This window comes from Columba livia, chromosome 7 (genome assembly GCF_036013475.1).
Source record: "Columba livia isolate bColLiv1 breed racing homer chromosome 7, bColLiv1.pat.W.v2, whole genome shotgun sequence".
NCBI classification, from domain to species: domain Eukaryota; kingdom Metazoa; phylum Chordata; class Aves; order Columbiformes; family Columbidae; genus Columba; species Columba livia.
In genome coordinates this window covers 15,578,836-15,701,891 of record NC_088608.1, presented here as the reverse complement: position 1 = coordinate 15,701,891, position 123,056 = coordinate 15,578,836, and the positions used below count along the sequence as shown (strand labels likewise).

Below are 123,056 nucleotides of genomic sequence, written 5' to 3'. Positions count from 1 at the left end.
GAAACTACAGGCTTACTCCGGTCCCTGGGAAAGTAGTGGAGCACGTCCTAGAAACTGTCACAAACCAAATGAAGCAGGTGGTTGCGAAAAGCCAGCATGGATTTACCAAAGGCAGATCATGCCAGACTAACCTGGTCACCTTCTACAATAGAATAACTTTTCCTGTCCACATGGGGAGAGCAGTTGATGGCAGCTTGTCACAAGCGAGGTCCCTCAGGGATCGATGCTGGGCCCCATGCTGTTCAACACATTGCACTGGAAGAGGTTGCAACTTGATATAGGAAGGAATTTTTTTACATTGAGAAAAATCAATCACAGGAATAACCTCCCCGGGGACGTGGTAGGGTCCCTGTCACTGGCAGTTTTCAGGATGTGGTTGGACAGGGCGCTAGATCACCTCATCTAGGCTCCCTTTCCCGCAAAAGGTTGGACAAGATGATATTTCAATGTCCCTTCCAACCTGGGCTGTTATTCTGTGAACACCATAACAAGATGATTATTCATATTTGCATCAAAGTTCTGAATAAAAGGGTCTGCCAGGATTTTAATTATACAAGTGCCTTGATTATACACATCAAGCTGCCCTTCCTGGGCAGTCATGATCCTCGTGTGGATGACCAGAACGATACCTGGGGATGAAGCAGAGAGAAGACCCTGGGGAGCACCATAACCCCTTCCCACCTCTGACTTTCACTGCCCTGCCCAGTGGCAGGTCTGGAGCCACCATCCCTGTCCCCAGATGCCATTTTCTGTCACCTGAAAGACCCTTTGCTGGGGACACCAAAGCCAGCTGGCTGTTTCACAGTTTATTCATTCTTCCCTCTGCTGGTTAATTAGAAAAGGTTATCCTTAAATTGCTTCCTGATTAAGCAGCAGTGACTACCATTAGTCAGGAGCTCATCAGCCCAAGGAAAACAAGGCAGGCAGCAAGAACGAGGTGCGACTTGACACACAGTGTAGCCCCGGGAGTGCAGTTACTCACCTGGGAATTGCACACACACAGATGTGAGCGTGCCATGTGCACGCACGCACTCACAAACAGGCCGCTTTTAAAGAAAACCACAGGGCTGAGGAGAGGTCTGAGGCCAGAGTTTTATCCCATCTTCTCTTAGGAAGATGGAAAAACAGTCAAAGTTGAACCTTTTACCAGATGAGTGGGTTTGCCAGGAGAGGATCTCATTCCCATGGTCTCTGTTCAGATCCTCTGCCGTTGCCCTTTCTTCCCCTGCAAGGCAGCAGACTCCAGCTGGCTATGCAGCAGAGAGAGAGAAAGGAATAGATGAGAGACCTTTTTTTTTTTCTCCTTGTCATACTTCTAGCTGCCCAAAGCCAAATCAGATCCCAGTGTCACATATGGACAAGAGAGAGAGAACATGCCGAGTATAACTCCATTATATTAACTGTTTCCAGCCACCTTCTTGCCCCAGCACCTATCCAGTTCCATGTTTCTGGTGATGGCTCCTTATGCTTTGGGAGATCTGGGAAAAAACAAACACACACACACAAACAACACCAAAAGAAGCCTTGAAAAACACAGAGAAAAGCCTCTATTGTGGACCATCCCCAGCCCATGAAAACAATGGGAGCAGAGCATCATTTGCAGAGAGCTCTTGGGTTGCCCAGTCAGGCAGACACACAGACAGACGTTGAGGCATTTGCTCCATATGGCACAACTTCAGCAGGGCACAAGTAGCAGCCCAGCCATGCAGAGAAAAGACCTACAAAATGAGAGGCCGTTTGCGAGCAGTTTGCTGGTAGCTCTCCAGGTGTCCTTTCAGACAGAACATGCTTCCAGCAGTGGCTTGGACTCCCCCTCCACATCCTCGATCAGGGAGCAGAGATACAGAAAGAAAATCCTGGGAGGACTCGGGGGGTTGTCACACCCCGGCTCTGCCAGGGAGGAAATGGTCCACCCACTTCTGAAAAAATGCTTCCATAGGTGGAAAAATGTAAGGAAATGTGTTTCTCGGTGCTGTTCTTACTGGGATCTTCCCATCATTTGGATCATGCTCTAAACATCCTCTCATAGGCTGGGCTAGCTGGTCCCAACTGCTGACTCCCAAATGAGGACAGGACTGCATGGCCATGCATCATACATATTGTATAAGCAGCAGCTAATAGCTGAAATATGAGCGACCCAAGACCCCAGAGCTGTTTTGGAATCTCATAGATCATCCTCTGAGGGGTTTTGAGCTGTTCTTTGGAGATCCTGCTGCTGTCATGCTGAATATATTCACCCCACTCCACTGCCTTGCCAACACAGCTTTTTGGTTCTCCACATGGACAGAGCTGGCCACCTTCATCCTGGATGTGTGGCCAGCCTGCACTCTTTGCTGGGGCTGAATCACACACAGAGCTGCTCTGTGTAGCAAAGCCATCAGCAGACAACTGGAAATCAGCCCAGGCTGATGGCCCTCAGATGTCCCAGCTTCTTGGAGGGGTTTGGTAGCCCACGCCAATCTCAGAGATACTATTACGAGTGCCCAAATGTGCCAGTCTTTGACTGGGTGTGGAGAACTTGTAGTTGCACCTTCTGAAATAAATTAATCCTATGCTCATGAGCTTTATCAGTTCTTTCTGAGCTAAAACCAGTCAAGTGGCTGGGCATGTGTAGGTCAGCTCTTCAGGGAAGGTCTTGCGGTAGGAGAGTCAGAGAAAGGTCCCTGGACTGACACAGCTGCTTCTAGTTGGATAAACCCTTTTTTGTGGGCTGCTGGGGTCTGACTTGAATACTTTTTACAGCACTTGTCCTCTGTAGGTGGAGGGCTTCAGGGTTGTGCTGCTTCTGCTCTGGTTTGGGGTCCTCAGCACGATTGAAGTTTCCTAATGGGGTACCAGAGCTGCAGGCTCAGAGGGTCAGCGGGTGCTTGGGGCTGGACCTGGGCACATTAGCTGACCCTGCATCCCCCCATGTACCCATTCTCCCTGGATTTATTTTGTTCGATGGCTGTTAATCCCCTGTACTTGCCCTCTGCCATCAAGGCACATTGACGACCATGACTTGCTGGCCCATTTGACAGCCCAGCCACTACCACAAGTTGACTCTGAATGAGGCCCTTTGCCTGAGTGTCTTTGTAGCACCGAAGAAAAAGCTTGCAGTTTACTGAATCCAGCTGCCATGAAACTCAGATAAAAGAAGACCTGCACAGGCTTTTCTGTGAGCTTTTCTAGCATGAGAAGGTTGCTCTCCTCCTCTGACTGCCAGCTCACTGAAGACCACTTTTTTTCCCCTGCTCTTAGACCACCTGGTGCAAGGAAAATTAGTCACTCTCCACTCTTTTGAAGCAGCCGCTTTTATCTACACAGCTTGTTCTTCCCTGGCACGCTGGAGCCTTCCTGCTCTTGTTTATAGTACAACCCCTCCAACAGATTGCAGGGTCTCTTTTCTGCCTTCTGTCCTTCTTGGCTGGATTCCTCTCCACAGCTCCAGTCCAGAGCAATGGTTTGCACAGCACATGGACTCTCTGTTGCTGCCAGGCCACTGCCACACTCACAGGGCTGCTGCAAAGCAGAGCCCACTCTTGATCTTTTATGCAACACAGCCCAGGTGTGGGGGGCAGTTCATTGGCAACCAGAACAAAGATTTAAAAGAGAAAAAAAGCCCACATCCTACATTGAGATGCAAACAGTGTTTCCAAAGCTTCTGTGTCACCAGCATTTAGCACAATGTGAGCTGAGATCCAGCTGAGGTGAGGGCACCAGCAATGTGAACTCTCTAGTGTCTCCTGATGTGCTTGAGTTCAGGGCAGAGCACATCCCTCTGCTCTGCACAACTGAGCTTTATCATGGTGAAATATGGTTCAACTGGCAGAATGGTGCAAAGGTAGAAGGAAAGGCTTGTGTGCACACAGAATTGAACTGCATAAGCTTTATTTCCTTAGGAAACGAGGCTAAACAAACCAAAGTTGCATTCCCAGTTCTATTCTGGAGTTTAAATTACTGGCCTGGTTTTCAAACTCAGAATAAGCAGCTGATCCTATGGCCTTAGTATTGATGTGAAGCCAACTTTTGAGATCCTGTTTGTTAAACCTAGCCACAGTTTTCTGTCCTTTCTCTTCCTGATGCATGAGAGACCCAGAGATATGGAGAAATCCTTTAAGCAGGAGCATCAGAGGTCACTGATGTTAAATAATTCACCACCAATGTAATATTAATCATCTTTTGCCCTCGCACAGGAGCAGTGTCTCTCCTTGGGGGATCTCCAAGCACACTCCAGACCAAGAGGAGTTGGCAGAGCAGCTCTGGACTTACGTGGGATGCAAAGTCTGATGCCAAGGGGTTTTCCAAGAGACAGACCCAGGGATGTGGCATGCCTGAGACTTTTCTAAAAGCCCTGAGATTACAGTGGGTTTTGATACAACTGCCATCCTCTGCTGTGACTTAGATGGGAGCAGCACAAGACCACTGCTTTAATTAGGAATGTGGACTCAGCACAGGACTCTCTTCTGTCTCAGTCTTCACTCAATCAATAGTGCAGGAAGGTTGCTCTCATCTTAGAAACCTCCATGAATGCAGCACGTGGAAAGTGAGCCAGGAACTGGCCTTGGCAAACAGCACACTTAAGCACATACTTAACTTGAAGACTGTGCTTAAGCTTGTTAAGCATCCTCCTTCAAGAGACATTATTTTCCTTTATGTTGGGAGTCTCATCTTCTGCAGAAGGAGGGAGTCACAAGGTGATTTGTTACATTTTGTATAGCAGCCTGATCTAGAAAGCCCTTGCTGTCAGCTGCAGTATTTTGCCACCAGCTTGTCCCAGTGACTGCCACTGGGCTCCTTGGGATAGCAATTATTCCACAACAGGGAGTGCTCTTGAAGTGTCACGGCAGCGTGCTTCTCGGGAGCTGCTGCCGCCTGCCTGGGCCGTGCTGTATGTCTCTCATTACAAATAACAGGAGTCACAGGCAATGGGAATGCACGCGCCTTTATTTAGAGGGGGTACTTCCGCATTTTGATCACAGTGAAAATCGTGATAGCCAGATCCTGAGAAACAGCTACAAAGGTTCTGTTTAAAAGAATGTGACTACAGAAAGCAGATGCTCATGAAGTTAAATAAGGAATTTAATTAGCCTGCATTTTATCTTGTTTTCAGCAATATAATGACAAATCGCATCTTAATAAAATAACATTAGGGAGCAGCACAACTCCAGTGCTTCAGGAAATGAGAAGCAGTATAAGTTATAGGCTTGTTCCTACTGAAGAAGTCATTCTCATTCAGAAATCTGACATGATGTTAAGATGGATAATGCTTTAGCAAAATGGTTCTTTGGCATTTAGAAAGATTTACAGCCACTTTCAGCTTTAAAAGGCTTAATATAGGGTGGTGGGGGAGAAGTGACATGAATAGCTCAAGGGATGGGTAGTACAATTAATATTTTTTTATTCCTGTGGTAGCACAGGCATGCAGGGTTCTTTACGGGTGAATAAAAAGAGTTGTCCTTTCCCCATTGGGGCTATAACTAAACCTAGACATTATATATTGTACACCAAGCAGCAGGTTTAGTGTTTGTCATGTGGCTGAATATGTCCAGATTCAATTACAAACTCACATTTGATCTAGGGAATCAGTTTTGTCTGACATTGGGAGGACAAGTCTTGCACGGCCCTGAGAAACATTCATGAAGGATCCACAGATCTCATGTCATGATTTGAGGGCTGCAAAGATTTGTCTAAGCTCAATTGTAACTTCTAGAACTCAAGAAACTAGTGTTGTTTGGAATATTTCTGTCCACGAAAAAGAGTTACAAAACACAATAGTTATAACAATAGAAGATGATGAGATTTAGCTTCATTATACAAGAACAAAGGAACTACTTACCCACTAATCATGGTTGTGCACTGAATCCTTTCTTTTGTCTGTACCAGGGAGCAGATCCATGTTTTAGATGGTAGATCACGGGACTATCACATAACCATCCACTGTGAAGTGCAGTTTGATCCTGGGTGACATCTTGAGACCTTATATTTCAGTTGCAGATCATGTGTTGTAACAACAGCTATTCCTGGTGGTCTATTTGACATTTTCCATCTTTCAGATTTAGTGGTTGCTCCATAGCTCTTGTATTAGGAAAGGAGAAAAATGCGAGAGTTTTCTGATTGGATCTCTTTTGTCGTGTGAGGTTGCACACACACGCAGACAGTACACACATTGAGTTTGTACACGTGTACATACGTATATTTGCTGATAGAATAATTTTCCAGATTATTTGATGTATTAATCTGAGATTATACTGCTGTTGCTGAGGACAGAAATGCTTCGGAAGACATCCATGAATTTGGAATCTCCTGCCAGTAACTTCTTGGCCTGTGTTTAGTTTAGGTTGATGAGGGCTGAAAGCTGTTGCTCTCTAGCATCTGTTCACTGGTGTATGTGAAATGAGTTTACAATTCTTGATTCAGGTCCTAGAAAGCAGATGTCCGTGCTCCAAACCCCACCTTTGCTATTTAGACCTTCACTATCACTGTCTAGAGGGACGGTGATGAAGCTGCTTATTGCTCTGGGGCAGCCTTGAATCAAGGGACAGTGAAGAAGTATGGGTTGGGAGTGGGTCTTCTCTTTTAATGGGCAACAAAGTCCTTTTAAAATTGTCTGGCTGGAGCTAGATTCAAGACTGAGTGTGGAAGAGTGAGGTTTTCCCTTCTGTTTTGAAAAAATTTTGAAATGTATTGACCTGGAAAATCCAAGCTCAGAAGCAGCATCTGGGTTTTCAGCAAGTCTCTTGTTTCTTTCCCTGTTGTCCATCTGGATTCACTGTAACACAGGGAAATCAAGCATTGCCTCTGATGTCAGGTAACGTTTGGATATGGCCACCATTTCCATACAATTTTGCCAGGATAGGTGGTGCTTCCCCCTGCTCTGAGAAGGCATCCTGCTAGGTGCGAAGGGCTTGGGTCTGTAAGTGGTTGGGGTGACTCTCCTCATTTGCAGGGTTTCTTTTTGCAGAATTGGACCCTAAGCCCTCCTGGAGCGAATTGAGAAGCAATGCACAAATCAAGTAAAATTCTGACTGTGACTGCATCACAGCACAATATCATGCTGACAAAATTTGAAGCTAAAAGCAGTGACATTCATGTCTAGTGATGTCTAATACATCATATGGTTGTAAAGTGACAACTGAGTCCTGGAGGACAAAGACTAACCCCCATATGCCTTGCAAATATTTTCCAGTCCACAGACAAGTTAAAGACCAGGTCTTGAAAATTATTTGATGCAGCACCTGAATTTGATCTCTTAACAGCAGAACAGGTAGTTCTCTCTGAATTTGCACACGCTGTCAGGTTTTATTCATGGTCATGACACCAAACAGTATTAATGTTCCCTGTGGATGCAACCAACTTTTTTATAGATTTTCCAGACTTTCATTAATTACTTAAGTGGTGCACAGTAATATAAGAAATGAAGTGTATTCCTCTAGGACAGTCATACTTCAGACAGGCACCAAGCTATTTGCAAGCAGAATTAAAAACAAATGGGAGAAACATTTTCAGTTGTCACTGCTTCATCCCTGATTTCAGCAACAAAGCTGATATATTGCCAGGTACTGATCCCACTGCCTGGGATTTGTCCAGGTTGAGAACTTATTAGTGCTTATTTGAGGGAAGAGGAAAAGAGAGAGAGAACACTGTTTGCATAAATCAGATTGAAGTATTGACAGCTCCTAAGCAATGCTCATTCCAGGAACAAGCTCACTGTGTGATAACACCACTTCTATAAAATAAGTGCATTTTGAATGCATGCCATTTTGCAAATACCTGGTGGGTCATGAGTTCTTGAGGCTTAGTTCTTAGAAAACAGGATCACTGGAAAAGATAAATACTCTAGATGGAGATTATTCAAATGATTTAGTAAGTGAGAGACTTAACAGCCGCTGGCCTTTGCTTTGCCTGTAGTTCATGGTTCAGAACTGTTTTGGGTCAGAGGAGAGTAGAAATTGTTACTGCTGATATAGACTGAGTGAAAAAATCTGGGTCTTGGCCCAGGGCTAGTGAGCAAAGGAGTCCAGAGTGTGCCACCATTACCCTTGGCTTGCACATTCGGTGGAAAGGGCATGGTTAAATGTGAGCCTAGAAGAACAAACTCCTGTCTCTCCTCTCAGTGTGGTTGCTGGACGTCAGGACCATGAAATATTAATAGTCAATGTGTGTTAAGAGTTCCTCTCTCTGCCTGATCCACAGACAATATGCATCTGCCTGTTTCAGCCACAGAGCTCAGCTCAAGCTGCGGACGCTGGTGCTTTTCACTTGGGAGCCCTTGATGCACCCGGCAGCAGGGCAGCTTTGCCACTGGTGTTGAGTCTGGGCTTGGCAGATGGCTCCAGCTTCCTCACTGTCACCCAGGCATCTTGCATCAGCACTTACAGCCCCTTCGTTGATTTTATTTGATACTTTAGTCTTTTTTTTTTTTTTCCACAAAGCAGAACATGAGCAAAGAGTTAGAGGCAATGCGAGATGACCAGTAGAGGGATGGACAGCAGGGCAGTAGGAAGGAAAGGGGAAAGCTACAGTTGCAAGCAGAGAGATCTTCAGTGCACACGCATGCACACACACACACGCAGATGGTGAAAGAAAATAGATAAATAAAAGTGTCAGCAGGATGGATTGGTTTGCACTTGATCTCCTCTCATCCCTCTGCATATGTCTGCTGGTATGTTAATAACACACAACCAGGGGACTAAGCACTGACCTGGAAAATTTATACCACTGAACATAAAAATGAATCAAAAAGAAAAATGTAGGAAGGGGTTGGTCAGGGAAGAAAATAAAAGGAGATTAATTATTCTTCGTGTATACGTCTGGATTTCATTGGGACAGCAATTTTGTGGGAGTGCATATTGCCAATGACACTGCAGGAGCAGCTCTGCCTCAGAGAAAAGAGACCAGGTGGATGGTTTCCTGTGCTGAGATCCATCATTGTTTTGATCCTCACCAGCCTAAATCAGGGCTCCCCAAAGGGCATCAGAGCCTAACAGGGGGGAGCTCAGCAGCAGAGTCCCAACACATGATGACTTCAGACAGAAGAAACATCACCTCCCTCTGCAAGGTCTCCTGGTATCATGCCCCCAAACTACATGAGGGAGGGCAGGAGGAGGATATATCTCAGGTTACTCTAGGCCAATTCTCCTGTGATTTTGTAGTTTTCCAGTAAGCTGATATGCCCAGAGGAAGCTCATCCCCTCTGTGTAGTGCCACCATGTAACTGAAAAAGCAATGTGCCAAGGAAGAGATCATTGGTCTGCCATCTCTGCCCTTTGCCTGGATGACCAGGACTCCAGCCATGGGCTTCCTTTAGTATATGCCAGCAGCAGCTCCTCATCATCTTAATGTACATAAGCACAGTCATTCCTGCAGTCCTGCCAGCGTGTGACCTTCCTCTGAGTCTCAGCATGGCCCAGGCCCATTCCCAGGGCGACACCATACCCTGCTGGTGGCAAAAGCTGGTCCTGCAGTGGGCTAAGCCCACCTTGTCCAGTGCATCCTTCTGTGCAGGTTACCTGGGCAAAGACTCATGACATGGCCACAGCGCTAGTACAGGGTGATGGTTGGAAGGAGGGGAAACAATGGCCACCAGCTCCTCTGGCTGGGCCATGGCAGGCTTGAGTGCCCATCCTTTCTCCAGGGGTAAGCAAGGAGAAGCTGAAGCATCGTGCTGTCAAGCTTTACTGGCCTCCGTGCCCAACATGGAATCCTTGCCCAAGACCATGAGCAGGCTCAAGGGTGGCATCAGGTTCAAATTTGGTCTGTGTCTTCTGCAGGGAAGCCTTCATTTTTAGAACATGCTGGAAACTTGTTTTCCTAAGGCATTGTGTATCCTCCAGGGCATCCTTTCCTCCTTCTTCTCATTGCTAGTTTCTACAGAAATGCAGGATCTTTGGTGCTTAGTCACTCTACCATTCCTGCTGTTTATTGCTTCTGATGGGCATAATTCTTTTTCTTCAGAGACTTTTGTGAGTTGCTGTGGAGGAGCTGTGGGCTGTTGTCATCCCGTTTCCAGGGGGCAATAAACAGCAGCAGTCAAACTTCCATGGAGCAAAGATTGTGTGATTATACAGTCATAAAGAGGGAAGGAAAACATATATATTGTGTGTGTGCTTATTTGCACATCACACAAAGATGTGCAAATTGCTCTCAGAAGAGAGTGTTGCTGTGAGGTGAATTAGGTCCCCACATAGGCTTCGCTGCTGACACGAATGAGGGATTTTGCCTGCCTGTGCCTCAGTTTCCCTATGCAAATCAAAGGGCTTGTAGCTCTTCCTACCTAGCTTAAGCGCTTTCAGGAGTTTATTCGTGCCCTTGCAGGACAAGTCAGGAAGGCAGGGATATGAGTTTGAGGGTGACATGGGGAGGAAAGTGTTTCCTGGGGTTAACAGCTTGTGTATTCCCCGTCTTCTTGAATGAGACCAAGTGTTTGTCTGGGTGGAAGATCCAGAGAAACTGCATTAGTCTTAAAGTGGAAAGGGCTGGCATTAGAGCTAGCCCACCACCACAGTCAACTGCATCTGACCTGGCAGTTAAAAAACTGTATCTCCAGAGAGAGCTAAAGCCTGCTAGGAGGGAAAAGCCCCCTCAACAGCAGGGAATTGCTGCCTGCATGCAGATGCTGGCTCAGAAGCAAGTGCTTTTGAGGGTTTAATTTGGGGGCTGTAAGACTGAATAGTTCAGTCTACTGGGGCCAAGTCATTAAGAGCTGCATGACCCCAAGGACCAGAGGGGATTTCCAGCTCATGAGAAGGGAGGGTTCAGCCCACTGGGAAACCCAGGTGCTCAGCGCCTTCATGGAGGTGTTCAGCACCTGACAGCATCCATCCCTAAAATGCTCCCTCTGCCATAAAATGTAATTACAAAACCCTTTAACTACATAAACTTCTAAATCAATTAATTATCTTGGTAAGAAAATTTATATGGTTTTGAATTCTTCCTTTAATTAACATAAAGTCTGTTAGGAAGCAGTAGATCTAGGCCATAATTTGGACGTGACAGTCTTTCACTTTATGTGTTCCTGAGGTCCTGACAGAGTGTGTCAGTGCGATGCTCAAGCTGCCTTTCAAACGCTGTGTCTGGGCCACATGCGAGGCCAGGACCTCCCTTTCAGAACAAGGTTTCCATTCTAATGTACAATTGGGGGACCCTCCTTAGAAGTGTGATGGTCGAAAATCAAGTCCTGTTTCCACTGGTGTAAATCCGTTAACTTTTCCCACTCACTGCACTTCCATTTCTCTCTGCTTGCATTCCTGGCAGCACTCCATCTCCAACAACCCTGCCTTTAAATCCACACTTATCCTCTTATCTCTCTTTTATCTCTTTCTGGTGGAGACCTCGGTTCTTTCATCAACAGGCACTGCGCTTGTCCATAAGCAGACACGTGCTTGCCCTTTGTGCAAAGGTGTAGGGGGAATCCACCAAGGAGAGCAATACTTGCCAGTGAAATCTTTGTGCACTTATTCACGACAGTTTTGAGCTTCCCTGTATTTCTGATGTGCATTGGAGCATGTTCAGGGCAAGAGGGAGAGGCAACACAGTACCTTAACAAGCTGTGTGTTATCCCAGTGTTTTGCACTTGACATTTCCAGGCAGATTTGGAAACCTCCTGATTGTTCCTGCTGTGAAAATGGTGTGAAGCTGGTGCATGTTGTGGATGCTTCTTCAGCAGAGGGATAAACCTGGATGTCCTCCTACAATGTTCTTCACTGAATTGCCATTCCTGGACCTCTAGTCTCCGCTCCCATCTCAAGACCCACTATCTGCAATGAGGGTCACTTAGGAGACTTGTAAAATGGTCTTCTCCTCTTGCCTGGACCTTGGCCTCTGCTATCATGGAAACTTGTCTACTACTGATGAAACCAAGAAGATTATCTGGCTTGTAAGTGGCTTTATTGTCTGCATTGAAGGCATATGCAGCATGTGTATATTTGCCTGCTGATTTAGAAACAAGCTGCTGTAGCTCAGGAAGTTATCTGGGTAGCCTAAGAAGTTAAATCCTAATATGGAGATATGTAAGAATTTGGGGAAAGAGTCTCAAATGTTCAAGCTGTTGATTATACTGAAGCAGAGTTGCAGCTCAAAAGGGATCTATCTCAGCTCAGCACAGGATTCACAGGATTAATCTCCTGGACTTCCTGGCATGGTGTCACCACATATGACCATTTTGTGCCACAAACAGGTCTTTCTGAGGACAGATATTGTCTTGCCATACAATGTTGCTCCTGTTTGCTTAATCTGAATATGGCAACGTTGTGCCACAGCATAATTGTGATGGTTCTAAGGGGAATATCCTCAGTGTTACTGTGCCTGGTCATGAATCTTGGTAGCTAAGCAATTGCCTGATGACATGCTAGATCCTCTCAGTTCACCTTGATTTGGAGAGCATGGCATATGTCTCAGGATCAGCCACTAATGAGCTTGTTTAACAACATTGTTTTCTCTAAATCCCATGTCAGACAAGTGAGAGTTAGTTCTAGGACTGTTGCGTGCCACTAAAATAACATACATCTGAGAATGCAATTAGAGACTTGAAACAAATGTGACTTGACTCAGGAGAGTAGTGGAAATATCCAAGGGACCTGTGATTATATACTTTCTCTTTTTTTAAAATGTCTAAATTCCAGGTCCATTTAGGTTTGGGATTTCATGACAATTACGGCATTCCTGGATAGTTAAAACCACTCATCATTTGGCTAAATGCCTTCTGAAGATATCCTGAAATGCACCATCTATTGCAGCTGCTCTATTCAAGTCACAGTTCTGACTAGTCACCCAAGGGGAGAAGGAACTCCTTTTGTAGGAGTTAGTGTGGGACTTGCTACCAGGAAAGCTCTGCATTCGGGGTTGTCTACTCCTGAAGAGAAATGCTGTGGCTTTGCAGGTTTGAATTTGAAATCTAGATCCTAAGGAGGAAAGGAGGGGCTGTCTTCATCAGCAGTTGTATCATCTCTCTCACATACTCCTGCACATTGACTGGCCTCCAGACTGATTGTAAAGAAAGCTCAATAAAACAAAGACCAGTATTTCTTCCTACACCCAAGGAAAAAGATGTTCAGTCATACTTCTTTGCTTGGGCTCCTGTTGAAGGACATGCCTCATTTTTTTAAAAAAAAAGAGCAATTCCTTCTCTTCCCTTAGCAGAGAGCACACTGCCATGGAAGTAGAAAAATTTGCTGTATATCAGCTCAGAGGCGGACCATGATCCTTGCAGAAGGACAGCGAGTGGAAGCTCAGTCCCTGCTTGGGGAGAAAGCAGTGGCACAGGGACTCCCTGCGTGCAGGGTACTGTGCTTTTTGCTGCAGCCCAAGGCAGGGGAGACACCAAAGCACAGCACTCCAGAAATTATTTCTGATCTCCTTTGAGAAGAACATTCCAATCAATACATGGATTATTTCTGGATGCTTGGAGGATGCATGACCTCCACCTACTGAGCTCGGCTTCCCAGGAGCAACATCCTTTGCATTGGCACATTTGCAACTACCCAGAAAGAAAGAAAGACCAATGAAAATATGACAGAGCTCCCTCCAGCCTCTGGCTGTGTCTGCCCACAAGCTTCATCAACTGAGTTATGGTAATTACATCACTTGAAATTTATTTAATATCTCCATCCAGAAGAAAGAACTAGGAAGTCTGGCTGTGACAAGCAATCAGAGGGTACTCAGCTGATGAGCAGCTCCCCATCACCAAGAGAGCAGAAGGAACCTCCGATGGACTGGATTTAAGTCATGGTTTGCCAGAGAGATGGGGCCCATGCCATGGCAATCAAAGCTTCTCTGCACCATTAAGGAGCTGGAAGTGGAGCAGGAGGTGCAGTGCAGCTATTGACCAAGTAGGTGGGCATGAAAATGGGTTTAGGTAACTGTTTACTTTCTGTGATATGGAAAACACAAAGGGATGTTTCTCTGACATCTTTCTGGTGCTCTGATCCTGGCAGTCCACATCAGCATTTATATTGTGTGTCTCTCACATACCCGTGCACAATGACCAGTATGCTGTGTTCAGGCTGTTCGGCTGCAGTCTACACAGAGTTTTTCTGCTTGTGTTTGCCTTCTCACTGTCTCTGCCGTTTTAAAAATCTCTGACCTAACAACATAAAAAAAAATCTGATATGATTTTATATCAGACTGCCACATAGGCAGATCTAGTAACACTGCAGCTCTAGCCACCCTCTTCCTTCCTTCCTCCACCCCGTTTGCACTGGGCGATGGTTTGTACAGAGGGATGAAGAGAAGGCACATAAACAGGCAATACTTTTTTCCTCCTTGTTGAGGTGGTAGCTAAGGGCCTATGGGCCCACACTCTGCCCTGGAAGACCAGACTTAAAATATCTGCTGTGAGAGTAACCTGCAGCCTGACACCTGAATCCATCCTGATACAGGACTTATAACAAACAGGCATGCAGGTCTGTGCTGGGATGCCTGGGCATCTCCCCTTCTGCTTTCCCAGTCAGTAGTTCAGATGTGCCCAATCAAGAGGAACCAGTTCTCCACTCTCAGCTGATGGATCCAAGTTTTTTTCTTCCTCTTCCTGTACCTGAGGAGGGCAGGGGTAGTGTGTGTCCAAGCTGATGCCTCTAGTAGGTTTCCACCCAACATTAGCCTCATGACTATTAGTGGGTTCAAGAGACACAGCATCAAAACTCCCAGAGACAGACCCTTCTGCAAAAGGAGAAGGTGTTGCCCATCAGTAGCTGCACATTGCTGCCTGTGGAGCATAGTTAGGAAGGCTGCACTGGCCTCCTGACAGCCCCCTACTCTCACTGGGATCTCACCAAAGGGTCTTGAGCCAACTCCTTCCAGGGCGAGCATTTTAAGCAAGGCACCTTGATCCATACCAGGGGACCTGGATGCAGCCTCCAAGTGTGAAAACATTGGCCACTGTCCTGTTTAGCGAAAGAGGAATAATAGTACACACTCACTTCTGGGTAGCATAGGGAGCACCTCCGATTTATTATTTGTTTTATTTATTTTGTCACATTTATCAGCAATTCAACTGTCTGGGCACACAGCCCATACATTAAAACCCAGAGTATAATACAAACATCTCCTCTACCCTGAGCATATCCTTTCTGTAAAACCAGGCATGGGCAGGAGGGAGGAATGAAAGATGCTTTACCTAAGCAAGGGATGACAACAATATATTTTTCTCCAATTTTGTTATTGATGGAACCATTCTGAAAATGTTGGCAACATCAAGACAAGAAGATGAGGGCAATAAAAAGCAGGGGGGATGGAAAGCCATCCTGGAGCATGGGCACAGAGACTCAGCCTCTAGCCAGCCTGTCTCATGCTCAGGAAGTCCCTAAAATGCTCTTTCCGTTATTATTTCTCTAATGACCCCATTAGACACATGTGAAATTCTGAGGAGCTTTAAATATGTTGTAGAGAGCCACACTGGCAAATCTGCCCAGCTTTTCAGAGAAATGGCAGGCTGCGGTGATGAATGTTTTAGCTTTAGAGCATCCCAATGTGTAATTTATTTGCTGGAAATTAATTGCATGTGCCGGTTTCATTTTCCTGTAGCGAATAATCAGTTTTGCTCCCTTTTTAATTAGGTAACAACATAGATTCCTCTGCTGATCATGGCACAGTGGTTTATGCATGTCACGTCTTGTTCTGAGGGAGACAATTTAAAATCATTGTCTAGGGCCCAACACAAGTTTTGAGTGACATTAGATTGTCTGTCAGCTGTAAGTCCTGGGTCACTGCCAATGAAGGCCCTAGGCACAGACCAGCTAGAGAACCCAGCCTGCGCATTGGTGCACGCTATATCCTGCTGAAGCAGGAATTTGAGGAAACCCTATGGAGAAAGCAGATTATGGAGCCTAAAATTTCAATGGTATTGACATGATGTCAGACCCAGGCCCAGCTCTGTGTCACAGAAAGGTGTGTCCCATCTTGCAGATGTTCAACTTGTCCCTGAGCTGAGACATTGCACTGACACTATCCAGACTAGAAACCTTCATATCATCTGTATCATCAAAATTTTTGGTCCACATCAAACTCAGCACGTTTGTCAGCTGTTGTAGCTGGGATGGCAAAGACAAAGTGGAGAGCTAATTTTCCTCTTGTATTCAGAGGCTGGATGGGGCTGTATGGACACACATAGCAGGACAACATGGGGAAAGCCAGCTCTGCTGATGTTTGCAAAGAAAAGGTGCAATTTGAATTTTTCAAATAGGTTGAAGAGCGTAAAATCTATCAGCTTTGGCTGCTATTGGTTACTTTCAGCAAATCTCTAATTAAGCAATACTGTTCAGTCATATTTACCTTTCATTGGGCTACAAGGAACACATATTTCTACTCAAAGATACACTACTGAAACAAAACAAATCTATCAGCGAGCAAGCACTGCTGGAGTGAAAAGAAAAAATATTGATTATCATAGCTATTAAACCGTGAAATCCTCTGCAACTAATTAATCTGCTAGGGAAAAGTTTGTTAGTGGGATTTTGGCTTCCTGCTGGGAACCCATAAAGCAGTCACCATCGCCCAAGAAATCACCCAACACTCGATCACCTCTGAAAGTTTCCGTTTTTTCGCAGGTCCCCGGAACGGCCGGTGGGAGGTGAAAGCCCGCCTGAAAACGCGCCGGAGCGCAGAGCTTCCGCTGCCTTCCGGCTGCTCTGAGGCGGCGGGGCCGCCCCTGCGGAGCCTGCGCTCGGCGGGGCCGGCTGCGGGGGCCCCGGGCCTGCCCGCCCGCGGGCGCGCCGGGACGGGGGCGCGCCGGGTCGGGGGCGCGCAGCGCGGGGCAGCGCGGAGCTGCCGAGCCCCGCCCGCGGCCGGCGGAGCTGTCCGCGACTCGTGGTGCTGAAGCCGCAGCGGCCGCCCAGCCCCTTCCCCCGCCCCTCCTCCCGGCCTCCGCGGCGTGGGCTCTTGCAGGCAGCCGGCAGCCCGGGGCATCAAAGGTTGGGGAGGGCCACATTTCTCCCTTTAATTCTTCCCCCGCCCCCCGCCTTTTTTGCTTCTTTTTTTTTTCTTATCCTTTTTTTTTTTTTTTTTTTTTTTTTTTAAAGCCGGGGGAGGGAGGAGAGCCCGGCCACGTTCCACCCCTCCCTTCCCGCAAATCCCCGCTTGCACTGCAAACAATCTGCCTTCCCCATTGCATCCAAGGGAGATAGCAACAGCAACATCATCACGGCAAGCCGGATGGGAGAGCAGAGAGGAGGCTGCTGCTGAGGGAGAAAGGCACACAGGCACACACCAGCTTGATGTTGCCAAAGCGGTAGGAGCCGCATGAAAAATAAGCCATGCTGCCCCGTGTGTCTGGTGCATTGTGATCCATCCGAGCCTTTTAGGAGGAAGAAGAGAATTATCTGCTCCGATTTTTTTTTTTCCTGCCAGCGAGAGTGCGACAGACTTGCGATGTTTGAATGTCAATGCCTGTGAGAGAGAACAACAGTCAGAGGAGGAGGAGGACAGAAGGGGAGGAAAATGAAGGTGGGGACGGTGGTGGAGAGAAAGAAGGAGCCTCGTCCAATGCATCAAAAGGAGGTCCCTGCAATTGCTGATAGAGCCCTGGTCGCCTCGCCATCCACAATGGTCTGTACAAGCTGCCAATGCATTTGATGACGTTCCTGTTTTGTGAAAGGAGGAAAGGAAACGTGACCATGTAAGATCCACGTTTCCCCGGTCAATTACTTGCGAAGAATAGACCCGATTTCGACGTTTTTTTGGTTTTTGTTTTTGTTTTTTTTTTGGTCCAGGATGGTAACAGCTTAGGGAATAATACAGCCGCCTTCCCTCACCAATTTCGCTCTGATTTTTTTGGTGTGGTCCAGACAGCTGCTGGAATAGAGAAGGTCAGAATATATAAATATATATATAAATATATATGATATATATATTATATATATAAACATATTTATCTCAGTGGATCTGGGATTAAGCTCATTGAATGCTAATTATTTCTTTCAGGACTTTTAATATTTACAATGAAATCTTTTAAAGGCAACAGTAAAATCTGAAGCCACCTGGGAGTACAGTGTTGGAAACGTAGGGTGTTTTCCCACAAACAATGTGAAGGTCTTTTTTGTCAAAGAGGCAATTTTGATAATAACAACAGCTACCAATTTTACATTTTGATAGCCAGACCGGCTGCTATTTCACCTGGGTGCACACCGGGTCTTGTGTGATCGGGTTTTATTTTTTAATTGAAAAAAAAATAGAAGAAAAAGGAAAATTATTTGAGATGCAAAATACTGTCGAAAGAACCATATTCTCCCTCGTCCCCACACCCGCCGGAGACGTGGACCCTTCTTTTTTACAGGCTTAGGAGTTGCGAGAGCCCACCGGGGGCTTTCTCCCGATCGCGCCGCCCCGGCCCCTCGGGCGTGGGAGATTTATTTCCTCCTCCCGCTGATTTCTAAACAAACTTGTGGAGAGGGGGGGCGGGGGCAAGAATCCTCCAGGAGCGCGGAGTCTTTTTCTTTTTTGTGGTTTTTGGGTTTTGCTTATTTATTTATTAATTGTCGTCCTCGGCGGATTTCAGCGGGCTGCTGGGGATTCCACCCCTCGCCCTCCGGCTCTGCTTTTGTCTGTTCCCCGCCGGCCAGCGCAGCCCCCCCCAGGCACTGAGGCTGCAGCGGAGCCCCCCCGGCCGCGGGGCGCCCGGCTCCTGCCCTTTTCTTTCCCACCCCGTCCCCGCCTGCCAAGGAAAGGCACATGTTAATACCACCCGGCGCGGTCATTTTCTGCTACTGCTGCTGCGGGCTCCTCCGTCCGAGACAGATGTTGCGAAACCAAGGCCTCCTCAAGTGCCGCTGCCGCATGCTCTTCAATGACCTGAAGGTCTTCCTGCTGCGGAGACCCCCCGCGCCGCCGCCGCCCTCCCCGCCGCCGCCGCTCCCCATGCCCGGCGGCGCAGAGGCGGCGGCGGGCGGCCCGGCGGGGGCCGCACCGCCCGGGGGGCGCGGGCCCGGCTGGCGGGCGGCGGCGGCGGCGGGCGGCGGAGCGGGCAGCCCAGCTGCCGAGGAGTGGGGCAGCCCCGCCGGGGAGCCGCCCGCTTCCCTGCCCAGCAGCACCTCCTCGGATGACTTCGGCAAGGGCAAGGCCGAGGACCGCTACTCGCTGGGCAGCAGCGTCGACAGCGGCATCCGCACCCCGCTCTGCAGGATCTGCTTCCAGGGGCCCGAGCAGGTGAGCCCGCGGGGGCGGGGGGCGCTGGGGCGGGGGGGACGACGACGGGCCGCGGCGGGAGGCTGGCTCGCCCGATGGCAGCGATGCTCCAGCCTGCAGGAACTGGAGGCTGCTGCGTACAGGGGTCTGCCTGTTGCAGGACTCCAAAGCCAGAGGGGCTCTGCCCTCTGCTCAGGCCCTGGGCTCCGGAATTTTGCAGTGTTTGCCAGGAAAATGTGGGGTAGAAGCCGGCTCTGTCCCCTTCCGCTGCCCAGCAGCCTTGTCCTGGGCACCCATGCCCAGCCTCAGTGCCATGCGGCTGTGGCATGGCAGGGACTCGTGTACTCCATTGTGGAGCAGAGCGCACCTTGGTTAGGGGGGCTTTTCGCCTCGTGGGTGCCCTACTGCGGTGATCCCAGACGTGATGCAAAGGATGTGTTTAATGTGCTGTTTGCTTTTAAAAATACAACTTCAGTCTGTATAAACACGTGGCAGGAGGCAGCCCCACCTCATCGTTGCTTCCCACAAGACAGCAAGTAGGAGCTCTGCAGGTTTGCCACTGCTCCCATGCTCCCAGGTGCACTACCTGGAGAAGGAAAACCTCTGGTTACAATTGTACCTGCTGAAGCTGCAGCCTTGAGGTGCTCCTTGGTACAGACTGAGGTTGGGCCAGTGAAGTTTCCTGCCACTACTTAAGAGAATGAAACAAATACAACCTCAGTAGAACATAAGGTTGCACCCTGGGGCATTATTCTCCCTATTTAATGACAATTAAAAGCAGTTCATGTATTTTCAGGCTGGTAAGTTCCTTACAGTGATATATACAGCAATGTTTGTACCTAACGTGACACAGCTGCAGGTGGCAGATATGCAGATAGCCTTTATTACTCAGGATAGTCCTGTTACCTGTGATAATTATGGATCCTTGCACAATAAAGGGTTGCAAGGCTAACTGGGCTGATACCCATTGCCTTTTTAGGCACAGATCCTGGCACATAAGGTGATACATTGAAATCCTGAGCAAAACAGGTTTTGCCCCATGTCTTCTTTCCCCTTCATGGACCCATGTGCCCTGCTAAGGAAAGCCAGTGCTCATATGAGAGTGGCCATGCTCTGGCACACGTCTTGCCTGTCCCAAGGATAGTGCCGACATCTGTAATGCAGTGACCATGTCTTCCTTTGTGTATGTCCAAGGATGGTGGTGATGGGGACGGTGGGGTGGGGAACAGGCTCCTGTTCTTCTTTGGGAGAAGCAGGTCCTGCCATCAACTCATCTGACTATCCACAGCCCTGCTGGATATGTCATACTGAAGGTCCCATAGATCACAGCTCGGTGCTCAATGGACTGTAGCTGTCTCCAATGGTTTATGCAGCTGACTGATGATGTGAGACACAATTTTCACCATAGGCTTTTAGATGGGGGTGGAAAAATAATTCTTTTTCAGAGATGCTCTTTGCCTTCCTAACTTGACTGTCTCCTCCCTATCTCTTCTAAAAGTTGGAAGCCATGCAACTCCCTGCCTGGGAATTTGCATTATTCCATATTTCTAGTACTCTTCCCTGGCTTCTCATTCTGTCTGTGCACACGAGATGTAGCGCCTGCAAGACTGGCTTCCATGTCTGAGCAAATAGAGCCTAAAGAATTAAAATAGAGGTAACTCACTTTCTTGGAGAACATTAATGCTTGACAATAAGTGGATGCAAATTTTCACACTGAAAACCTGTGTAGGTTGCATTGTAAAAGTGAGACTATTTGCTGACCATCTGCCAGCCTACCTGCGTGAGAGGCTGAGCAGACGTGACTGGCATCTAATAGAGTTTCACCAGGATTTCTCTTTTTTGCTTCTCGCAGTTTCAGACCAATATAAGACACTTACAGATGGATTCTGCCACTTGTCCTTGAGCAGTACCTTATTCCACAAATAATATTTTCTTCAACTGCGTGTCTTGAGGAGTACCTGAAACCCTTTGCCCTGCAGCGGCTGGGAAGCACAAGTCATTATGGAGGCCCAAATCACGGGGTTTTAAAGCATGGCCAGATCCTGAAACAGCTTCCTAAAAGTACAGTGCAGAATAACTGAGAGCTCAGTCAGTGCAGCTGATGTCGAGACCTGCAGTTTGGTTTATTTGGCCTTGAAGTCAATAAAACTTCAATAGTGCTGAATCCCGAATTCCTCATTCTTTTTTATTATGGTGGTTATTACTGGTTTAGCCTTTATTTCCCATTCGTTTTCCAACTCAACAGCTGAGTGAGGACCCTTCATGTTTTGTACCTTCACAACTATAAAAGTCATAAATGCACATTATTCTGTACCACCGTGCCAAGTTCATAATGAAAATTTATCCACTTGGAAACAAAATATAATTGCTGGTTCTTTACTGTGCAGATTAATAGCAATGACAGATATAAACAATGTTTTATTTACCTGTCAAAAACATCAGAAACCGCTGCAGCTGTGGGCAAATTTGCGGGGCTGCATCACAGTACCAAGAACAAAAGCCTTCATTATAAATTGACTGTTAGGCGCCCTAAGCTTATTTACCCAGATAAAATGACAGTGAATCTCCAGAAGAAGTTTTAATCCTGTTTTGATTTGCAAAAAAAAAAAAATAAAATACAACAGGCAAAAAGGTTTTTTACTAATCTGGCTTCTCAAGTAGGTCTTATTTAATATGTAATACAAAACAAAATCGGTAGGGATTTTCATTTTAAATTTATGATTGCCCAGCGCTTATGGTACTTCAGGCTACCCAGTTGCTCCTCGTGTTTGTTTGTGGCTCTGATGGGTAAGTTGATTCTTTCTTTTAAAAATGTGTTAAGGACCGTAGAAAGGAGTAAAGATCATTATTGTAAAACTGTTCTGATCCTTGTACATTACTTGAGAGAAACCAGTGGTGCAGATGGGAAAGAGTGGCTCCGGTGGCCAGGTGATCACAGCATCTGGGCTCCTCTTTTGAGGGCTTGAAAAGCCCAGGTCTGCTCAGGTCTGGCAGTTGCAAGAGGCAACTGCTTTTGTTGAAAGTGAGGGCTTAAGATTGAGTAAGCTGATGGACTGAACTCCGAGCTTTGTAACGGCATTTCTTTTTTGGGTGCTTGCTTGACATTTTGAAAGGTTTCACTGAGTGAGTGCCCTGCACCATTTTGTCAGGTAATTCTGGGACCCTGGAGTAAACACCAAAGCTCTGGGGAGAAAGTGAGAAAAAGAAGAAGAGAAAGGGAAAGGGAAAGGGAAAGGGAAAGGGGAAGGGGAAGGGGAAGGGGAAGGGGAAGGGGAAGGGGAAGGGAAAGGAAAGGAAAGGAAAGGAAAGGAAAGGAAAGGAAAGGAAAGGAAAGGAAAGGAAAGGAAAGGAAAGGAAAGGAAAGGAAAGGAAAGGAAAGGAAAGGAAAGGAAAGGAAAGGAAAGGAAAGGAAAGGAAAGGAAAGGAAAGGAAAGGAAAGGAAGGGAAAGGAAGGGAAAGGAAGGGAAAGGAAGGGAAGGGAAGGGAAGGGAAGGAAAGGAAAGGAAAGGAAAGGAAAGGAAAGGAAAGGAAAGGAAAGGAAAGGAAAGGAAAGGAAAGGAAAGGAAAGGAAAGGAAAGGAAAGGAAAGGAAAGGAAAGGAAAGGAAAGGAAAGGAAAGGAAAGGAAAGGAAAGGAAAGGAAAGGAAAGGAAAGGAAAGGAAAGGAAAGGAAAAAGGAAGAGAAGGAAGAAAGGAAGAGAAGGAAGGAAGAGAAGAAAGGGAGGGAGGAAGGGACGAAGGAAGGAAGGAACATGCTGGAGTATTTTCTTCTGTTTTGGTTAATGCTCAGTGTTTGCAGAATTTTGTCTGCTTTCCTGGATCTCTGACAATGTTCTGCAAGAGAAAGAAACTAAGATGAGCTCTGCTGTCACAAATGTTTCTCAGTGCTTGGTATGGATCCAAGTTGAAAGCAAGTCATGGAGAGTAGCATGAAAAGACATGGGTGAAAAGTCCCTTCACATCAGCAGATAAACTGTTTGTCCATGTCACAAGGAGTTAGCAGTACGGTGGGGTGTAGTTGCTCAGAGTTGGTGCTATCTGTGCTGAAAATAAATAGAAAAGTGTTCTTAAATGAAACTGAGATCATTTGGAAATCAGTGTGCCTCAAGGATTGCTTGTTAGATTGTCAGTTAGAGCGCGGGTACATCTTTTCTTACCTGTCAGTTTCTGTCTACATTTCTCTATTTCTCTGTTCTGGGGAAAAATACCGTAAAGATGGAGATTTGAAAAGTCAGTGCAGATAGGATTGGTTGGCTAAGGAGGATCAGAGAGAACAGACTGTGCACTTTTTTGCCTGCAGGCTGCTAGCTTGGACTTAGCACAGTATTCAATAGAAATGTTTGAAAATAGACTATTCTTTCCACTAAAGTCCCCTCCAGACTTTAGGGACACCAGCTTATTAATATGAGAACGTGAAGACCTTTGAGGAAATTGGAAGAGAAGACAACTTACAATGGATATTAGGAGATGCATTTCCACGTGATATGTCATTAGGCTGTGGAGCTCTTTGTTACAGTATATTAACAGGACAAAGAACTTGACTAAGTTTAATGAAGGATTGTAGAGCCATGTGGTTATTAGGGATATCTAGAATCATCACAGTTAAGCCAGTGTAGAGATCAGGGTGACACTGAAGAGGAGCAGAGCCCTGGGGCAGGTCTCCAGCCCCACAGCTCACCAGCCTCTCATGTATGGCCAATGAGATCTGCCACTCCGGGTGCTCATCTGGATTTCATGCACGGGTAATGTCTTCAGCATGTAGGCACCTGCCACGCTCAGGACCTCTCTAGACCTAAGGTGGCCTTAAATTATTTGGTCTGGATTAACACACCATTCCTGGGGGCTCTATCAGTGAATAGTTGGTACCATCAAATGGGTGGTCTTGAGCATGCATTGCTTGAAATAACAAGTCAGAATCTCAACCCCATTCCTGTTACAGAAACAGGAAAAAGCCATCATTAGCTTCCTGCCTGGTAGTATCTGCAGAGAAGGCGTCAGCTAAGCAAGGAAATACCGCCACTCTACAGATCAGTTTCTCAGCAGCACAGAGGACTGGAGAAAATCTCTGGGAAGCTTTGTTTCTGATTTACGGCATCATAAAATAGAGCAGAATCAGGTACCTCTTTTCTAGAGAGAGACAAAGAGGAAAAAAGGCAGCCTGTGGCAGAATTCAGGGCATGAGTGTGGTAATGAATGAGTGGAAGAAGAAACAACTGTGCAATCAGCATCACAAGCCAGCCAAACTCAGGAAAGGCTAGGCCACCGAGACGCTGGTTTCAAACATGTTGAATCACATAATAACAGTACAGGCTTCCCGTCCGTGTCCTTTTCATAGGTGTGTTACCACGGGATTTATTTACTTGGTGTTAGAAGGAGAATCATTCATTGGAAAACAGCCAGTCCTGCTAAAATGGGAGACTAAGAGATGCCAGGATGCAGCCTTTTAGATTTCAATCTCTATGTTGTAATTTATGACAGAAAGGAAGAGAAGATGCTTCCTGTGACATTCAGTCCACCTCTCTGCCTTCCCATTTTGAATCTTAATATCTCTGTAGTTAACTCTCCCATTTCATCTATCTCTGGATCAAATCTATACTGCACAAGCAGAACATTTTTTGCTTCAGCAAAAGCTTTGCTTGAGCCATCAACTGAACAGAACCCAGAATATCATCTATTTTAGATTTAGACTCCATTGCCACAGTGTTGATTGGCAAAGCTCCCATTAACTTCAACAGCAAAAGGGTAGTCATCCAGTAGCAGGGACTTGACCCCTGTATTTCAATGATGTTGTGTACACAGTGGGGTTCTATAAATAATAGTGAAGGCCACTAATCCCATTGACTTTTAATTGCTCCAGGAGACAGGGTTTTCACCTTTTGTGCCTGCTGAAACTCTGATGCCTGACCCATTTATTTCATTGCCACCAGCTAGCCTGAGGAGCAGTTTTTCTTTCCCTTCACTTTTCCCCATATAAAAGGCTTCATGAAGGAACTTGTCTCTGTTTGTGTCACTGTTTCTTAAATATACATTTCAGGGAATGATTAACAGTGGCTGATGTCAGTTAGTGACAGAACAAGCAATGCAAAAGCGTGTAGCTCCGTTGTTTGCATCTGTAGAGTCACTGTTGTCTCCACAAAGGTGACGCTTGCTCCCGGATGGGCTCTGTTCATAGAAAACTGAATTGCATACAGGTTGTCTTTCAAGAAAAAATTCATTCCCAGCGAGGGCGTCCTGTGTGGCAGCCTTTTACTCACACTGGTATTTTTCCATTCAAGGTTGGCCCAGTCCAGAAGTCAGAAATATGGTTGTGCCAAAAATCTGTGATGCTGTGTGTCCTGTGTGTTTGCTGCACATGCCTGGAGTAAGATAATAAGATAGACTATAATCATTACTGGTCCATATCTATGGCCACCTCATCCCTTTTAATAGCTGATTGTTAAAGGAATAAAGCCATGTAACGGTGTCAGCTGTTTATGCTCATCATCCCTCCTCTAAACCTACTGGGTGATTTCAGCCAGATTTGGCAAAGAGTAAAGATCTGAAAGGTATTAAGTTCCTGCAGGTTTCATGAAAACTAGCTGGATGAAGAAGAGGAAACCTAGAAAGATCCAGCTGTGGGAGAGGTTATAGCATTCACTGCGCTGTAGAGTCCATGCAGGACAGAGCCCCAGCTGGAGCAAAAGCTTTAACAAGAACGTGTATCCCATTAGACAAAACAAAACAAACACAAACAAACAAAACAGAACACAAAAACAAAACAAACAAACCCCACCAACTTGATATGGTTTCCATGGGAAACCAGGCTCAGATAATACAGAACAGCTTGCTAACTTTTTATCTTTCTCCTTTTCCTTTGTTAATCAGGGTTTCTTGCCTAAAATGAATTGTTTGATGCTGAAGACTTTTTTAGCTTCCCTCATCTTTTCACAACTGACCTTTTGTCCTTTTCTGATTGATGACTGGTTACAGTAGAACTCATTACATTGTTGGCAGGGAGAGTGATGAGTGATCACTTTCTTCTGGTGAGGAAAAAACAGCAAGAGCTGGTAACCTATCATTGTAGTGTATTGTGCATGTGGAGGTGTTTATCCTCACTGGATGCAGACAGTCCCACAGCTGCAGCTTCTATGAAGTTGTTCCCTGTGACTACCATTGTAACCTCTGGAACTGTGTGGACGTAGCTTGTTACTTAGTCCACGCACTGATCATGCCCAAGCACTGGGCAATGCCCAGGTCTCAAGAGAACAGTGAGTCCACCCATCCAAAATCCTGACAGAGGCTGAGCTAACTAGTTCTTAAGAGTGATCCTGGTTGGAGACTCCATCCTTCCTGCTGCAGCCCATTTCTTCTTGCCCTGCCCATTAGGAGGACAGTGGAGTATTTTTACCATTTCCTTTTTTCCAAGCAGTAAGTAATTGAAGGTATTATCCAGTAGTAGCATGTAAATATGGTGAAAATTCATTCTCTGAGGACTCTTCAAGTGACAACTAAAGCCATGACACTCCTTGTTCTCTAGGCCACACAATCCTGATCCTACATTTTGCTCTTATTACTTGTTTTCTAGACCTCTAATTGTCTTTGGTGTTATCCTCTGGATGCTCACCGAATGGTCCATGTTTTGCTTTAAAAACACTGTCTAAAGTTGGAAATGATTCTCCACCTGAGTCCTTGTTAGTGCTGAGCAGTGCAGAAAGGTTTTGAGTTTTACAGAAAACATTAATTCCAGGGTGGCATCTGCCCTTTTAATTAATTAAGTTATTAATTTATTTATACACCTTATTTATTTCTTTATCTATTTATCTGTTTATGGAACAGCAGAAGATTATTGGTTGTTACTCAGCTCATGAGCTGATATAATCTCCAAGTCCTTCAGAACTGTTTCCTGGCTTATCCTCCTCCGTCTTAGCTCTGTGAGCTGGCATTACTGCCTTGGTGGAAGAGTTGTCCATGGACCTACTGAAATGCATCCTTTTTTCTTCAGTTCTCTCCTCCATAGCAGCAGCCCCTTCTAGGTGGGCCTGCAGATGCAGAAAGCCTTAACTTTATTGATTCTTCCACGTCATTAGTGACTTGAGCTCTTCTGGCTTTACTTCTGAGGAGAATTGGAAGGAAAAGTCTGCCTGAAATGTTGCCCCCACCACCCATTTCTCTCCTGCTTCTCCAATCACTTTATCATTGATGGGGTGACTCACATTTCCTCCACAATCCCTTCATGGTGTCCTACAAAGCTCATTTCTCCTTGTCCTTCCCATCTTTCTCCAGCTTGTCCACTTCCTCCATTATGTCAGCTCTTAAGGCTGGCTCTGCAGGCTTGATTTGCTTCAATCAAACCCCAGATCTCCTTCTGTCTCCTGGACATCTGTTATTGAATGCGCTGGCATCAGCACAAATTTTTTGTATCTAGTGTCTTCTTCCATGTCCATCTTTTTAATGCGTTCCTCTTGTGCTAGCACTGTCACTCAGGACATTAACCCTACCCTCAGTTTGAGATTCTTTCACTTCCCAGCTGTGTATTCATGTTGTGCCCAGATTCTTGTTTTCTTTCTTGCATGTTGCACATACCCTTGCTCGGATCCTCATTTCCTGGCTTCATTTCTGCGAGCCCTTCTTCTTCTGCACCTTCCCAGTACAATGCCTGTACCTAATGTAATGCCTACCCTGCTTCAGTTCAGTCAAAACCAAGGCGTGAAGATCACTTCTTTGACTGGTATTTTGGTGGAAAAAGTGGTTTCCCTGAGAACTTCCACATGCATCAGTGTCACCCGTCCTTGTGCAGGTAGATCCTGTATAGCGCACCCGTCCTTGTGCAGGTAGATCCTGTATAGCTTTTTGCTCCAGTTCCCAGACTTTGAGAGAGCCAAGAAAGCCCTGTGGATGGATCTGGTGAAGGCATAACATACAGCATTGCACACGAGAATCCTGCTGACATTTCACGCACATCACATCACCTACCTTGGCAATTTAATGCAGGTGTGAACTAGAGCTCAAATAATAGTTTGCACTTTCTGCAAGTACAGGGCCATGGGTTAAACCTGCCCCTCCAAACACCCCAGCACTTTGAGTTGTGTCAGATCTTCTTGTCAGCGTCTCTGATATCATGCATGACCTTACCCTGTCTGATGAATGAAGCACTTTCCCTCTCGTTCTCTTCTTGTTAAGCACACTAGGACCTGTCAGTATTAAAGGTGCTGGAGAAGTACAAGCAGATTATTATCCCATCCCAAGTGATATTAAGAGAACATTAAGACAGATCAGATGAGCATCCAAGAAAAGTAGGTAATAATAAAATATTATATCAGAGACGAATAGCAGTTAAGCAATTAAATAGAGGGTTTGCGCAAGAGGCAGAAATAAAGTTATGGGTGCTTCTGGCCTCTAGACCATTCTTTATTTTAATACTGTGGTAACCTTTAGAGGATGTCAGTGTGTCAAATATTGCACCAAGAAATGAAAGAAAGGCTTTTCTTGCCCTAAAGAGTTCACATTTTAGGACATAAAAACCTCAACATTTCCTTAACATTGAAGAGAGATGAATTCTTACAAGCTTTAGGGCCAGAGGGGGTTATTGGGTTCGTCTAGTCTGAACTTGTCTGTAATAGCAGTGAAATAAGTTCCCTCAGTGAAATTCAAGCTTGAAGGTTCACAGCTATGCATGGACTGGAGAAGAAATATCCTATATTGTTTTTAAAATCTTCAACAATGGGAAATTGTTGCAGTGCCCAAGGAGAAAACCTGGGGAATCAGAGAACTGAAACTATCTTTGCATATGAACTTTTGTCTTTTCTGTCACAGAAAGGACCGTGTACTGTGTGCATCGTTAGAAACCAGCTTCAGGAATTTTCAGGCTGGCTGGCAGAGGAGATTTCCATCATGGAAGAAAATCTGTATTTGAAGACACTTTTATTCCATATTGGATGAAAAGCAAGAAACTTTCAGTCCGGGAAAACACGCATGGGATTCAGCTAGTTAGCAAAAACTAGTTCATAGCCTCCTCTGATATATGATAGCAGAAGTGCCATCACCTACCTTTAACCCACGTTTGGAAAATTTTATTCGTAGGCCCAGCTGCCACTGGCTTTCTCTTTCCTAGTCCTCATGGATTTATTTCTTGCCTTCTTGCAGACATGTGAAATCTGCAGGAGAGCTCCTGGCCTTCCCATCCTGCAGCTATTGAAGAGATTTCTTCTCTTACCTTTTTCTCGGTGTTGCCAGACAAGAGCTTCATATGTTTGGAGGTGTGCTCAGGCAAGCAATGCAAATGTCAGGGGAAGGTGGCAGTTCTGAGTATTACATCTTAGGTCAAACAAAATCACAGAACCCCAGAATAATTTAAGATGCATGGATCTCTGGAGGTCATCTTATCCAATCCCTGACTCAAGCAGATCTGACTAGGTCAGGTTGCTCTGGGCCTTCTCCACCTGAGAGCTGGATATGTCCAAGAATGGTTATTTCATGCACGTCTTTAGACCCCTGGTCCAATATTTGAATATCCTTCATGGTGAAAATGTTCTCTTCTGATTTCTGATCAGAATTTCTTGTGTTCCAAGTTGTGTCTGTTGCCTCTTGTCTTACAACAACACAACTTTGAGCAGAGTCTGGCATTCTTTGCTGTACCTTTCCTTGAGGTAGCTGAAGACCGCAATAAGATCTCCGCTTAGCCTTTACAGTGATTTAGGAGGAGTTGTACAAAAGGTAGAATTAAATGTCTTCTCTAACTCCCTAGGGTGGATTTGGACAGGGACTGAGATTTTTGTAATGGTAGTCGGATAAATACCAAGGGAAAATAGCCACCTAGCCACAGACTGAAGAATGAGAATAAACATCGCTAATAATAGCAAAGGCTCAGATATTTCTGTTTGTCATAGCCAAGACACTTCTTGATCCAACAATCACTAAACCTCCAAGAGGTGATACTGTTTCAAATCTGAGTCTTAAGTGGAAATACTGGTTGTAGAAAAGCTTGGTTGAGCAAGAACTAATTCTGTTTAAACTGAATGGAAGGATAAGCAAAAGAGAGATCTGTAACTAAGGTTTTCAACTTTGCAAAAGCAGATTTTGAAAAATTAGGAATCTTTTAAAATATGCAATATAGCAGAAATTTATTATACGTTATCTAAAGACTACCAAAACAGCCATTAGTGTCTTTAGAACAAACAAAAGCATTCTGTGAAATTGCTGCTTTCTGGAAACTCACCGTCATTCTCCCTTTTACAGGCTATTTTTGCTTTCTGCCTTCAATTAATTTGTCTGGAAAGCTGTTCAAAACCTGTCCAAAGATGTATTTTAATAAAAATGAAAAATATTCTTTTGTCTCTTTCTAGCTTTTCTAAGCAACAGTACTTACCCATGTAAGTTTTAAGTCCATGAGATACACTTAGTGGCATTTAAACTGCAGAATTATTAACCTTTTATGAGTTGAATGAAAATATGTAGCCAAGTGGAGCACACCCCCACATTCAGTTCGTAATGCCATGCAGGGGAACTGTCTTAAGAGGTCCACCGCAACTAGACACCAAAGAAGTCACCTTACTCCCAGCTGCAAATCAGAGGGAATTTACGCTTTGTTTGGCTCCATTGCTGTGAGAACTTCTGGGTTTGCTGTTGGTTTTGTTCTCCATTCTGTTTTTAAAAGAAGGCAAGAAAAAGATCCATCTGTCAGCAGGGGCTGAGCTTAGCAAGTTTGAATGCAGTACTAGAGTATTTCAGAAAATTGTAAATTTGGGAGAACGGGGGAACCACATTGTAAAAGTTTTGAAGTCTTCTCCACTGATCACAGCCCAGGATCTGTTATTTCAGTCAGCGTCTTCCAATGGCACTTCGCAACAGGGCACTCGCACCCAGCCAAATGATGGCGTTCATCCTTCAGGCAGCACGGGTGTGGAGGAGGTTAATGTAGACCTGCCCAGGACCGCCTGAAAGCCCGAACCAGCATTTTTGGTAGTTGGCTGATGGCAGCAGCTCTTCCCCAAGCCTGCAGAATGCTGTGTGTCACTCGATCACTATAGCAAACCCAACTGGAGAGCCAGGTGATCAGGGGAGTGAGTGTAGACCAGTTGAGTGAACAAGCACAGTGGGGAGAATATCAGAAATAATTCTGTGCAACTTAACGAGAGGAATAACTTCAATCAGAGGCAGCCAAAGCGCATCTGTCAGTGGGAAAGTGAACTAAGCTGCTGGGATTCTTCAAATGTCGTTATTGTGGTGGTAAGCCAAGGGTTATGCAGAGACAGCTACAGGCTTATGGATTTCGACAGAGCAGTCCGAGAGGCTCTACATCAAAGATTATTTGCAAACACAAGGTGTACAAATGTGTGTGTGCGTGTAACTGAGCTGCTCAGTATGTGTTCAGGAGGATCAGAAACATACAGGGCAAATGTTGCCATCTCCTCTGAAGCTGGAAGGAGGTTTGCTACCGTAGCATGGCTCCGTTTTCTGTTTGGGTTGGATCCAGTTATTTTTCCCTGCAATGGATGTGAGGAAATCACTGAGATCAGGTTTCTCTGTTGAAACAGAAGGTGCAGGGGGATGATCTTTGGAGAGAAGAAGCTGGAAAACACGTGCTCTGCTTCTCTGATCAGCACAAGGTTGCGTTGCATCTGATGGAGCCTCACTTGTTTGCTCCTGCAGGAGATCCCACTGCCACCAGAAGAGCCCAGTGACATTCATCTCCTCCTTCTTCTTTGCATCACTCCCAGTTCTGACTTTCCCTGCTTGTATATCTCCTTCCGCAGGATTTATAACTTCATCCCTCTCCAGGTGATGTCTCTCCAACAGGGGAATGTGATTCTCTGTCTTTTCTCACCAGACAATCCTCTGCCCCTAAGCACTGTGGTCAGACCAGCTGCACCAGCCCTTCCAGGCTACAGGGGAGGTTTTCACCTTCTCTAACTATATCCTGAATGTTCCCAGTTTTTCAGCATGCTTTGCATTTTGTCCTGATTAGGCTATTTGTTCTGTTGTATTGCAGAGACAAGGAGTGGTGCTTAGGCACAAGGGAGTATGTTCTTTTTGTATCCTGTGAAATAAGAGAAAATTTGCTCAGCTGGAAATGAAACAACCTGGAGTTCAAAACTCACTTCCACTGACAGCTGTTTTGCGATTTCATACACTTAGCAGCCATCAGCGTTGGCCAAGGTCTCTACCTCTAGGTAAATGCTTCTAAGACACTTAGCTATTTGTATGCTGGAGGTACTGGTGAGTGAAAAAGAGGCTGTAGGAACACATGGAGATCAGGAAAACCATCCAGGTCCCTGCAATTTGGCCTGGCTTAACCAGGTCTGTGACAACTGTGCACCCCTTGAGTGTCCTTTCTCTGACTGCCCTGTGGTATTTGGTTCCCTGAGGTGAGATAAAACCCACGAGTCCTCCTCGTCGACACTGTTTGGTTACCCTCTGACACAGCTTCCAGTGTAACGGGTGGGCCACAGGACGAATAATAGCCCTTCCCACAGTTTATATCCTGTCAGGGCAGAGGGAGGTATTTTTGACAGATATCTACCTATAAATGCGTATGGCATAACTGCTGGGACACAGCTGCACTTGCATGTCTGTCTTTAATCTGTTTCCTTTTAAATCACTGTGTCTACATTTCCTTGAGCTGTTTTTCTTCCCTTCTGAAATGTGCACAGCAGCATCAGAGGTAGGTATTTTCCATGCCTTGCTCCACTCCCAGCCTGCACACTCTTCAGGGCTTTAATGAGATGGGCAGAGGACCATGGAGGTCAGTGACCTGGGTTTCCACTGACACACTCCCTGACCCCTCTGTCTTTCGAGGATTGGCATGATTTCCAGGCAGCCCCCAGCCATCATGCACTGCCGCAGCATGCGATCCCAGCTCTCACTATTAGGCAGGGATTTGCTGTGCGCCTGTTTGTGGCAGTGCGGTGGAAGGCAGATCCCCACGTGGCAGAGCCAAATTGGATAGAGAAGGAGATTAAGTGGTCACTTATGGGCCAGATTTTCGTGCAGAGGCCAGCTTGGTGCACATCTGGGATGCTGAGCATGCAGCAGTTTCAGGCTGCTGCGAGGCCCTTACCTGGAGGTCTCTGCTGAGCTCACTGCAGGGTTGGAGACACAACACACCAACCAAGAGCTCCCCCAGCCAGGGGCATTCCTGTGCATAAAGTCCTTTGGAAGGTGACTGCTCTTCCTTGTTACCGGTACATTTTTAGATCAGGCTGTTTGTCTCAGCAGCGTCTGCATGGCATGTCCAGTGCAGTGTGGTGATTTGCGTTGTATCACAACCGGGCTGAATCACAGCAGCCCATGGATTGGGCCTGTGTGGTTTTTTTCAATCCCCACACCAGTGCTGTGTCCACTTACTAAAAACTATCTTTCCACCTGGCTGGTCAGCTATGAGGTTCACCAGGTCATGAAAGCAGGCTGACCTGGAAAGATCCAAAATATGAGGATGTTTCACAGCTTAGGCTTGGTTTAGGCTTGAGCACTTTCTGACACTGGTATGTCAGGGCTGTGACTGTGAAACAGTAGTGAGCCCTTGGGGGACAATACCTGTGGTGAAGAAAACTTCCAGGTCAGGGCAGTATTTAACCCGTGTTAGAAAACTTCTAAGCAAACAGTGAACAGTGATATGGAGGAAAACCACATCGCCTGGCTCCATGAGTGCCCAGGGAGGGACACCTCTGCTTTCTGCAGAACCAGGATTTATCTTTCTGCTAGAGAAAAAGAAGTAGACTAAAGGGTGTGGGAAATTGAGCATCCAACACAGTCCTCTCAGATTAGAGTTATGCTGGAGATCAGTATTAGCAAACCCCAGGTTTTAGAGTCAAGGTGGCAGATAAGCCACTGGATAACAAACAGGTCCCAGCCCCCCAGTGGGGGGCTGCTCACTGACTCTAGGAGGAGACATTTGGAGTAGTTCCCCTATGGTGACAGCTTAACTAGAAGAGGCTCCTCTTCCAGTTTAGGTGGACAGAGGAAGATGTGCAGCAACTCATGGATCTCAGCTTTCTCTCTGAGCTTTGTAAACAAGCTGTGATCCTGGGCACATCACCAAGGCGGGACACAGCTACAGATTGCAAACACCTCAATGTGAGTGTGGCAGCATAAGTGTCTGCATGTGGACTGGGTGTCTAGGCAGTGAAAAATCAAGAGTTTGACTCATGCCCACACAACGATTTCTTAGCGGAAAACATCTCAAGGTAGGTAATTGTGCCCTTAGTCAATACAGTCAGTGGAGCTGGAGAGTCAGACACCTACATTTGCTCAGATGACTCACTCCCAGGGCTCTGCTGTCAACATTGACTAGACCTCCGTTGATTATAGAGGAACACAGATACCCAATGTGCATATAGCTGCTACATCTAGATAAAGTCTGTCTGGAGATGGATTCACCTGTAGTGATACGTAGGGCCATTTCATGCCACCATAAAGCAGGACTGGAAATCTTCGCTTCCTCCTAGGAAAGCTGCAAGGGGTTCTAGCTTGACTATAAAACACATAAAACACTTCAAAGCTAGGTGCCCTGCAAATGCTGAGTATTGGCAATATTGTAAGCAAACAGCAATTCAGAAATGCACGCGCGGCATTGAAGAGTAGTAAACAGATGGGAGAAGTTGCCAAGTCAGGCCATGCCGAAGCGGCGAGCAAAAATAAGTGTTAGAGACAGTCTGAGATTTTTATAGCGAGGCAGACATAGCCAGGATTTGAAGCATATAGCAATGAAATGGGGTCAAGGAGGTGGGCTGACTTTTCTTGGCCAAGTTCTCCTGTCGGGCAGTCCCTTCTGCACTCAGACAGTGAGCGTTCCTTGTCAGTGGCCTGCCTGAGAGTTTTTGAGATAATCATGGTACAAGACAGCTCAAGTGGACAAGGCAGGAAAAGTGATATTGTTTACCAGGAGCTGTTGTGTGTGAGAAAAGAGATTTTAAACACAGCCTTGAAGTCACTGGGTTACACCAGCACTGGGCTGAATTGAACTGACAACTACTAATTACTGAGAAAAAATGACTCACTAAACCCCAATAATAATTGTCTTACATCTAATTGAAATGGGTGATTTACAGTCGAATAGGAAACTATAGTCTTGGCATGAAGGACACGCAGAATGTGATGGACAGCTTGCAGCCTCGCGTATCTTTTACAGAAATAGTTCGAAAGTAGTGCGAGACATACGGTATTTTAATTAGCCAGAGCCCAGAGAAGCTGTTCTGCAAACGGGCAGAAACTGCACATGGTGACACTGTTTTCCTGGCAGAACACTGAAAGTCCAGTCTGACGTTGCTAACAGCAAAGTTCCTCTGGCTTCTGAGGAGTCACTATGTTCCCTTTTCCCGTGTCCAGCATCCATCTGGAACTTGCTGCTTGAAGCTCTTCCATGGAGAAGGGAGAGCATCGACAGAGAGGGTCTTCACAGAGGAACAGTGAGAGGGAGCAGTTCTTGAGGAGTGATGCAGTGAATGTGTGATAAGCACTTCTGAAAATTAATGTGTCTGTCAGAGACGATAAAACTATTTAACGTTGGTGTGATAAAAATGTATGAAATATTTGTCAGGGTTTACACGTGCATGGATTATAAGGAAAGCTCTTGTATTTTAAGGGATTACATACTTTATTACAGTATATGCTACGTAAGTAGTACTGAGAACAGTTTTCGCGTGTGTGCTATGATGGAACAGTCAGCAAAAGGCAAATGGGTGTTACTAGTCTTACATGTAATTTGGATGAATAAGCATGGTTTTCATCTTTTTGGCATGCAGAATGATATTTTCACCTCCATAAAGTGACCTGAACTCTGTCTGAAATCTGATCTGGCAAGACCAAGGCTCTCCTCATTTGGAGTAAATGGCTCCATCGTGCATCTGGGGCATCAGAGCTCAGGGGATCTCTCTCTTGTACCTAGCTTGCTTTTTAACGTTGTGCAGGTTGTTTCCAAACTCTGTTTTGGGAGGGACAGCTCAGCAGACCTTGGCTCTGAATTTCAAGCTGCTTGTCCCACTCAGCAGCCAGAGATGTCTGCTGGGGAGGAAAGCACTCAGCATCCCTCAAAACGGCACTGTCGGTTCAATGTCATTTATTTTTAAGTTGGCTTGCTGACTGTTACCTTCCTGTGAGCGTGTCAATAATTCCTTGTTATTGGGTCATTTCTGTTTGTAAAGTATTTTAAGTGCAGGTCAAGACCAGTGTGGGACACGCTCTTTCCTGAGATGCTGGTGGTCTCCTGTTCACCTCTCCTCTTTCTCTCTCTTGCAATTGTTTGAAAGTTCCCTTGAGCCCTTGCTTAGCTGGTTCACCCTGGCCTCAAAATAGTAACAGCCTTAATCCAGGGGACTTCTCTAATCCTGGGGTCAGAGTGAGAGGCATGAGTGATTGCTCTGAGCAGCAAACCCATTTATGCAAAGCGTTTCACTCTCTGAGCAGCATCATTGAGGAAGGATGAGATTAGAAGGATATCACTGGCAAAGTGACTAAGAGATTTATCTTATTCATAGGCTTGGCTTGTATTTAAGGAATTTACATTATTGGGATTTTTCAAAATCTGAGCTAGCTGAATCTATCCTTCTTCCAGCAGTGTCATAGATATCGAAGGCCTGTTGTTCCGTTTCCAGTTCATGTCTTCCAGCACCGATGCATTGCTCCCATTGCTTTCTCTGTTGCTCTTCCACGCTTGTTTTCAAATGCCAGGAGTACCACAGTCTCCTCGAAGTCCCTGAGAGATTATCATAAGGCGATTCAGTGTCAAGACATTTTCCCAGGTATTCAGACTGTTTTTTCTTTTGCTTAATTAATTTCTTCCTGATTTGTCTAGTTAATACTGTAGAGGAGGATTAAGAGGGATGCATCTCCCTCTGCCACGAACATGTCTGGATATTTATAATAAAGAATATTTATAATGTTTAGAAATTAGAAAATTAGAATATTTATAATAAAGATCCCCTGGAAACTTCTGGGTCACAGAACCCCTCTAGAGATGGAGAAGGGCCAAATCATAGGATGGAGATGATAGATAATTCTGTGCATCTGTCCTGAGAGAAAACATCAGAGAGGACAGACCTCCGGAGCCCTCACCCCAACTGAGGTCAGGGATGCCAGCATGAGGCCCCCAGCTCACAACACAGAGGGAAGTACTGGAGTGCCTTAGCTCTGATAGGATTGCATATTCAGCCGGACAGCTGGGGAAATTATATCAGCAAAACCTCATGCTCCTCTGCTAATGTCGACTGACACTTTGCTGGGGGCTTCATGGAAGTGACAGGGCTGGGCTGGATGAGGAGTGGCAAAGGCTGGGCCGGGCTGGCACAAACGGGTTGCTCTGGAGAAAGGCTGAGTGGAAGAAGACATGCAGTGCTGGGAGGCAAAGCATCCACCGTGAGCAAAGTCAGGCTAAAGTCAGTTCAGAAACTGTGTCCTTCCAGCACGATGTCTCCCTGCTCAGCAACTGAGCCAAAAGCAGCAAGGACATTGCCAAGGGAGAAAGAAAAAAGTGTCACTGAGGTTGAAGGCAAAAGTTGAAAGTTGAAGGCACTGAAAGAAGGCAAAATCTGGTCTACGGACCTTTCTTCAGCGTAAGGATGACTTTCCAGTCTCTTGATGCTGTATGTTCATGAGCAAGTGGAGCCAGTCTAGGCCTGTGCAGCTATAGGGAGCAGCAACCTTGGCTCTGCTTTTCCACCCTTTCTGAGCTCTAGCACCAGTGACCATGCAGCCAGGGACTTGATCCATCAAGAATCAACTTTTAAAAAATTTTGCTTAGCTTTCAGTTGGACCAGGTCCCCGATCTGACCAGCTGGTCACCAGCACAGCACCAGGAGAGGCAGGACAGCACCACCGGCAGGGCTCAGGGAACGGGAACACGGCAGCACAGACTCAGGTGGAAACTGTGCATGAAATTGCCTCCCAATACCAAGAATTTAGCAACTCCCCTCTAGCAACAATGAAGTGTAAGGCATTTGAAGATATACCACAGCAATTTCAAAGGGATTATTTTAAATTCAGCCCAGTGCAACACAAAGCAAACTTTGGGTTCAGCTGTTCAAGAATACAAGCTCCCTGCTTGGCCTGACATCTGAATATCTGTCCCAGGAGGAAGTCCTTTTTACCTCTGTAAAAGGAAAAGAGAACCAGTGGCACTTTTAGGCATGGAGCCATGCCATTTTCATTCTCATATATTGTGCAGTCTTTCCCAAGTGACACTGAAGTTCCCCGCTCAGGGATGCAATGTCTTCTGGCCAGCCTGGGAGGAAGGGCTATATCAGGGCTGCATGAGGTGGTTGCAGGCTGCAATTTCAGAGATTGCTTTCTTAGTGCCCAGAGACCCCCCAGTACAAAAGAGAGGTTGACAATCCTGGCTAGTCCAGTGGGGGCTGCTAAAATGGTGAAGGGGCAGAAGTACATGATATGTGAGAAGAGCTGGAGGATGTTGGACTTGTTCAGCGTGGCAACAAGAAGATGAAAGGGGAAGTCTGCTGCCTTCAGCTGCTTAAAATGAGATTATAGAGACCACAGAGCCAGAGGGACACAGCAAAGGGCAAGAGGCAATGGCACAAGTCACAGCAAGGGAAATGCTTATTGGATATACAAACTTTCACAATGGGTGTGGGGCAGCCTTGAGACAAGATATGGTAGGATCTCAGTCCTTGGAGATCATCAAGGTTCAGCTAAACAAAGCCCTTAGCAACCCTGAAGCTAGCCCTGATCTGAGCAGGAGGTTGGACTAAAGAAATCCAGAGACCTTTCCCAACCTAAATTCTGCAACCCTACAAAAACCACAGGGTCAGGGGACAGAGAAGTGGTTGCAATATCACTGCTCGTAGGATTTAGACTTCTTGTTCTGGAGAAGACACAAATGTGCCTGCAGCCATCTCAGGGGTGTCCCCGCTTGTATCTAATTAACCTTTAAACACCTGATCTGTCGCAGCATGAGAACCTGCCCTAATGAACACAGCACAGCCGCAGCCTCTTGAACCTGTGGCAGCAGCCAGTGCATCACTGGTGCCCAGGAGGTGCCTGTGCCCAGTTTCATACTCATGTCAGGGGGGTTGCTGCTGCCATCCCTCACCTGCTGCACTTGTAAGATCCAAATAATGTAGAACCAGTGAAACTGGGGTTGGAAATGGCTGGATAGACCTGCTGTATGCCCACCACCTGCCTTATCTGTACCTCTAACATGGCCCCTGCCCTATCCCCTGCATAAGCCCCAATCCCCCCTGTCATCCTGCATATTTCCACCCCCTGGCCCCCAGCTGACCCCCCACTACTGACTTTTCTCTTTGTTTCCAAGTTTGGCTCTCCTGCCTTTTCCCTCCTCCCTCCATCAGACCTGGTGCTCAGACCTGGATAGAAGGTCCCTTCTGTCCTCTTCAGGGACAGCAGTTGAGTGGGACTAGTGATGGAGCCACACTCTGAGGTCTGCTTAGCTTCCATGGTGAGACCACCCTCTGCTGAGCGTGCAGCTGCATTCAGTGCCTCTCCCTCCTGATCTCCTCCCTCCTGGCAGAGAAGAAAATAAGTTTCCTCCAAGCCTGTCTCACTTATGGGACCCTGGAATGCCTGGACATACTGTGTGCCCATGCCCATACCAGCACAGCTGCTGCTGTTTCTCCATCAGGAATCAAGGAGGGAAAAGCAGCCAGGAACAAGAAAGTACTTCTTTGACCAGCCTGCTTTACTGGAAGTTGTCCCAGCCCCCTCCAGTGTTATATCAGACCTCTGCTCCCCCATTCATCAAGCCCTTTACTCTCACTCTCATTATTCCCCAGTCTGTCTTGCTGGGGCATCCCAGCCCTCCATCCCAAGTGACTTGTCACCTCCCAGTCACACTTGGAAGCACCCTGCTTACACCCTCATTTCCCAGAGCCCTTCCAATCTCAGTACTGCCAACTCATCACACTTGTGACTGTCCTCACACAGGGCTCTTCCTTCTGGCACATCACCATCATCTCATACTCCCCTCTCCCAGGGGCTTGCCCAGCTTCCAGAAATGGTCCTCCCAGGTGCCCCCCCCTTCATCTTCACCTCTCTCCTTGGCAGGAGCGTGGGAGGAGAAGGCAGGCAAAACCTCTCCTCGTAGAGTGGGCGTGCTTAATTTGGTGTTTGTTTTCAGTGCCGTCTGCTCAGTCACTGCTTAATGGAGTTCATTTGTGACGTTTACAGAAAGATAAAAAGAGATACATCTCTGCTTCACTGCAGCATCTTCTTTCAAGGGAAAATACCTTCCCTGTTTACCCATGGATTCTGGTTTCTGTTTGTGAGGTTCACCTACCAAACGGTTTGAGTGTGGTCAGCTGAAGTGTGCTTTGAAATGCTGCTTATTTTCTTCCTCAAGGGAGCAGGTGAAAGGTTTTTATTCTGGTCTTGCTCTGCCAAGGGAGAAAGTGATGCCAAAATGCAGCCTACACTAGTGGAGGAGTCGGGCAAAGAGGACAGCTCTGGAAAGGCAACGTGGGCTCACTCACCCTGGCCGGCTCTGCCCATCACAGGCAATCCCCGTATCTCCTGAGCATACCCAGCACCAGCAGATGGAGAGTTTCTTCCCTCCCTGCTCCTGCTGGGTACAGACTCTGAGCATCCCTGTGCTGGGGATGGCTGGGGAATCTCGACTGATTTCTAGCCTGCCTGCAAGTCCAGGCTGCTTGAGAATCATATGGTTTTGTGTCCACAAAGTCCTTTACTTAACTAAAGTCAAGCCTTCGGCCTCTAGAATGTGTTCTAAAGTGTAAACCAGTTGATTCATATTCCTTTAAATTGCCACCAATTTCCTCTTTAAAAATTTCCATCCCATTCTCTTACACCATATGAGTTTGGATCAGGTGCTGCAACCAGCCTGTCTGTCCCTGGACAGGGGCAGCTTTTCTGGCCTCTGTGTGGGGTTTGGTGCCAGCAGGCTTGCAGGGGAGATATTTTCCTGATTTTGGCAAGGGCTTTGACTCTTACTTGAGCTGCCGTGAAAGGAGAGGCATTAGGGAATGGCTATGAGGTCTCTGGAGAGCTAGACCCAAGCAGAAGTGTGAGGTGTTACTGTGCCAGCGGGTGAGAAGAAAGAAAGAAAGTGTGTTAATGCTTTCGAGAAGCAGCATCGGGCTGCAGACTTCATTTCTCAGACATGCACCTCACCACTCTATTTGCAAACCGCAAATAGTAACACCTCCCTCCATCTCTCCCTCCCTCCCAGGAGCTGGGAGGTAAAAATTTACTGTTGCAAAACCCACTGGGTACATGAAACAGAGTCCAAAGGGTCTACGAAAAAGCCTTTCCATTATGTAAATTCTCACTTGTGACATATTTTAGGCTTTTCATAAAATTAAGAATAAAGTGAGACCAGCTGCTTCCTGGCACCCAAAGCTGGGTACATGTGCAAGGCAGATTTTGCCTCAGAGCTGGCGCTGCTCTCCGCAGTGCGAGCGACTTGAAGGAGCGAGCCCAGCCTCGCATTGTGCTCTCAGCATGAAAGGATGGATTTTGAGGGTCGCTGTGAAGGACTAGTGCTGCCTTCCCCTGCTACCGTGGTCCCACCTTTGCTACCTCAGAGCACGCTGCCAGGAGCAGTGAGGCAGAAAGCAAGAGCTTTCTCGTGGCAATGTCTCTTCTCACTGCTAAAACGTGGCTTAACTCAGGAAATTGCCGTGGTTTTAGAGTGGGTGCTGCCAGACTGGGTAGGACCAACAGCTTTCATTAGAAAGATGATGAATGCGAAGCCAGGGAGGGGCATATGGGCAGGTTAAAGGAAAGAAGAATGGTGCCAAGATGAAACCTCTCTCCTGGGACTTGGAAACCCATGATTTAAATTCCTGTTCTGCAAGGGACCTCCTATGTGTCCTTCAGTGAGTTTTGGCCTGTGCACCAGCTCCTGCCTGGGCTCTGGGGACACTGTGCTATCCCTTCTCTCCAGGGAGACCATCGAGGTAAAGGCATCAACAATTACACAGCCCGCCAACAATATGAAAAACAGAGACCTGCGCCCATGCCCGAGATAGCCGCTATTAACCTTGCCTCATTTTATATACTTTTACAGCTGCAACAGATATCTCTGTGTCTCCCTGGAGAGACTTGAGGTACTTACAGCCCTTTCAGCTCACACAGAGCTGCCTAGAGGAGCTGATGGCTTTGTCCCCGGCTCTGCAAGACTCCCTGTTCATGGGCAGGCTGATTGAAGTGGGTTGAATCATCCCTGCCCTGGAAAAGACTTGTCTTAGAGAGCACGGCTGGGTTTCGGCAGCCAGGTCAGTGCTGGCAGCCACTCACCCAAAGCTAATTGCAAGCTCGGGATGTAAATAAGATGGACGATAAATAAGAAAAGATGTGCTGGGAAGCCCCACAAGAGGAAATAAGGATATTATTATTGATTAATAAAGATAATAACAATAGTAGTTATCGACTTGATCTTGCAGTGATGAGTGCACCAGCCATATTGTGCTAACGCAGGGGAAGCGAGAGGTGCAGCAACCTCTGCCCGCCAGTCACGCAGCTCATTTGCTTTCACCAAGCTGAACCAGAGAGCACATTTGTAAAATGCAGCTTGCATATCATAAGCTAAAGTGACCTGTACAATTTTCCTGCTACAGTCACCTGGGGAGCTGTTGGCAGCAGTAGTCCTGAAGTATTTTTCTGTCGGATGAGCCCAGAGGGCAGTGACATTGCTGGGAAATGTGGTGAATTTGGGGAGCTTTGGAGCTGGCTGGAAGAATCTCGTAGAAGATGACGAGGGACTGGGTTATGGTGTCAGGGCTGTTCTGGCTCCCAGTCCTGGGCTCTATAGCAAACTGGTCCCCCTTTTAGGTCTCCCGCAAGGGAGTGCTGGGTGCAGAGGAACCCATCACCAACCCTCCTGGTGAGGTCTGCATATATTCATGGGATGGAAGGAAACACCTGTGATTTTCTCTTGTGGTGTAGCCATCTCTGCTGTGGCTCAAAGTGATTATTTTTTTTACATCAAGGATTATTTTCCCCATTCCTCCCTAGCTGCCTGCTGTTTGCCTGGCCCTGGCCAGGGCTCTAACTCTGCAGCACATGGGTGATGTCTGAGCAGCGCATGGGTGATGTCTGAGCAGTGCATCTCCAGGCCCCCTGGGTGGTGGGTCAGCCAGGAACAGAACACCGCTGATGGGCGGCTCTGCCACCCACTTCCACTGCTCTCCATCCCATACACGGTCCCAGCACAGGCAGCCCCAGCCCCAGTCCTGCCTCTCTGCTCAGCCTCCCTGTGTAATTAAATGCATTTTCTAACACTCATTCTGTGCTGCCTCCCCAGAACTACCAAGTCTCTTGCAGGTGAGCTGAAAACCTCATACCGAGCAGCTGAGCCAGCCGCGGGGAGCTGCTGGTGCCTGAGCCATTCCTGGTCTCACCGTGGCTCCCCAGGCTCAGGGCTGGCTCAGCCATCCCTGGAAATGCCTCGTGGTGGGATATTTCCCTCCTGCTCTGGCTCAGTGTGCACAGCTGGACCTCCAGCCTCAGTGCCAGGGTGGGGGACACACTCCACAGGGCTGAACACTAAATGTACTTGGTGTCCTCTGCTTCGTGGCCCCCAGCCTCCCTTCCACCTGGTCCCTTTGCAAGGCAGGGAGCTTTTCATCGAGGAAAGGACTGCTGGGACGCTGCAGCAGCTTCTGGCTTGGCAAACAAGTTTCAAATGGCCCAAAAATGCAGAGCTCAAGTAACTGTCACCCACAGAGGTTGTAGAGTGGACAAAGGCTTGGCCTGGGTAAGAGGCTTATGTGTGTTATCACGAGGGCATGTCGCGCTGCACGGGAGCAGTCTGTGTTTGCTTTGTCCTCTCACCCCCTCAATCTGATTTAGGGTGGCCTCGTCTATGAGGAAACTCACTTATTTTCATTCCTTCAGTCTGTTTCAAATCACTCTGCCGGCCGCCCTGCTAGTGTGGGATGTATGCGCGTGTAGATGGGTGTTAAACCCTTTAGAGCATGAAATGTGATCGCTCTCCCAGCACGCGGCGAGCTGGAGCTGCAAAGGGAGATGGAAAAATTGCACCAGCAGTTGAAATTGATTGACAGTCAGTGTTGTGACGGGGGTGGAGGTGAGTCTGCCAAGGGGTGAGCTTTATAAAAAATCTAGGAATCAGCTTAATTGGGAAGGTTTTTCTTCAGCTGGTAGCTGGGCAGAAAACACATCGGATGGCATTAGTGCTGGAGGGCACCTGCTGGGTTTGGGGGTGCAGCAGCGGCTGCGGTGCCAGCCCAGGCTCCCAAGGGTGCGGAGGAGGGATCACGGGAGAGCAGCCAGGATGGGCTGCACCAGAAACCTGGTTTGATGTGGCCTTAAGTTGTGCTAGGGGAGGTTTAGATGGGATATTAGGAAAAAATTCTTCACAGAAAGCATTGTCAGGCATTGGAACTGTCTGCCCAGGGAAGTGGTGGAGTCACCATTGGAGGTGTTTAAAAGGTGTTTAGATGAGGTTCTTAGGGACATGGTTTAGTGCTAGAGTTAGGTAATGGTTGGACTCGATGATCCTGAGGGTCTCTTCCAACTGAAGTGATTGTATGATTCTATGATGTGACGGTAGGAAAGGGGCCACAGACAAATCCCTGGGGATGTGGGCTGTTAAGTGAGGGCTTGGGACTTACCTGAAATACCAAATTTAAAAGTGAATTTTGGAGGTAGCAATTTTCAGAGGTAGCTGCCCCAGTGACTGGGTTGGAGGATAATGGACACTGAGCTGCTCATTCTGCATGAGATTCAGCCTGGCATCTCTGATCCCAGAGCATGCAGCCACCATGAACCTGCTGTGCCAGGGCAGGGTAAAGCGCAGTGCCAGTTAAAGCTGGTTTTAATGTGTTGTAGGCAACACCGATGGCTAATCTCCAACGCCTTAGCTCACTGTGGGAGATTTTATTAAACATCTCCATAACCCTCAAAGCACTTTGTACAACATACTGATTCAGAGTCCCCACTAGGCCCAGATCCTCAGTGACTCCAACTTAGTGTCTTTCCCTCCTCCATGCCATGGAGAGGTTTTATTGCATGCACTGGAGATGTGACCACCCAGGCTGATCAGTCTAAGGCTGATAGTCACCATAATGACAAATTACCCCGTGGCTCTGCCTTTTGTTACAGGGCTATTACCACTATGTCCATGACACACTGATGAATCATCCTGCCCAGCGGTAGCGTATGGCCTCCTCCAGAATGGCCGCTGGCTACTCATGCACAGCAGCACTATGTGCTGCCTTACTGCTCCTGTAGTGTCAGCTCCAGCTGCCACTTCAAAATGCAAGAATGGGGTGGTTTAGACCTGCCTCACGCCATGGCTGAGTGGGGCTGAGCCCCTAGATGGGGAAAAGGAGGAGTAGCAAATTGTCCCTGTCCCTCCATGGAGATGAGAGTTGCTCAAAGTCTATACTGAGCATAAGGAAGAACCAGGATTTCCACCCTTGAGTAAAGTCATTTGAGCTGATCTTGGTGGGAGGCAGGACTGGGCAGCAGGGCCCCGGAGCCCAGAATTTATCTCATCACTGATTCACTGCCTGACACGGGAAAACGAACTAGGGCTTGTCTGCACCAGAGAATTTCCCCCTGCACTAATCTGGTCTGGCAGGGGAGGCAGAGTGAAGTACCAAATGCTTTTTTTTTTTTCTTCTTTTCCTTTTCATCCTCTTTTTAAATAGCAGTTCAGATGATGGGCAAAACACAGTCTAGAGTAGCAATTCAGGCATCAGAAAATTAGTTCAGCTTTTACCCTCATTAGCTGATTGTCAGTAATTAACATTTTGTCATTAACTACAGATGTTTATGGCCTGGAAGAGAAGTTTGGGAGTCTTCACATTAGCTCTCAGAAATGCACTGATTATCTCAATTTAATTGGCTGACTGTGCCTCAGTTTCCTTATCGCTAAGGGGAAAAAAAGTTTATAATGACTCACCCCCATCCTCTATTTCACATCCTAACCTATAAAGACTGTCAGAGAGAACCTGCTGCCTTTAGATATAGGTCTTTTTAGGAAGTTCACCTTCAGGAAATACAGTTTTTCACTTTATCTTGCCAGCCCTTCCCTTTAATGAGCCTCATTGTCCAATAGATCATAATCTCCTTGGCATTAAGTGACTCTCCATTGTATCCTGGAGCTCTATTCAAGCTATTATCTTGAAATAAGCATGGATGCCCACAAGTGCATTCATGCCTGTTTTTTGATGGCACCTGATTCTTTTGCAGCTGGTTATGCTAAGGTGTCCTAAAGAACCATAGCTGGGTTCCAGGTGGACTGTCCCACTGTAAAGACCCTGGTCTGAAAAAACAGACATCGCTCAGCACTTGAGTCCCAAAGCCAGCAGCAGCTGGGAATGGCTAGCACTCATTCATGTCATCCTCATGCCTTCTCCCTCTTTGACACGCTTATGTATCTCCCTGAGTTTCAGAACAAATCCTTCCATTCTGCTTGTTTTCTCATTAATATAAATGCATTTATGTAGCAACCTCTTCTGGAGGAGTAACCCCACAATAGCAAATTTCTGTGTGCAGCCTGGCTTTTCAGAGCAGTGGTGTAATGAAAGATAGAGCCAGCTGAAGTTTCATTGGGGAAACTAAAAGAGAGCTCCCTCTCCCCTGTCCCCACTCCTCCTGCCAGGGGCACTAAATAGGTCCCAGCATCACGACCTGGTTGTGGTCTCCTCCTCTCCTGTTCCTCCTGCAGCTAAAGCGGCCCTGGAGAACATGAAAGGCAGCAGCACTCGGTGCAAAAATGTGTTTCCAGGAGACTGCTATAAGTGTCGCTGAGAGAACAGGGAGCCTGGGTGGGTAGGAAGAACTGCAGAATCAGGCACAATACCCTGCCAGTTTCCCTTTGAAAGTCATCCCTGTTTTCTCCCCAGCACACCCCTCTCCTGTTCTTCCCGCTGCTGCCAGGAGCTCAGTGCTCGCTGTTACCAGCCCTTCCTCCTCCTTTGCCTACGGAGCATTCGCCACCTCTTGATGCTCTTTCTCTGAGCGGGAGGGTGCAAAGCGGAGATTGACAACGGAGTTCAAAGGCCCTGGGGATCAAGCAGTGCCACTTTCTCGCTGCTGCGGTGACTCTGAGACTCTTTCTGGTGACTCCGCTTACAGGGTTGTACACCAGTGCCTCTCCCACGTGTAGCTACAGTCTCTGCGGGCTGAGACAAAGACGCTGGCTGTATCTGGAGACAGCGGCAGTCTTCGACAGGAGGAAATACAGGTTTTCAGCAGAGCTAAAGGCAGCTGGGTGGTTTCAGTTGCTCTCTGCACAGGCAGAGCAAGTTTGCATGTGCCAGCAAAATGCACATCGATTCAGCCTCACACACCGACCCCTCCTGCACAGCAGCTTCAGCTGCCGCAGTGGTCCCGCTGGATTTGTACCCCAGCAGTGCCTGAGCCACACTGTTAATAGGTGTCAGCATCGGGACAAGCAGATTTAATGGACCCACGGGAGAGCTTGTCTGAAGGATGGGAACATGAGTGCATTGCAGGATCCAGGCTGGGGCTGCTCAAGCACAGGGTGGGAGTACTGGTGTGGGAGCCTGGGGACAGGCTGTCATGCTGAGGGCAGGAGGCAGGAGAGATGCCCAGCACTTGCGTTTTCTTGCCCTCGCACCTCCTTAGTTTCCTCTCCTCCTCCGAGGACGTTGCCTGCTGAATCTTTGACCCTGCTTTTCTGTGTGGCATGCCCCAGCTTTGCACAGATTAAATCCAAGTATGGCTGAAAACTCCTGGGACAGCACTGGGAAAGGCATGACACTGCAGAGGTTGGCATCCCAGGAGCAGCCGAGACAAAGGAATTACTGGGCATCTGCATAAATCTGAGGAGAGAAAACTCCCAGTCTCTTTGGGTGAATTTTCTGCCTTCTCAGCATACCACCCAGTCGCCTGGGGTGAAATAGCTGCTTTGCAGGCAGAGAGGGAACTCCAGAGGAGCCTGGAAAATATGCCCTTCTCATTTGTTAGATGTCTTCAGGATGGCAGGATCCTTCACCAACAACCTCAGCAAACACTGTCTCCAGTGCTGGCACCCTGGACTTACCTCTGTGGTTTACAGGAGGAAAAGACCATGGGTCTTCAGTGGAGGTCTTAAGGAAAAGGGTGGATCAAGTCTGATCAAGACTCCTTTGCTCTGTGCCTTGCAGTTGAGTTCTCTGGTGCCTAAACACGTGAACTGAAGCAATTTCCAGGAAACCAGGGCATTTGTGACTCCTCTCTTTGTGTCCTCTCCATCTTGCACAGGTGCTCCAGAATCCAATTCAGCCTGTTGATTTTTCTGTATTGGTGGTTTTTAATAAGGTTTCACTCTTGTATGCAGTCCCCTATTTTCAAGAAACCTAAGAAAATTTATTATCTTGCAGCCCTCTAATCCTTGATAAATTTGACTGAAACTGGCCAGTGACTTAAAAATTAGTTATTAGGTGGTATACACAGACTCACATGTTACCAGCAATGTGGTTTCATAAGCCTCATTCCCATTACGAACCATGCTAAAAAGGGGGAAGAGCAAGACCTGGTGGGACTCTGTGATATCTGATGAAATGAGGAAAGTCTTGATGGGGAGAGATGGGATACTGTAGAGATGGCAGTGATAAGAGAGTAATAAGAGGTGGGGTAGCCCCGACTGCTCAGGAGAGATGGAAGAAAATTCAGCACTGTATGAGGCCTCTGAAATGACATACTCTGGCCAAAGCGTGTGCAGGGATAATCCAAGACTGCAGTTCTGGTCAAGACTGAGTGCTAGTTTGAATGCCTCCACGCTAAGATCCTGTGGATGTCCTGAAGTTCAAGCTGGAGAACCATATAACTGGGAAAGCTGGGGAAGGGCAGGAACTGACACGTTTCTTCATGCATTACTGCGCAAGTGCATGATGCCCTGGGGAAGGGCTGCAGGGCTGGACTGCCAAAGTGTCTCAAAGCATTTGGACAGGAAGGTCTCTGGCATGTGCTCAATGTGACAATGAAAACAAAATATACGTATGGGACATGTTATTGCCATGACTGCAGGAACTAGGAGAGAAAGCCCTTGATTCCCTAGACAGTGTCCGTGTGTCCCTTTGGTCACCAGATGGATGCCAGCAAGAGCATTTTGCTTGTGGGAACTTTTTCAGTTATTCAGAATGTAATGTCTTGGCCAGAACAACTGCTTCCAGGTGGGACCTGGAGAGGTATCTGGGACTCATCACAAGCCTGAGATCACGGAAGTCCTCCCCGCACCCCAGCAAGCACGAAAATGGGGAGAAACACATTCCAGACTGGGAAACAGATGTTCTGGCTGGGTTGAGACACATTTGCAGTCTCTGAGTGGATCCAGAGGAGAGGCAGGGACTGTCTGTGGCCAAGAGACGTGGGGAGAAAATGGTGTGAGAAGAGAGCACAGGCATGGTCCGCAAGAGGAGGCAGGTTCTTCTGGACATGTACAGGTGTGCAGCGGACGTCATGGTTACTGCAGGACCCTTGAACATGGAGTGGAAGAAGAGGAGTATGTGCAAGTGATTAAGAGCCTGATTAGCGTTCTTCTGTGGAGAATGTGTGTAACCACATGATGCACAACTCATGGCTGGAAGGCAACAGGTATTAAGCAGACATTCAGAAGCCTTTAGGAAGGAAAGGCAAATTAATGGATTTTTTTAAAGTGGGTCTCTTATAAATCAGCTATTCTGTTTTCTTTGTGGTGTGAAATTCTAGCACGTCCCCTCATTTCAGACCTGGTGACACCTAGCATTTGAAACAGGTTTTTTAAGAGTTCAGGAGCTGGGGAACCTAGTGCATCTCCCCATAGGTTCTTTAATGGCTAATTTATTTCACTGTTTCAAAAAGATGCACTTTGTTTCTAGAGTGTATCTGCCCACCTTCATCTTCCATGCAGTGGATCTCATTCTGCCAGTCCACTGTTAAAAGCCTTCTCCCAGTGGCAGCGCTTAACAGATTGCAGTCACGTCATGTCTTCACCTTCTCTTCATTAAGCTAGGCAGATTAAGCTTCTCTATCCACTCACCAGAGAGGCAGATCTTCCCAAACATGGACTTGCAGTTCTGCTTTTCACGTCTGAAATTGTAGGAAGGTTGAGAGGAGTCAGGGTACATTCCAAATGGTCCAGATGACCAGACTGACCTCAAGACATGAGGATAAGGTGCAGGCTGTGTTTGAGAGGCTAAACACACTCTGAGATGTTGATTTGCCGGAGCCTGGTCCATGGAGATAAAGTACAGTGTGGTACAGTCTTGGAGACCTCTCCACTGTATCTCCTTCCAGGATGTATTTACAGGAATTGGAGGTAAAAGAACATTTCTTAACTTTTCCAACTTACAGTGACTCCTCTCTGTGTCTGGTAGTCCTTGGGTTACTCTTGCACTTGGAAATTTACTGATTTGCAGAAATCTCCTGTTTATTTCTTGTGTACGCTTTGTTAAGGATAGGCCCATATGTCCTGTCTGCTCATCTAGCACGAAGAGGATTGACGCAAACGAATGGTGCCATCCACAGCCTGATCATACTTGGCATCCTTGCATTTGGCAGAGGCTGTGGAGCTAGTTTTAAAAAAGAATAAGGAATAAAAAAACTGTAAGATGCTGTCAACTCTGCTTTCCTAAAGGGCTTATTAGAAAGTATGTTGTAAGAATCTGCTCAGTGTTTTTGTGATTTGATCAAGAGTACCCAAGAGGGATGAGTGAAGCAATCTGGAAGGAATAAGAATTGATCCAAAGCTCAGCCTGAAACTTTTTGGAAGTTTGAGCAACTTCATGTAACTGTTCCCACCGCTACTTTCATGAGCTCCTATGTTGCTAATGCTGGGACCAGAGTCCTGAATAACAGAACAGCTCTAAAAGCAGGACGTGTCCTGCCTGACCAGACCTGCCAAGTCTCGAAAAGGATCTTGCCTCTGGGATTTCTGGCCAAGCCAGCCTCCTCCATCACATGTTTCTCCCTTGGTGTATATGCACGGTTTCTCATCCTGGCAGTCTGACAACGTGTTGTCATTGCTGCCACCTGGGAGCAGTGGGTGGGATAGGTCTCTGAGCTGGGGACTGAAAGATGTCCATTCCTATATCTTTGCATGCTGTTCGTGATGCTGCCTGTGACACGTTAATCCCTTACTAGCTGATTCGGTTTAATGCACTCAGATTGCTTCATCTCAGGTCTCCAAAGTCTTTCTGGTCCTCTTCTCTCTGGCATGTAAAGAATCAGGAAAGAGATGTCCAGTTGACAAAACTGTGCCAAGGGCTGAACAGTCCTCATTATTTAAGTCCTCAAGATGACACAGAATGAGTTAGGGTGGGAGAAGACTAAGTGGAAAACAGCTCCAAGCTTCAGAGGGTGAGAAAGGAGAATCGCAATTGGAAGTGATCCTGGTGTCACCACAACAGGCCTGGCTGCTTCTTGGGGACCCTCCGAGTCCAGACCAAATGGACTGTCTACAGCCATGTTTCTGAGTTAAGGAGGTATCTCTCACCTGTCTCCAGTCCCCAGTGTGATGTTAGGGCTTGTGTTTATCTCAAGAACCTTGCTTTCCATCAGAATGGCAGTGCCAGTCCCACTTGTGAACATGAAAGTTCTCATGGTGCTTTTGGAAAGGGAATCCAAACAACAGTGTCCAGGCCACTGGGCAGACAGGGGAAATCACTGTTCTCGCAATCTGCCTAAATCTTTCCTTAGAGTTATTAAGTTGTGGTAAGCCTGCCAACACTAGTGGCACCGGGGGAAGATTACTACTTTTAGTGGCAGTTTACTGCCTTCCTGATTTGGGTCCTAACCTGCTACATTTCCAGTTTCCTAGAGATACGTGTACACCTCCTCTCCATGTGTCAGGTAGGTGGGTTGTATACTTGTGCAGTAAATTCGATGCCTTCAGGTGGCACTGGACTTTCCAGAGCAAGAACCTGCTTTCCCATGAGATGATACGGTGATTGTTGGGAGGCAGCCCAGGAAATGCTTCCAATGTGTCACACCATGTGATGACCAAGTGGTTCTGGAATGTCATGGTTACAGCATGAAGCTTAGCAGAAATAAGGATAGATGTTAGCTGTGGACTTGTGCAAATACTACCTGTATAACTGAGACCAAATTCCTTTGCTGTCCTGTTAGTAAAGCAGAAGTGAAATGTCTTAGGTAGCAGAAACAGTTACAGACAATGTTCAGACTAAAAACAATGAAGCCTTACGCATGTTAAGAAAGAGTTTAAGGAGCTGCCTGCGTGTTTGGCTATAAATCTCAACTAAAGGGGTTTACCACAGTCAGTCAAACATGTAACTTAACACTAGCTAAATTTCTTAGTATGCAAGAAGATTATTAGCTGTCTGGAAAGAATAGTGGATCAGAGTGCTGATCCTTAGAAGTCAGTGCCCCCATGGTGGTTAAAATGTCCCCTTGAGCTTCCACAAAACACACAGGATAGGATGTGTAACAACATGTGCTTAAGGTCATGGGTCAAAACTTCAAGCATCAGGGGACTTGTGAACACTAAAGCCACTAAGACTACAGAGGGGGGGACTGTTCAGCCCTGAGGAAATCTCTCATGCAAATATCTTTTTCCATGCAGCAATCATGGGTGTTCACAGTATGTACATGTGTGGATTAACGTTCCTTTTTGCACCTTAAAAACAAAGAGCATGAGAAGGCTTGGAAAACATAAGGTATAAAAATGAAAGTTTAAAAAAAAAAAAAAAGCAAACGATAAAAAAGTGAGTAACAGAGAGACACTTGCAATCTCTCCAGCTTTCTCCATCTCTTGGCGCTTTCAGGATGAAGCACTGGAACTGCAGTCCCTGCAGTGCTGGCACAACCCTGGCTGTGGCTGCTGGCGTGATGGGTTTTGCTTATCAGGTTTCCCAAGGGACAGGGAAAGCCTGATTGAAGGATGGATGGGCTATTACAGGAATGTGCTAATGAAATCTGCTGATGAGAGGAGGTTCAGGTTTGGCTATGGAGAGGAGAATGAGAGTCTCAGCTTGAGATTACTCTGGGCAATAGAAATTACATGAAATGGAGTAGGACTACAGGGAGTAACAGCCTGGACCTTCCAGTGTCGCAGCTGGAAAGGGCAGCGCTGGACCTAGTAGGTCAGATATTTCCTGAAGAGGCAGGGGAGTCATGACCATGTGGAGGCCTGCGCAGAGCAGGGTGTCTGGGATGGCCACAGGCATGGAGACCCCATAGGGTGAGAGGAAGACAACAGCCATGTGTTTAGCATACGAAAGGAAAATTTGGAGGAGAGATACTGGGCTGTTCTAGCTCTGCTGGGGGTGGGAGACCACAGTGTGAGTGATATACGGTAGCAGTCAGCACTGGTTCCCAAAGGAGAGAGATTCAGAAACAACCTCTCAGTAGGAATAACAAGAAAAGAAAACCTACTTGTAAGAGGAGCCCAAGTCCTTTATTTGGGATTGAGGCTTGCCTTGGAGTTATGCAGGTTGAATTACCCAAGTTCAAAGTCTCCCCTAAAGCAACAGTCAGTTCAGAAAAGTCTCACATAAATCACCCACCATTTCATGTCCCAGGGTCTGTAACCCTACTGTTCTTCACACACTGAGCACCCGTGTGCCACAATCATAATTAAGGTAGTTACAGGTAGGAAGAAGGTGGCATGAAGTTTTACGTGGGAGAGGAGGATTTGAGATTCCAGCATCAGGTATACAGTTCCATACATATGGCTGGTTAATCCCAGCTGGATTTGTTTGTTTTAGTCATTTGAGACTCATCCATAAATAAATACATATAAAATAATATATAAATAATATAAAAATAACTTCAAACTTATGACTGTTTCATCATCTCTGTTTTCTTCTCCCTGATCAAAAACTGGAGCTATAAATCAAACAGTTCGTCTTTGTAATCTACTTGTAGTTAAAGAAATGTTATCCTAGGTTTTAATCAACAGTAAGTCTTCCTTTAAACACAGAGTATTATATTTGGGAAAGGTCTAGATTTCCACACACACTCTTCACCCCACCTAAGTAGCCAGGTCTGCTGTCAGTAGGCTTAAAGAGGAGCTGAGATTTGCTCTGATCCTGCTCTTGCTCTCGTAAACAAGGGCACAGACACCCAAGACCTTGTCTCAGCTTTTTCTCAGCTCTCATGGCTTTGTAGAGAGAGGAGAGATAAGATCCAAATAATTCAGGCCAGTATTTAAACTTCCACTCACTGTCCGAGTGGTGGTCTGTCAAGACATGGCTATCTGAGGACAACCCCAACTGATCTGAAGACAACTGGGTTTGGCATTATCTGTAGCTAATTACCTGTAGCTAGTGCAGGCTCTCCAGGGGTAGCCTCTAGTGATGGTCCCATTGTGCCACAGCCATCTGTGCAAGTCAGTGCAACCTCTCTAGCACCTGAAGTTACAAATGTACCTAATGTTCTCTGCTAAAGAAAACAAACACTCCTATGAAGGGCACATGGGAATCAAGGGCTCTTCCCAGACCTGATCGAGGGGAAACAGATGCTACCCCTCAAGCTTTCATCCTCTCTTTGTTTCACCCAGCCCTCAGCATTATCTTTGTCTCCTCCTTGCTGAGTATCTGACAGATGTGTAAGGACTCTCTGTCCAGCTCTGCAAGACATACTTAACTCCGTTTCACCCTCCCCTAAGTAACAGTATAATTCCTTCTCCACAGCCACAGTGCTTTGTGTTACATAAATGGTGCCTTTCTGGTAATTTTGGAGAGGCTGCTCATTGGCTGAACTCTCAGCAGCACAACCTGGGAAGTTTTGTCAAAAGAAGACCCACTTTGTACTCTCCCTGGTTTTTGTACCCCCAGCATCCACATCTGGGCATGTCTGAGGGCAGGTATGGGACTGTGAGGGCCTTTGATTAGGCTGCCTTTCTGGCTGGTATTCAAAGGACTTACAGAGACTGTATTTTTCCACTGAGAAATTGCAAGGTCCCCTTTAAACAGGTAGCTTCAACTTTCCAGACACCTCATGAACACATGGGAAGTACAAGCTGAGACAGTCATTGGGGTGGCTGGTCTCTATGGCAAGCAGGCTCCTGTTGCCCCACAAAATGTGTCAGACCCCCTCTACCTGGAAGTATCTCCAGGCACCTCACAGCCCCACAAATCAAGATCCAAAAAAGGTGTTAGGAGGGCAGCTGGGTGAGGGGCTGTCTGGCCACGCTTGCTGGTCCATCCTGGAGTGACCACTTTGCATTTCTCCTTCGCTTGGAGAAGGTCGCTGGCTTTCATCAGCCCCAAAGCAAACTTTGCATGCAATTATTCCTCCCTGAGCAACTTACCCCAAGAGCATGCTGTGGAGAGATGTCCATTACCCCGCTCCTGACAACTGCACAGAGAGTATTAAATGAGTCACTGAGCTTTTCTGCCAATTTGTTGGGGTTTTGAAATTTTTTAATTATTATTTAGCCTCCAAAAGCATTTTTCATATCCTCTCATCTGCTTTTAATGGAATGCATTTAGTTTTCTTATTTTTTATTCAAGATTAAGACATGGGTTTCTGTTTTTAAACCTGGGCTGGTCATTATCTCTGTCAAAGTTTTTGCTATGTTAGGGAGAGCAGGGACTTTGAAGCAAGAATAGACATCTTACATTTATTCACTGTGCCTACCATGAAAACAGTTCCTGTTTGAAATATAGTTCTGTTATCTCAAAGATGCCTCTTACTTCTGTGGTGGCAGCTGACAGAGAAAATACATTACCCTTCCAGCTTGTGAAGGGGGTTGTAACTGTGTCTGTGGGAAGGGAGGAACGTTTTTTTCTGGAAGGACCCTTTAGCCAAGTGCAGATGCCTTTCCAATGCAAAATTCTTGCTCCTAGAGTGATGGACATCAGGAGAAGATGGAGTTTGCTCCTCAGGAAAACATGGGAAGAGCAGTTGAGATGAATGGTGTGAGCATGTTGCATTATTTAGGAAGTCTCTACTGTCACTCATCTCTGGCAAAGACTAACGTGCTTTTCTGGTGGAGCAGAGGGCCTCTGAGAAGAGCAGCACAGCCCTCGCTGCCCACCTACACAACAGCACATCAAGGTCTCATTCCCAGCCTTTCCCAAAGCCTTCGCCAGCCCTGGAGATGAAGGCCTGTGTGGATGAGACAGGTGTTCCTTGGAGCAGCTCTCCAAATTATGTCACTAGAGAAAAACAAGGAATATAGGCAGGGCTTAGGGAAGAGGGAGGGAGGCAAACTGGAAGGGTAAACCCAGGAGCAGGCAGGGGAAAGGAGATGGACAGGATCCCAGAGGCAGGGGCAAAATGAGAGCTCGATGCTGTTGCCAGCCCGGGAGGATTGGGCAAAGAGCATGGGTGTCCCGAGGACTGTGTGCGGCTGTGCTGGGACATGTGGGTGTATTTGCTATCTGACAGAGATTGTACAGCATCTTTGTCATCCCTATCTAGTATATTGATTGTGATTAATGCTATTACATGGCGTATCTGATTAATTAACAATTGCTTCCCACTTGCAATTGCTCCTAGCCCAGCAAGTGCATCAGCTCTCACCCGGCAGATGCTGGCACTTATATTGCTGGTCCCAACAGTGGGACTTCCTGCTGGGAGCACGGTGAGCAGGGCACTGACAAAAAGAGCTGAAGGAGACAAGCAAAAGCACCACATTGGTGACAAACCAAGCTTTGTCACAGGAAGAGCAGAGTGGCCCACTGTGCCAACAGAAATGATAACAAATGGGAGGATGTTCATCTTCCTCAGATGGAGCAGGAGGCTTGGAGAAGACATGGCCTGCATCCACCTCACAGCCCCAGTGCCTTCATCTTCCCCACAGCCCCAGTTCCCAAACACGAGGCTGTAGGCTTTGACCTCCCCCCAGATGGAGAGCTCAGCACTATTTGTACAGGAGGGTTTGATGCTCTTCATTGCCTCACATCTCCTCCTTCTTTGGCATCAGGTTTTTATTTTCTCTCCTATAAAAGTTCTCCAGCCTTGCCAGGGAAAATGCACTGTGGAAACTTCCTCACCTTGACCTCTGCGGCAGGGGAAATCAGGAGCCTGTGAATCTGCATCTCCTCTTTCCTGTGCTGAAAAGTCATCTCGATCTGCTGCCTGTTCACACCTGGATGGGAACCAAAGGAGAGTGGTGGATTTTTGCAACTTCTTCGACATGAAGGACAGATAGGTCTGCCTCTGCCTTCCCTCTCCTCCAGGCACAAATCTACTCTTTGGCATCCCCATCCTTGATGTGTGTCCATCCTCCCCCCTGCCAGTTGCCATCTCTCCTTGTGGTGTCTTTTTTGTGTATGGTTTTTGATAGCTTATAACCTGTTACCATGACAACTGGCCTCTGTTGTGACATTGGTCTTGAAACAAGCCCGGGCTGATGGTTTTCAAAGTTCCTGCATGTCTCAAGCAGTCAGAGTGCTGCCTTTGTGCCCTCCGTTCATCCTCAGCATGCCTCTGAGGCTGAGAGGAGGAGGGTAAAGATTCCCTCTAATGAGGGCAGTGGGTGCCTGGCTACATTTTTATGTATTAGTGAATCAGAGGGAGATTAAAGGAAAGAGGCTCCACTAAAGGATTAGCAGATTTGGGTATTCAACTATCTCTTTAAATTATTACCCCTAATTACGAGTATGATGAAAGTCCACTTGGTGAGGGATTAGAAGAGTCAGATGCAGCACTTGGGGTTCTTGTGCTATTGCTTGGCTCTGGGGAAGGTCTCCATGCCATGCTTTTGTGTGCTCCACTCTGCTCTTTCATGTTCAGGTGAAGAACAATTCACTTGAAGGGGAGGCTGAGGTCCTGGTATTCTCTTTCCTTCCCTCTGAACCCAGCAAGATGTCACATGTGTAGGAGAAGACAAAGGCGAGCAGGACCCCCATCCCCTTCCTGGCTCCTCACCATCTTCTGATTGGACATGGTTTCTTTGTCTTCCCATATCACAACATGATCAAAGTCTCAACATAATTTGCAAAGCCTTCTGTGGTCCTCTCATATGCTCCAGACAAAAAAAAAATATTAGTATTTAAAACCCACTCAGTCTTTGCTACATATAGACCTTTTGCCTCTGCTGCATTGTTTTCCACTTAAAGGGCTCCAAAGGGGTTTGCAAGGACAAGACTTGGGTTCCTGCTGCTGATGGGACTTGTGGCAGGAGGGAAGAAGATGGTGACTTACCAAAGACAACAGCTTAAACAGGGCCGGACACCGGAAGTGCTCGGGAAACAGATGAGCTAAAGGACAGGGACTTCCTTCTAGGAAGGAGTCTGAAATTTGGGTATGATGTAGGGATTCAGCCACCTACACCTGCAAAGTGCACACAGAGGTTTTAGGCCATTGGGGGGGTTATTTTGGGGGTGCTGAACACCCATTTTCCTGGCAAGCTCACACACTCCTTCCTGGCAGCCTGCGGGGTCTGGAGTGAGAGTCAGCCATGAGGCACAGCTGAGCATTGTGGACCAGAAAGGGGTTTGAGCTCAGGGGTTGCACTTGTTAAGCTCAAACACCCTCTGGGGAAGGATGAGGTTGAGCAGGACTGAAAAGGGGGAGAAGCAGGTGGAATCCGTGAGCCTGGGTTTCATCAGAGCTTTGGTGGTACTAATCTCATGGGAAGAGCAGACCTTGCTGGCAGCTGGGAGAAGGACCCCACAGCCCCATGTGAACCATGGCTCAGGACAGATGATTGGGAGCCCCAAGCCCAGCTGCCTGAGCTCTCTTGGGGCTGTGGTGTCATGCTACAGATTTGATTGAATAATTTCTTTTTTGGGTGTTGAGGAGTGGGGGAGGTAAATCGCTGGCAAGTATTCAAAAGACAGCAATTAATAGGATTAAAGTGTCATGTTTTACAGGACTGCATACACAATTTAGAATAATGGGAATTGCAATTATAAGCATTCCCAACTGGCAGGGAAGGCACAGCTTTGTGAGTCGGAGTGCCTTATCCAGCACACCACGGCATCTCTTTGGGATGGGGAAGAAATGAGCAGCAGGGCCTGGGAGAAGAAACGACATTTTGATCACTATGGCTCAGTGGAGACATGTGCTCTGCTGGTTTCCCTACAGTGATGACCTTAGGATTGTGCATCTGGTGGAATAAGATTGAATGATGTGCAAGGATGGGAAGTGGCAGTGTGGTGAATCGAAAGGGCTCCTGGTACAGGGCTATCACCGGTGCCCCAGACATCTGCCCTTTCTGCATGGCATGGTGGCTCTGTGGTCCATGTCTCAAAGGGAAGATCTTTGGGTTGTGCTCAGGGTGGTTAATTAGTACCATCATAATCATGAGCCAAGAGGTGTCAGTACTTGGACTCTGCCAGTTCATTTCATCTGCAACACACAAATTTTGGTGTTCCCAGCCCTGGAAGATCTGTGCCAAGCAGGGTGGCATTTTTTGGGGGTTTCTGTTTTGGGGACCTCTGAGAGGTTGGCTGTGACATGACCTCCTCTTGGGCCCCTGCATGTGACTGGTACCTGAAACTGGTTCTTCTGCACTCCCATGGCCCTGGGCTCAGCTGCTTCCCTGCAGGCAGGAGGAGACCCAGATTCTGCATCATCATCACCTGGCTAAATGGTGCATCTCTAGAGGTTTCTTCTGACCCTAACCATTCTGTGGTGCATTATCCACGGCCTGGCTGGTGTGGGAAACACAGGCTGGGTAAATAAACTAAGAAGCCTGAGGGGTGATCTGACCGCTGTTTCTACAAACTTAATCTTACACCAGCCATAACAGAAGATGAATGTTACCCATTAGTTTGCACTTCTGGGACTGGTTTTGTGGTGCTGTCATGCAGTAACAGGTTTGAATCCAGCTGGACTGACTGAACTGAGCCTCTGTGCTCCACAGTATCACAGTGATTTATACCTGCATCAAGCAAGCACATCTGGGTGGGATCTGCCACTTTTCATTGTCTACCAGAAAGCAGTGGAGCTTCCTATTAATTGTTCCCTCACTACCACATAGCTGTAGTCCAAAAAGGTCTCACTTTTACAGGGAAAAAAACCAAACAGTATTAGGTTCCCCATAAAGGAAAAAAAAGCGCCTTGGCATCACCAGGTCTTCAGTTGAAAATAGGGTCAAGCAAGTCTCTGTGTTGTCCAGTACACCAGAGCTGTGACCTTTGGATCAATAGTTCCCAAATTATGGGTCCCCTTAGCTAGTGAAGTCGTGAGCCCCTTGGAAATACGTTCCTAGTAACAGGGCTGTGAAATGAACCCAGCAGGAAGTGGATTGTCCATGAGAAAGTCTGGATGCAACAGGGCAGGAAACTGCCACCACAAAGGAAGCTGAGAATTGTCACTGAGTGGGGACAGGTCCCATTGGCAGGGGAGGTGGCACAAAATGAGTTTCCTTTAATTTCTGTGGGAGACACCCACTGTAGCCATGAGCAAGAAAATGTGTCCTTCAGCTGATGCTCATCAGCAGTTACCAGGATCTTTGTGTAAAGATCTGCACAAAGGCACTGCAATATGTGGGGAACACCAAGGACAAAGGGTGGGCTAGATTTACTCAAATTCAGTTTAGGAGAGATTTTTGTATGTGTTGACTCTGAAATTCACAGCAAGGACATAACAAAACTCATGCAACATGGAAGGCTCAGGAAAAAACAAGGGAGCAGCTCAGCATGGGAGATTAATTCCCTGTTGTCCAGGAGAGCTGGAAAGCAAAGCTCCTCCAGCCTGTGATGTGCCCACCTTCCTGCCAGGCTGGTCTGTAAAACCTCTGCCCGCAGCCGAGGCTCCTCGTGGCTCCCTGCAGTTGTTGGTCCTGCACTGTTTCAAGCTGGACCTCTTGTGTTTACAAGGTGCTGATGGAAACCTGATCCATAGCTCTCAGCTGAGGAGCTGGGCCTGCATTTAATGAAAAGCAAGAATCTGGAGCAAATGTTGTCTTGGATGAGGTCAGTTATTACAGGTTTACTTTTTTTCAGCTGGATTCATACCTCTCTCAAGCCCTACTCTGTGTCTGGGGGTTGCTGCTGAAAATAATTAACGACTAACAGAAAAGTTGAGCGGAGATTCCCTCATTTAGGCAGAAACCGTCTCTCTTTCAGGCTAGATTTCTGGTGGCAGGCAAGGAACAGAGTAACTCTGAACTTTCCGTGCCTTTAGCTGAAGGCTTTTCCACCATGTTTCAGTAACACCGTGCAAAATCACCCTCTTGCTGATTTAAGTGTTTCACAGCTTGCAGGGCCTTAAATGAGTTGTGTATTTTGAACAATAAATTACATCACAGTGTGCACAATCGGGTTCAGCCTAAACATGAAACACTCAGTTTCCTGAGTCAGCAAGTTTCTCCTGATAACTTTTAAGGCCATTTGTGTTTAAATGTCATCTGCACAGAGAATCTGGGACCTGTTTCTTTGAATGCTGAGGTCAATAACTGCCTACTGAATGCTCGCAAGGGGAATATGGATTTTAGTTATCCACACACCTTTTGCTAGGGAGATTATTGCTTTGTTCACAGAAATCATGTAGGGTTGGGGGTATTATAGGAGCTTGCAAAATATGCCAGGAGGCTGCAGTGTTTGATGGCTGGAGCTTTGCACCGGGTCTTGGGTCCTGGGTTTGACTCTTAAATGCATATTTAGTCCCCTGAGACATCTGTCCTTCCTGTGCCTCAGCTTCCCCAGCAGTAAATTTGAGATAGCAGCTCCCCCTCCCTGTAAAGTGCTATGAAGTAATGCTGAAAAACAACTCACCTGAGAGGGGTTGTATTTTTGATACGGTGTTAATAAATACTGCAATACGAATCATTCGGTAGCCTTAAATATAATTATATACCCTCCTTAATTATTGAGTAAATGCTTTAATAAAACATGCAGCAAATAATTCAAAATCTATTCAAGGAGAAAGATGTGCAAAATTCTTCCTGTAAATATGTACAAAAAATAATTTGTGTATTATTTAAAAATCAGAGCAGTCCTTTGCTCTATATATAGACTATAATTGAATAGAAAAATATTGACATTAGTAAACAGCAAATTAATAATTCACATAGTATTTACAGTCATAGTACACCATATTTTCCACCAAGTGCATCTTTTCACCAATAGACCAAAGAGATGCTGCAGTCCAAGGCACTGGTGGCTGGGCACTTTTGTGAGCCATGTTGTGACTGGGGGATGCTGCTGTGACTTGTCAAGTTGTCCAGCTGACACTGAGACTGGTGAAAACCTGCCAAGATGGAAAACAAATCCCTAACTAGAGGTCTGCAATATTTCAGCTCCAGTGTCCAGAACATCATGCAACACCTGCCTTGCATGAGGACTAATGATCTCATTTGCATGCTCTGCATCCTGTTCCTGTTATCAGAGAATCCAGTTTATGGCACACAAATAAATTGATTTCAAATTATTTTCCTTGTTCCTAGCTCTGCAGTGGTCAGTTTTGGAGGTGAATGTCCTGTGTTAACATTCTTCTCTGGAATTGCCTGAAAATCTGTATTGATTGACCTGTACCAAAATCTGTGTGTTGCTCAGGAGAAGTAAGAAGTCATTTAGGGTTCTCATTTAAAGAGGAGATCGGAGTAGAAACCAAATTTTGCTGTGGACCTCCTGTGGGATCTTGGTGAATCACTCAGAGCCTGCCTGAAACCGTGGCTATGGTGTGCAAATCTGCTGGAAAAATGAACTATTTGGGTTGTCTGCTCTCCTGAGCCACCTAGCCTGTCCCCCCAGTGCTGAGAGGAGTGTGCCTGGGGTGCCCACATATTGGGTGCTCAGGGCTTCTCATTGTTGAATCGGCACTGCTGTGGGAATGGTTTGAAATCAGCTGCTCATTGTGGAAACAGGAGATGGTGTCTCTGGAGCAGCTTGTAGACAACCAGGTTGTACCTCCAAAGGCAGCCCTGTCCAGCAGTGGGGTGTCACTTCTCCATCCCTGTCCCCAGCTGTGACACAGGGAAGCTGTCCTCAGACCTCACACACAGAGTGGGGCAGGAGGAGACATCCCGAGGGCAGGGCTGGGCCAACCTCCATTGGCAGCTGTGACCCAGCTGCCAGACACCAGGCCAGGTGTCTGCACCTGCCTGCAACGCCCCTGTTACATCAAACCCCCGCAGCTACCGCTGGTGAGGTGTTTGCTCTGCGTCAGACCTTAGCTTTCAGCTCCCATCCCCACAAGAGGCTGGAGCCCCAGAGTCAGACAGATGTAATATGGGCAGCCCTCCAGGGGGGATTTCAGACCTGAACTCAGCAGCTTTTGGGCCACTTCAGTTCATAGCAACTTCAGCCTTCCACTTTTTCTAACAACACTGCCTAGAGTTCAGTGCATTCTAACATTCAAAAGCTTTCTTTTTTTCTTTTGGTGCTAAATCCCAGGGAAGGCGGCCTTTTCAGAGGCTCAGGTTTTCTGAGACCTGGATTTCTATTGTGTCTCTTCTCTTCCTTCAGATCTGAAAATTAAGTGCTCCCTGACTTGTCCAGGAGTTTATCCCTAGAGAGGTCAGATGTTGCTTGTTTTTTGAAAACCCAGAGCATTCACAGCATCTGCGTGCTCAGGGGACTGGACTCCTGTGTGGATAAATCACTTATTTTTCCTTTCTTGCGCACTGGTCTAAATCCTGGTCAGCAATTGCCCACAGGGAGTGGTCCTGTCAGAAGAGCAGAACCTTGTTTCTTGTCCTGAGCCCTGGATGAGGCAGTTTCAAAGGAGTGAGATGCCAAGACATGCTCATAGCTTGATGTTAATGGGGTTGGGAGGGAGTCAGGGAGCTTTTGGAGGAGTCAAGAGTTTTGGTGAAAGGGGAGCAAGTGGTAGATGGCTCTCCAGCACGGTCCGTCCTCAGGGAGAAGCCAGGAGCAAGAGAACAAGCCTTCAGCCAGAAGCTGAGTGCTAAATCCAAAAGGGTGGAGGTGTCTGTGCTGCGCAAGGAGAGAAGAAGCCGCAGCCGTGTTTGCACGACTTGGAGACATCAGCCCTTGGGGGTGCGTCTGGATCTGCTGATGAGGGTGGGGAGGGGAGTCACTGGAGATCTGGATCGGGGGTTATTTCTTCAATCAGGTTCCTCTTGCATTTCCTCCCGGGAGCTCCTGACTGACAGCTCTCCAGCAGGGAGTCGTGCAGTGCTGTCAGTCATTCATTACTGCCGGAGACGTTACGTGCTGACGGCAGCTGCTGATGGGATCGCAAAGGAGCAGGGGCTGTCTGAGGGACAGGAGGTACATTTTGCTCCATCTATCATTTCCCTTCGTTGCTGGGGCTCGCGTGACTTTGTATCTGATAAAGACAGGTATTATTTTCAGCTCTGTGACCAGATTTTAACGAGGCAATTCTTTTATTTCTGCTTCATATTTTTGAACACCTAAGTGCAGACAGGAGGCATTGCACAAGGATGAAACCATTATCCAGCTTGCCAGAAGTGGCAAGTCAGAGCTGCCATCCGCACTTCTGTCCCAAATCTCCCACAGAGGCTGTGATGGCCACCTTGGCGCAACTCACCGTCAGGAATTTCAACAGGGGACGGTCAGACAGTTTAGGGTGAAAGTTGCTCCTGAAAACCAACTTCTTGCCCTTCAAGGTTAAGACTATAAGACCATGAAGCATAAGTGGCAACCATAGGTTGCACAAATGTTGCTTTGCCATCCCATCAAGTGTAGCATCTGGGTACAGGTTATGACTGGAGACTCCACTTGTGTTCTTACATGGTGAGGGTTGGTGGGGCTGAGTGTGGAGATGTGGTCAAGGACCCACTGATGCCAGCAGGGCCTGGCCCTTGACTGCCTCAGATGAGAGCAGGGCACATGGGTTATCCTCAGAGTGCACCATGGATGTATGTCTGGTACATTCTGGCCAAAGTGAGCCCTTTGGTTCATCTCTTCTCATGGATTTCCTTGAATGCTCACAACCATGTTAGGGAGAGCAGATGAAAGCAAAAACAAGTGATCTACATGGCAACACCTGCTAGTTTCACTTCTCCATCCTCTCCTACTTTTTTTGGTTCCTATCATCTGTAACTGTTTGCTTGGGCAAGGTCCTCGGTCACAATCTTGCCTTGGTCACAGAACGGTGGCTGGAGAGAGGTGCTGCAGGTTTTGTGTGGTTTGTCTCTCCTGGCACCCCTGAAGTCGTCCACTCATGGGTGCAGTCCTGGCATTGTCTCACTCTTTGGGTCTCACGTTGGGAGGTGTCTAAAGTTAGGGGGTGGCTGCTCCTGGCAGCAGTATCTGTTCCACCATCCAGGTGGGACCTTGCCTTTTTTCAAGGGGATGCTCCACACCTTACAGTTTTATGACTGGAGATAGACCCCATTGCTAACAGGAGTAAGGGCATTTTCATAGGCCTTCGGTATGTATTTAATATATTTAGCATCTGTGTCATGCTAATGCTGCTGTTTTCTTTTGCTCGTGAGAACACCAAAAGAAGAACGGAAGTGAGATTTAGATTATGTTCTTCTTTGTTCTCCCAGAAATATAAAGGGCATTATTCACAGTAAGAATATATTTAAATCAACTGAAACAGAAAGTCTGTTTCCCTCTCCATATACATATAATGTAATCTCAACTACACTTTAAAAATGAGGAAAGTTATCCTTATAAAAGCTAATTATATTCAAAAGCAATTAATGTAAACGAGACATCAACTGATCAAAAATATTTTTGCATTTATAAAAAATAGAAATTCTAGCCAGCCTGATTGTGCAGGAAAAAGCCTAAAAATATCACATCTTAGAATTCTTGAGATAAAACTTCTTGAGACTGAGGAAAGGAAGCTTCTAGGTGTGCAGGGGAGGGTGAGAACACTACACCCCTTGCCTTCAGAAACATCTAGAAATCAAGCATTAGTCCCATAGATTAATAATGGATATGGTACAATGAGAAAGCATCATGGCTAGTTAATGGTTACTGATGCAGCTCCCAGCCTGAGAGACTTACTTAAGGGTGGTGTTACCACATCAAAAAGTAGGTGTCCTCAGTTAGAGACAGTGTGCTGTAAGGCAGGCATCGTCTCACCCAGAATAAGCCAAACAAACCCTGTCCTCTCTCACCTGTGCTGACTAGCCCCTAAACCAGGAGCCCAGGGGGACAACCTTAGATGGAGATGTCTGCATGGGAGCACTGCATGTTAGACGTGAGAAATACCACCCTCAGCGTCTCTCAGTGGAAGTGTTTCTCTTGCTGTCAGTGCCTTTCTCAATGTTCCTCTGCATTTCAGGTTTTAAAAAAGGTTGATGTTGCCACTATCTACAGGTTACACAAATAAAACTAGCCCCCCCCTTCCCCCCAATGAATTCCAGAATAGAGTGAAGGACAAGAGCAGAGAATAAATTACTGACTGCTTCTTCCAATCCAGGAACCAAAGGGTGCCCAGTTGTCAGATAAGAGTCAAAAGGCACCAAAAGGAAGGTGTTCCCACACAATGCATCAGCTGGGAAGCTTATTTCCTTGTGAGGCAGAAGGAAAAAGAACAAAACACCTGAAAAAGGGATTAAGGCTGGTCCAGAAGTGACCTCTTCTAATGAACTTTTGGTTTGACACAGTTGCTATCAAGACTGCTGGTGTGAAACATTAACCCCAACCACTGTTGCAACCCCAAGAGGAATACTAATTAAAACACAGTTGTCTAGTTCAGGGCAGACAGTCCCCAGTGGTGATGGAAGGAGATTCAGCAGATTTGGTAGCTTTAGAGGCAATATCATCTTCTGTGAAAAAGCAAAGGAGCCCAGCTGGACTCTAGGAAATGGGAAGCTGATCTGCTGCATGGCCTCAGGCAAAACTATTTCCATGGTATTGCTCCTGACCCTCCTCTGTCTTACTAATATGATGGTCACCCCTGTAGGGCAGAAGCAATCTTTTACTATTTATCTGTTCAGTTCTTCAGAGAAATCAGCCTGTCTCTCAGGCAATGCCTCTCATTGTGCTTGCAATAGGGACCCAAATTGGCAATAATTATGTCTATTAAGGAAAAAAAACCCATCCATTCCACTGTGTATTTTACTCTGCATATTTGAAGCTGTTCCATTTACAGACACCCTCCATGTGTCACTCCAGTCACAGACTCTGATGCAGATGGTCCAATTATTTATTAATCTGGTTTTAAAATATCCTCAGAGTGTTTCAGCAGGAGACACTTTCTTCAAGGTCCCAATTTCAGCAGAGTCAATAAGAATTTTGCTGTTGAATTTGCTGGGGAGCAGGATTGAGGCTTCTTTTGTCCCTTCTGACCTTCCCTTTCACATACTACTGACATCTTTTAGACCTGGGAGAGACAGTTACTCTTGTGGTGCATTTGTATTTTTTAAATGTTTGAAATTGAAGGGATTAAGTCTTAAATCTTTGTCTGCATCCCTAGAGTGCCTTCATAATGTCACATGCCATAGCAGCATAGATAGGAAAAAGCATAAAAATATCTGTGAATTAAGTGTTAAAGACCTGGGATTTTTCTTTCTGATATATGTCCCAGAAGATTCAGGACATCTGGGATGTTGGCTGCAGGCCTGAATAAACTGGTTTAAGTGGCAGCTTCTTCGATTTTGCACCCCCCACCCCCCTTCTTTATGAGCATGTGATGCCAACCAGCCAAGGCACCACAGCTGAATTAGGCATCACCGTGACCCAGGCTTTTCCCTTGCTCTGACATGGAAGATGGCACAGTTAACCCATCTCCATTTGCCAGCCATCACACCAGACACATTCAGGGGATAGGACCACAGGCTGCACTGAAACCCAAAAGCCAAATTCACCCAAACCATGGGGGGCTTCAAACATCAGCTTGGGGATTGTGCCGTTCCTCTGCAAAAACAGAGGAAGAAAAGTGCTAGGGAGCACATTCACCACCTTGTTGCTTTTCCGGCACCAGTAGTTAAGCACCATTGCTGATGTGCTCATGGCGGGGGGGTGGGTGTGATGCACCTAAGGGGTTCAGAAAGCATTCCAAGACCTGTGCCTGCAACCTTCCACTGGCTTCGTAGTTCGAGGTCTGAAAATAACCATAGGCTTCAAAAGATCACAACAGAAAATAACACACACAGGACTTTCCTCTTGTGAACCTGAGGTCATGGTACAACACTACTGCCACAACCAGCCTGAGCCTATCTGGGAGGACTGCCTTGTACTCAGTGGTACCAGGTGTATTTTCGAGGTCTGAACCTCTGCCTCCGGTTCAGCGCACTGCCTCATATGCAGGAACAGCTGGAGAGGAGTAGAGGAACAGGGCAGCAGGTTTCCCCAAGATGGGTCCTTATTTGGCCTTATATCCTGACCTACCTCTACAAAGTACCTGCCATTCAAATCCCATCATTGCAAGGTCAAGCTCCCTTTTGTTGCACCAAGTAAATTTAGAAAGAGTTAAATCAGTACATTTGTCTTATGTCCATTAAATTACAGTGCAACAGAAAAGGTTTCCCAGTAATAAAACAATTATTGTGGAAAATGAAAGGAGCTGTTTAATTCCCCTTTGTAATGAACTGTTTGGATAGTGCAACATTTAAACCAATGAGCAGGAAACAAAGGAATTCTTCAGTTAAAGAGAAGTGGAAATCCTCCCAGCACTGATGGGGCAATCCTCCCCCTCCCAGCTCCACAGTTTAAAGCATCACTGTCTGAAAGTCTTTGCTGTGCCCCAGGTCTCAGAGGGAAATGCAGACAAGAGGGACATCAAGGGCTTCCAGTTTGCTGAAGGAAATCTTCAGCTCACCTGGGCTTTTGCTACTGTGCCCCTTCACACTTTTCCTCCATATTTTTTAGCTTTTTATAGCCAACGGTTTCTGTCATTCAAAGATCCTTTGGCTTCAGGAGCAACTCAGATCCTTACCCTGCCGCTGAAGCAGGCAGGATGCGAGGGAGGAACACAGGGCTAAGCCCCAGACAAGACTTGGGCAAGTGGGAGCCAATCTCCTGTGGAACACTGACAAAGATGTGGCATCCTCTTGGAAAAATCTGTCAGTCCCTAAAGCACAAATATTAGAAATTTGATAAACTTGTGAGGCTTCCACCTCCAATAGGCTGGTCTCACAAGGCTCCATTATACACCATCTGGTGCAAATAATATTCCTACACATGCTGCTGGAAAGTCCTACACACATTGGAAGCAGAAGGATGTTTCCTTGTGTCCAACATGTCCATCCCTACAAAAATTAAGAACAACAGACGGAAGGTAATTGAGTTTATTGAGGAATCCAAATAACTCTGCATCTGTAATACAGAAAAAGACCTTCGTGTTGTCATTCGACTTTGACCGGGGTGCTTCTGGGCTGAAAAAGGCAATTGTGATCCTGCAACACTGTGGAAGACAATCACCTCCTCCCCAGCCCTCGTGCAATAGTGATACCTCTGTGTCTGGCTGCAGGAGGGGCTAGGCTACACGTAGCTTGAGGAGCTCATGCTTAAAGGGGGACCTTCAACCCAGAAGCAGCACAAGAATGGGCTACACACATAACCACGGTGAGGTGGTCTCATGAGCAGGAGCTTGGGAGTCCAGGAAAAAAACATGCTGATAGAGGGCTGACTTACATCTGAAAACATGTGAGAGAAGGGGAACTCCACAAGGGGAAAAAGAGCTGTTCAAGCCCCCAAAATTATTTTGCAGCGGGAATATTTAATATAGATAGAACTGGAATAAATTTAGGGTGAAAATCATAAGCAAGTTTCTCAGTAACCAAGTAGGGAGGTTTTAGAGAAGCCTTCTAGAAGGAGTTGGTGCATTAAGTTGAATGGATTTTATAATGGAGCAGAGCACGTTTGCAAGCAAATTTATATGACATGCAATAACAGGAGGCTGGAGCTGGCTGCTGAAGCAATCTCTTCAGTCTTATATCTGTCTGTTCAAAGCAGGCTCCAGTTTCTTAACATAAAGGCATTTACCTCAGTAAGTGAGAGAAGATGTGGCTGGCCACCAGCCCATGGACCTCTCCTTGTAGCTCAGAGCTCATATTGGTCTGCTTTCTGTGGCTGGGCTGGAGGCTTGCAGCTCCTGGTCTAAGGAGATAGCATCAAGCTGCAGCACAAGGCAACAAAAACTTCCACATCAAAGAACCTCCTTCATATAAAGTCACACTCAGTTGTGCTCTCCTGACAGAGCCTCTCTTGAATGCTTCTAGGCTTTTTTTTCTCTGGCTACAAGGATAAAGGTATGTTATTCCTAATACAGCAGCAGTCTGGAAAAGGCGTCCACAGAATGGTAGAAGCATTGTGGCTCATGGCACAGGAAGGCGAGAATAGAGTTGGTGCAAGGGGAAGACCCTTCCCAGCCCAGGAGAGCATCACCCATGCTAAGGCAGACCCTTCTCATGTGGGGAGTTTTTGTTTACTTTCTCCCATTGTTTCTCATTGAACTTTGCTAAATAATCACTTTTCCTGCCTGGTCTTGATGCAGACCATGTGCACAGTGGGGCTACCTCTCCCTCCCCAGCCTTTTTGCCAACTTCTAGCCCTGTGCTAAGTGTCCTCTAGGCTTTGTGAACCTGATTCAGGACAAGCAACCCTCAAGTCAGCCACCATCACTGAAAGCAACCAGCTTCAAACTCACACACCAACACATAAAGGAACAAGTAAATCTCGGATTGGTAAACAGCTTATTGCTCATTTGGTATTATTGCTCAGCAAAGCTCCCGGTTTGCTAATACACCTGGGTGATCTTGTTACAGTTACTGTTGAATTGTGGAGGAGCATCCTCCAAAATAGTTCCAGGTAGATAACGCTTGCCTGACAGACAGCTCTGAGTATCTCCCAAGTGAAATAAGCAGTGTTTCCACCCAAATAGGATCTAATGAGCCATTCAGGAGTACAGGGGAAGAAAAAAAAAAGTCCTTGCCCTAAGGAAAAGCATCCCAAAGAATTCAACAGCATCTCCAGCCTGCTGCTGGCAGTGCTCATCTCTCATATAATACAGGCTAAGATGATTTCTTAAGATAGTTTCTTAAAGTGTAAAGGAAAACAGAGAATTAAGTGGAGGAATTGAGGGTCTTTAAGGTACAGATTTCATAATTGTTCCTGAGAGTTTCGGCCTTGAGTTTCACAATATCTTGTCATGTCACACTTGCAAAAAAGATGGATTATGGTGCTCCCAGAGACTGCTCCCTGTGTTTGCAGAGAGCTCGAGATGACAGGTTGGCCTGAGTGAGCTCCTGACAGGTTTGCAGTACTGCAGGTAGCAGTGTCACAACTCACAAAAGCACAGAATCGCAGCAAAATCACAGAAAATAAGTGAATGCTTACCTGAAATGCTCCTGGGTTGCAAAAGCATGTTTCTATGAGCCAGGAGATGTAGTTCTCCATGCAGTACTGTAGTGCACAGCAAGGTTTGCAGAGGGTGGTGATGGCGTTCATCAGCTGAACTGATACAGGTGACAATCTGGCCTGACCCACAGAAAAAACAATGTCAAGTACAGGCCAGATACAGAGACTCTGGATTAATCTGGTGAAAGAGGAGAGGGTGGGCAGACCCAGAAGGTAACATGGTGTTAGAGAAAAAGGCAAATCTGTAAGCCCCAAACAGAGAGGGAGGAGGATGCTGAGCACAACAGAAACCAGGGGTGAGCAGCCGTGTTATTGTGGGCCTTAAACCTGAGAGAAACAGTGGTTCGTGGACTGAAAACTGATTTTTAGCCCCAAGATTATCTCAAACTCCTGATGATCACGGAAGAAAAAAAGTAATCAGAGCTGGATCGGCTTTCTGGTTAAAAATATTCTCTGCCCATTGACTGGATGTTTCTATTCAGGTCCATGGGAGAAGGGATAAGTCTGGAGCCCAAAACACAGCAAGGGCAAGGTAGGTCAGACATAACCTACCATTCTTTACATCTACAGCAGTCCCATTTTCTAGTCCCACACTGCACAGAGCAGAAAGTCTCCTCTAGGGACTGGAGAAAAGTGAGGGACTTCTCAGTCACAGAAGCTTAAAGGTAAAATGTGTTTAGCATCAGATTAAAAAACTCATGTCAGGTCCCTGCTCACATCCACCCATTAATCTGCTCTTGAGACATTTTGTACCTGAGAAACATGCAGAGTAAAGGCAGATGCAGGAGGAATCCCAGTCAGATTAGTTCAGATCTCATGTTTCCATTTGCACCTGGCTGCATCATGGACCAGGACCAACAAATCTGTCCCTGAGGGCTCTAAAGTGACCCCTAGGACTGCTCAGCCCAGGAAGAGGGTAAAATTCCTTGATGAGAGAGTGGGCTTAGGTGTTCTCCAGTCACTACAGGCTGCTAGATGACTTAACTCTTCCCTATGACAATAGCTATGATTCAGGAACAAAGTTGGTTTGCATTTTGTTATTAAACACTTAAAATACGTGCCTGGGAAGGAGCTCACAAAGCACATGCAGGCACTACATGCCCACTCACATGCAAGCAAAGGAGATAGGGTAAACTGAGAAAAATGGTTGGTACTTCTCTCCATGGGACTGCAAGACTCGTGAGCTGACGCTCTTAGGAAGGAGATGCAGATTGGCATTGTCACTCCACTGGGGAAACTAATCCTATGTGACTCAGAATAACATATCACAACCCACTGAAGCCAAGTCAAGGCCATAACATTACTGCCAAAAAGGGAACACAGCTTCCTTATACAGACAGGTTCCTTTCTACATGTCTATCCCTTCCCTGGCCTCACCAAGAACTTCAGTTTTTCCCATGTTGGTTTTCAGCAAGATCAGCAAAGCTGGTCAAGATCCCAGCCACCAAAGTACCAGCAGCAGCACCAGAGAACCAGCAAAAGCTTCCTGTGTGACTCACAGCAAATGCATGCCCAGCCACCTTCCTGCCTGAACAGAGGCTTAAAAAGTACCTCCTCACAGCTGCTCTGAGAAGTAATTCAGCTATGGAGGCTCCACTCCTGGGGACCCTGGGATTAACCCTGGACATGTGGCCTGAGACTTCCCAGAAAAAGATCCTGCTGCTTCACCCAAACCCTAAGCCTGCCTTGCTTTCTCCTCTTAAAGGATGTACATGGGGTGCTCAGGTGTGTCTGATAACGAGGGACAGGACCATGGAGATGAGCGCAGTGGCTTTCCACAAGTGTCTTTAGTAATCAAATTAAAGAGAAGGCTTGGGTAGGAGAAGTCCTGGGACACCTTTTGGAGAGGTGCAGTGCTGCAGCAGCTGCATGTAGGCTATGCTCCTCTTTGGTCCCTCCTGAGGCGGTCTGAGCTGGAGCAGCCCCAGGTTTTCCCTGGACTGTGTTTTAGGAAGTTGGGCTCCTGGAAATGTTTTCCACTTTATCCAGAATGCTTTTAGTTTTGATTCAATATTAATACTTAAAAAGAAAGGCTGTAATAGGACTGTTACATGTGCCAAGGCACTTTGGGATACTCCCCCCACAGCCCAGTAGGAACAGGGAAGCTTTTCTATGTGTGACGATCTCCATAACTCTGTATCAAAAGGCAAAAAGGCTGGGTACACCCATACCAATGCCTGTTCTTCTAAGGCACTCCCACAAGATAGATAACAGTGTTTCCCTTGTAGCCCCTTGCTCCCTGTGTCTGTCCCCAGATATTGCCTCTGTCACCTTTCACGGATGTATCCTGTGCTGTTTCTCCTGAGAGAACAGTGCGGGTGGACGTGACATATCGTGTGCACCCGTCTCTTGCCATCTACTCCCACCAGTTCAGGATGGAAAAGAAGAAATCAGTGATTTAGGGAGGTCATGTAATGAGCAGACAGGCAGGAAAGGAAAGGTTATGGCAGAGTCACTGGGCAGTTTCGAGAGACTGCCTTTGCATACGTATCAGAGCTTGTTTCATAGTGCAAAAAAAATACTGGTTTTGCTTCTAGAAGACAACGTGCAAAGGGCTGTAGAAAGCTGGGGACAGTGCAGAGCCCTGCACTGAATCTCAAGGCCTGAATGAAGCAGATGGGCAAAGCATCATGCAGGTTAAGGCAGGACCAGTTCTGCTGGCAGTCTTGAGACAGCCTGCCTTTGACACATTCAGTCCTAGCAGTGTTTTATCCCTGTCTCATGGGGAAAAACAAATAACAAATCTCCCCGGGTTGCCGCCTCGCTGTTTCTGCACAGCGGGCGCTGCTATCGGCTGCAGGCAGCAGCAGGCAGCAGCAGGCAGGGCTCAGCGCTTGCTGCCAGCCTGTGTTTACTCCTCGCACCACAGCTCTCCCCAGCTCTGTTTCCTTTGCAGTTTCACACCTCACTCCCTTTCATCACATTAGGCTGAGGTGACCACTTCCCCTCTGCCTTCCCTTGCAGCCGCAGTGCCGAGCGTTGCCTTCACCTGCCTGAGTTACCTGCAGGCTGTGCAAATAAAATCATTCCTGTGATGACAAACATGCCCATATTTCTGGCTCACCTTGGGACAACTCTCACTCAGCTTATGTCCCTGTGTCCTTGCAGTCTAATCAGGTAAGGTGGGAGGCAAGCTACCCCCCCCCCGTAACAATGGACAGATCTAATAGTATCAGGCTTTGATTATTTTTATTTCCTATTAGCAGTGAATTTAACCCCGCAAAAAAAAAGCCGATCGGGGGAAACCTGGGCACCCTGCTCTCTGTCTGTAATATAGGCAGCCCTGAAATACGTGGCAGTGCAGCAGAGCACGTTTCAAGACCTGCCCCCTGTGTGCTCATGCTCATCAGTGCTGTTGCCAGGCAGACTTTCATCTCCCACATCTGCAAAGAAACTAAAGAAAATACATTAAATTAAAAATTCAAAAATTGTTGCTCTCCTCACAGCAGCAGGGGGACAAAATTGCTGGAGATCTTGGATGGTGAAGCCCAGGATGCAGGTCCTATCTGAAGATCCTGCTCAGCTTTCCCAGCTGCTGGCAGAGCCCAGGGATGGTGGCCAAGCAAAAGAAGAGGATCTGGAAGATGCGGAAGGAGCGTTACCACTTGCCAGGCCCTGGTGTTGTCACAAGCCCATGTTCTCTGGATGGCTACAAGTACCCTTGCCGGCAGGCACCACCAGTTCCATTTCCTGCTCACTGCCCCTCAAAAAATAAATCTCCGAGTGAATTTACTGCCTCTGGAAATACATGGATATGAGACATGAAGGCAGATGTAGCTTGGGCAGGAGTCAAGGATGCAGGCGCCATGTCTCTGCCAAACCACCTCGACCCTGCTCTGCCATCCCTGGAGCCAAGGACCTTGCTGAGCACCAGCACTTCACAGAGGCTTGCAAGGGAGCTAGAGATACTTGTTTTGGATATCAAGTTTAAAAAAAATAATGTCCCAATGCCCATTCCTTTCAGCAAGGATGCAGAAGTCAGACTGAGGATTTGCGTGTAAATGTCTTGAATAAGAGAAGCCCCCTGACTGGGTGGTTGTGGAGTAGTAGGATAATTTATTTTCCCTTGAACACTGAGTTTACTTTCATATAATGCTGGTGGGAGGTTTTGAAAGACACTTTCCACTTCAGCACCCCTGTGGGTGGACGGGCCTGCTGCAAGGGATGGGACTTTCCTCCACAGCAGCCATGGGCTGCCCCAGCGCTCAAGGCTGGGACGTGCTCCATTTGCCAGAGCAGCAAAGGCACACCAGCGAAGATCAGTGTCCACACAGATGGGTGGCCAGGCACGTTTAATCATTTGCCCTTCAACAGCCTTGGTTATTCAAGATCTCAAAGCCCCGGACTGATACAGATAAATGAAGTCTCCAGTTGACTGTGTGTGGTGAATAAGAGTCATTAATTACCCTGACACACAGAACAAAGATCCTGACACAGAGATTGCCCCAAACCCAACAGCATGTCATCGTCAGAGCTGCAGGAGGGAGAGCCGGGGCTGGGACCCACTCTGCTCATGCCGACCTCAGACAGCTGTGCTTCCCAGTGCGCTGCAGCCCACAAGGAGCTCCGGTGGCTGCCACAGATATTTCCCATTCCTGGAGCATCGCTGTGGAGGGTGATGGCTGGGTAATGAGTTTCTTTAGTCTTGCCTGAATGCTTTCGTCTCTGCAGACACAATTTCTCAGCGTTAGGCACCAAAGAGCAGATGAGTAGCTGATTACACACTACTCTGCCCTGAACACAAATCTCAACAATTAGCAGGACTTATTCCAGGTGATACATGTCTCTGAATAATGATCATTTCTGTGCTCATCTCTCTACCAACCCCAGTTCTGCAAACACAAGAAAAAGCCCCAGGAACTGTCAAAAACCTCTTAAAATCTTCTTGGCATAACAAAGCCCAAGAGCACAGCACTGAAAGATCTCAACTCTTTGGACTCCTTGCCCGTACCACTTTGCAATGATGATGCCTGGGGCAAAGTGATGAGACCCCGATCGCTCTTTTTACCTCTCTCTGCTGACCCAGCTGGCAGCATGAAGTGAAGGAGTAACTTCAACAGTGAAGGAGTAGCTGGTCCTGCCAGAAGACAGTAGGTCATCATCAGGAAAGAGGGCTGGCCAAGTGTCACATTTCCATGTCCCTCTTAGTTTGGTGCACCAATAAGTGGTGTAGAGCAGCTGAGTGGGTGTGAAGGATAATCCCATTCTAAAAGCTGACTGAAGATTAGAAAGCAAATAAAATCTCCACCGCTGGTAAATAACAGCAGCGATGTCTCTGTGCAGCTCAAGTGACTGAAGCCTGTGGTTGTTGCACACCAACTTTTCGTTCCCAACCCTGCCCAAGAGCAGGTTGAGCACGTTACCAAGACGAAAGAAAAGCCTGGCCAGGAGCAGGTGCCTTCCTGTGCAGAGACACATCTTGCTGAGGAAGGAGGCAAGTTGTTTCATATGAAGGCACCTACCCCCTAGCAAATGGAGGATGCTGGAGGACCCCTCACGGCCCAGTCTGGGTGTAGTTCACCAAGTTAAATAACCTAATCCAGGTGTAGTAAGAGGAACCTGATGTGGCAGAAACAGGTTCTGTATCTGATAACAGCAAATCCCAGAGGGAGTGGGAAAAGCAATTTGACAAAGCACAATAAAGACCAACAGCAGAGAGGGTAATAATTTGTATTTCAGTAGAGCATCTTTTGTGGCAAAGGATACAAGTGATTTAGCCACTGTTTGAAATTCAGCCACCTCTGGAGTGTAACATAGCCATGCACGACATCTGACATTGCCTTAGTGTTGATGTGTTTGTTAATATGCAAATTGCTAATCAGTATATCTTTGAAAGGTTATTGCAGAGTCAGATAATAAATCAGCCCTATGTAATGCTTAATATCTTAATGACGACAGTGTCAAAACCTCAGAGCCATGGCACATTTATACATACACATGCCTCTGTGTGTGTATTTCATTCTTACACACACAATAAAACTACGTTCTTGTGCAAAAGGAAGACTGAAGGAAAGAAATAGAAAATGGCCTCTGTGGCCCCCTTTACTGATGTTACAGCTATACTTAGATTTATTTCTACCTTTTCTCCTCTCTTTTTTATATTCTGCCTGTGAAAAGGAAAGCTGGATTCCCCAGCTGATTGGGAAAACATAACAAGGCGTTTCACCAGGAGGTGTGTGCAGGCAAAGACTGAAACACATGGATTCCTGCAGCTTCCTATACAGGAGGCCTTTGGCCAGGGCAACATTGGAAAATCAGAATTAATGTTGTACAGCTTCAGGGATGGATAGTGCAGCCAGCACTGGTACCGTTGGCTCTATCCTCTTGAGCTGCTCTTGGCTGGAAAGTTGTCATGCAAGGCAAAGGGATTTGGGAATTAAGCTGCCTGTTCTCCTTTCCTGTGGTTTATTTTTGCTGCACTTCGACTAAGTGGGCCTACAGGTTTATGAGCTCTGGACCACGCTCCTGTGGTGGGAGGGAGGATGGTGCTGGGAGTGGGCAAGAACACATTCACCCACCTCCTAATTCCAGCTTTTCCCCAGGGGATTTAACCTCATTTTTTCAGCACCCACAATGCCTTGAAAGTAGAAAGCAAATGAAAGGGCAACGTGAGCACTCTTGCCATGGCCAAGTGGTTTAAGATTACCTGATTTTATCCCCTCCCTTAACCCATTCCTTGCTCTGGCTGCTCCATGCTGCCGCTGGCTCTCCCATCTAATCGCAGCCCCCTGGCCCCTCCAGGTGTGACCCTGAGCTACCAGCCCTGCAGACACCCCCGCCAGCCCTGCATGTCCTTCCCCATTGCAGAGGTATTACCAGCAGTGCTTGTTTCGGCTTGTTGGGGTTCCTGCACAGCATCCGTCATCACTACATGAAGAAATACTTTATATTTATGGCTGGTTTTTCACTCACTGCCAGTAAAGGCAGTTCAGTCTCACTCTGTAACAGCATCATTTCCAAAGGAGGTGCCACTGCCTCCAGTGCACGCTTTTGCCAGCAAGCGTTTTGACTTTCCGCCAAATATTTAAGTGACCTTATGGCAGGATTCGAAGGCTGGGCTTTGGAGCTCCACCACCTGCTGTCCCTGAGGGCCTCTATTCTCCCCTCCACCGCCTCCTTCATATATTTTTGTTCAGCATCTCTGCTTGCAGGATTGCCTGAGACATTAAAAAGAAATACCTTCCCTACTAAGACACTCTGTAGTAACAAGGAACTTGATCTCACATAAAAATTGGGATGTTCTGAGAACCGTTTTAATTTCTGCTAATCGGCAGATGAAAAATGAATTACTTCAGATGTCATGTCCTACTGCACGAGTCTTGTAACGTTTGTAAAAGCCATAGCAGAGTTACCCGGTAATTGAAGGGCTCTACATGAGTGAATGTTGTAATTGCATATTCTTCTCCTCAAGTCCAGGAGGCAGAAAGGAAAAGCGGATCAGGCCACGTCTTAATGAAACAGCCTAGTCCTGCAGCGTTACCAAAGCTAAAAGTAAACAAGCCATATTCATTATTTTATATTGCAGCCGCGGCAGCCCTGTGTGTGTGATGTGCTGTCTCCCACTTTGTCCCTCTGCCACTTCTGCTTTCAACCCTCTCCCTAGTGTCTTTGTCCCCGATGGCAGCTGGCACCCCTGCACCCTGGGTGCACCGAGGCCAGTGGCCACACCTGTCCCTTTGCCACCCCACATGGCAGGAGACACAAACAGCTTTGTGGGGTTTCTATCCCTAAACTGGTCATCTTGACCAGCCTAAGTGGAGCAGGAAAAGCTTCTGCATAACCATCCCCATCCAGAGCCACTGGGCAGCCCCTCCTGCCAAATCTTTGTCTCCACTCCCAGCTGGGAAATGCTGCCTTTGGGTACTGGGAACGCTTCTGTCTGCACCTTATTATTGGCTTCTACTTACTGAAAGCGCACGCAGCTCCCCCAGTTCCCCACCCTGCTGCCCTCAGTCCTGGCTGGGGGTCACTTGAGGGTCCAATGGCAAACAGGAACCCCCAAATCCTGCAGTACTGGTATTTTCCTCTGACCCATGTTGATGAGCTGATGGTACCGGCACGAATCGTCTCTTAAGCGGTAGCTGCACTTTTGGAAGGAGCGTCTCACTGCTGTAAGGCTGCCAGCAGCACCTGGTCATTTTCTCGTTTGGGAAGATGAGACAAATGTTACAGAATAAAGATTTTCTCAGTTCTTATGTTGAAGGGGTTTTCAGCTTTCTTGGGGCAGGGGAGGAGGGGGAAGGAAAAAAATCTATTGCTTTGTTTGTTTCACTGTCTTTAAAAGTGGGATCTATCATCTGGAGGGTCAAATCATCATCCATTTCTGTGGATTTTCCATGGCTGCTCCTCAGCGGCTGATGCCATAATGTTTTCTGAAATGGCCATTAGCTGAGTATCTTTATGAACAGCTTCCCAGGGAAGTAGCTGCAAAGTTCAATTTGCTGAATTATGAGCACATCTCTGATAAGAATTGCATTATATGGTACTTGCATGCTGAAAGCATTAACTTTATGCTTCAAACTTTTAAAATACGCATTGATGGATCTGGTGAGGACTGAAGAAGTAGAAAGGTGAAGGTCCCCAAGGATTAGAGATAATAAGGAATAATTGCTACCTTTTTTTTTTTTTTTCCATGGGAAAGAAGTGGTATATTTAGAAGAATTCTATTTAGCTGAGGCTTTTTCACTAGAAAAATCCATTTATACAAAAAAAAAAAAAAAAAATGAAAAACCTCTCTAATTGGTTGAAAATTTATTACAACCACCCATAACTTAAGGGCACCTGATTTGTGCTGAAGAGCTGTTTGGCTTCATGGAGTTGCATGAGATTTACTTGGCATACTAGGGAACAAAACTGAGCTCACCTGAGCACACAGAATAAATCTAAGTATTGTCTGAAATACTTTTATTTTTTAATTAAGAAGAAGCAGAGTGAAACAACAGTGGGTTTATCTTTCAGAATAGACCAGAGCGTTCTATCTCACAAAATGGATGTGGTCTACGGTAAACCTGCAGAAGTTTAAAGCCTCGATACTTGGGGTGAAAGCTCGAGAGCTTCAGACTGGGACGCTTCTTCTCTGGGATGCTGAGACAGCTCCCGTTCTGTATTCAGGACGAGCCTGGAGCTGAAGTTGCTCCAACAGCCAAGTGCTCAGGGGTGCTCAGGTGTCTTGATTTCACATGTGCAGCACTGTGATTTCTGTGCACAGAAGCCTCCTCACTTAATTGGTGCTATTATCACACCTGATGAGGCACAGCAGGTGATATTTGAGATGCTTGCCTTTTCATTCCTTGCAACTGAGCAACATTTAGTAAGAATTACTTAAATCAGCTGATCAAAAACACATTCAATGACATTAGGATGAAGTGGGCTCTGGAACACCTAAGCAAAGTTATTTTTCTTGTGGAAATCCTTCTGTAGAGAGAAAAGCAAATAAATCCCAGTATGATCTATATATTGTAGGCTTTCTGCTCCTTGAGCTATCAGTAAGTAATTCCTGAAAATCCTTTGTTATTCCATATTTCAGGCAAGGGTTGACTTTGTTCTGGTGGAACAGGTTTTTGCAAACCTTTTCTACTTGTATTTTGATGGCATAGCTGAGACCATCCAAGCGCCGGTAGGATAGCTGGGGGAGCAAGGGCAGGCAGTGGTGCAGCTGGGCTCGACCAGCACGTCCCTGTGCAGCTGGGACATCCTGGTGTCTGCCTCCCCGTGCCAGAGAAACGGGGTGGGGGTGCCGTTTGCAGCTGTGACTTTGATGGTGATGCATGTAGGCAGTGGCATGGTCCTTTGTGGCATTGGTCCACCAGTTGCTGTTTCTATTGAACGGGCACTAAGCACTGGTTCTTGAAACTGGCTTTTCACCCCCTAGGAAGGTTGTCCTCTGACTTTAAGAAATTAATTTGTGTGGAGTTTGGCTACCCAAAAGGGCCGATGCTGAAAAGACAAGACGGTGGGGCTGTAAAGGGGCAAAGTATGAAGCTTGGTGCGGTGGTCAGAGCAGGGGGCAAGTCACCTCCAACCCATGGTCACCTGGGAGGTGGGCAAGCTCCTCCAGTCCATATGGAGTGGACCACAATGCTGCATCCCACAGAGGTGTGAGGGCCTGATGGGGTACAGCAGGGAGACACCACCCAAATGCCTGGATTCTGCAGACCGAGGGCTTGCATTTCGCTGATAAACAAAGCAAGAGATGCTGCTGGCACAAACAAAGGTGATGAACACCTGCAGAAAGTCAGGGCACATGTTTTCTCCTCTCTGAAGTCAGTAGAGCCCTTTGCTGTGTCGCACAGTGCAGAACAGCCCGGTCTGCTGGACACAAGGCAGGATCAGTCCTAGCTTCTTCTCTTTGGTTTCAGTGGTGACAGCAACATGTCCCCCGCTGTGTTATTTGCTCCGAGGACAACTACTGGGTCATGACTCCTGTTCAGAGGAATGTCCTCCCAGAACAGCCTGTCTGTTGGCGTGACCTGCACACAGAGACAGATCTCAGCATCTTCTGTCTCAGTCAAAGGGACCCTTAGGGACTGTCCAGCCCTCTGAGTCCCCCAGCATTGGCTGTGCCAGGTGAGAACCAGACCCCAGCATCCCTGGGCATGAGGACAGCTTTCCGTGCTGTGCCCTTTTCACTGCTGAGTGGGACTTACCTCATAGGGCTCTCTGCCCTTCACTTTTCACTAGCCTGAAATTGAGGTCCTCTGTAGCCCATTGCACAAAAAATGCACTGTGATACTCTGTTTATCACAAAAATGTATGCTTTCTGTTCCTTTGAAGTACTTTTCCTTAAAGGAAATTGACGTCAAACCATGAGACACCTGTAGCAGCTCCCTTTGGTCTTTACCAGTGGTGGCAGGGATGTGCCCAGAGCTGGTGGATTGTGCCTGCCTGTGGGCAAACACATGGGCAAGTTACTGTCAGCTGAATGTTGAAACAGCCCTAGCCAAAATCAAGCCCTTTTTTCCCTTATTTTTTTTACCCTTATTGTGGGTAGAACCACATCCAAATATTTCACATTAAATTCCTCAACATTTCTGCTCTGCTTTTCTGTTTCCGAGGCATTGCACAAAGGAGTGATAGCTCACATTAAGCTCCATGGAGCTGTGTTCAGTCACCTTTCCCTGGAAATCAGTGAAGGAGCGAGGGCACTGCTCCAGACTGTTCTGAGGATGAGTCATGGCAGCTGACTGAGGGAGGCAGAGCCGCTCTCTAATGCACTGGGCTTTCTGTGCTGAGGACTTCTCAAGTCGCTGCTCCTTTTTTTTCTCCTTGAGTTTTTATTCCTGGTCTTTCTTTGTCTCTCGCCCGCCCTTCTACCTTGGAGAGCTCTTTAAGATTTTAGCAATTAAAGGGGGAAAAAAGCCATCTTTTTTTCTGCTCCCTGGTGGGGTCATGAGCTGATCTGTGTTGCAGAGGAGACCTGTTCCTGCTGCTGCCCAGCCGAGTCCCTTGCACCATTGCTTATCCTGTGGGAAAGGTGGATTATGAGGTTGCCCTCAGGCTTTTTTGATGTGGCATCACAGGAGCACATGAGCAGCACTGTGAGGGTCTTGCTTTTGAACTTTCCACTCAGAGGTGACAGAGAAGGAGCAGGGCAATTTGGTAAAGAGAGCAGCCAACACCATGGTGTGGCTCAGGGGCCTTTTGGGCTTTCCTGTGCTCTGCTGACTGGGACACAGCTCCGGGATGGGGACCGGCCAGACTCCTCTCTCCAAAATCCTCGCACTGTTGTTGTGCACAGGGGCATGGGGGGTTTTCCTGCTGTCTGCCTCTGACACAGCTTAGCCTCCTGAGTCATCTGCTTTAACCAAAATGAACATCTTTTGGCTTAAAACATGGGTGAACTTCACCGATGCCATGGTGAGCAGGCCAGGTGGGGTGATGAGCCTTTAGCTCTGCAGCAACAAAAAGTCACAGAAACCCTGTGGGGATCAATAAGGTTCAGAAAAAAAAGTCTCCCTTCCTTCCCTCGTCTCAGTCCTAGTCCCAAATTCTGAGCTGCCACCCCCCAGCTCTGTCTGTCCATGCATCTGTCTGTCCCAGAGGCAGTGACAGGCACAAAACACTGGAGATGGGCAGGAGATGAGATGGCTTAAAATTCCCTTTGGCTGTGGGCAGCAGCTGCTCAGACAGAAAGTCACATAGCTCATAGTATTGGTGGGACGAATTTTCCTGCAGAAAGGGGCTGTGGAGTGGGCCCCACTGTGCCCTCCCTGCAGCTGTGGCTGCAGCTTTTGTGTTTTCATCAGAGAGGTGCAGAAAAGCCCCAGCAGCCTCCTTGCAGTGCTCCTTGCAGGTGCTGCGGCAGCAGCCTCCGTGGGCGGAAAGGCAATTTGTGCTGTTTTTGGAGGATCGGGATCTCTGCAGATGTGATGGCTTTTCAGACATGTCTTGCCCTAGAACAAAAATTGGGTCTTATCTCAGGACCTTGTGAAATGTATCCCTTTCCTGCCTAGCACCCACATTTCCAGGCAGCCCCAAAATACGCCTCATGGTCCCAGAGGGGTGCGTAGTGTTTTTGCTGGGTGTATTAAAGCTGAGCTGCCTTTCTACTCGCACCCAGCCTGTAGGCAGAGGGATGCTTGTATTTTGTGGCTAGATTAGTCATTGCCCTGTTGGAGATAAGTGCCCTATTCGCAGGGCTGCCAGAACAGCTAATATCCATCGAAAACTGCAGAAAACCAGGAAAAAGCAGAGCTGTGTCACCCCCCCGCACCCATCTCAGAGCCCCCAGAATGCCGTGCCCGGCTGTGGCTGCTCAGTCATACAGCAGGGGAGATGAGGAGCCCCAGAGAGGGACCCACACCTCTGTTGTGCCAGAGTCCTGCAGAGATGTGGTCCTGCCCCAGGGAGCTCCCAGGCCGAGATCCCACGCAGAATATGTCAGCCAGGAAGCCGCAGGCTTAAAGCCACAGCTGAGAAACAGAAATAATTGTCTAGAGCTGGATTTTTATTCAGTGCTTTATGGGACTTCATTTTCTCTTTCTGCTGGGGTCAGGGGTGCTTGTTGCCCCCAGGGCACACAGATCTTGCCTGGCATGGGGCAGCGCTGCCTCTGCGTGCTGCAGCATGCCCGGCCTTGCAAGGGAGCTGTGGAATGAGCAAGTCCTGGTCATGGAGGTGGCATAGCAGCAGTGATGGTTCCTGGGGGTGGGAAGAGAGCTGCAAGGAGTCTGGGTGATTGGTTTTTTTATAATTACTTGTATAGGTTTTCCTATAGGTTCCACAAGCTTTAGGGAGCTGCCTGGTTGCAGGAATGTTCCCCCAAATAAAACCTATTGGCAAATTGCTGCTGACACAGAAATTGGGTCCGTGCCTGGCTCTATTGGGGCATGGGGCAGATGCCACCCCGCTGCAGAGCCCCATGCACGCCCCGTGTGTCCTGTGCTGTCACAATACCATGGGGGATGTAAGCCATCTCACTCCTTGCTGGGTATAGACTCTGCATCAATCTTCCCAAGTGCTGGAGAATTTCATTCAATATACACATTCATAGGTGCTTATTATGTGTCCCTTGCTGCCTGTTGCTGGCTGGCACAGTGCTCACACACAGGAGGGTACTCAGGGAAAGAATCTGAAATGCTGGTAGTAACATAAGTGTTTAGTTTAAAAGGATTGAGGGGGAGTTCCTGTAAGTGTGTGAAGACAAAGTGATCATTAGTACATGTTTATTGAAGTTTACCAGCTCTGTAACAATGGGTTTATCTGCCATCAGACTTAATTCCTCTGTAATTGTGTTCCTAATACGGAAATCATTTGGCATTTATTTGCTATAATAAAACTTCTCACTGCATTTAAATTCAATGTGAAGTTTTAAGTGTTTTTAGGAGACTCAGTTGAAGACATGAAATTAAATGTTCCTGGTTTCCTCTTCCAAACAAGACAAACTTGCATAAATGCTAGCAGTCAAATTCATGTGTGCAGCTACTCCTGTGAGCAGTTGGAGCTGTATGTGTATACTCAGAGAGACTTGGTAGCCCTCACAGTGCAGACAGCTATTTCAGCTTCTTCTCACTGCCCTGCTCTGGCTTGGGGCACTGGTCCTGTGAGTGATACTAATGACTGATGCTGCTTTTTACACCTGAGCAGGGAAAACACACAGCTGAGGTGTTAACACACCGCAGGTGTTAAGATCACCATCAGCCATCCTGATATGCTCTACAGCTTGCACCAGTTTTCAAAATGTTTGCTTTGATAGCTGTGGTAGCAGGATGCAGTTTTTCCCAGCTGGTCTGATGCTCAGGAGGAGCCCAGGAAGTAGACGTGGGTCAGCAGAGCTGGAGAGCCCAGAAAACCAGAGTCCTGGCCCAATGACACCATTGTCCCCAGCCCTGCCATTTTCAAAGGAGATCAGGTGGGCAGATTTGCTATAGCTAATTTAAAGTTAAAAGGACAGGCCTGGAAAACACATCCCATGGCTGCCTGCTGGTGGGTGAGCAGCTGCAGCTTTGGTAGCAATGTGTGGATGTGCTCCCAGTAGTGATAAATGACAGATAAAATAGCCGGTTGAAGCACTCACACCAGCACACAGCAGGGGTGACGCTGCTCCTGACGTTGTTATTTTCTCCCTGATTATACTGGGCATCAGAAGCGAGCGCTGGCAATAATTTTTTTCCTGTCCTTTCTCAGAACTCCTCCCAGTAGCCTTAAAATAGCAAGGCCCAGATAATCATTAACCACTTTGACGTATTGCAATGGGCACAGATCAAGAATTTATAAGGAGAGGACAGAGCTGGAATAGACCCACACTCCCAGTTCATCTCCAGCAGTATTGTCCTCCTCAAGGTAAAGCCTGGCCTTGCTGCTGCTGCGCCTAGGGACACGCTTCCATCACAGCCAGAAAAAATAAGGAAGAATATTATACATAATTGCTTAATATTTTTCTCTTCCCAAAAGTAGGGAATAGTAATAATATATAGGGAAGAATACTTCTTCCGTATGTTGAGAGGGTTATAGCTGGAGCCAGAGACACCTTTTGTTTTTTGTTAACTCTGTTTTTTCCATCTTTGACATGAACCCCAATTTAGTCTTGGATAACAGCACAAAAAAGGCAGGTGCCCTGAGTCTAAAACCCACTTGATTGTTTCAGGGGTACGAGATAGTATTGAGCAAGCTGAGGATGAAGCCTGCAGCTGGGGAGCATTTCTCCACTAGTGACTGACAAAGCAGAAATGCTGCTTAGGCTGATCCAGGTGACAGGTTGTAACTCTACAAAGGAAAATTGCAAAAATAAATGTTGGGAAGTAGAACCTTCAACGGGTCTTTGGAGGGAATTGGCGAGAACACACTGGAGAATATGTGCAGAGTGGTCTTCTACAAGCCCACAGAAATGGACATGGGGATTTAATTTCCAATCCCAATTGCTGTCATCAGCACCTCATTTTGGGCTTGCTTTTGTATGTGTGTAGCTTTTAGCAAAGGTCTCTGCACAGTGAGTCCATCCTGCATATCACAGCCAATGGACTGCTCCTGAGCTTGCTGTACAGCCAGCGGAGAGATTCCTTTTCCTTTGCTGTACATAGGATTTATTACTTTAATATGTCCCTGGTGTTTATTTTTCTGCTGGTACAGGAGTGCATGTGTGCATGTGGCAGTGTTTTATGAATGCCTGCTGTGGACAGAATTGGGCTTCACAGTATGCAAAAATAGCTGTGCACCACACGCAAGTATGTAATATTTCACACGGCTGGAGAAAATGTGGTAACTTAGGTTTTTTGCTAGATTTGCAAAAATCAAAAAACTGGGGGATTCATCTCCATAGTTGGGTCCTGAGCTCTTGTAGGAGCCGGCAGGACTGTCTGAGTTAGAGCATCCCAATTAGGGAAGGGGCATTGGGTCCCCACAGCAGTGTAGGATGTTTATGGACGTCTCTTGACTCTGAAGAGACAAGCTCACATTTTTTAGACTCACTTATTACCTAACCCAAGAAGCCAACGTGAATCCAGACTGCAGCTACAGCTTTTCTCCTCTGCCTTTGCCTGGAGGCTGTTGCTCTGAGTTTCTGCTCTGTTCTGCCCTGTTCCTGATCTCCCATCACTGGTGCCTCCAGCTGCTCATTAGACAAAACCCGGGTCGCCCACTCACCCTTCTGAGCCCTGCAGGAGACCCTGGTGTGCGGTGAGGCGGAAAGGCAAGGACACTGGAGAGCTGGGAGGTTTCTGCTTTACCTGATTGGTGCTGGGATCACACTTGTGTGCTGAGGGGTGAAGCTGCTGAGAAAATAAAAGCACTGGGGACTGTGATGAGGAGGGTAGGGCAGAGGCATAGAGCAGCTATGCTTGCATCATGTTGGCTCTTAACATGGAAGAGGGGTGCAGTAGGCACAGGTTTAGCAAGCAGGGGATGAGAGGAGCTGTACTAAGCCCTGTTCCCTCCCTGTTCACGTCCTGCCCAGCAGTACATGCTCATGCGGGTTCCTTATTACACTTGTACTTGTGTCCATGTCCCAGCAAGGGGCACGAACATGCACACCTGAGCCTGCCCCACTCAAACTGCACCTCACACAGGGATTTTAAATGCCAAATATCTGCGCTGCTTCTCACATGCACCTTCCTACCATCTAATCCTTCTCCATTTCCCTTCTCCTGGCTTGTACCGCTGCACCTTTCCAGGTGAAAAAAGTTCACAGATCCTACAACCCTGCTTGCTCCTGCTCTCCCTTTGTGTGCCCTCCAGTGTGTAATGAAAACTAGTGACAGAGCTGTGCCTGGTTTTGTAACATAAACAGTTATTTACGGTTTTGCTAAATTTTCATGGAAGTTGACAGTTTTAGGTCACCTAGCTGAAACAAATGAAGTTATTAACGTGTTTGCATTAGCTTTCCTAAAAAAAGTATCACTCTTGCCCAGCATGGTGCTCAGTTCCTCTGATCCTGAGACCTGATGTGGTACCCTGAAAGCTAAGACAATTTCCCAGCAGGGTCAGCAAGAGCAGGGTCTGGTTTCCTAACCCAAGGCAGCTGGGATAGGTGTCTTTTACTGTGTCCAGCAGCTTCAGACACCAGGGCCTGATATCCTGGTGCTCCATCAGTAGTTATGATGGGGCTGATGTAGGGGTGTAAGAGAAAATATCCTCCCCCCAACACTGAAAGCATGATGCCTGCCTTCCCTGTCCCATAGATAGTCTCGTTCTGCCTTTAAAAGCTTTTAGATCTTGGATCACAGCTAAATACACTATTGGGGTCTATACTGTGGCTTTTAAACATTAAGATGTGGGGAGTAAAATCTAGTGGCTCAGTTTTTCCCTAAATAAGCAATAGCGAATGACTGTGAAATGAGCTCCTGCGCATGTGTGTGCGAAGAGAAATTTAGTCCCATGGTGAACAGGAAGACAGATGAATCGGGATAATATTGGGGTTTCATGGATGCCCTGTTTAAAGCAGCACCAGAAACAAGGGAGAGAGCCAGGAGGTTCAGTGTTTCAGCCATTCCTTAAAATGTCTGTGTGTCACAAGCCAGGACACAACTTTTTCTTCATCTTGCTTGCTTCTAGGGTGGAAATAGCCAGCCTTCCCAGCTATCTGTCAGTATGACTCACTTTTGGGACAGACTGTCTTGGGGAACTGGACAGGATAGGGGGTGAAATTTGAGGATTTTTGAGGACCAATACACACACCTCCCACCCACGGTCAGATGTGTCTCTCCAGGCATGGGAGCTCTGGGAAGGAGAGTCCCATGTCGAGCGCTGCAAGCTCCCACTGCCTGGCAAGTCCTGGTCAGTACCACGCAGCACTGGGCTCCATACAAGCCAGGTATTTGAGACCGTTATATCCCTGACAAACTCTGTTCACGTCAGCCAGAGTTATTAGAGGCAGAATGGTTGAAGGCAGCACAATTACCTAAGACAAGCCAGGTAAAAAAGGAACAAAGAGCAAATGGGTGGAGGATGGAACACTTCGGCCCGCTCCAGTTTCTGCCATGCCAAGCTGTGCCGTGCCATGCTGTGCTGTGCTGTGCTCAGACCCTGTGGGAGGAGGAGAGCCTCACTGATGCTGTCTGTCTTTTTCAGGGGGAGTTGCTGAGCCCATGTCGGTGCGACGGATCGGTGAAGTGCACGCACCAGCCATGTCTGATCAAATGGATTAGTGAGAGAGGCTGCTGGAGCTGTGAGCTGTGTTACTACAAGTATCACGTCATTGCCATAAGCACAAAAAACCCTCTGCAGGTAAAGGTACTAGAGACATTTCAAAGTCTATTTATTCTCATTTCTATTTTTGTTTTTGGAAGTAAGTGGATTTTACCTGTGTGGGTTTTCCTTCCCAGCGCACAGCAATCCATATGTTCGAGGCACTAGAAGGGGTTGCTGGGGGCTGGTCCAAAGAGGCCCCATGTTCTGTTTGGTGGTACCAGGGGCATCCCTTGGGAGTCTATTCTCTGTCCTTTGACAACTCCCACATTCATTTGCCTCCTGTTGAAAATGCCAGTGTGACCACAATAGTGCTGTAGCACCTCGCAGCCCTTCAAATGTGTTCATCCACGGGAGACCACAGGTATGCCACTGTCCCCAGGGTCAGATGGGATGGAGCAGTTATGGGATTTCCTACAACAGGGCACAGTCTGTGAGAGCAGTGTATCTTGAGACTCCATGTGTCTGTAGTTGTCCCATTAGCCCCGATCTCCTCCTGCTGAGCCTCCTCTGTGTTGTTATGAAGGATGGAGGAGATGGATGGAGGGCTCCTACAGCAATCTGATCCTGCCACCCTTTTCAATTTACTGCTCCCCCATGATCAAATACATACTGGCATGGCCCAAGGGGTGTTTCCTCTGATGCTCTGGTCTCTCCAAGCTTGATTCTTGGTGGACATTTGCAAATGTGCACACAACAGGTAAAGCACATCTTGATGTGAGTGGCTGTGAAAGGCATCAGAGTACCAACCTTCTTTCTCTTCTCAGCTCAAAAGCACTGTGGTTTAATAAGCCTCACTGCAGGCTGGTAATTGAAATCAAGATTCAGAATGAGGAAAACTGTGTGACTGTTAAAAATGGGATAAATTATCCTTAATAGCTATTGATTTATTGCAAGGGCAACACCTGAAGATGGACTAATTGCTGCATGCCTTTGCTGAGTACCATTGGTGCCTCGGACGTAAGGAAGCACATTATATCCAGGCACTACTGCTTAATAAGCATCATCTGGACCAGAGAGGCATTACAGCAGCATGTTGTGGTTTAGAGACTGGGGCAATGTCTGTAAGGATGTTGGTCTGTCCAGCACCTGGTGGAAGGCTTTGGCTCTGTCGCTCTGCTCTCTAACAGGAGACAAGGACTTTGCCAGTGATGTTGCCCAGTTGTATGAGAGTGGGAGGAATGCAAAGTCCTGCTCTCTCCTCAATCTGCAGTTTCTGTGTGTCTTTTTTCAGGCCTGAGATCACTAACCACGGTGAGGAAACAGGGACAGCCCTTTAGGGCTGCAGACTTAAATGAAATAGTGAAATTAGTGGTGCATCATGGAGCAATTTTGCTGGGGGGAAGGAAAAAGACTGCCTGCTCTCTGCAAGTCCCTACAGCTCCTGATTCAATTTTCCACATGCTGTGGGCTGGAGACATCCGTAGTTTCATCCCAAGCCCCAGACCTGGGGTGCTTTAATTTCTTGGCTCTCATAAATCAGAGCAGATTGAAAAACAGGAGGGGAAATGTGGACAAAGCAGTGTTTGTTTATTTCTGGAAAGCTGGTCAATGAGTGCCCTAATGCTTCCTCTGTCTCAGATCAGGAGTGCGATGCTGAACAGCAGTGAAGGTTTGTGGGTGAATATTTATGAATGTGCATACAGCCAGCATTGCCTTTAATGAGTGACCTCCAAATGCTCTATGCCTTCAGGTGGCTCAGGGCAATGGGTCAGTGACTTTCCTCCTGCTCCTCACCTGGCCAAAATTTGTTGGATATATTCACGGACAAGCTCCCCTCCCACACACATTCAAAAGCCTGCACAAAGTATTGCTTTTTGGGGGCTTCTCTATTAGAAAGTGGCCTGATCTGCTGGCCTTTGCCACAAACACAAAATCTAAGTGGCAGGAGCAGTTAAAGAGCCCAGCTCCAGGAGCAAGGGTCCCAGAGGACCATGCAGACCTCGGGCTTGGAGGCTTCACATCGCTGGCTTAGACTTCATAGCACTTCTCACACAAGCACTGGGAGATTTGGAGGGTGGGAAGAAGCAACTGGAGTGAAAAACCACTTCATGTGGAATAAATGTGGCATGTGTGGAGTTACAGCTCTGTGCCTGGTGCCAGCACAAAGGCACTTTCTGGGAAGCAGATGCTACACTAGCACTAGTATGTGAAATCCCATGGGAAGTGGCTGATTGATGTACCAGGCCTGGACTTCCCACAAGGACTAAGAGCTTGTCCCCCCATAACGCGTCACCATGCAACATGCCGCAGCATCTGCAGGTGGGAAGAGCATCCTTTCTGCTTGGTCTTCACCCCATGCATGGCTAACAGGGGATACCTGGACATACAGCATGCCTCTAAGTAAAGAAATAGTCTCTGGCCTTTCTTCTCAGGGTCTTCTGGCACTTCTGCCCAGTTTTATTCTTACTAGAAAGCTCTGAATTCCTTAAGTAGAGGTTTTGGAGGGCAAACGCTGTAGCAAATCATGGTTGTCTGTTTATTCCAGACCAGCTATAATTCAGGCAAGGACCACACCTCCTTGCCACATGAAGCTGGTTTGGGTGACACTCTGACCCTGGCTAGATTTTAACCAGGAACATGGCCTACCTATCCCTGGTGACTATCCGTGTGTCCTCCCATGTGACCAACCACTGAAAACCAAACCCAGGTATCTGGCAGACCCTGGGCTCCCTGAAGCACATCCAGTTGGTCTGAACGGAGCAGTACACCCAACACCCACATGTTCCCTGGCATCTGCATGTTTGCCCATTTTGACATCTCCTGCACACTTTTTGGAGCACAGTATGGGCCAAATGTGTCTGGAGACTCGTGGCGTGGGCAGAGAAGTTACAGTGGGAGAACATGGTTCATGCATAATTAACACAGACTCTTTCCAGCCTCCAGGCTGTTTTGATGTCTCATGCCAGAGAGAGGCCTTTAGTCGGGTATTTTGGCAGAATGAAATCTTTGTAAATTAACGCCCCTCCCCATCTCTGGATTGCAGGCATTTAAGAGAAAAGGTCTGAAAGCAGCAACACTGCAAACCTGCTGAGATGGGGGGATTAAAGTTGTTGGATGACATGGCAAGTGTCCTGCCAAGCAGCAGTCAGACAGCAAAGAGCAAAAATATCTCACCAGCTGTGAGCAACCAGAAGATACAGAGCTTTTGTCTATCCATCCATCCATCCATCCATCCATCCATCCATCCATCCATCCTCCTGCTCTCTAGTCTGCAGTCATTGAGACAAGAGTCGTGGGCATGGAGGCTTTAAATGCTACTCTCCATTTTCATATTTGTGCAAAGCCCATTATTATTAAAGTGACATGGAGACTCAGCGTTTTGATAGCTCTGCAAACACTCTGGTACTGATACATGGTGGAATCATCTATACAACTCCTTTGCAGCCACTCCTTAGCCACATTCACTCTGATGCTCTGATTTCAGCAGATACAAGATCCATTCGAACCAGCCTTCTCAGACCTAAAACTGTCTGCAGTCTCAGGGAGCTCATCTCTTGTTTACAGGTGTTATCTCTGACTCTTTGTGTCTTGCGGGTTGTTTCAGCTCCAGAGATCCTCAGTTATCCAGTGCTGGGATTGGGATCTGGTCCTAGTTCTCCTCTGGATCTATTTTGACTGTGTTGATGCTCTTTTAAGAGCTGATGAGTGTTCGTTTGTATGGCCTCTTCATCAGGATTCCCACATCTGCGAGGAAAGTGGCTGAGGTGCCAGGGTGTTTGAACTTCAGCCTGAGCTCCTGAGCTAAAAAGCTTGAGACATGTTTGCTAGGGTCTCCTGCTTGTCCCAGCTTGCTGTTGTCATGTGTTAAGTACAAGCCTTGGCTGGTCCCTGCTGAGCTGCAGCCTGCAGGCAATGTGTGCAGTCACAGCAAGAGAGACTTCATGGCCTGTGCATTGTAATGGGGGCTTTCCAGGGTACCGATGCTGTAGCCTGAGCCTTACCAGATGCTCCAGCACACAGAGGAGAGGGAGTTTCATAACTGGACGTTTCCATTACATGACCCTGGTGGACCTTCCTTCCTCCCTGCAGCCTTTCCAGTATCTGAATAAGCTACAGTACCTGTAAATGTACAGCAGGGAAGCTACCACAGCAGTGGCACGACTTTGCTTGGTGAGTTTATAAAAAGCAAAGCCATCCTCCAAAAGATAATTGAGGAGAATGGTCAGGTCCTCAGGACAGCAGTGAGGGGAGAGCCAGACCTGAGCAGGGCTGGGAATGGTCCACTCCAACTTTCTAGGAAAGAGCTCTGCTTGTTTGTGATCCTGGGTCTGAAAATGAAATCGCTGACTAGCACAGCTCAGGATCTTAATGATACATACTAAGGGAATGTGTCAGATACAGCAATAAAAATAAACTGAACTGCCTGAGGCAGGCATGGGGGAGCTCTCTGAGGAGTGTAGGAAGTCTTTTCCAGCAAGCAAGTCTTCTTAGCAAGCTGCTGCAGTAAGACACAGGTATCTTCTGCAGGCAAATATCTGCCTTGGATCTGATCATGCTGGTGCTTGGGAACCTTTGGAGACTGCTAGTGCCAAGGAAGGGGAAACATGGATCAGGCTTTAAATACTATAGTAATGACATTATTATTCTGTGTTACATTAGCAGCAGGGGGTTTCACTCACAAGTCTCTGAGGAGAAGCACTGAAGCAAACAGAGAAACAGGTTTCTCCCAAGTAGGTTATGAAACAATCCAGGAGAACGAGAGAGACATGAACGGCAGGCACTGGTACTGGCTTGGCCCCTGGCTAAGGTCATCACAAATGTGAGACCTGGACTCCTAAGAAACCCTATCTGAAGCATCTTGGTCACAGAGCTTTGTGACTGAGGGAAACCTGGGGGAAATCAGTCCAAGAGAGCATGGTATTTTGTATGTGCATATCTGGGTGGTGTGCCAAAGCAGTTGGCCAAGGGAGATGGTAGCAGAAGACAGACAGCTCCTGAGTGAATGAGGACGTTTCTTCAGAGTGGTCTGGAAGGATGGAGCTCTTTTTCCAGCACGGGTTGCAAGCCATCACAGAGAGCTGCTTGGGCATGCTCTGAAGCCAGTGTAAGCCCAGAGCTCACAAAGCTGCCCCTCTTATCCCACAGGAGCCTTTAAAGCTTTCCAATACCAGCAAGTCCTTAGTTCTGCCCTGTTCAGCACTGGCAGAGCATCTGAAGAGCTTTCCACTTGCCTAAAGGTCACATTCCTCATTGACAGCCTGGGTGAGCTACCAGTTGTTAAAGGTGCACTTCAGTACAACTCAGCAGCTACCTGGGACTCAGGAGTCATCAGCTGAGGAAAGAAGGGCGCAATTTAATTTCTTCCTGCAAGGTGGGATTGCTTGACACTGTGACCTTGCTAGAGCTTGAACGTTTGAGCTGGAGATTTAGAGGGATGGGGCTGTGTCTGCAGCCCAACATTCAGACAAAGAGCTTTGGGGGTTTCATATGTGCTGGTAGAGGGACTCGGCAGTATTGCTGAGACCTTTCTTTGCAGCTCTAGTGCAGACCCGAGGACAATAGGATCACCCACCAAATCCTGGTCTGCTGGCCATAATGATGGTAGAGCAGGGTTAGGAGAATGGATGATTTCCTAAGGACTGTTATGAAACGTGAAAGGCACACTGCTGTGATTGAGGCAGGCCCCTGAGGCCACGGGTGCAGGGATGCATCAGGCCCAGCTCCTGCATCTGAAATTCATCAGCACATTCCGCCTCCAAACAGCTCTTGGACCCTTCTCTCTGCACTCTCACTGGGAAGAAGGCTTTATGCTCTGTCTCACACCTTTTCTTCTCTCTGTGCAAACCTCATAGCCCAGGATGTGTAGCAAAACGGAATTAAAAGATAAAAATAATTACTCCCATTATTGGTGGCTCGAACTAGATGTGCAATGCTAAATTGTAGTTCTAAGGGTTGCTAGAGAGGAAATACAACGTTTATTACTTACTTCTTTTTTTTCTCTTCCTGGAAAATATTAAATTCTTCTGCAAGCTGGTTATTTTTCCCAGTGTTCAGCTCTGACCCATTTACCTCCTTGCCAGAGGGTAATCACACCCCAGTGCCACCTCCTCAACAGAGTCAGGACTGCTGCTGTGTGTGTCACTGCCACTTAGTGCCAGATGCCAGGGGAGAGTCTCCTACCCCCTGGCATGGCTGACAGACTCCAGCCTCTTCATTATCACTGCAGCAAACTTCCCGGCAGCTGCTGCCAGCTGAGCAGTATCAGGCAGCATCCCTGCCTGTGTTTCAGCCTCTCTGTTCCCAACCGCGGTGATTGGGGTTTGAAGTTTGCACCCAGGTGTAACTTCTCCGTGCCCTGAGCTACATCCCCTTTTACAGTGTATTTAGTACTACACCTGAGCCTCCCTGTCTCTGCAAAACAGTGGTGCTAGTTGTACGTGGATGCTAGTTATAGAAAACAGCTCCTTCTCCTTTTTCTGTCTTTAATTGCTACCTTGGAAGGACCTGTTGCCACGCAGGCCTTTCAGTGTGCCAGACAGATGGTGAGGCGCCAGTCCATTACCTCCTTGAGAGAGAGAAATTACGCAGAATGATTTGGCTGGCACAGGTGAACACGGGTCAGCATGAGAGACCTGCAGTAAAGCCCTCACACACAGCACCAGGCTGTGCACCGAGCTCCCTGCTCTCCTGCCCCCTCGGCGCTTGCCAGCGTTAGTGGAAGGGGAGATGAGGTCTGGGGAAAACTGCAGGGGTGAAAGTGCAACCCCATGCATGTACCCAAGCCCCCTCCCTGCCACATGCCTCTAATCCTGGAGCTGTGAGCTGATGGCAAAATTTGTGGATTTGTCCTGCATCTGCTGGTGGTGATGTTGAGGGTGAAACTGATGAGCTGACAGGAGGGCAGCACAGCTGCTGATCCCCTGCACAGAACCCAAATTTAAGGGCAACAGGTGCTGGGTGGCCTTTGCTCTGTCTTATGATAGGAGAGGAGACGCACACCTGTGCATCCCCTGTGGACTCCAGCACTCCTGCTTCTAGCCTGGACCCTCCTGTTCATGCCCGACTGGGCATGAAAGAGGGACACAGCAAGTAAACTCGCTTCTTTCCCTGCAAAAGGATGGGGCGAGGCCTGAGAGGTGACCCTGCTGTCCCAGGATGAATTTGACAAACAGGCATGGCGCTCAGGGCTTGCCAGAGATGCTGCCTCAGAGGGACACTGAATTTGGGCTGAATCCAGACTAAACATTTCCAGTTCCCCTGAATGTTCCATACCTGCAGGGACTGAAGTACACCTTTATTTATCCTTCTGCCAGTCCCACTGAGACTTTAAGGGCATGTATTAATATCTCGCAGCTAAAGGTGGCCTGTAATCTTTGATGCCAGAAGAGACTGTCTCTTCCCAGCCTGTTTATGTGTTTGATTTCTGATTTGCAGGAGGGGCTACAGACCATGTCACCAGGTCTTTTTAAATAAAGCAATTTCTGCCTTTGTTTTTTTACAGGGTAGTTCTCTCAGCAGCGTAAATCTGAGTAGGGAGGTTTTATTCTGGATGACAGAAAGGAGTCCGGGCTTAGGTTATTTTATACTGTAGTTTATCCAAAGCTGCTTGACATAGTGAATGGATTTGGGGGAGTTATTTCTATTTTTTTCTTCTTCTGAGGAAGAAACATTAGCATTTATCTTGGAACACAGCCGGAACATGTCATCACCTAGCCTGACCACAGCAACTTGTGTTGTTTGTAACAAGTTTGGTGGGATGTGCGTTGCTGCTGCGAGATCCTATCTAGTGCTGTGATCTGTCAAATCTCACAGAGTGGCACAGAGCCAGCTCATGGCTTACATGGGAGGCCTCTGGAGGAAAGCTGGTCTCTCTGAGACACTTCTTCTTGTAGCCCAGGATGATGCCTAGCCTCCATTTGAGGTAGCAAATGGATGTCCTGGTTTGTGATTGCCATCACAGCCCCATTGTCACAGGCATGTTATTTTCAGTGTTTGCCCCCAGTCCGTCCTGCCTCCCTCAGATCTCTGTGTTTTCCTGGTGAGATCTGGGATTCCCCCCCATTTCCTCTTCAGCAATGCTGTCAGGAAATATGGGACCATGCGCTGTTGAACAATTGCCATGCTGCACCCCAGATGTTGACCAGGTAGAAGCACCTATGCATAGGGTGCACATGTAAGTCATAGGTGTTCTCCAAAACTGCCACAAAGATGTAAAAGAGTGATGTGCCCCAAGTAACTAATTTCTCTTCTTTTTCCTTCCTCTCTCCCCCTTTTCCCATCTCCTCTCCCCATTGCCTCCCCTTGCAGTGGCAGGCAATCTCTCTGACAGTCATTGAGAAGGTTCAGATAGCAGCGGCCATCCTGGGTTCCCTCTTCCTCATCGCCAGTATCTCGTGGCTCATCTGGTCGACCTTCAGTCCTTCAGCCAAATGGCAGCGCCAGGACCTGCTCTTCCAGATCTGCTATGGAATGTACGGCTTCATGGACATTGTCTGTATAGGTGGGTTATCGCATCTCATGGCATGGCCAAGGTCACCCACCCGTCGCTCCATCTGTGGAGAGGAGTGGGAGATGGTGTGGAGAGCCAGCCGGTACAGCTTAGCTTGGATTGGGCATCCTGGGCTTTTCCTCCTCTCTGCTTTTGCGACACCTTTTTTAAAGTCCTCTCTGCTCATCTTGACAGCCCCAGAGTATCTCCTGGTCTGAGCTGGTAAAAGGACTTGCAGCAACCCCAGAGAGAAACAAATCTCTCTTCAGAGCAAGAAGAGGTTGAGGAGGTCTGAGGGAGGCTGGGGGTTATAAGGTTTTTCAGTAACACTGGAAAAGAAATTCCTTCCTTTCTGCAACAGATGCCCCATGATTGGGTACGGCAAGGTCTCTCTACATGCAACCTCTTTGCTCCCCATCCTAGTCTCTCTGCTGGGCAGGAGTGGCTTTGGCCCACCCTGGAGCTGCAGGTCCCAGCCAGCTCAGCTCGTGGCCCAGACTGGGGCCGTTGTCAGGTTGCTGGTACACAGCAGCTCTGAGGACAAAGCTGCCCCACACTGAGCAAGCCCAGACAGCAAAGCAGATGCTGGCAGCCTGGCCCCAGAAGGTCTCCCTGAGAGCTCGAGCTGTAGCCCCAGTGCAGGCCTGCAGGATGGGGGATGTAGCTGATTATAGACACAGGCAGAGCACTCACCAGCCAGGACACTGAAAGAGTAGCGGTACGGAAACAGTCCAGTGGACACCAGCCACTCCAAGTGCACTCCTCAGCAGTGTCCACCCACATAACATCAGTTCAATTGACCCTGCCAGAAAGCTAAATGTCTGGGTCCTTCCGTTGCTCATATAAAGGCAGAAGGAGCCTCCCAGGAACTCGGTGGGACAAGGCAGTCCTCTTAACTTGGTGAACTGGTGTTTGTGCAGGTGGGGCCACTCCAGAGGGAAGGAGCACAGCCCCCCGTTCAGCCCTCAGGGGGAGCAAGACAGACTATATCACACAGCAGCAGTTGGTTATATCGAGGTACAGAAGTAAAACAAAAGCAGCAGCAGGGACAGAGGTCTAGACCATACACCTTAGTGTCTGGGTTCAAATGGCTCTTGGTTTCAGCACCTTTCCAGCACAGGACTTGGGCCCACTGAAACCCAGCCCAATTCTTCCCACTGTTGCCACCACTGTGCTGACAATGAGATGTGAGCTGGCCTGTAGAGATCATCCTGCTCCTTCATGAGATGCTGATGGAGCTACCACATCTCTTCAGGAAAAAATGGTGGCAAAGGGGGTTAAAGAGAGACAGGCTGCACCCACATGTTGTTACAATAGCCACTGGTGACATCCTCTTGCTGCTGGAACTGAGAGAGGAAAAACATTATCCCTATGTGTGTGGAGGGTATTTGTGTTGCCTTGATGGCAGAGGACAGAAGTGGACAACCCTCGCCTGGGCAAGCATCAGTAACATGATTAACTGGCTTTGATAAAGCTTCAAGAGCTGAGGGGAACTGATTAGGTCATCTGTCAATAGGAGCTAAATCCTCCCACATGGCAGAGAGCAGACCACGCCAGCCATGAAATGCAGTGGAACAGATTTTTATTAGAGGTTCTTTGTTTCATTCTTATTAAATTTTTAAGGGTCTGGTCTCTATTTCTCTTTTCCGCTTTCTCTGACTGGAAAAAAAGTCCCTTTGCATCTCCACTGGTGTCACCATTAAGCTTAATGCCCTAAGCTGTGAGCTTTGATTTTTTTTCCAGCCAAAGAGCAAGCAGCCATCCCGTTCCCAGGAGCATTTCAGAGTTGTGCCTTGGGGCAACCCCTTGTCTCACGCTCCTCCCCACGCAGCTGGCAGGCCTGGTGGGCCAGGCATGCTGGCTTTCTCACAGACTCAGAAGCAAGTGTGAAGCGCTACAGATGCAGTGACTTAAAATGTCTCTGTGTGGCTTTTCTTGCCCACTGCCTCAGACACTACCCAGACACGGCTCCACTTGTGCTGTGTGCTGCGTGTCTGCATGTGCTACAGGCAGCCCACTCATGCTCAACCAGGAGAGATGATGTTCTGGAGCATGTGAGCCATGTATACATTTCTCTAGAAAAGCTCATATATGCATTCAGTAGCCCTCTGCCCCTGCCACACTCTACTGTAAAACTCGGTGTATTGTGCATTAATGCTCTTTGCAATCCCAGCTGCTGCTGCTCTCAGGTCTGCAGCAGAGAGAAAGGGAGCTCTGAGCAGTGCTAGCTGAGACCTGGTTCTCACTCCCCTCTCCTCTCCTTTCCTCATCTTCTTTCTCTGCCCAGATTGAACCAAGTGACAAATGAGGTCTTCACAGAGAGCTGTGACTCCCTGGCTGTTGATGTGGTCACGTTTCTCCTCTGAGCGACTTCCCTCCAGCCCTGCTAATTTAAGGGGGCTGCCCTAGCACTAGTCAAAAGGCTGATCTGTGCCATGGAGAGGCCAGGCCAGGTCAGGTCAGCAGAAGACGCTGATCAAAGGGAACTCCACAACTGATTTTAATTGCTTGTTCGTTATAGCTTTGCGCAACTGTGATGGATGCAGCAATGCCAGCTCCCTAGAAGACTGGCAGTGAGTTCCTCACTGTGGAACAGCTATTCTCCCTCTCTTTATCCCTCTCCCAAACCTTGCAGCTTCACACAGTGTCTTTGATCATAGCTGAGCAAAGCTGGCTCCGGAGAGTCAGAGTTCTGCTCCTGACTGCCAGCATGGCCCGAAGCCTCTTGTTACTTCTTCCTGGGCTTTAGTTCCACTTCTGCAAGTTCAGGATGAAACCTCTCATGGATAATTGCAGTGACAATGCTTTGTGAAATACCAGGGTGCTATTTGTGCCTTTTGGTGTCTCCTCCTCTGCAGTCCAGCCCTTTTCCCCTTCTGCTTTGCAGCCTGTGGGTGGGTAGGAAAGATTTAGGAACTAAGAAATGCTCAGCGATGAGGAAAGAGTACGACATTAAGTGTGCTTAGTTCTACCACACTTGTCTTTTTCAAATAATGTAACACATACGTTGTCTGTGTATTTTTTGGCAACAGGCTGGGCAACCTTTGCTTGCAGAATGTTATACTGCAGGTCCTGTGCTAATTGTATGGATTCCAATTTTTCATTCCCCCAGTTTGACCCTGACAGAGGAGCAGAGGTTTGAAGGACAAGGTATATACTAAAGAACAGATGTGCTGAAGCAGAGTTCTTCTGCAGTTCCTGCCATTTCCTACTTTCTTCGGTTGTCCTTGGATGTCTCACGTCCATAGAGTAGCCAGTGACATTTGTCAAGGAGGCCACTTTACACATCCTGTCACCGGGAGTGCTCAGCAGGACACTTCTTCTGGTACCAGAGTCTCAAAGCTGGAACAGACACCAAACCTGCAGAGATCCTGGGTGTTATCAGACAGGAAATACACACCTAGTCAGCAACTTCCCAGCTGTTTCGTGTGACCTCCTCTCCACCAAGCCATTAAGGCATTTAGGTAACAATTCGTTAAGAGAGAGATATGTGTGCCAAGTTGCATAGACAATCCCATGGCAGCCCTGGTCTTTCCAGTGTGGAGTCAAAGGTGAGGGAACGAGTGTTCATTTGCACATATAGCTCCCTCAGATGCATGTGCAAACTGGGATTTGCACAGATCATTTGGTTTTTATCTTCACTTGATCTGAAACAGTTAGATCTGTTCCAATCTGAGCTCTTAAAATATGGTTGTTAACTCAGAGACTATTGATCCATATATGAAAATCCAGAGGTCTCAACCATTCACATTCAGTAATACACTAGTTTTCTTTGGACTTTGCTAGATCCTAGCATGCTCCACGAAAACAGTTGTGAGGGACAGACACCATTTGCTACCCCTTCACCCACCATGGAAACAAAACCACAACTGAAGTAAAATGAATCTGCTCTTCACGACAAGCAGGACAGATGGTATAGTCCCAAGTACCATAAGCTATGTCCATCTGGGCAAGACGTGCAAAATGGTCTTTCAACATTGTTCTCCCCTTGCTTTCAGACATCCAACAGGAGGGCAGGAAGCACTGGAAGGGATTGTTTGGAATTTCTGTGAGTCTCCAATATTGTTTTTGGTTTTTTTTTTTGTTAAGAACCTGTTAGAAAACATATGTCAAGAACAGGTTGCAAAGAGATGATCCCAGTTTGTGAAGGAGGAACAGACTAAGTGCTTCTTGATATCCAGCCAAACCCAACGTCTGATTCTGATCTCTCTCTCTTTCATATGTGCTATCTCTGGTCATGTCTGTAGGACAGATATGAGAGTTGGATTAAACTAGAAACTGGTAATGGTGCCAGCATAGGTATTGCTCTGCTTCGAAGCCATCTACAACACAGACGTTTGAGATCAGCAACCAGGAAGTGAAGGGAAAGTGAGATGGGGACTGTTCATTTGATTAACTGCTTTCTCCATGGGTGCCTGAGAGGTAAATCCAGAAAGCTGCCATAGAGAGGGATTAGCAGAAATACGGTTATTGAAATGTAGAGATAAATGGAGTGAGCCTTCACAGGCCTGAGTTACTGAGTAGGGAGAGTAGCAGCTTAGAGCTGGGCTGTAAATCCTGAGAGATACCTGCCTGTTAATTAAATGACAGTCCTTGGAGGGGGAAGGAGGGGTTTGCCTCTTTCTCTGTCAAGGTGCAATTAGGGAAAGTCAGCGTTGGTAGATTAAGATGACATTTGGGGTCAGGAGGACAGGAAAGCATCTCCTGTTATACCAAGAGGAGCTCTGTCAGATAATGAGAGCATGTCAGTCCAGGCTCAGACATCACCAGATCAGCTCCAAGGGGGACGCATATCTCAGGAAGGCCATCAGCAGACTGAGAGGATGGGACTGTCACTGTCACCGCTTTCATGTGCAGTCCCGCTTGTGCTCACACAGGGGTAACCCTGTGGTTGGCATAAGGGGGGCTTATCTGCAGCTATGAGAAAGTGATCCTGTTTGCCTCTCCTTGGATCAGTGTCTGATGGAGACTGTTGCTTTGTCCATGCCCACCCAGGCCTTGCTCTCTGACTCACCCTGCCTTGGTGCTGACAGCTGCGCACTTTTGCAAGCACTAAATCCTCATGTTCTTTGAAGCCTTTCCCTTGCTTTCCTTGGCAGCCAATCCCTGGGGGTATTTGCCTTCACAACAGTAACTGCGCTGCAGCTCAATAGCACAAGAGACAGGCAAAGCAGGACCATTCATCCTGCCAACGATTTTTGTTGGCACACCATGGCAATCCATTACAGATCAGGAAGTGTGTGCCCGCTGTTTTTAATCCCAGCTGCCAGCAAGAATAATCAAAAGCATCCAGTATGTCTGACGGCATCTCAGCACAACTGTAGGTAATAACATAAGAAATCAATAGCCAATTAAAACTGATCCACAGCATTTGATCTTTCATAGTGCAATGGGAACAGTAATTAATGGAGCTTCCTTGAGACAGTCACAATTCAAACTTCCTGCCAAGACTAATGTGGTTTCGTTTTAAATGGGCTTTGCTTCCTAGAGGAAAGGCCAGGTTGGTGTAGCCTCAGGGTGTTTTCTAGTCAGGTCACTTTGGCCTTCAGCATTCAAAGGATTTAGGAGTCCAAGTCCCAATAAAATAAAGAGAAAATGAGAAATGAAGTGTCTTCAGGGTCTTCATCTGTATTGATCCTATTCTCAAAAGGAACACAGATGTTTTCATTCAGGTCTGTGTAGTCCCCCAAGGTACAAAACAGGAAGAATTGCTACAGCAGTAAGGAGTCAGTTCTGGGAAAGCACCAAGCCCATGTGTTGGCTTGATGACACCCTAAAGGCAGAGCACAAGGCAGAGAAGTTCAGCGTATGCCTTCCGAGGAGAAACCTGAGACCAAGCCAGACGGCAAACGTGCATGACTTCGACATGACTGGAAGAGACCCATGGAAGTATGCAGAAGTTTTTTATGCCCTTCAGCTTGATGCACTATTTGCTGTGCTGTTCATGCACTTCTTGCCCAGTTTGCCTGTAAACTGGGGCTACCAGGAGCTAACTGAGATGACCAGATCCAAGCCCTATCATCAGAGCAGGCAGCTGGGATAAAGTCAGGCAGCCAGTTATCTTTTTTTGCACTGTGAATCCTGGTTTGCATGCATTCAGCCACAACGTGCATGCTCGAAAAATCACTTGGCAAATAATTGATTTATCAGCTGTAAAGAGGCGTGTGGAGACAGGAACAGTCCCCACAGGGCACATTGTGGGGCTCCTAATCCAGCTGGGCAGGAACTGTCCCCCAATAGCAGTCATTCAGGGCTCTGTACCTGGGCCAGTAGCAGGAGAAGCGATGCTGCACAGCTGATCTGCTGACGGACTTCTTGGCCACTCTCCAGGAGCAGTGGAAGCTCAACAAAGCCGAGACATGCCACCCCTCCGTTTCTGAAAGATGGGACCTATTTTTATCTAATGCTGCATTGATTATTCAATAAGAGAGGAGAGGGGGCAGGCAGCATGCGTGCATGTGTGCTGCTTTCACCAGTGGGCATTTCCGCAGAGGCTCAATGCGCCTGCTGAACTCCGGTGCAGTTCCAGCAGCACTCTGCAGAATGAGCACGTTGCTGCTGAGCAAAGAGCTGTGGGGTTTGGGCCTGGCTCTGAACTCCCTGCCTTTTTGCAGGGAAGAAGCTTGGCTTCCAGCACAGACAGAGCAGCACCTGGCCTTTCATAACGTGTCCTTTCAACTCCACACTCCTTTACAACATCCATCTTCATGCAGTTTCCCACTGTTGCAACAGGGATACGGAGATGTATTTTGTCACGAATAACCATATGGTGCTCTCTGCTCCAGTGGATCAATGTGTTTAGCATTTAATGAGGGCAACATAATTAACATTTTCCGATTGGGAAAAGAAATCCTTTTGCCTTGTGAACTGCATCTTGTGCTTTCGAAGGTGATACATTATAATCAGAATGATGCTTCCCTGTCACTAAACCCTGCACTGGAATCAAATGCCTGGTGCCCCTGGGTTAAGTTCCCAACTGTAGGCAGAGGCAGAAGCACTCACCTGCCTGTCACAGCTTCTACACCATGGCAGGAGATTCCCTTGTAGGCAGCTGGTAGGATCTCCCGCACGAGCTGCATAAATCGTGCTATCTAGTAAAGGCTGGAAAATATCCTCAGCTCTGTGCTAGGCTGTGTTTTTCCAACTGCCTTCTGTCCCATCACTCCTCCTACTACAGCCTTCATCCCTGGAGACGGAAGATCTCCTGGAGGTGGAAGGCTGTGGTCCATGACATGCTGTTGTGGCCATAGCAAGAGATGTTAACTCTGTAGTCAAAGATGAGGCCGCAGGGGGGTCGTCTCCCAATGCATAGTGGATGTGGCTGCTTTTGGTGTGTCCAAGCTCTGTAGGAAGTGATAAGCAGAGGAAAGAAGACATTAATGTAAAACCACATTAATCCAGCTCTGGGATGGCTTCTTAAAGTAGTGACTGATCATTTCTTCTCCTGGAGGGATGGCTACTTATCAAGAGAACTGTCTTTTAGACCCAGATATGACAATCTGAAAGCAAGAACACTGCAAACAGGCCCATGATCTAAGTTGCTAAACTTAAATTGCTAAACTTATTTGACCTGGAAGTTACTCCCTGAAGCAATGCTTTTCTTCCTGAACCAAGACCCACTGATGGCAGCCACAGTCTGAGTCCTTCTACGCCATGGCAGAGCTGAAGCCACAATACCCATATGACCATGCATTGCTTAGCTGAAGTTATTGAATAAGATTAAATAACACCAGGGATCATGTGCTCAGTAGTCCAGCCAGCACTTCACCTTCTCAGCAGAGGTCCAGCCAGCAAACAAACCCACAGCAATGATATTCAGGCAGGGCAAGTGTGGAGTGGGCAGCCATCACTACCTGCTGAATGCAGAGAAGCCTGAAGAGCCAATGGTCCAGGCGTTTACTATGCCAGGTGGGACAATTCACTCTGCTCAGCCATGGCCACATCATGAGCCTCCCTGTGTCCTACAAGGCTCTTCTCCAGACCTTTGCTGCAGGCTTAGCCAGTCTCAGTTCCTTTCACTGCTTTCATTCTTGCTCAGCATTGATGGATTCCGCAGGTGTGTTTGAACTCTTACCTACCTGTTTCAGGTTGCATCAGTGTTCACTCAGCTGGGTATCGCAGGCTCTAAAGGTCTTCAGCTCTGGTGGAAGAAACTTGTATACTCAGAGCAGGAAGGCAAAATTTTTGCTCTCTCAGAGATCCTACCTAGTAATATATCAGAAATGATGGACCCTTGTCCTCTTGGCTCCTACTGCCTTCCTTAATTTTGAATTGTGCTTCTGTGTAAGAGGTGAAGACCTTTGCAGGGGAAGAGGTGGGGTGGGAACCTGTGGAGACACTGCAGGGGAACAGAGAGGAGAGGCCGCAGCACCCAAGCTGAAATTCTCCTGGAAATCTCACAGAAATCCTGTGGTCTAAAATGAAAGATTTTGTCATGGCTGTGGAGGACAAAGCAGTGAAACACAGGCTGCACCATGGTGTGTCCCAGGGACACATGCCCACAAAAGCCTGGTCAAAGAGCACCATGAGCACCTTCTGCCTCACATCCTTGGGATGCCTTCCTACATGGCAGAAAGAGAAGATGCCCACATCTTGCTCCAACAAGGCAGTAGTAGCTATAACAATGCACATGCCAGCCTGCAACTTCAGAGGCACTTCCAGGTCCATTAGCTTAGCCAATGTGCCCTACGTTACCCTGGGGGGTGCTCTGCTAAGGGTGATCTGTACTCACCTTTATGTCCCTCCTAACTGGTCCCTGTTCCTCTTAATGTAAGAGCCCTTGGGTGGCTGGAGCAGCGTGGAGGGACTGGGTTCAGACAGAACCTGCATCCCTTAGAAAATGAAAAGCTCTGAAGCTATTCCCATTTGTTTTCTTACAGAATTTAATTTGCTAATAAAAGCAGAGAGGGAGGCACTTGTTCTACCTTCAATAAGCAAATGTCATGTTTTGATCATTATGGAACAAAGCATTTTGATTTAGCATTTAGAGATGACTGCTCATGCTGAGTATTTGAAATTCAGTGTCAGAATTGGAATACAACATTTAAAAAAAAATCAAGTCCAAATGAAACATTCTCACCTGTCTGAAAATATGTATGTATTTTTCCATTCTGGGGACAGCGTGAATTTTTCAAGTCTCACTCCAAACAAATGTGAAGTCAGATTTCCAAACCCTACACGAAACAGCATTGTCATCCAGCTTTGCCTTGAAAGAAATGTCCCAGGAATGGCTGAGAATCCAGTATGGCCACACAAGCAGCGCTTTGGTCAAAGTAACATTAGCTATAGGATAGGAAGTTTCAGGACTTAGACCTGGAAGACTGACTGCCATGGTGCGAGCATAATGAAATGGAAAACACGTGCTTTTTGTCTCCTCGCCATGAGTGTCCAACTGCAGGACTTCTGTCAAGGAATGTCTAGAAACCTGAAGGTAGAAAAGACCCATAAAATCACCCAGAGACCAGGGTGTGCATTTGGCCAGTGCTCTGTTCAATAACGACCTAAGAGTATCTGTCATGCACATGATGAGTGACTTTCACGTCTTATGCACAAAGTCTTTTTGTGATGTGGGGTGTTGCTGTCATCTCCATTTTAAATTTGGATTAAAAAGTTATCTAGAGGGTCTATATAATCCTAGCTATAAAGGGAGGAAGGGAAACTTTGAGAGAGCAAGGAGGTATATGGGTAACACCTGCAAGCCCTATCCCTCCTGTACTAGCATATTTATTAGACTCACAAATGGGATATGCTGTTGGAGATGCATGATTTCAGAAGCAGGGTTGTTCAGCCAGTGGAGCTCTAATCTTTATTTATTTATTTGCTTTTTCCAAGAAAAAGCAAATTTATTGCTATTCATTTATTGCTGCCTGCATAGCTAGAGACTGCCCTTTAATCCTCTGCTCTATCTTGCATTGTGAATTAAATACCACAGGAATACAAAAGCCCTTAAGGGCACAACATCCATTTTGCTGTAGCTGTCCACAGCCAGATGAGTTTACAGGAGTGCTTTTGTTCATGGTTTATCTACTGCCCGAGCGAGGATTTCTCTAGGTTTTACTTTACCTATTTTTGCTGTTATTTCTTGTTTTGTTTTGGGTTTTTTTTTGTCCCAGTTTTCAGGAAGGGTATAAACGTGCTACTCTGGGCAGAGCAGGAGAAAGTCGTGGTGGTTGGTAGCTCTTATACTTACAGCTGAAAAATACTGTGGCATTTCCAGAGTGATGGTGTTGCTGTGTGCGGTTCCCAGGGTCAGCCCAGCTCCTCTGTCACAGATGGCATCCTGCAGACAGCTGATGCTGCTTTCCCATTGCAAACAAACCATGTGGGAGTGCTGAACAAAAAGGGATTTCCTGTAACTTAGGCACCTCCTATCAGCTCCTTAATTTTGCTAGTCTTCCTCATTTTTGACCTTACCAGCTAAGCCCTACAGGATCCAGCCTGTGTGTTGTAGGGGAACATGAGCGAGCAGAGGACATGGCTGAGGATGGCTGCTCTGGGATGAAGACAACACCTCGCAGAGAAGCTGGCATCTGCCTCGCAGCCATAAAAGGTCCCCAAATGCTCCTACAGCATACTGCCCCTAACCCCCACCAGCTCCACAAGCCCTACAACAAGCAGTCCTACCTGTCCTCTCAATTCATCCCTCTGGATAAAGCATTCCTCCTTGTCCAGCTACAAATGCTTTGTATGTAGTATGAACTGCTCCTGCTTCTGAGGGGAACCCATAGCATGCTATGCACACAGGAATCACTGCTGCATACTTGTGTTACATTAACTCATGATGTGCTGCAGTGTCACGACCTGGAAATTGTCTCTTGCTGAAATAGCTCAGCAGTATACTGCAAAATCACAGTGCTGCCTGGAGGAGAGACGCTGCCGGCTGTCACACCAAGCTCTCCCATCAGTGGTAAAGAGCTGCCTCCTTCCCTCGGCTCTCCACGCTCTGCCTCAGCATGGCGGGGGGCAAGGTCTGCCATGATCGCTCGCCTCACAGTAACTGTGAGGACCTTCTGAGATGGCAGCATGCTGGATCTGTCTTCCACCTGGCAGGGCTCCTGCAGAGTCTGGGGGTGGGTGTTAATGGCTGCAAAGTGCTTGGGGTGCAGCGTAACCACCCGCCCAGATGGGACCTGCTGCTCCCATTGCTCTTCCAGATGGAGCAGAGGAGGCAGGGCAGGAGAAGGGCTCTCCCTGCCTTTGTGGTGGGTCCTGGCTCACCTGGGGCTGAGGAAGCTTTGAGGCAGAGCCGTCCTTGAACCCCAGCTTGCATGAGAGGAGACAAGCCATAATAAGCACAATGTTTGCCAGTTAGTCAGCAGTTGAAGGCTTGGGGGCCAGCCTGTTTGTCCTGTCAAAGACCCAAAATGAAAGAGTCCTTACCTCCATAAAATACCTCCCCAAGACAGCTGGGAGCAGCTTTTGTGTTTACACTGGTGGGGGCTCTGCCCAGGTGGTGGAGGTCTCACCCTTTGTGGGGCTCAGTTTCAGTTTTGCTGGAGTCATGGCCCCTGTGGCCTGAGGAAAGCCAAGCATGATATACACAGCAGTGTGCAAGCTGCCTGCCAGCTGAGCCCCATTACAGCAAATACACTTAAAGGGTGATGGGCAGAAGAATGAGTGTTTTGTCTTCCCAGAGCCATGGGCTCCTTGGTGGCACGTCATCCAGTAGTCAGCAGTGCTCAACACAGTCCAGCCGTGCAGCCGCCCAAGTTCTGCCAAGGCAAAACACAGCCCAGCTTTGTACATATTTAATCAGTACTTCAGATAGTAAAAAAAGTGCATGGAGAATGATTGATAAGAAAATGCCCAATTATAATCAGCTAATTATTTTTTCCATATGCTAAGCATTCACTCAAGCTCTAATCATTGTGAATACATTTTCACTTTATGCTATGTGTCATTCAATGCTGGACATTTCTCAGCTTGCACACCCTCCTTCTACAGTTCCAGCATTATTCAGAGGAGACCTTTGCTAGATGTCTTGTGGACTGGAGACACCTTGCTCACTGGTCCAGTGTCTTGCAACTACCACAAATGTCTAAAAGACAGCATCGGAGGTCCCAGGATATCCTTTACTTGGTCTTCTGTATGCAGGATAGATTGTCCAATGAGCTCTTGAAACATGTTGGAAACAAAATTTGTATTTTGGAAAGCAAAGGTAACATTTATGAAGGAGTCTATAGTTCCTGTTTGATTTTGTCTGAAAGCAAAGAATCCCTGAAAATCTGTATGTAGCGGTAGTTTGTATGAAAAGTGACTTTGCAATGAAAGTATTGCTGAGCTGAAGAAAAGTATAATGTAAGGATAATGGACTCCAGAAAAGCAGCGGCAGCAGCCTCAGGGGACCAGAGCAGGGAGTGTCTCTTGGGAAGGGAATCTGAAGGATAAAAGAGCTGCAAACAGCTCGTGGCTGACAAAAGGGATGATACTAAAAGCACAACAGCAAATTGTGCCTGTGCGGGGAAAGGCTCAGAAGCGTGGGAAGAGAGCGCTGAGGCTGCATCAGGAGCTCTTTGAGGGCCCAAAATCAGAAGCTACAATCACACAAAAGACAGAAAGAACAGCCTACAACTAATGAAAAGTCTCTAGAAATCACATAGGCATGGGGAGCTGTCAGAGCTGAACCCCAGGATGACCATTCGGAGATACAAAAGGCAACAAGAAGTGGGTCCATAAGCATGTAAAGTAAGAGGAAGAACAAGGCAAGTCTGGGAGCTCATATAATATTTGATACAAAACAGGCCAAAGAGTTAAATGTTGCCTTTGTTTCACTCTTCAAAGCTTAACTGAAATAATTTTAATGAGGAGAAAGGAGCCCAGGGCAGAATCAGAAAAGAACAGACTCAAAAATATTCAAACGAGTTAGCTCTGTCCTTGTCAGCATGTCCTAATGAACTTCAGAGGAAGCTGCAGGAGCAGTATCTGACCCATGAGCATTTTGTCATCGGGAACTTGGGGAGGATGCAGGAGGTGCCAGGCAGCTGGGGAAATGGAAGCAGAGTACCTAGCTTTAAATAGAATCTCTGTCTTAAGGTAAATGAAGAACAAATCAATTTAACTGATTCATGGAAAGATATTAGAATAATTTTTTTAACTAACAAATTGATGAGCATGAGAGTTTAACCGTATCTAATTTGGGAAGGTAATAGTCCTAGCAGCCAAGAAGAAACAGTCAATTTGGTATGCCATGACTGGGGCAATGCTTCTGGTGCTTTGGCTTAAGATTCTCCTTAACAAACCAGAGAAATATGGCCTAGATTAACTAACTATAACGCAGGTGTACAGCCAATCAAAAAACAGCTTTTTCAGTAGGCATCAGTGGTGTACTATAAGCTGGAAACATGTTTCAAGTAGGACTGTTTTGGAGTCTGCTCTCTTCAATATTTTTATTAATGGCTTAGATAATGAAATAGAAAGTGCTGTTATGAAATTCACAGATGACACCAGGCTTGGAAAGGCTGCAAACACTCTGGAGGATCAGATCAGCATTTGAAATGATCTTGGAAAATTGGAGAAATCAACAAGATGGAATTGAATAAAGAGAAGTGCAAAGCGCTACCCTTAGGAAAGAGAAATCTGAATCCCAAATGCAAGCTGGGCCAGCAGTCACACTGCCCAAAACAGTGATTCTGTGACATACCAGTTTATTTCATCAGGGTATCAAAAGCAAAGTGGAGTGTATAGTGCTGATTCTGCACCTCTCTGCTCGGGGGGGTCCACTTGCAGAAAAGGGAGATGAAATGAAGAGGTTCTGGAGATGATGAACAGGAGTGAGGAGATTACCTGATTCCTCACCTGATCAATTCTGATGTTTACGTCTCCTCTCCCACATCAGCTCAAGGGCAGAGTACCACTAGTGCCACAACTTAAGTTTAACTATGAGTCTGTTTATCCCCACTCCCTGGTTCTCCCTCTTCCCCATTGCCCGCAGAGCACAGCTCTGCAGCCTTGAGTTTCAGGCACTGGGAGATTTAAAGATGCTATGTTGTTGAAATAATTTGTCATATTCAGCTGGAACTGACCCTGCCACAATGTTGAGGGATGCCAGACACAGTTGTCACTTTCCCTTCCTGTAGTTGCAGGAAAAGGTCCCTCTGGCTCTCTTTTTTCAGTTTATGACCAAGGACTATCTTGCATCATCGATGAGGGATAAAGTACAGGGGTTTGCACTGAAAAGCAGTATGGGTTGGAAGGGTCCAGTGGGAACTCAATGACTCATCTCCCACATATAGTGAGGTACTTGTGAAGCTGGAGTGAGGCAGAGATTCATGATTCTTTCTAAAGCACTTTTGGCATGATTTCATGAGGACTATGGGAATTTTGGAAGTGGCGTGGCAACCTAACTCAAGCAAACCCAAAGCACAGAGCAAAAGTCAGTAGACTTTACTGTACTACACCAGAAACCTATGGCTGGGGAATTGAGCTGAGACTAAAGAGACCATTTTTGTCTAGGTATGTCCCCTACAGTGTGCAGGGAAACAGCACTCTCCTGGCTTTGTTTTCACACCCTTCCTTATGGTTGGCTACTGATGGAGGCAGTATGCTGTGACAAACAGAATCCTTGTCTGTAGAGCCACTTTCCTGCTCTTAGATTAGGACAAAAAGCAGATCAGGATGGAGCATATAGGATGAGATTAAGGCAAAGATGTAACTGAGGGCTGAGCTGCTGGAACTTTGGAAACAAAAGTGGGGAAATTTGCCACAAAAGCTGAATGAATTCACAGAAAGGGAGAGGTTTGTGCAGACAATGGTGTCAATAGAAGGAAAGGCCTGTTATCTCCCAGGAGGACTGGTTTGCCTTGGCCTGAGCAACTGCTGCTGTGGGTGCAAACATTAGGCTTTGATCACAGCTGCCACAATCTTCCCTTGACACCCAGCAATGAAAGCAACAGAAGCAGGCTAAAGCATGGCAGCTGTCTGGCTGAGGTGAAACTGCATTTGGAAAAGAAACTGAAGGGAAAAGTGCTGCTGAAGGTGGAAACAAGAGGTGGCAGCTCAGGTGGCAGGACTGGGGCTTTATGAGAAGCAGGACAGAGTAACTGGAATGGGCTGTGATTTTTCCTCCTGTAGATAATGCGACAACACAGGGGCAATGTACCGTTAGCAGAAACCTTGTTTTGGTGGTTTCTTTATTGGCAAACAGGAGGAACAGTTCCTGCCCCAATAATTTACCTGTCTCTTTCAAGAAAAATGCATGGCAAGTGTTAGAATAGGAGGAAGGATAACTAGAAGCTGAAAGTCCTGGTGAAAAGATCGCTTAGTGGCAGATTCTGACAGTGTGCAGTTGACTGCTTGTTATTTCTGTGAAAATGCTGCTCTAAAGCTGCCTTAGATTGGAGGTTCACAACCAATCGGGTTAACCTCACAGGATGGTGGTATGCCAGCTGACCCTCACCCATCCAGAGTCCTTGATACATCTAGGTTTTACTCATGTTCTTCCAAAAGCCCTTCTAGGCATTGGGCTGAGGACTTCTCTCTTGACCAGTCTTGCCACAGGCCCACTGCTGGCAATGCACCTCTGCCCTGACTAATCCCAAGAGACAAGGGCCACCTGCACACAGCCCATATGTGTCCATCCTCAGCACCCAGAACACTTCCTTGCACAGAGACAGCCCATGTGGATCATGATGTGGTGTGGGCAAGTATCAGAGAAATTCTACAATGGCATGAGCCTTACCTCTGGGCTGATACTCACCCTTGGTCCTGCTCCCCTTTCTTATTCTTGCATTTTAAGAGTCCAGAAGCTCGGGGTTAGTTGTGGCAATCAGTAGAACATGGAAATTAAACTGCTTTCACCAGTGCTAGCTCTGTTGCAGACTGCACCTTGGTCATCTGGAAAAGAAACAGTCCAGTTATTCTTGCTCTGGGATGAAAATGAGCAAGAGGGTGGGGGGTAAATGGAAGAGGTAAGTCAGCAGTTGTCAGCTTGCCCTCCTAGGTGCTGTGGGCATGGACTGGTCAGGTATGGCACTGCACTGACATGACCCTTGCCTAGCAAACCTGCGCTGATGTTGCTTTAAATCCAGTCCAGAACCAGGCTCTGTGCTCTTTGGGGGCTGGGTCACTTGCTGGGATATTTTTGCATAAGAGCAGTGGTTAGGTGCTGGGTACTCTCCCACATATAATTAATGAAAGGAAGCATCAGATACCAGTGTAAGCAATGTGTATGGTTTTGGTATAACCTATTGCCATGGTATTGTTGTGTTTGCCTGTGCTGTGAAACACAAAGCAGCTTCTCAGCTCTGGGAAATAACCCCTGCACCCAGGATAATCACTAGTCCCTCCTGCCTGGGGAGGGACTGACCATGATCTGACCTGCTGGATGGACTCAATAACAATAAAGCCGCAAGAGAGAGACCAAAAAAGGCTAATATATGGAGAGAGTGAACACAGTGAAAAGAGATCAATATGGTTTCCTGTACATGTTGTTCCAGATTCAGCATGTGTTAATTCAGAGCACTGCACTGAGTTAGCCCTACTGTGTTAGCTCAGAGAGACTGTGTCTTGTTCTGGAAACAGCACAGCCACATCCATGTGACAATGAAAGCAGAGACATTAGAAATTTTTTTGTAGACTTTGCTGTCAGGTTAATGACCCCATAACATAATATGGGCTGTCTCCAGCTCCAGAGCCATCTGGGGAATCTTTTCGTGGCAGAAGCCAGTGCAAGTAGAAATGTCGAAGGATGTAACAATGGCCCAGGCTCCATCTAGCCAGCTGCCCTGTTTCCATCAATGGCCACAAATAGACATATGAGTGAAATAAGAACAAGAAAGTGTATATAATAGTTCTTCTGAATACTTCTTCCAGCATTCAGCAATTTTCAGCTGAAGGAATTTCTTCTAATGCTGGTCCAGACAGGTCTTTACATGAGAAAATGGGAATGAGAACAGCACATCTTCAGTGCCCATGTTCCACAGGAGTTTCATTTCACCAACGCCACAAACAAGGGATTTCATGGACCCAGCAACAATCTGGACCACCAACACATTTGTGCATGAAACTCAGAGAGTTTCCTTCCAAAGAGGATGGTTTTCACAGAGGATCTATTGAGAACAGATTTTGTGAAGCAGAAAAGGGCAAGATAAACTTGGGAGGAGTGGAAGGGACCAGGCCACTACCAGAATACATCTGAATTTCTCATGTAGACATTTTTGCACTGAAAAGAGAGAACTACAAAGAGAAAAGTTCACACCAAGCTGCTGTCTTCTTCACATACACAGGATTTGGTTTATGGAATAATTGCTTTCAGCTGGACACTTATAGTTAAATATAGTTATTCCTGAAGGATTTCCCACTTGAGTCTGGCCTTTAACTGGAAAGTTTCATCTCTGTAAAAAAGAACAATCCTCAAGGGATGGGTGTTTCTGGAAGTGGACACACAAAGCTGAACATAGGAATTCCGATCCTAATTTATCTCAGGCAAAGAAAATTTGTTTTGATGGGACCATTAAGCGTCCTACAGCATGATATAAACTGGTGGACTCTTGCTTACACTTGGCATTTACTCTTGCAAATTAATCACTGTTACTTCCGCCTTTCTGCCCACCCCTCCACTTGGTTCCTTTTTAATTTTACAGCTTCCTGAGCTTGACACTGGGAAATCAATAAGTAATTTAGAACCAAGTAAATACAGACAAAAACAAGTTATTTTGTACTTTTATAAATATTTGGAAACCAAAATTATCTAAGAAAACAGGTGCTCAGTTGACTCGGCAACCCATCCATCAGTATCACACAGTTAATTGCATAAGATCATAAACATTTATAATTAGAAGGCAAACAAACAAGAATTTTATAAACAGCCCTCTTGAATCAGTCTGCACATTAAATATTTGTGATAAGGCAATTAAGAATAGATTTACAATCCTGGCTCAGTGTTTCGTACTTTGGAGAATGGATTTGATTCTGTGGAGAATGTTCAACAGCCAAGGAGAAAACATTAGATTTCAGCTCTTTTATCTGAGGCTTAAAGTGGTCTCAGAGAAACATCGGCTCTGTCATTGATCAGAGTAGAATTTCATTCATTACAGATCAGACAGCTCATTTAAATATATGTCTAATGTCCCTTGTCATGGGCTGATCCACTTCAGGCATGCTTCAAAGCTCTGTCTCCTTGGCAAGATCTGCAGGCTTTGCTCTTCTACGCATATGCTTTCAACAGGCAGGCAAGAGAACTGCTCTTCCTGGAAATGTTTCTGATAGTCTTGATCCTGATCAAAATGGTGAAGCCATTGTTATTAAGAACAATGAAGCTATCCAAGTGTTAACTCACCCAGTCCTAGCTGCTAGTCTGGTTTCAGTTACATGGGACACCAAGGCACTTTCCCAACAGATTGCTGCAAAACAAGGAGACTCAACCCCCACACCCCATTCAGCATAAATCCTCCTCTTTAGTAAAGCTGGTTAATTACATTAATGTGTCCGCTGAGCCAATCTACATGAGATGTTGCAGCTTCCTCCAGCCTCAGTGGAGAGCAACACAGTGTTGCAGTCACTGCTGGACCTAGTGCTTTCCTAGCCAAAGCCTAGGAGCTTGAATAATAGCAGAGCTTAATACTCAAGTGCAGTCATCATCTAAACAACTTCTAACATTATTTAATCCTTCAGGCCTCTTGCAGGGTTGGGGAGGATGACAGGGACAGGTGGGAAGTGAGCCGATTGCTGGACGGAAGGGCCTGAGCTGCTCATTGCTCTTTCAGATGTGGAGACCATTAGCAGTCAGGTGTCCTACAGCCCAGTGCCATCCCCTGGACATGAGCTCTGGAATATGCAGATGGGTGGCAGGACATATGCATTACGTGCATACTCAGCGCACGTACGGCATAAGCTCATCTGCCATTTCTTTCAACCGTGTTGTGTTTGCCCTTGGAAGGGAGCAATGATGTACGATGAGGTACCTGCTCTGCAGATGAGCAAAACTTTGCCCAGGATGACAAACCATTTGCAGGTATAGACAGACCCTCTGTTTTTTTCTCGATTGCCGCCTCTGGCCCCTGATGCTGTGTGTGTGGGGAGCGACTCGGGCTGTGCACGCACATGACGCTGGTGCAGCAGACGTCAGCAGCACGTCAGATCCAGCTACACCCCCTCCAAACACGCCGTTAGCTGGGTGAATCATGCCTATGCAGCATGCAAAACTAGTCCAGCGATAGATAAACCCTGGGCATTTATTGGTAAACGATACTGTTTTGCTCTAAGAGCGTAACTCACTCTGCTGCATTTACCATCCATTTATTGATTGCTGAGATAAAGCTGTAATCCTTTTAATTCAAGGAAAAAGGGACCCAGCCGGGCAGGAGCACTGGTGCTGTGCCAGTTGGTAATTGAAATACATGATTTATCATGGAATAAACACCGGCTCAGGGAGAGCTGAGCTAACCAGCTAGCTGGGGGCAGGATGCTGGGGTAGGTTTATGGTTCTTTCTAAAGTTTTGCTTCTGTTTTACGTTTATTTCTTTCCCCCTTCCCTCCATCCAGGTCTAATAATACATGAAGGGCCCTCGGTTTACCGGATTTTTAAACGGTGGCAGGCGGTCAATCAGCAGTGGAAAGTGCTGAACTATGACAAAACAAAGGACATGGAGGAACAAAAAACAGGGACCAGGACAAATCAGCGCCCTTCGTCCCAAACCACCCACTCGTCCTCCACTGGTGGTACAGCCACTAACTCTGCTCCGGCCGACAGCGCGGCACGGGCTGCTGGCCACGCCACAGGCACCCTCTCTGACCACCACTGTGCTTACACCATCCTGCATATACTCAGCCACCTGAGGCCTCACGAACAGAGGAGTCAGTCTAGTAGTAACAGAGAGCTCGTCATGAGGGTCACGACGGTCTGAGCCGAGGAATTCAGGAGGCCTTAACACGAAGCGGAGGAGACAAAGAACTCATAAAGCAGAGAAGCATGGTGTGCCTTTTTCTTTCTCTTTCTTTTTTTTTCCCCCCCTCCTTTCTTTTTCTTTTCTGGTAACTGCACAAGATATAAGAGGCGGCACCTGGCCAGCTGAGGAAAAAAAGCAGGTGGAGGGAGAGCTGCACACTCATGCTAAAGAGGTTAATGTTTTCCAGCCAGTTAAAACAAAAACAAAAAAATTAAAAAAAAAAAAAAAAAAAAAGACAAAAAGAAAAAGAAAAAAAACACACAAATCACAAAAAAAAAAAAAAAAAAGAAGAAAAAAAACAACAAACAAGTGCAATACAGACTACAAACTGAGTAGGCAGAGTTCTGGGGAAGCAGAGGAACAGATGGTTTAGCATGTCTTACAAATCCTATTACCTGGAATAGGTAACGCTCTGTACACACCCCCCTACACACACGCACGTGCACACAAACACACACACAGTGTGAGATTTATAAAAACAAGGAAGGGAATGAAATATTTGGAGTATTTTTATTTTCCAGACTGTGATTAACCAGGGCTATGTGTTGTTTTGTTTCATGAATCACTTTGGAGCCTTGTTTGATTTACCATAGGATACCTGAAGTGAAATGGCTGGGGATTTTTCAGTATTGATTTACAGAAAGAGAGATTGAATCATCTCACCAAGAAAAACTAACAAAACCCAGGCATACCCAGATTTCACCAAAAAAATCCAGGTTTTTTCATAATGTTCCTGACAAGGGGTTTGTGAGGGTGGAATTGGGAGGGGGGTGGGTACTCCATGACCTTTATTCAACGTATAGGCATTTTTGGCAAATTTTGTACAAACGCTCCGCAGGTGTTTCAAGCACAAGTACTGGTGTGATTTATGACTTCATAACCCCAAATCCAGCATCCAAATCTTGCCACTCACACACCTCATTTTCCATGCAGACATTCCAGGTTAATTTCCTTCCATTTTACTCCGACTGCAAGAAGCTGACCCATCTCAGTGGGTTTCTGCTTCCTCGCTGATTCAGATCCTCATGCATCAGAGATGTACATTTTTTTTCTTAATTTTTTTTTTGTGTCTGTATCCCTGCTGCTCCATTTGCAACAGTCTCACTCAGTCTTGTAGGCTGAGCCTTTCACATCCAGTCTGTTAGTTTATTACAGAGTCTATTCCATTCAATCATTCAAGAGAGAGTTAGTGTGAAGAGGGAGCACAGCTGCTGATCAAATACGTAACACTTCTAATAAGTCTCCTTCTCGGAGATATATCCTCGAAGGTACCAGTTGCTCTTCAGGAACATTCTCTTTCAATGCACAATGGCTGAATCATTTGTGGATATTAAAGGGACACTGTCAAGTACTTTTTAAATAGTTTTTAGGATTTGGGCTTTTTTTACTCTCCATTGTTTGTAATATTCTCTTACAAGCTTGAAAATAAAATTTCTTTCCCTACCGATTTTGTCCTTTTCCATTTGGGCACGTACCGTTCTCTCCACTCACCCCATTTCTTTCACCATCTCCGTCCTTCTTCTCCCCACCTTCTGTGACAGGAGGAAGTCCATGTTACTGATTTCCTCCAGCTGTCCTTGCTCCATGCAGGGTATGTCCCAACTCTACAGGGTTGAGCTGTTTTGCCAGTGCAACTGCCACAACGGAAGTGTAAGAGCAGAAACCCTAAAAATATGGAGATCAGCTAATTGAGCAACAGCTCAGCAATCCCAAAACAATGAGGCCATAGTTCACTAAGCCTGAACCCAGCTCCCCCCACAATGAAGATAAGGACTTCGGCCACACTACATCCATTTTGCAGAAGTGCTGAGCAAGGTTGCACAATGGCTGTGCCTGATTGGCCTCTGTCATCTTACCAGTACCTTACCAGTAGCTTCTACTGGAGCCAGGGCAAACACGAGCCAGCAGCTCCTTCAGCAGCGAGGCCATCATGGTCAGGTGTTTCTGGACTGGGGAATGTGTCCAACTTCAGCCTCCGGGTTTGAACTCATCAGCCATTCTGCAATGTTGAGGATGGAGGTTAGCGTCTTAAGGCAGGTTGTATTTTTCACCTCAGTTACTTGACAGTGTCCCTTTGAATATCAGAATGCAACAGAACAGATACTTCTCTGGCAGAGAATGTGGGAGGTGAAACACTGGCCAAGAAAGCTGACTTACTGAGGACCCATGTGAAACAGCATGGTTTCTGAGGCCACTGTACCTTTATCTGACCAATCTTACTATCTACCAAAGAATGCTTTTGGCAGAGGGAGGGAAGGGATATTGGTGGGAGGAGGGAGATGGAAGGGGAAATTCCAATCGTCTCTAAAAGCAGCTACCCCCAGAATGAAGGTGTCGCAACGAACTGCCTCTGGAAGAACAGCTTCTGATCCACAGTAGAGAGAAACCTGGCCAAAGCCAGCAAACACAGCAGCCTCTCACACCCATGCCTGTCCTGGAAGCTGTCCTCGTTCCAAGAGATGGGTGATTGTGGTGGTTTTGGGAAGGGGGAAGCATAAACAGACAAAGGAACAGCTGTCAGACATTATGTTGTTTCCCTCCCTGCCCTCTGCTCATTTGATATGGAGATGTCAAATTCCTTTAATTTGGCTAATGGCTAAAAGTTTATGAGGTCAGAAGCACAACTTGCTGTGAAAGAGTGGTGTGATCTAGTCCTCAGCATATAGGACTCTGCATACTCTCACTCGAGCTCTGCCACTGACTCTGTAGCCTTGGGCTGTTTGGCTCAGTCCCCCTCTCCACGCAAAGGGGGAATAACAATACGTACCTACCTCACAGGGGTGTTGTGAGAATCCACGTTGGTAAAGCCTGTTGGAGCGCTAAGTCTACCACTCGTAGTCACGAAGCGTGTGGTGGGGGTGAGCAGCGCTGCCCTTTTGCTGGTTACAGTCCGAATTCACTCAGCGGGAGTCCCAGCGGCCCTCTCCTGCTTGGAGATCCTCCTCGGTCCGAAGCGGAGGGTGTCGTCCGAGTGCCCTCTCCTCCATTGCATGACATTTTAAGCAGCTGTGAGGTGCAGGGTAGTGACAGACATGGAAGTCCTACTTGACCAGGGATTTGCTACAACGTTTTCTATATCTGTGGGGTTTGTTGGTTTGGTTTTTCCATATATTGTGCTTAGAAATAAACTTTCCACTTAGGGCTGGCGGTTCGGGGTCTCTTCTGTTGCATGGCAATGTATACAAGTCTTATTGTCTGTCTTACTGTGCAAATGATCCCGCAGCCCAGTTTCAGAGATGGGTATGGTCTGAGCCTCCTCATAGCGGCATAAGACTCAAAAGCCTGTCTAGACTGTTTAATATTTAAACAACACTATGAATTGTCGATTGTATGTGTTCTGTGCAATACAAAGCATGTCATTAGCTGGCTTGTTGGGCAGAGGGGCTAAAGGAAGGTCAAAACTTGTTGAAAGAGCTTCATATATGTGCCAGCATGGAGCTGAAGGGCTGCCACCAGCAAAGCAAACTCGGGGAAGCCATTGGAAACTGTTTTCAGAACAGTTTATTCCAGAACAAGGTACTTCTGAGTTTATGAACTTATAGGCTGCCAGCCTGAGAGAACAAGTGCAAGTTTAGTGTGGGGTTTGGGGTTTTGGATTCTCTTTTTCTTTCCTCCCCAAAGTACTGATGGCAGAAATACTGATGAGAGTCTCTTCCTTCCATAGCCCAGTTCTCTCACCTTCCACAACCTCCTTGTGCCGTCCCCTTTGTGCTACTATGCAGGACTTTAAAAGGTGCAAATAGAGACAGTATGCTCCTGAGACATGCAAAATATGTTGTATATTGGGGAATTCTAGCAGACAGAAGAGGTGGGGCAGAGCTATGCTGCAGGAGGCATCTCTTCTTCCCCACCGCTTTCCTCTAGTCTGGTCTGCTGGATTCCTGAAGAGACATTCTCTGTATTTTATTATAAAGCTGACAGGTCAGATTCCACCAACAAACAAAGCTTACAGAATTTGGCAGCTGTTTCTCCCAGTGGAGAAAATTCCAGGTCCTATCACTGTGGAGACCCATCAGTTCTTGGGCTTTGTGATCCTCCAACACCCTTTGGGAGTGGTCAGTGTGGAGGACTGTGTTCAGCCATCATCAGAAATCGTGTGTGTGTGGTCCTGGTCAAGTCTTGTGATTTCTGCTAGTCCCCTGATTTTCTGTCACTTTTGACAGGTCTTTCTGGTAATGCTCTTCTGGTTATGTTCTTCAGAGGTGTTTTGTTCTGTGTCAGTTGCCAATGCTATTCTTGCCTACTGAAACATGAGTGCTGGCCTCCAGCTCCCTTCTTGCCATCCAGTCTCTTGCTAAATATCCACTGCCAAGTCCAGGCTCTTTTCCTCTGTGCCTGCAATGGCCCAAGCACATGCACTAAGCCAAGGGCCGTCAGAGAACATAGGGACCGTTAAGAGTCTGTATTATAGTCAAACTGCATAAGCATCAGTCGGTCCTCTTTGATATATATTCACTTTGCCAGTCTCAGTGCCTGCTCTTAATTGGTTGCCACAAAAAACCCTATAATGCTAGCAAAACCCATATACCCAGCTAACACTTGGTTTTCAATTTCAAACATCAGAAGTGACAGACTGTTTTTCAAGTAAATCAGGTGTGTTCCCTGTTGTGGTTTCCCAAGCAAGGTGCTGGAGATGTCCATGTCTTACCTTCCCACGATCGATGACCCAAGGAAAGAGCAAGTCAGCAGCATAGATTTGAGTCAAGAGAGGCATTGGCTGTCCACTGCGTTTTTATTCCAGAAGACAGCACTACTCATGCCTGCCAGGTCCCTCATCCTTCTCAAAGCCTTTGTATCAGCAGCAGTAAAATGTCAGAGCCAATGCCTGTAGATGGAGGACAATTCTGAAGACTTTCCAGTTCTGAAGGCCATCCCCTGCCCATGTGTGGTGGTCAGTTGTTCAAGCATCTTTGCTCAAAATAATCTTTCTTCTCTTGAGGAAAACAAAGAGAAGTACTGCTACTCTTCAGTGTAGGAGGAGGCTGCACCATTAGCACTTCCAACCTGTGGTTCATCCACCAGGACTTCAGCACATCTCCTTGTGAGAACAAGTGGCCAGAAGACCTATTCCTTCCTCTTACTATTAAGTGTCAGTCAAGCACTTGGAGAGAAATAATCACCAGTGCAATTGCCTTAGTGACTAGTGGCTGAGTATCCTGACCTCCCTTCCACTATTCATCTCACCTTTGACTGCTCCTCCTCATTCCTGAGCCAACAGATCCCTCATCCCCTCAGCCATCCCTAGGTTCCTGTCCTTAAGATCTCCTGAACAGATGGACACAGGGTTCCTCACAGACTAGTTTTAGAGTCTTCTACATCCTTCATGTATCCAGGCAGGCAAATTCGCTTAATTGACAGACAAATATTTGCATCCTGAGAGGAGAAACAAGTGTAGGAGCTTATTGCGTTGACCTTCACCTCTTCGTCCACATTGAAGGAGATATAGTGAAAACATCAATTGGTTTCCATACAACAGCAATGAGCTGATGGCTCTATGAATATTTCCCTCAATAACGCAAGTCTGACATGCTGCAGTTACTGAAGGCAATCTTTGATCTCAC

The 123,056-nt window shown here is 47.0% G+C and overlaps 1 protein-coding gene across 2 annotated transcripts; it reads left to right on the top strand.

The window, feature by feature from the left end:
• Nucleotides 1-18,421: 18,421 nt before the first annotated feature.
• On the top strand, nucleotides 18,422-117,760 carry MARCHF4 (membrane associated ring-CH-type finger 4). 2 transcript variants are annotated; one of them, XM_065070668.1, is made up of 4 exons: nucleotides 18,422-19,116; nucleotides 89,065-89,220; nucleotides 97,432-97,624; nucleotides 117,092-117,760. In XM_065070668.1, the coding sequence occupies exons 1-4, from the start codon at nucleotides 18,643-18,645 to the stop codon at nucleotides 117,451-117,453; spliced, it is 1,185 nt and encodes a 394-aa protein (XP_064926740.1). In that variant the 5' UTR covers nucleotides 18,422-18,642; the 3' UTR covers nucleotides 117,454-117,760. The 2 variants fall into 2 exon arrangements, with proteins under 2 accessions (XP_064926740.1, XP_064926739.1); XM_065070667.1 differs by having other exon boundaries at nucleotides 89,065-89,226.
• The last annotated feature ends 5,296 nt before the right edge of the window (nucleotides 117,761-123,056 follow it).

What these genes read in the sequence shown, in the direction of transcription:
- MARCHF4 (XM_065070667.1), top strand. Translation starts at nt 18,643, where the DNA reads ATGTTAATACCACCCGGCGCGGTCATTTTCTGCTACTGCTGCTGCGGG. An exon ending in AAAACCCTCTGCAGGTAAAG is followed by an intron (nt 89,227 to 97,431) that starts GTACTAGAGACA and finishes CTCCCCTTGCAG; the next exon opens with TGGCAGGCAATCTCTCTGAC. An exon ending in CATGGACATTGTCTGTATAG is followed by an intron (nt 97,625 to 117,091) that starts GTGGGTTATCGC and finishes CCCTCCATCCAG; the next exon opens with GTCTAATAATACATGAAGGG.